Source organism: Cibotium barometz, chromosome 40, assembly GCF_041138505.1.
Source record: "Cibotium barometz isolate CiBa-2024 chromosome 40, ASM4113850v1, whole genome shotgun sequence".
Classification (NCBI taxonomy): Eukaryota; Viridiplantae; Streptophyta; class Polypodiopsida; order Cyatheales; family Cibotiaceae; genus Cibotium; species Cibotium barometz.
In genome coordinates this window covers 36,682,050-36,826,228 of record NC_141085.1, presented here as the reverse complement: position 1 = coordinate 36,826,228, position 144,179 = coordinate 36,682,050, and the positions used below count along the sequence as shown (strand labels likewise).

The following is a 144,179-nucleotide window of genomic DNA, read 5'->3' as shown; positions in this document are numbered from 1 at the left end:
TGGCACGTCTATGGTGTGAAACCATGCATATGAAGCCATCAAATGCAAATCCAGATGCATGGGATTAAGTGCCATGACTTGAGTCATTATATGATGTCTAAGTACATATGTTCATATTGTAAATGAGGTTCAATAAGACGAGTTGAGGCTGAGCCACGTCTCAAAACCTCTGTACATGAGTGTGGTGTGAATCATGGAGTTTTTATGCTTATGGTAGACCTAGTAGTAGGGAACACTAGAGCAGACTGGTCGGAAAGCAAGACTCATTGGCCAAGGCGCTCTTGAATATTTTCAAAATGCTGCCACAGTAGCCGAGTTCAAAGGCCCAGAAATATTTGGTGTAGTGCGTATAGTGCAAGTAAGCATGGAGCTAGCACGTGTTGAGGCTAATTTTAGCAGATTGTCTGAAGGGCCTCATGGATGGTCCATCAATGAATATGGTGATTTAACACGAGGTGCTGCTAGTACTGGCAACATATACAGTAGTTCACTTGACACAACTCTGAGTGAACCTGTAGGTGACCTTGGAGTTCTTGTCGTGAACGTTGCTGGTAAAGCAGAGTATCTCGGATTCGAGCCCATGCTGAAAGTAGCAGACTTACCTGGGAGAGCACTGGTGGTTTATGGAACAGAGGACAAGAGTAAACCTGGAATTGCAGTTGAAAGTAGCAGACTTACCTGGGAGAGCACTGGTGGTTTATGGAACAGAGGACAAGAGTAAACCTGGAATTGCAGCTGTTGTTATTGCACGGAGTGCAAGCATGGGCGAAAATTACAAGAAGTTGTGTACCTGTGATGGCACGGTGATTTGGGAGTCTACGAACAACGATTTTGTGAAGGTCTAGAATACAATGCTATATACAATGAGGCCCTCTACTTGGAGCACTTACAGTGAGATTTGATTACAGTACTGTAGCTGGAAACGTGTTCGAAGGTGGTGGCTTACGTGGTAGAAGTACGAAGGCGTTCTTTTTAAAAAAAATGGAATATCCGAATATTAAGCTGGAAAAAAGGAGCCGCAAGCGTATTTCAATTTTGGGAAATTCAAAATTTTAGCTGAAAAAGCGAAAGGAGCCGATTCTCTTGCGGGAAAGAAATGGGGGAAAAAACCAGAAACGCAGGGAGAGGAGGGGATAGGCAGAAACGAGGAGAAGAAAAAAAAAACAGAGTGGGAATCTTGCAGAATATCTCGTTTTGTGAGGATTACTTCTGTTCAAGCCTTGTAGGGGTTTGAATTAGAGAGGAATTGAAACTCCATCCAGTGATACGCTTTCTGAAAAATTCAAAAGAAGAAGTGATGCGCTGCTGAATTCATGCAAAGGATGACTGGCTGGCGACTTCGGTGCTACAACCTCTTGTGAACTGAGTGAAGGACTTCATAGACGCAAAGGTTGGTGCATACTTTGTGGCTATCGGTGGCTACTATTCAATTGATGGTTCTCATTCAAGCTCGGTCTCTAATGCAACACATATTATGGTGAGATAAGCTGCTGTATTGATGATCAAAACATGAAAGCAATCGCCCTATGAAGGAGAGGAAGATCAAGGAGACTCAAAATAAAGTGAGACTGATTTCCACATAAAAAAGGCATCTTGGTTTTTGCTAGTATATACCCTTTAATGATATGTTCATGTAAAGTATAATCCAACTCCTTCTCACTAAAGGCACGGCAACACAAGGAGGAGTCTTGGTATATGAAAATAGAAAGGTATAAAGAGTTTCTGGGACTTAGATTTTATTTTGTAAAAAAGCTACTTGGATGGATTTTGGATTTCTAGACATGGAGTCTCCTAAAATCACATGAATATGTTGTACATATGCCACATGCCATCTTTTGCTTTGTGAGTTCTTGGATTCTGAAAGCAGGTTTTTATGAGATCAAGAGTCATCTTGAAATGGAGATGTTGACATTATGTGAAACATGTGATGTGAATGGTTACATGTATATGGGAATCTTTTGAAGATTGTGCTATGCCTACATGTGGTATGTTTGAGGCTTTTGGATAAAGAGTCAGGAGATCTATGCTTGGAACTGGTCATGCTCTTGACACGTAACTTAGGTGGAATCATCAAGTTGAATTTGGGAATGTTTTGAAGTGAATTGGCACATGTACATGTCATCCAAAATGGAGATGTCTTATGCCTCTTGAAGAGATATATATTCTGTTTCCTTGGTGGGATTTGAAAACGACTCTCACAGCCAGAAGTCTCGCACTTTCCCAGCGATACCGCCCACGTCACGACAACGCACGCGCATTCGTGTACGACAAAAGACCCAAGAATCGACATACATCGACTTTTGAAAAAGCAATGGCCGACATCGATTACGGTAAGTATAAATTAAATTTTACAATCAATTAACATTTAAATCTGTAGATTTAGGAGGTAGACACTTCAAGAAACTCTTGATAGATGTAACACATGTGCATCATGGCCAAAAACACACATACATAAAGAAAATGTTAATGAAAGAGCGCCATCATTCTGAATAAGCGACTATATGTACCAAAAAATTATGTCTACAAAATTAGCACTAAATGGCTCTATCATTAATCGGAGTCATCGGAGGAAGAGTCCTCCTCTTGTACATTCTTGGGTGGTTGCGATGATAACCCTGCTGCTACCTGTCGACGAGCAACCTCGTCCATGTCGTTCTCACCATGTTGCTCCTGCAATTAAAAATGTCTATTAGCTCTTTGAGTATAAAAAAAACCACATAACATATAACACATGCAGATATTGATTGGCATAAAATAATATTTGATAGAATTACTTACAAAAGCATCGGGTGTCGGCATCTCCTTCTGTAGCGCTCTATAGCCGTAAATTGTGGCTCTCCGTATCTCGTCTGCAAATGGTGCTCGACCATAATCCTTTCTCTGTCATTTAAACATTGCATATATATAAGTAAGAAGTGAATTGAATGCATATGAGATCATAGATACATGGATACATATATATACAAATAGCTAGATAGATAGACGAACAAAAAATTTGTGCACTTACAAAGAGTGCTCGAAAGCCACTAGAGCCCATCCGGCCAAGCCGAGAGCTGTGCCCTGACTGGACATGAGCTTGTGCTGCCTCCTTGCAAATTAAATGCGCTTTTATATGAATATATAATTAATGCTATTCGAGAAGTACCTATCATATGAATTGAGTGAATTAACTTTGTGTACCTTCTGTTGAGGCCATGTCACTCTCAAGCGAATCTCTTTCCTGAAGTGCTGCCAAGAATCTCTGCACATCGCAGGTGGGCGTGTATGCTCAGGGACGGCCACAAATTTCCTAAGCATTTAACAACAGTGTGTTATTACAAGGTTTCACAATTTACGATCAATAAACATATGGATGGATATATAAACACATATACATAGGTAGGTGGATAGATAAATAGATAAATGTAGCGGTCTGTATGCGCTATGGATGCTCAATTGGGTGCATTTGGAGAGCGTACTGGCTCTTCGAATGGACCAATTGCACATCCATAGTGCATACGGACCGGCCGACGGTCCGTATATACTATGCTAATGCATTTGGGTGCATGTCAATTACACCTTGAAGAACTATTTTGTGCAAGGTTACTGTAAGCCTCTAATATGGACATAAGTACAGTAAGAAGGTATGATTACAAATTAACTAGTTTCTGCTGAGGGAAGAACATTATTCCTAACCTGGGGATAAGCAAATATGCATTGTGCACTACCATAGCATTTACAAACACTTCTAGGATGATTTTGTATGTGTATTATTTTTGTTCAAGTTTTCTTTGATTTTTAATGATATTAATATGACATTAATATTTTATGAATGCAAATTCCAGGTCATCCTCTGGGACACCGCCTCCTCCCACTCTTCCTGTGCGTCCTCTCTATAGTTGCGAGAGGAGATGGTTCCTCTTCTTCCACATCATCTACGACACTAGGTGACTCACAAACATATTACGTTGAAAGAATCCCATGTTGGTGTGCAGCATGCCATGGCACTCATCGACGAATGCGACGCATATGTTTTGCCCATATGGAGCAGTATGGTCCATGTCCTGATATGCCACCGCAAGAGGAACGGGAGCATCCCATGGTAAGTGATGTCATTTTAGAACTATGTATAAATTCATATCCAAGTTTACTCCGCACTATTAATCGTGTTCCATGTGTGTCTCACCCTTCATATAATCAACAATGATGCATTATTCAGCACGTACCAGTTCTACATCCTCGATTTCATGAGGATTGTGAAGACCATGGAATTGATCCTTCATTCCTTCCACGCACACGATATGGTCAAGCCGTTTTTCAGTTGCAAATGGAGGCATCATCAACTTCTTTGCCCCTCGTCGGTGCCCAATCAGAGACATTGGGTGATCATCCACCATTGCTTGATCGTCTTCTATCTCTCATTCAAACATACGATCGTAGACGCTATGGAGGATGGTTGGGAGCAGCCCTTCCAGCCAGACGGAGAGGTTTTCAGCTTTTGGGGTGCTCGATATGTGATTGCACCATCTACCATTCCCAATGGTGGACGAGGTCTCTTTATTGCACAGGATTTACGCGTGCCCGCAAACTCAGAGGTGACTCTTATGTCATTTTGTGGGCCCATTTATGGTTGGGGCACATGGCATGCACCTGTTCGCTTTATTAGAAGTATGACAACATATGGGCTTTGTGCTAATGCGGCCTCACTCACCGAATTAAGAAATGTTAAGATATAATTGTGGATCGCGGCTTTATATTGATGGAAGACCCTATGCTCAAGTAGTGAAGAAGAAACTTGTCCGCATGAAAAATTTCTACGAGAAGAAGCTTCAAGGCCCATCTACGATGGTGCATCCATATCAAGATTGAGTGTGACCTTACTCATCTTGAATCTCCACCAATGGAGTAATGCATCGGTTTTTGCATTACTATCGTAAGTTATATTTGTATTTTGTTTGCATAAAAATAATGGCTCTCAATCACTTTTGTGCTCATTAAATATTTACAATTGAGTTGTGTGCTTCTTTCGAACAAGATTCTACCATCAAACAATGTGATCCCAAAGTCGAGGGACGAGGCAAAGAAAATGATCGCATCCCTTGGACTCGAATACAACACAATTTATGCATGTGCGAATGATTGCATTTTGTATCGTGGAGAGTATGAAAATGCAACCACTTGTCCCAAATGCGGTGTTGCTCGTTTCAAGGCAGGAACCTTGAATGTCCCTATGAAAGTTCTACGACACTTTCCCTTGGCACCACGAATTGAACACATCTTTCGAAGCCCCAAAATAGCCAAGCTTATGGATTGGAGTTCGAGAAATGCAAGTATAGACGAAGTCATGAGGATTCCAAGCGATAGCAAAGCATTTAAGTATATCGATGCTACATGGCCAGAGTTTCATTGGGAGCCTCACCATATAAAATTTGGAGTTGGCTAGGATGGAATCAATCCCTTTTCCATGCGATCGAGCAAGTGGTCAACTTGGCCCGTAGTTCTTATCAACTACAACATCCCACCATTCATGTCAATTAAGAAAGAGCATTTAATATTGTCTTTGTTGATTCCTAGTATGTGACAAATATTCTCATTTCTAAATAGCACACTCATTTCTAAATAGCACACTCATTTCTATTTGAAAAATGTCAAAACATTTTAGTATGGACAATACATGACTATCCTGCCTATGGCTTTGCATCAGGTACAGCAGGGCTACAATCAAAAATTTGGATGTTGAAAACATAAAAACAATTTTTGTTTCTCTCAGGCCTATCAACAAAGGGTTACAAAGCATGTCCACCATGCGGTGATTGGCTACGCTCCAAATATAGTCGAAGTTTGAGTAAAAATATATACCTTCGACATCAACGATTTCTGCCTCCAGATCATGTGCTACGTTCCAAAGCAAATGCGAGACATTTTAATGGCAAAGTGGAGAATGGACGTTGTCCAACGTGAATGACTCCAAGAGATTGGTACGTCAAGTGGACAAATGGACCTCTAATAGATCTGGAGGTAGAACTTACAAGCGATAACGATGACGAATATGATTTGCGACAGTCGTCTCGAGAGGCAAGAAATCAATGGCACAGAATTCCTCCATATGGTATATGTTGGAGTATTGGAAAGATCTAAAAATAACTCATTTTCTTGATCCCATGCACATATTTAAAAATGTTGCACACTCGCTTTGGAATCATCTTGTGGGCTTCAAGGATACAGAGGGTGCAAGGGCAGACCTAAAGATTTGCAATTGCAAATGATCACTATGGCCTATAATCAATGAGGAGATAGGAAATATTACTTATTCATAGGCACCATGGGTACTCACAAAGCAAGAGATAAGCGTCATCAATGAGCGGATACGATGCATACGTACTCCTACGGGCTCTGGTGCTTCATTGTAAAACATTTTTACCATGGATGATAACTCTCTTTCGGGTCTAAAGACACATGACTGGCATAACTTCATTAAGGTATGGTGCCTCTCTAACATGTATCGTCAATTTCTAAAATGAAGGTGCCATTACATTATCATTTGTTAACACTAGAGCTAATCTGTGTGCAGCATGTCTTGCCACTTGTTATCGACGGTTGTTTGACTGAGGGTATTAGGGATGTTATATATCGATTGGGATCATTGACAAGGTATTGACAGTGGAACATCATATTGTTCTTACTTCTTTGTCAAAAAAATCTTATGCTAATCACATTGTTTCTCTTTATAGATGGATTACATCCAAAGAGATCGACTCACGTGATATCCCGCAACGAAAGCTAGAGTGTATTGAGCTCCTTTGTCTGATGGAGAAGGAGTTACCTACCTCCTTTTTTGACATTCAAGTCCATGTTATGATCCATCTCGTTGAAGAGATAGAGATTGCTGGGACCGTGAGTACACGATGGATGTTCTGGGTTGAAAGGTACATGGGGGTATTGAAAGGATTTGTGCGCCAGCGAGCAAGACCCGAGGAATCCATGGCAGAGGGATGGTTGCTTCACGAGTGCATGTATTATCTATCCGAGTACTTGCAACATGTGGATAACGAAGCTCCTCCTGGTTGGAGAGAAGAACAATCAGACAACGAAACCACAGAGATGTTATGTGGGCAAGGGGTCCCACTAAAGATAAGTGCTGAGGAGAGGGAAGCGCTTAGTACTTTGGTGGTGTATAACTCAGATTGCATGCAAAAATGGATTGACAAGCATGACAAAGAATGCAAAAGAGAAACCGGAGAAGTAGGGCATCCAAAAAGGGTCGGAGTGAACCTCCAACTATGAGCCTAGAATGGTTGAATACACTTATCAGAGAGACGCGAGGGCAGGGGTTTGAAATCTCACGAGAAGAGTTTGAGCGTAGCCTAGGATGCGACACCATGGTAAGTTACTCCAATGTTATATTTTAATTTGAATAATACTACATGTTTTTCTGGATTCTAACCATACATCTTCATGTGGTTCCCATGTGGTTTTAGGTCCGAGCTCACAGCAACATGTGCGTGTGCGATCAGCATCTCCGCGTCAAGAGGATTGATGATCTTTGTGTTACTCAGGACTCTTGCATCATTGCGTCCTTTCATCAACTCTCTCGTGCAAGTGCTTGTGACACAAATTTGATTGAGGATGAACTCGGCTACGTAGGGGATCTGGAGGGCATATATGAAATTAACTATCGTGTTATGAAACAGGTACGCATGATTCGTTTCAAAATATTATGCAAACCAAATGATTGAAATATTCAGTATCTTTGAGTAACAAGTTTATATACATTATAATATTGCAAGTAATTTTGAAGGTGCGTTGGTTTCGAGCGGAGTACAAAGGAAAAAGGGCCACCTTGAGGTGCGAACAAAGCGGCTTCTGGTCCGTTGACTCATCGAAGCTCCTACGAGCAACCAAAGAGCCCTATCTCTTCCCGATGCATGTCAAACAAGCTTTCTTTTACAAAAATCCAACTGGCAATCCATGGTGGCAAATTGTTCATGTGAACCCTAGAAGCTGAAGATTGTTTGATACCACCTTTTCTACTGAGCGTGAAAATACACCACACACAACAATGACCTCTACAGAGCCTGACAATACACCAGACACAACAATGACCTCTATATCACATGGGCAAGGAGATACAATTCTTCGCATTAGAGAAGCAAATTTGATTTCACAAACAAATGTCACACCACCCTCAACGGATGATGAAGGGGATGATCTGGGTAAAGATTTATCGGATGATCTAGGAGAAGATCTACTAGAGGCTGACATTGAGCAAATCTCAGAATCCACCTCGAACAATGCTCCACTTCCCTGATGGACTCGGCATATGCCTAACAGAGATGGAACTTCAAGAGGCTATGGCTGCCAATGACGAGGTGTTCTTAGAGATTGATATCTTTGGCGAGGCATAGTTTCCAATTGTTGATAAACAGCTTGGCTCATCAATTCAAAAGAAAATGGTAATGTGTTTCTATCTCGATATCCTTTTTTTTCATCGCTTGTTTTGATTGTACATGATACTAACTATAGGGTGGGGTGGTAGGGGGAGCCTCTTGGTCTTAGAGTGGCCTTATGCTGCTACTTAGGGGTACGATTCCCCTTAGGCTCGTGTTCTATAGTCATGAGTCCATGTACTATACGTGTCTGTGTTTTGTCTTACAGGCAAAAGTTTGTGAAAAGAGCTGATCGTGAAGCTAATGCGCAATGAGCAGCTGACGTGGCTGATGATGTAACTGACGATGCTAATGTGGCATCGTGAGCTGAGGTGGCAAATTAGCAACGACTTCTTTTAAAGCTGAGCATGCACGCTTTTTCTAGGCCAGCACTTTCTGTGTTTAGTCGTTATTTTGGGCTAGTGCTTTTTGCGCTAAGCTGGCCAGCTTTTATAATAAAGAAGTTAATAATAGCTTTAAAGTATGGCTCTGGGGCTATATAAAAGGGTACACAAGCTACACACAACGAGGACCAGAGGTTGGTTAAGCTGCGCACATATAGAGGTTTAGTCTGGTTGTCACACCAACCTATATTAATTAACTTTAATACATACATTAATGACAATTACCAGAAGCATTAAAGCTGGACACCACATCCTAAACTTACCTAGAGAGAGGTTGTCCTGAAGTTACTGTAAGCTCTGTATGAGCACAAGTGCAGTACAGTGGTATGATTAGGAGTAGTCAGCTTAAGCAAGGACAGCTCCTGGGCTACGGCTCATTCTCCATCCTACTCAAGCGTGGATAAGAGAATACTAATCCTTAGCCAGCAAAGCTGGGTGTGCAAGCATCTAGTTAGCAAGGCTGGACTTGAGAGGTTTTCGAGACAAGTAGGGGAGAGAGGTTATAAAACTACTCATACCCTTTATACCTGCTTCATGCCAGAAAGAACTCGCTTCTGCCAGAAGAAGCTCCCCTTTTTTACCAATAAAGCTGCCCTTTTCCTCAGATGGCGAGGAAGAGCTATGCACAAAAAGAAGAATTGGTGGACTGATTTGTGTGTGTGTAAGTGTGAGAGTATGTGAACTTTCTAGAGAACATTTCAGGTGTTTGACGTTCCAAACTTTCTTTATTTAATTTAACAATAATTCAACCATATTACTCAAAGAAAGAAGTAGACTTGAATAACATAGCAAAGAAAATAATTGTACCGTGCATTGTTCCGTCGATGCTTTAGAAGCATTTGCATCTCATGCAATACAACGGTCTCGTCCCAACCAACGCCAAACTCCTGCGTGAGGATTGCCAGCACATATTTCTTGTCATTATCATCTTGATCCCTACAATTTGAAAAAAAAGTCACTTTAGTTAGATTTATCATTTGATATCAATGTATACAGAGATTGCCAGCTCTCTCAAGCGGCGACGAAAAAGTGCCCCACCGTCTACATACTGCACTCGCCCACTCTGATCCACCTAAATGCTAATGGGCATCGTGCCCGATAGCATGCGAAGCTCCGAGGTGGCAGGTGGTGCAGAAGGAGGCACACATGGTGAAGGGACTATGGTGAAGGGACTGGTGATGGTGATGGCTGACTACTACTACTGCACAAAAAACACATATAATTTTTAAGATTCATTTTGGATGGTTTCATGAAAATTACACCTAGACATGGAGTAGATTAATGCATACCTCGAACGGCGCCTCTGTGCCAAGGGAGTGCCCTCGGCCTGTGTCAAAACACTCCAGCGTCTACTGCACCTGCGTCTGCACCAAAAGCGTATGCACGGGTTGGGGTGTGCCACCACCTCCGGGAATAGGATCCCTCGAAGAGCCCTCCCCAAAGGCTACTGGCCGTACTAGTGTCGAGAGGTGAGTGATGATTGACTCAATCATATCCTCTTGGATGGACTCTCTGTCTACCGCCATTTGTCTCAAGATCCTCTTGATGACCATCAAGAGGGGAGCCTTTTCTTGCTCAGCCATAGCTATTTCAAGGAAAAAAAATTGTAGTCAACTCATGAGAAAGAGAGAGCCAATAGAGATCATGCGTAAAGGACAACACAGTTATGTGCTTGGGCAAGAACTAAGGAAGAGCTGAAAAAGCCAGCAAGTACACGTCAACTTTTTTCTCGGAGGAAAAGTCGTGAAACCAAGGTGCACAGAGGCCAGCCAAAAGCTACTTTGCCCCCAGGTTATGCTCAAGTGATGCGTGGACTGCCCCTTTTATGTTCCCCTGCTACTCTCGCTTTTATTTACAATATGCTCTAAAAATAACAAAAGCATGTATTCTAAAAAAAATGCAGCTCTTTAGATCCCCACGCCTCAGCTGTGTGCTGGCCCTTCATCCTGTATAAAAGATGTCACCAACTTGTATTAATCAAATTTAATACATACATTAAGGACAATTACCAGAAGAACCATGGATGGACACCAAAAGCTCCTAAGCTATTTAGTGAGAGGTAGTCCTAAAGATATTGTAAGGCTCTGATATGAGCACAAGTACAGCGAGATGGTATGGCTACAAGTAGCTAGTGAAGGATAGATAAGTTCAATACCAGCCAGCTGTGGATTGCTGTGGATTAACTCCTCGCAGCTTGCTGTGGATTAACTCTTCTACAATTTCCTAAGTATGGAAACCTAAAGGCCACTAGGGCAGCCCATGTCCCTAAGGCATATGATAGAGAGAGAGAGACAGAGACAGAGACAGAGAGAGAGAGAGAGAGAGAGTATAAGGGCTCTGGGGGGTCCGTGTTAGAGGTGAGTGATGATTGACTCAAGCTGGGGTACAGTCATGGCAGCGTACTCAATCATATCCTCCTGGATGGACTCTCTGTCTACCACCATTTGTCTCAAGATCCTCTTGATGACCATCAAGAGGGGAGCCTTTTCTTGCTCAGCCATAGCTATTTCAAGGAAAAAAAATTGTAGTCAACTCATGAGAAAGAGAAAGCCAATAGAGATCATGCGTAAAGGACAACACAGTTATGTGCTTGGGCAAGAACTAAGGAAGTGCTGAAAAAGCTAGCAAGTACACGTCAACTTTTTTCTCGGAGGAAAAGTTGTGAAACCAAGGTGCACAGAGGCCAGCCAAAAGCTACTCTGCCCCCAGGTTATGCTCAAGTGATGCGTGGACTGCCCCTTTTATGTTCCCCTGTTACTCTCGCTTTTATTTACAATATGCTCTAAAAATAACAGTATTCTAAAAAAATGCAGCTCTTTAGATCCCCACGCCTCAGCTGCCATTCTTGAGCGTGATGCTCATCATGTACATGATGTACATAGACTTCATGTTTACCATGTCCAAGAAGTACATGGTCTTCTTCCTCGCGCTCCAGCACTATAGCTGCTCTAGGTTCCAATTGTGCAAGATGCACCATGTGTACATGCTCTCTCTCAGTTCCATGTGTGCTGGCCCTTCATCCTGTATAAAAGATGTCACCAACCTGTATTAATCAAATTTAATACATACATTAAGGACAATTACCAGAAAAACCATGGATGGACACCAGAAGCTCCTAAGCTATTTAGTGAGAGGTAGTCCTAAAGATATTGTAAGGCTCTGATATGAGCACAAGTACAGCGAGATGGTATGGCTACAAGTAGCTAGTGAAGGATAGATAAGTTCAATACCATCCAGCTGTGGATTGCTGTGGATTAACTCCTCGCAGCTTGCTATGGATTAACTCTTCTACAATTTCCTAAGTATGGAAACCTAAAGGCCACTAGCGCAGCCCATGTCCCTAAGGCATATGATAGAGAGAGAGAGAGAGAGAGAGCATAAGGGCTGGGGTTGCGTGTTAGAGCTAGATCTAGCCTACAAAGGAAATCGTACACCGAAACTAGCTAAGGTCATTTATATCAGCAGAAAGGCATATGCCAAAAGTGAATCGCAGCTCTAAAAGTGAGGAGAAAGGCTCCTTTTGCTCAGCGCAAAAGGAAGGAGGCCAGCCAAGCTGAGAATCGCCTTTAGACAAAGGCACTTTACTGGATAAAGAGAGCAGCTCTTTGGTATGCGTAGCTTTACTGTGGCAAAAAGGTGAAGCTCTTCTTCTAGCTTGCGCAACTTAGCTGAGCATAAAGTCAACATGGCTGGTCGTCCGGGTTTAACAGATAAAAGAAATCGCAGATCTGAAAAGGCTAATTTTTCCAACAGTGGCTTCACTCTTGCCCGAATCTTCCATTTTTGGAGTTTTCGATGATCATTTAATTTGAGTAGAGAGTGAGCATGAGAGAGGGAATCCATCTCTTGAAAAGAGAGCTGCCTGCAATGACTGAATTGAGTGAGAGTGATTGAGTCATTGTTTTTGCCCAAGAAACTTGGGTTCTCCATTCAGCCATGTACCAAACACCATAGTCCTGTATGGTTGCCTAAATTCTGCACACAAAGCTTTCCCATGCATAATTAATATCCTCCTGTGCATGAGAGAAGAGAGGGTGTATGGCAGCCCGGATCATGTGCTGGAACTGTTGATGTAGAAGATAAGCATTATTGACATGTAGCAGCCTGCTACTTCGAGAATTCAGATCATCACAAGGCAAGACAACCAAAGAGGAGCATGGTCGGACATCCTAAGAGAATGATCAACAAATAGATGACACGTGAATCCATGAAACTGGCATGCATTCAGTAAGTACCATCGATCTAACCTAGCCCAATATTCACAGAGAGTATTATGATGGCTACCTGAATTCTGCACACAAAGCTTTCCTATGCATAATTAATATCCTCCTGTGCATGAGAGAAGAGAGGGTGTAGAAGATAAGCATTATTGACATGTAGCAGCCTGCTACGTCGAGAATTCAGGTCATCATAAGGTATACCAAATGTCAAAGAACCAAAGAGGAGCATGGTCAGACATCCTGAGAGAATGATCAACAAATAGCTGACACGTGAATCCATCACACTGGCATGCATTCAGTAAGTACCATCGATCTAACCTGGCCCAATATTCACAGAGAGCATTATGATGAATAGGCTTACCATTATGATGAATAGGCTTACCATTATGAGCTTACTTAGGGTCTTATGGACAGGAAATTGCATATCATCAAAGGATTTTTAGAGAGTGGCGGATTTGCGAAGGTTCAGGATTTTCTGTGAAGATCTTAAGGAGATAGGGGCTATTTCACTCATGGTTGTGGCAATAGGTGTAGACTGGTGTGAAAGTGTCCAATTGGACCCTATGAGCAAAGAACTATCACCTTGTTGTTGCCATACAATGGGCCTCATATAATTCTGAGTTAGGCCTTGAATATATCTTCCCACCACAACCTCATTCACTACCATCCTCTTAGATTGAATTCTCTTTAGGTTTCCAAGCACCTCCTCCATTGTAGGCCGTTGATGGCCCTCAAGTGCCAATGGATTGCTAGCTTTGCAACATCTAGAATGGATGCCAAGGCATTTGGATGAGTGCTTAATCTACAGTCGATAAGGTTTGAGAGGCTCCCAGTTCTGAAACAAGTCTGGAACTAATGGGCAAGTACGCCTGGCTTTGAGCCCAAGTCGGCTGGCATGGCGGTGATGAGCTCAAGCAAGACAACACCAAAACTATACACATCGCTTTTATTGGTGAATTGACAAGTGAGATGGTACTCAGGATCCAGGTAGCCACCATGAGTGCCCACCACCGTGCCGAAGGTGAGGTGGGTGGCACCTGAAGTGAGAAAACATGAAGCACCGAAGTCAGCTACCTTAGGGTTGTATGACTTGTCGATGAGGATGTTGGTGGACTTTATGTCTCGGTGAAGAATGGGCGGGCACATCTTGTCGGGATGATTGAGTGCCATTGCTATGTCCACCGCAATCTGAAGCCGCTGTGTGGATAAAAATAGAGGCTGATAATATGTACATACGTGTACATGGCGTGTGTGAAGTTTTGCTTTTGAAAGCATTGTCAGGTGTACAGAGTAATGTTTTGATGTGAGCATGTACAGGCCTGTCCGGTAGGAAATCCACTGAGGATGATTTTAGCTCCTCGTTTGGCTCTGAGTATGTGTACACGTCCAAATGTATGGGCATTGAAGCTGTGTTTGAAAGCATCTGGAGGTTTGAGCCATAAAATGTTAAGGTGGCCAATGCAGCTTGAGTATTGGTCTGAAAAGGAGAGTGTGGCCATTTTGTAGGCCTGAGAAGGGATTAAAAATAAAATAAAATAAAAGGTGGCCATAAAAGGTATGGCCACGTGGGAATTGGAGCAGCCGCCAGCGGGTAGATACGAGAAGCTGGTGAGGATCATGGATCTAGAAGGGGTTGACGGGCGTAAGGAGAAAAAGGGGAGAGACGGGTGAGTGGGGGAGTCTGCAGAGAAGAGGGAATCGCCAGAAGGTGAAGAAGGTCGCTGAGAGAAGGAAAAAAAGAGTCGCCAAAGGAAAGCCAGGAAGACGGTCGTGAAGAAGTCGCCAGAGAGTCATAAGGAGGGTCGCCGAGGAGAAGTTTGCAAGGTGGTTGAAGAGGCGAGTGGCCAGTGAAGTAGTCAGAGGTTAGTCGGCGCCTGCAGATAAAGTCAGTGGATCGACCGCTTTGGAGAGTGAGGGGGCTCTGAGGCGCAACATTACAGGTACTGGAGCAGCGGCCGTGATGAGGTGTGGAAGACGTGTCGGGCTGCAGGCGTGAGACCAAGTCGGCGCAAGTGTGGTGGGCCTTTGGTGTAGTGTGGTAAAGGCAGCCGAGGGATACAGTAGACAGAGCAAAGACTTGAAGGAAGGGTGCCGCCTGTGGAAAAAACGGGAGCTGGCGAACACTAAAGCAGTTAGAGATGCTGGTGCAGACAAAAGGTGACTTGGATTAATAACCCTCCCTCTAGTGCTGTTGAGGTGATATAGGCTGCAGGTGCAAGAGGAGAAGGCCCTTAGGTCCTGAGGTAGTGCAGTGTGGTGAGAGACCTGTGGGGAGGCTGCTTTAGGTGGCCGCATCATCTGAAGCTAGTAGACGCGTGGGAAAGTAAAGGCAGCCTTTGAGGTGTTGGCAGCATAGAAGGTGCAGCTGGATGCACAGAAGTTACAGTGTTTGGGCTAAGTGAAGCCAAAAGTGGAGCCCTATACAGAGGTAATGTGTCTGCAAAAGTGAAGCCGGAAGTTCAAGCAGAACGAGCCGAGTGAAGAGGAGAGAAGAACAGTGTGGCTGGTGCTAAGCTGGAGGGACTGGTAGCACTGCAGACAAGTGGCAGAGGAAGTGGTTTTGGACTGGCTGACAGAGTATCAGCACAGAGAGCCAGAGAGAGAGAGGGTGTGTGTGTATTTCTTTTGTGGATTTCTACCTCCTCTGGGGACTCAAGCCAGAATTGTAAATTCTCTTGATTAGTTGTGGCTGGTGTTTGGTGATGCCAAAGAATTCTTTGTTTCTTTGTTCATTTGAGTACAAGTTGTGACAGCCAGATCTGAAATATAAGTCTTGTTCATGCTTTTGGGTCTGGTGTTCTGGTGTGTTTGCATACGTGTGTGGAAGTGTGGCATGCTATAAGGGCGTAGACAGCTCTACCGCTTCCGTGCCATCACCTTTTGGTGCCTCCACAGAGGAGCAGATTTCCTCTGGATTGTGAAAGAGAACAGGGCTGTGTGAAGAAAGATTTGGAAATGGCTCAAGATTTTCCAGAGTATTGGGGATTGCCACAGGAAAGTGCAGTCAGGTTTCTGGAAAAGATGGAATTTACAGCCTTGATGAAAGATAGGGCAACCCCGGAGATCCTTTCTCAGATTCTGGCTTATTGCTTGCAAGGTGATGCAAAAACATGGTTACAGATGTTTGTGACTACACACAGGAACATTCATCAGCAGGATCCTGAGTACCGTGTAGTCAGAGCTGCATTCTTGGCACAGTTTGCCCGAGTGAGGAGTCCAAATGAGGTGTGGAAGGAATTGTGCAACATTCAGCAGAAGGATGGTCAGGATGTGGATCAGTACCTGATAGAGTTTGGTAGACTGTGGAGTCTATGGTGTGAGGCTCTGATTCCTGAAGTACCCCCGCAGATGATAAAGAGAGACCGGTTTGTGGCTGGTCTGGAGCCAACCCTCCGTTTGAAGGTGGAGCTGAAGAACCTGGATAGCTTTGAGGAGGCTGTCAGAGTAGCTCGTGAGAAGGAGTGGAAGGTAAAACGTCTGAGGCAGATGGGAATACAGGAAGAGCCGAAGAAGTTTGTGAAGATGCCAGAGATTGAGAGTATACATCCTGAAAGGGAAGCTGCTGTTGTTCCAGAACAGGAAGACACTTTGAAGAGGGACATACATGATGCAGTGGAGCTCATGAAGTCTCTAAGTTTGAATTGGATGGAAGCAGGTGGAAAGGGAAGAAGCCGAGGTGCACCAAATAATAGAAGGGACAGTATCTCAACAGGTGAAGGGAACATGGGAGGAACAGGAAGAGGAAGGGGCTACTATTTGAGTAATGTCCAATGCTGGAACTATGGGGAGCGGGGACATATCAGCCCTCAATGTGACAAGCCGCCCAGAGCAGGTGGTGGAATATATCCTGTGATGCAGAGGACTAATGATAGATCGGGGGATCATAGTGTTGAAGTAAAAGATCCAAATCAACCCTCTACCAGTGGAGTCAAATGGGAGGATAAGGGAAAGGGACCGGCTCTCAGCTTGATAGAAGTGGAGACCATTCCAGAGATTATGCCTGTGGCAAAGAGGACGAGGAGTACAATGGCAGAACCTGAACCATCTTCTAAAAAAGGTAAACATGTCCAATTTGATATAAGTCCTCAACCAGAGAAGAAGAAAAGGAAGCCAAGGAAACATTATAAAACTTCAGATTTGCATATTGGTCAAGGCCAAGAGGAGTATACATTGATGGGAGACTTAAAGGGAAGGGTAGCCAATATAACATTTGCCCAATTACTTGGATTGTGTCCGAAGCTTAAGAGAGAGTGGAAGAAGTTGGCAAATCCGAGGAAAGTAAATGAGCAGGAACCCACACAAGGCGAAATGGAGCTGATGTCTGTGGAAGACCTTCCTGATATTTGTCCATCAGTTGATGCCTGGTGTGGAAGTGTAAGTGTTGGAGAGGCATATGTTGATGGCGGTGCACAAATCAGTGTGATGACTCAGTCCTGTATGGAGAGATTGGGGTTGAAGCTGAATGCTAGTTCAGACTTTAGACTCCGTCTGGCAAATCATGCAAAAGTAAAGTGTCTGGGTATATGCACAGAAGTGCCAGTGACTGCTTTTGGTGTGGTTTGCAATATAAATTGCCATATTATGCCGGCTGGTTTGGGAGCTTATCCGCTGATTTTGGGCAGACCTTGGCTCAGACAGGTGGGTGCCATTCAAAACTGGAAAAGGGGAACCATAACAGTACATAATAGGAGAGGGAGAGCCAGGAAATTCAACATGAGTAGTAAGCGGGAAATGAAGAGTGAGCCTGAAGAAACAAGTGCTGATGAGTATTCAGATAGTGAAACTGAAGAAGAGAGTTCTACTTCTGATGATGAGAGCCAGGTATCATTTATAATGAAGGAAGAAAATGAGCATGTGATGCAAGCTGAAGAGGAGTTAAAGAGGGAAGAAGAAAGCAGACTTGAAGATATGGACAGTCTGATGCAGCCTCCATCACCCAGTGCGGAGAAAGAGGAGCTGTTACAGGGCATGCTGAATCCTAAATTGCAGCCAGTGGAGAAAGAAAAGTATATGAAGGTAATACATAAATTCCCTCATTTGTTTATTACTTCATATGAAGAGATCCGAGGATTCAAATGTGAGCCAATGCCTATAGTATTGAAGGAGGGTGTGAGGCCAGTGTTTCAGAAACTGAGGAGGATAAATAGAGAACTATTGCCTGTATTAAGAGAGGAGCTGAGTAAGTTGTTAAAAGCAGGGTTAATTTATCCAGTAGATCACTCAGATTGGGCAAATCCAGTGGTCTTCACTCCAAAGCATACAGGTGGTTGGAGAGTCTGTATTGATTACAAGCCTCTGAATGCTGCAACAAAAAGCAATCATTATCCTCTGCCGTTTATTGATGATATTTTGGACAGGGTAGCTGGATATGAGAGGTATAGTGTATGCGATGGTTTCTCTGGGTATTTTCAGATCTCAATTGCTGAGGAGGATCAGGCTAAAACCACAATCATTACACCGTGGGGTTGCTTCTGTTACCGAGTAGTACCATTTGGTTTGAAAAATGCACCCTCGTGGTATCAGAGGAACACTGATAGAGTACTTGCACCTCTTACAGATCATTTTGTGAGAGCTTTTTTGGATGATATATGTGTGTATAGTTCTCAAAAAGAACATGGTAATAAATTGGAGCAAGTATTTTCTAAAATGGATGATGCAGGTGGACAGCTCAATCCAAAGAAGTGTCATTTAGGACATTCAAAGGTGAAGCTGTTGGGGCATATGATATCTCAGAATGGAATTGAACCTGATCCAGAGAAGATAAAAGCTCTTGTCTTATTATCTGCACCATCAACATCCAGGCAACTGCAGACTTTTGTCCAAAAGGTAAAATATATGGCAAGATTTGTTCCTTTAATGTCTCAACTGCTTTATCCTCTTCAGCAGGCTATGAAGAAGGAACCATTGCAATGGAATGAAGAATGCGAGGAAGTGTTTGAGAAAGTAAAGGAGGTATTGGGAGGTATTTCCAGTGTGAAAGCTCCGGATTTCTCTCAGGTCTTTTATGTGAATCCATCTTTTGGTCCGGATGTAGTTGGAGCAATCTTAATGCAGAGAGGAGATGAATCCAGATATATGAAGCCTGTGTATTTTGCAAGTAGAGTGAAGACAGAAGCAGAGAGGAAATATACTGAGGCTGAATTGGTTTTGTCAAGTCTGGTGTATGCTTGCAGGAAATTCAGGTCATATCTCCTGATGAAACCATTTGTGGTGCTGACAAATTATACTTTACTCCCTCAGCTGGTGAATGGTACTTCACTCTCAAAAGGTATGATGCGATGGTTAGTGGAGCTTCAAGAGTATGATTTTTCATTTTTGATTGAAGATACTTGCAAGGCAACTCTGGCAGATCTTCTAACATACAAAGATGGCCCGATACTGGTGAAGGAAGTGGATTCAAAGATAGAAAAAGAGGAACAGATTATCATTCCTGGAGCTCATGTTTTATTCTTTGATGGTTCGTATAAAAGGAGTATACATCAGGCCACCGGGGGATATATAATCCAGGATTCAGAAGGCGTGCTGATTCTAAAGAATGGAATATATCTGGAAGCTGAAAGTAACAATGAGGCTGAGTACACAGCATTGTTTCAAGGGTTACAGGCTGCTTTAAAGCACAAGATTCAAAAGCTAATCATAAAGGGAGATTCTCTATTAGTGGTAAAGCAGGTCTTGGGTAGCTGGCGAGCAAAGAATCCGAGATTAAAAGAATGCCTGGCTAAGGTTAGAAGGCTGCTACATCAATTTACAGCATGGAGTATTCAACATGTGCGGCGGGAGGAAAATCATATGGCACATGAGTTGGCTCAGGAGGCAATTAATCAGGATCCAGTAATTGCAAAAATTGAAGAGCCATTATACAGAGGGAGGGAATACCTGTCCAGAGTGGTGGATTATCTACTCTCAGGTCGCTTGCCTGAGGAGCTTAAAAAAGGCCAAAAGTATCATTTCATCAGAAAAAGTAAGCATTATGTCATGATTGGGGATGAATTATACATGCAGGGAGCTGATCAGGTATTGAGGAGAATTCCCTGGAGAGAAGAGATTTATTATATTCTATCTTCAAATCATGAGGGAGCATGTGGGGGTCATTATGCATTTAAGATCACCTTACAGAAGATATTACTGGAGGGTTATGTATGGCCTTCCATCCAGAAGGATATTCAACACTGGTGCAGGTCTTGCCATGAGTGCCAGAGAATGGGGAAGAGGATCTTAAAAATGGAGCCGAGAAATATCATGCTGGTATATGATATTTTTGAAAGATGGGGAGTGGATGCAGTTGGACCACTTCCCAGGACAGCCAGAGGAAAGTGTTATGTGCTTACTGCGGTAGATTACTTATCAAAATGGGCGGAAGTGAAGGCAGTAAAGAGAGTGGATAGTAAAGAGGTGGCTGATTTTGTGTATGAACATATATGCTGCAGGTTTGGAATTCCTCTGGAGATACTATCAGATAATGGACCTGAATTTAGAGGAGAGGTAGTTGACCATTTATGCAGAAGATTGAATATCAACCACAAATACTCCACTCCTTATCACCCTCAATGCAATGGCTTGAATGAAAGGTTCAATGGTGAATTTAAGCTGATGATAACCAAAATGACAGAAGGCCATATCAAGAATTGGGATATAGAGATGAATCGTGTATTATGGGCATACAGGGTTGCTGTAAAATCTGGTACACAATTCTCACCCTTTCATTTAGTTTATGGGAAAGAAGCACTCATGCCTATTGATGTGGAAATTCCAGCTTTGAAGTTTTTGATTGAAGAAGGGCATGAACCTATTAACTGTTACAGAGAAAGATTACTGGCTTTGCAAATAGTTCAGCTGGACAGAGAGCTTGCATTTGATCACTATGCAGCTATGCAATTGAAAAGACAAGAGAGAGAGAATGAGAAGGTGGAGCAGAAAGAAATTGAAGAGGGTGATCTGGTTCTCACGTATAATAGCAAGCTGGATAGCACTTTTCATACTGCATTCCAGACAAAGTGGGAGGGTCCGTATAAAGTTGAGAGAAAATTTGATAATGGGAGTTATCAGCTTGCTGATTTGGATGGAAAGAAGCATAAAAGGAGAGTGAATGGTTTACGACTGAAGAAATATTTTGCTCGATTGATGTTAGCCATGAAAGAAGAAGATCAGGAAGCTTGTGATACATGTCAGGAGGAGGTGGAGGGTACAGAGGAAGATCTGAATATTTCATGCCTCTTTGTACAGCTGCTGGACATAAATGTCTCAGCAGAAGTAGGGGGTTGCTAAATATGTGTGGATAAAAATAGAGGCTGATAATATGTACATACGTGTACATGGCGTGTGTGAAGTTTTGCTTTTGAAAGCATTGTCAGGTGTACAGAGTAATGTTTTGATGTGAGCATGTACAGGCCTGTCCGGTAGGAAATCCACTGAGGATGATTTCAGCTCCTCGTTTGGCTCTGAGTATGTGTACACGTCCAAATGTATGGGCATTGAAGCTGTGTTTAAAAGCATCAGGAGGTTTGAGCCATAAAATGTTAAGGTGGCCAATGCAGCTTGAGTATTGGTCTGAAAAGGAGAGTGTGGCCATTTTGTAGGCCTGAGAAGGGATTAAAAATAAAATAAAATAAAAGGTGGCCATAAAAGGTATGGCCACGTGGGAATTGGAGCAGCCGCCAGGCGGGTAGATACGAGAAGCTGGTGAGGATCATGGATCTAGAAGGGGTTGACGGGCGTAAGGAGAAAAAGGGGAGAGACGGGTGAGTGGGGGAGTCTGCAGAGAAGAGGGAATCGCCAGAAGGTGAAGAAGGTCGCTGAGAGAAGGAAAAAAAGAGTCGCCAAAGGAAAGCCAGGAAGATGGTCGTGAAGAAGTCGCCAGAGAGTCATAAGGAGGGTCGCCGAGGAGAAGTTTGCAAGGTGGTTGAAGAGGCGAGTGGCCAGTGAAGTAGTCAAAGGTTAGTCGGCGCCTGCAGATAAAGTCAGTGGATCGACCGCTTTGGAGAGTGAGGGGGCTCTGAGGCGCAACATTACAGGTACTGGAGCAGCGGCCGTGATGAGGTGTGGAAGACGTGTCGGGCTGTAGGCGTGAGACCAAGTCGGCGCAAGTGTGGTGGGCCTTTGGTGTAGTGTGGTAAAGGCAGCCGAGGGATACAGTAGACAGAGCAAAGACTTGAAGGAAGGGTGCCGCCTGTGGAAAAAACGGGAGCTGGCGAACACTAAAGCAGTTAGAGATGCTGGTGCAGACAAAAGGTGACTTGGATTAATAACCCTCCCTCTAGTGCTGTTGAGGTGATATAGGCTGCAGGTGCAAGAGGAGAAGGCCCTTAGGTCCTGAGGTAGTGCAGTGTGGTGAGAGACCTGTGGGGAGGCTGCTTTAGGTGGCCGCATCATCTGAAGCTAGTAGACGCGTGGGAAAGTAAAGGCAGCCTTTGAGGTGTTGGCAGCATAGAAGGTGCAGCTGGATGCACAGAAGTTACAGTGTTTGGGCTAAGTGAAGCCAAAAGTGGAGCCCTATACAGAGGTAATGTGTCTGCAAAAGTGAAGCCGGAAGTTCAAGCAGAACGAGCCGAGTGAAGAGGAGAGAAGAACAGTGTGGCTGGTGCTAAGCTGGAGGGACTGGTAGCACTGCAGACAAGTGGCAGAGGAAGTGGTTTTGGACTGGCTGACAGAGTATCAGCACAGAGAGCCAGAGAGAGAGAGGGTGTGTGTGTATTTCTTTTGTGGATTTCTACCTCCTCTGGGGACTCAAGCCAGAATTGTAAATTCTCTTGATTAGTTGTGGCTGGTGTTTGGTGATGCCAAAGAATTCTTTGTTTCTTTGTTCATTTGAGTACAAGTTGTGACAGCCAGATCTGAAATATAAGTCTTGTTCATGCTTTTGGGTCTGGTGTTCTGGTGTGTTTGCATACGTGTGTGGAAGTGTGGCATGCTATAAGGGCGTAGACAGCTCTACCGCTTCCGTGCCATCACCGCTTTGCCCAACTTGAGACTAGTGGGCTTTTTGGAATGTCTCTGCCTGGGTGCAAGTGATCCCAAAGTGTCCCATTCGCCACAAATTCATAAACAAGCAGGGGCACTCGGGTCTCTACACAGCAGCCCAATAGCCGGACAACATTCTGATGTGTGGACTTCCCTAACAAGAGTATCTCGGACACGAAGGACTTTATTTGGTCTTCTTCCCTATCCGCATCGTCCATGTTCTTGGCCTTCTTGATGGCCACCTTGCCATGGTTGGGCATGTTGCCCCAATACCTATGCTGGCCGCCGTGAGCTTGGGATTGTTTGAAGCTGCTACAGTGCACGCGAAATGCGAAAGGAAATTGAACACACGTTGAAGTTTTTTTAAAGATTTGGTCTCATAAACGACCCAAAAAAAACGTGGGTTATGCATCGCAATTTCGATGCTTATGCCACTCATTTCCAGTTTGCTATGGTCGCTACTACGGTGGCATATACAACTGCATTTTAAAGGTCGCATAAGCATCCACGAAAGTGACCCCCACTATTTTCTTCATATTTATATGAGGGTCGCTATGTATAGACCTTGTAGTGGGAAAAACAGACAACCGCGCCTATAGACGCGCTGTTAGATGTGTTTATAGACGTGCTCTGATAGTCTTATCTGTTATTCCCTTTCCCCTTCCTTTTCCTTCTCTTTCCCTTCCCCTTCCCCTTCCCCTTCCACTTCCAAGAACCACTTCCAAGAAAAGGATTGCATATTGAATGACGGAAATAAATGATTGTTGCCATATACATAGGCAGTGATGTGTGTGAACACACTTAGGACCGTCGAGGTATTTTTTCCCTCTTTAGGAGGTTTTTTCCCCCGACTTGTATATACGCCCATCATTCTAGGGCTAACAAATCTTTTGTACATTGACACAATCTAATACACTTTGTGTTGTGTGCATTCTTGCTTCTTCTTCTCCAAGCTTTGTGTGCTTTCCTGCAACCCTAATTCCAACAATTGGTATCAGAGCAAGCATCGGCTCTCAGGGCTACGCCGCCAGCACCCTCCGACTCACGTTCTCCGATTGAGGTGAGCTTTCATGAGCGCTTGCAGGTCCCGCCAGCACCCTCCGACTCACGTTCTCAGAAATCGCATCTAAGGTCGTTTCGGGCTCCGTTTTTGCAGTTCAAGTTCTGCACAGGTGTTTTCGTCATTTTCTGCAGAAATTTTGACAGTGCAGTTTTCTGCAAAACAGGCATATGTACTCTATTGTGGACCGTGCTACATAGCTCGAGTTGTTTTCTGTTCAGTCTTTGCTTCATTACAGGTAGCTTTTACATCAATTTCAGTCAGTGGCCATGGCTGATAACAGCAATGATGTATTTCGCATGTTATTTGCTGATGACAAATTGGATGGAGACACCAACTACCCACTTTGGGCATACATGATGCAGCATGTTTTGGTTGCAAAAGGAGTGTGGAACATTGTGCAGGGTATGGATGTACGTCCAGGTTCTGTGGATGTAGGATCTGTTGACGATGTTGCAGGTTCTAGCAGCTCTACTGTTGCTACTGTTTTACCCACTGCTGAACAAGCTCATTGGGATGGTAAAGATGCACATGCTCATGCCTTGATTGCACTTTCTGTCAAACGTAACATCACCCCACATATTCGTTCAGCTAAAACAGCAAAACAGGCTTGGGATATTCCAGCTGGTTTGTATGCAGGTTGTAACGAGGCAAAAATCGCTTACCTGCGTAAAGAGCTAGAATTGAAGATTATGCAAGAAGATGATGACATGAATGTTTTTCTTGCTGAGATTAAAGATCTCAAAGAACAGTTGATTTCTGCAGGTGAGATTATTCCTGATCATTCTCTTGTGCAGACTGTTCTTGATGCTTTACCTAAGACATATCAGACTTTTGCACCAACGTGGAGACTTCTTACTGAGGACAGACCTGATGCTGTCAAGTATGATACTTTAGTCAACAAGATCTTGCAAGAAGCGTAGTCCAGGCAAAACAGGGCCAGGCAGCGTGCAGTTGATCAAGCATTTATTGCTGCCCAGCAGAGCAGAGAAGAAGTGGTAAGGCAGTCCCTTCCACTGTTTCTTCTCCTATTAGTAGGTCTACAACTTCTTCTCCTTCCACAGGTAGCAACAATAAGTCTGAGAAGGCTCTTGATAAAGGCAAGAAAAAGACCAGGTGTAACTATTGTAAGGCAAATAATCATGTCATTAAGAATTGCCCTAAGCTAAAGGCTAAAGAGGCAAAGAAGAAAGAGTCAAATGCAGCCACAATAGCGGATGCTTCTACAAATGCAGATTCTGCAAATGTTGTGCAGGATACAGAATGGGCATTTAGCGTGTATTGCCAGTATGACCCATCTGTACATGATGCATGTTTGGCAGTTTCTGTTGACTCTCATGTTTGGTATTTTGATAGTGGTGCTACAAAGCACATTACCTCGCATCGTGATATATTCACTTCTCTTGAGGTTGTCCCTAATGGGAATACTATCACATGTGCCAATAATGCTTCTTACCCAGTGAAGGGCGTTGGTAAAATTATGCTTACGGCTGCAAATGGCAGCGCTTTCACACTTTCAGATGCTTTGTATGTGCCAGGGATAAAGAAGAATCTATTGTCTGTCTTTGTGCTTGCTAGACTTGGACTTGTAGTCAAATTTGTGGATAACAGATGTACTGTTCATGATTTGACTTTTGGTGATACGATTATTGTATCTGGCACCTTGTTTCGTGGGCTGTATAGGCTCAATTCTTATGACAAGTGTGTAGAAGATTCAGCAAATGCAGTTTCTGATGAAAAGGCAGTTTCAGATGCAAAACTATGGCATGCTCGTTTTGGTCATCTGAACTTTGCTAGTTTGCTGCGTTTGCAGAAATTTGATATGGTTGCTTCATTGCCCCCTCTTGAGGCACCATTAAAACATGTTTGTGAAGGCTGTATTTTGGGCAAAATGCAGCGTTCTGCGTTTCCAAAGGATGATTCTGTGTGGGCCACTCGCAAATTGTAACTTGAAAATATTGATGTATGTGGGCCTATGCAAACTCTGTCATTTGGTAAACACTTGTACTTTGTGACTTTCATTGATGATTACTCAAGGCATGCATGGGTATATCCACTAAAGGCAAAGTCCGAAGTGTTTTTGTGCTTCAAACAGTTTTTGCTTATGGTTGAAAATGTATCCAATTGTAATGTGGGCACCCTCCGTTCTGATCGAGGGGGGGAGTACATGTCTAAAGAGTTTGATGCATTTCTGGCTAGTCATGGGATAAAACACCAATGTACAGTGCCATATACCCCTTAGCAAAATGGTGTTGCTGAAAACAAGTCACTTATGGAGATGGCACGATGTATGGTCAAGAGCCAAGCTTTGCCACATGCGTTTTGGCTTGAGGCTGTCATGTGTGCTGCATATGTACTCAACAGGTGTCCCACTAAGGCCTTGCAGTCTATTACTCCATACGAAGCTTGGCATGGTAGGAAGCCTTCTATTGGTCACTTGTGTGTCTTTGGTTGCTTGGCCTATGCTTTAGTGCCTGTGCAACAACGCAGAAAATTGGATGATAAGGCTGTCAAATGCATTTTTGTTGGTTACAGTGCTGAGAGTAAGAGTTACAGATTGTATCATCCGCAGTCAAAGCATATCTTGATTAGTCGAGATGTTGTTTTTGTGGAAGATGTTGTGCAGCCTTTGTTATCATGTACCAAAGAGACAGGTGTGAGCTCACGGGATGTATTTGATACATTGTTGCCTCTATTTACAGGTGGGAATTAAATTGTAAGTCCTAATGCGGCAAATATTCAGCCTATGCAGATTTCAAACGACATCATAGATCAGCCTATTTCTGATGCAGATTTACAGGATATAATTCATGAGGATAGGGCTGAAAATGAGCAGGCTAGAGGTATGCCTAAATGGCTGGTGCAGACCTTGCGTGATAGTAAAATTGATGCACCTATATCTAGTCGTACTCGTTCAGGTTTTCAACATGCCTCTTATGCATCAGATTGTTATGCTTTGGCTGTGTCTAGTATGTGTGAAGAGGAAGAACCTCTTTCATTTGATGAGGCACAAAAATCAAAAAATTGGTTGGCTGAAATAATGCAAAGTGAATATGATGCTATAATGAAGAATGGTACATGGTCTTTGTGTGATTTGCCTATTGGTAAAAAGGCCATTGGATGTAAGTGGGTTTTTAAGTTGAAACGAAAGCCAGATGGCAGTGTTGATCGCTATAAGGCTAGGCTTGTTGCAAAGGATTATGCTCAAGAAAAGGGCATTGATTTTGATGAGACCTTTGCTCCCACTTGTCGTATGACTACCATTCGTAGCATTTGTGCATTGGCAGCTCATAATGGTTGGAATGTACATCAGTTGGATATAAAGACTGCGTTCTTAAATGGAGATTTGCATAAGGAGGTGTATGTATCGCAGCCTCGTGGTTTTGTTCAAAGAGGGCAGGAAAACAAAGTGTGCAGGTTGAAAAAGGCTTTATATGGTTTAAAGCAAGCTCCACGAGCTTGGTATGAAAAGATACATGCATATTTGACTGCACATGGTTTTCAGAATAGTCCAACAGAAAGCACTTTGTATGTTAAACGTGTGGATGATGTACATCTAATCATGAGCACAACATTCGACAGCGGACAGGGAACTCAATATGGTGGTGAGCTCCAGCACACTGACGCATGCTCTTAGTGTGCTAGAGCTGATCATCAAGTTGAGTTCCTTTCCCAAACCTGAAGGTTGTGTGCAATTATGAGAGGCTCATCTCCAAGTTGAGTTCTCTCCAAGTGCCTGACGGAACAACGACGACCGGTTTCCCTTAGCTCCCCATCCTGCAACATGGTTGGTTATCAAAAGGAATTGCTTTCTTCCTTGCAACTTCTTTCAACGAACTGGCGGGATTATCAAGGAATTGCTTATTTCAACAGGGAAATCAACTCGACGGTGAGCTCAATTGAGCACAACATTCGACACTGGACATGGAACTCAATCTGGTTGTGAGCTCTAGCACACTGACGCACGCTCTCAGTGTGTTATAGCTTATCACTAAGTTGACTTCTCCTTCCCCAGTGCCGAGGGTTGTGCTCAATTATGAGGGTCTCATCACCAAGAAGAGTTCTATGCCAGTGCCTAATGGAACAACGACGACCTGTTTCCATTAGCTCCCCATCTTGCAACTCCCTTGGTCATGGCTATGGCTGGTGGAGTGTTGCAGGATGGAGAGCCAAGGGAAACAATGGATCCCATGACTTGGGTAGCATTATGAAGCGGCCTCGAGGTTGCAGCAGAAGATTCATCATAGGGGTAGAAGGGGGCTTAGAGAGGGTGTGGAAGTGGATAGGAGAGAAATTTTCCTAAGTGTGGTGAATTGTTTCTCTGCCCGTAAGGCCTTTATATAGCTAGAATTGCCGACCTCCCACTCTTTTCCCCTTTGTTTCTTGTGTCAATTGTGCGACTCTGGGTGCGTATCGCTGCTAAGAGCACACAATCCACTCGCTGGATTTTGCCGGTAGCCCAACCTAGCATAGGTAGTCATCTACATCATCGTCTAGCCATGATGTGCGATTAGATGGCTGCCATGCTAGAATTTCTTGGTCATATGATATTTCAATAGGAAGAGAGGGGAGGAGCAGTGGTGCTTACTGGTAGCCTAGCCTAGCCTAGGTGGTTATTTACATCATTGTCTAGCCATGACGAGCGATTAGATGGTTTCCATGGGAGAAGTTCTCAGTCTCATCGGAGCCAAGATCTTAATAATTCAATGGGATGAGGGCGGAGGAGCGGTGGCACATACACCCAGCTTTGCTGACTGGTAGCCCAGCCTAGCATAGGCGGTCATATACATCATCGTCTAACCATGACGTGCGATTAGATGGTAATTCTAATAGTGTGATACGTTCTTACAGTCTATCTCAGCTTAATGCTAGTTCTCATTCTAAACTATTGTTATTACAGCAGCCTGATAAACCGACTGAATGCTAATCTAAGCTTTGAACTAGATGCAAAGTCATTGTTATTACAGTCTGATACTAGATCAATGTAAATTTGAGCCTGTGAATTAGATGGTCCCTCATGCAGAGTCATTGTTATTACAATCTGATTCCGGCTCAATGCTAATCTGAGCCTATCAATTAGATGGTCCCTCATGCATAGTCATTGTTATTACAATCTGAATGCTAATCTGAACCTATGAATTAGATGGACCCTCATGCACAGTGATTGTCACTAAAACAAGCTCGGTGGTTGTTTGCGATTAGTTTACTGTTTGGGATTTACATTTTCCCTTGTTTGGAGAGAAGATTGATTCAAATAAGCTCGGTGGTTGTTTGCAATTAGTTTACTCTTTGGGATTTACATTTTCCCTTGTTTGGAGAGAACATTTACTAAAATTAGCATGGTGGTTGTTTGGGATTTGCTAAAGGTTATATTTTGCGGGGGTTATAGGTAATCCTAAACCAACACAAATGCATTTAGTTGCCAGTGCCTACCTCCTCAAGCCTTGACTGGTGTTTGAGCTAACCCAATCACAATTCTAATGGTCAATAGCACAGATCTCGACACATGGCACTATATGCATTTACTCATGAGCACAGAGATTATTGCTCTACCTCTGGCCTGACTACATCACACAGTCCTTACCTTGCCATGTTTGTTTTGCTGACCACCATGCTGGTTCAAGCAATGATGTTCGCATGGAGAGACCACCACGTTGGCATGAAGACCACCGTGGCATGTCAATCTCTAAAGGGAACCCCTCAAGGTCCACATCCACAACCACCGCGTTGGATGTTGGAGCTATTTTAGTTCTAAACGAAGGAAAATAGTGTTATTTTGGAGATATTTTAGTCGTATTACTCCTTGTGCAACAATTTCTCAACCAGCGCACACGTTCTTGGATCTATTTTAGTTCCAAGATAAGGAAAATGTAGACATTTGCAATTTAGTATAGTTTCCTTGCAACCAACGGTTGGTTATTGGAACCATTTTCAGTACAGTAACAACAGTTTTTTTAACAATTTCTTGTGCAACGATCCCTATGGTTACAGTAAAATGTAAACAAGGGCAGAATTATGCCATTTGTTCTTCTTTAGAGCCACTCTCACTACCGAAGTAACAATAACAATAGTTTTGGCGATAATGGTACTACATTGAAATTGAAACAAAAGAAATTACATCCGATAGTTTTTGCGATAATAGTATTACATCGAAATTGAAACACAATAAATTACATCTCAAGAAAACATTTAACAAAATAGATTACATACAAAGATGCTAGCACTTTGCCTTTGTGACACTTCTTTAAACACTTTTAGTACTTGTCAACACCACCACTATGAACAGGATTGGGTGTCACTTTTTGCCCTTATTAGCACTTTCTTACAATTTTGACTTGGTGCCTTGTATGTAGGGGACAATACGGGCACCTGGTAGTGCTATCCTTGTAGTGCTATCGTAGGTAGGACTTTCTTACAATTTTAACCCGAAACTCCTCGTATTTATGCATGGGACAATATGAGCAGCTCGTAATTGAAATAACCTTTTTCATAGCAACTTCTTTCAAGGCACTGGAAGAGGAAGCTGATCTTGGAAGTGAGCTCACTCGAGCACAACATTCAACAGCGGACAGGGAACTCAATATGGTGGTGAGCTCCAACAAACTGACGCATGCTCTTAGTGTGTTAGAGCTGATCATCAAGTTGAGTTCCTTCCCCAAAGCTAAAGGTTGTGCGCAATTACGAGAGGCTCATCTCCAAGTTGAGTTCTCTCCCAGTGCCTGATGGAACAACAACAACAGGTTTTCCTTAGCTCCCCATCATGCAAGATGGTTGGTTATCAAGGAATTTCTTTCTTCCTTGCAACTTCTTTCAACGAACTAGCGGGATTATCAAGGAATTGCTTATTTCAAGAGGGAAATCAACTTGGCGGTGAGCTCAATCGAGCACAACATTCGACAGTGGGACAGAAAACTCAATCTGGTTGTGAGCTCTAGCACACTGACGCATGCTCGCAGTGTGTTACAACTTATCACTAAGTTGACTTCTCCTTCCCCAATGCTGAGGGTTGTGCTCAATTATGAGGGTCTCATCACCAAGGTGAGTTCTATGCGAGTGCCTGAGGGAACAACGAGGACCCGTTTCCCTTAGTTCCCCATCTTGCAACTCCCTTGGTCATGGCTATGGCTGGTGGAGTGTTGCAGGATGGAGAGCCAAGGAAAACAATGGATCCCATGACTTGGGTAGCATTATGAAGCGGCATCGAGGATGCAGCAGAAGATTCATCATAGGGGTAGAAGGGGGCTTAGAGAGAGCGTGGAAGTGGGTAGGAGAGAAATTTTCCTAGGTGCGGTGAATTGTTTCTCTGCCCGTAAGGCCTTTATATAGCTAGAATTGCCAACCTCCCACTCTTTTCCCCTTTGTTTCTTGTGTTAGTTGTGCGACTCTGGGTGCTCATTGCTGCCAAGAGCACACAATCCACTCATTGGATTTTGCTGGTAGCCCAACCTAGCATAGGTAGTCATCTACATCATCGTCTGGCCATAACCTAGCCATGACGTGTGATTAGATGGTTGCCATGCTAGAATTTCTTGGTCATCGAAGCCATAGACCCATCGGAGCCATGCCCAGAGACATGTGCTTTCTTTACTGCTGAGATGGTAAGGAAAGCTATTGACAGGATGAGGACTGGGAGAGCATATGATCATGATGGTTTGGTAGCAAAGCACTTTATTCATGCCAGAGATATGCTTGCAGAGCTTATTAACCGAGCCATGTATGAGGGTTTTCCTGAGACTTGGAATATGTCCACGATTGTGCCTATCTTCAAGTCAGGGGATCCCATGCTTCCTGGGAATTATCGTACCATCATGATTGGTCACACATTGGCTAGATTAGCACACATTGGCTAGATTGGCTAGATTAGCACACACAAATGCGTTTCCATAATTTAAAAAAAACTTACGGGCGCATCTATTTCAATGTCTATTGGTGCGTCGACAATGCCGTGTCTAAAGGCGCGTCTATATAACAAACAGACGTGCATATAGAAGCGCAAATAGATGCCCTGCTAGAAATTATAAAAAAATAGACAAATGCGTACATAGACATGCAAATAGACGCCTTGCTAGAAATTTTTAAAAAACAGAGAGACGCGTACATAAACACGTTTATATACGCACTTATAGATGCTCTATAGAATATTTTTTGTTAATAAAAGTAGAATATTGTGTGGTTGAATAGAATGCTATGTATGTTGTGTATGCTATGTAGTTACAAGAATCCCATTTCCACATTGTGCAATTCAATTCTTACAGCCAACCGCATTTTAATTAGCACGATTGCTAGCACTTCTATAGCGGACAATTACAATTCTGAATAAAACATTACAACTCCAAAACGTTTAGTTCAGAAGGCATTAATTGATAGAACGTTGCACAAGGAAATTGAAAGCCAAAAAAACAAAAGAAGTGTATATTAATTCATAGCTCAAAAAGTGCTTGTATGCACATATAGCACGAAGCCAAGCCACGTCTTGTGGCTTTAAGTACAAAAAATAAGAGGAGTGTATTTATAAGAGAGGCACGAAGCCAAGCCGGTGGCTTCAAGTACAAAAAAAGAGAGGCACGAAGCCAAGCCGGTGGCTTCAAGTACAAAAAAGAGTATTTAGCACTACTTCTACAACTAATCTAAGTTCTCCGCGTCCTCGCTCCCTTCTTTGCCCCCCTTTTTCGCCCCCTTCTTCGCTCCCTTCTTCCTCATCTTCTCCCTCCTGATCAGCCGCGCAAGGTTCTGTAAACGAGGAACAACATGTATCAATGTATAAAAAATCAAATCTTTACTTACAATATTGACATTATTTAATTACTTTCAAATACCTGGGGGGGGCGCTCCAGTAGCCCGGATATACTAATTCCTCAGTAATCAACCCATCATCATAGAAGTGCCTCCATGTATCTCCTCTGCGATGGTGGCGGTGGTAGGTTGTCTCGATAGGAGTAGGGTACCTGCCCATGATATCAAGCTGCAAGATGACACAATTTGCGAAGGGGTTAGTACAAAGAAACAACTTCCTAATAAACTACATAAACAATATAATTTGAGATCGATACTTACAAATTGGGCCTCCCATGATTCAACACCCCCTGCTCCAAAATGCATGCTTCCATATTGCTCCATTTGGATCCTTCGTGCCTCCACATGTTACAGACTGGGGTCTGCCTTCGCTGCCTTCATTGCTTTCTTCCACTCACGCTTGTGAGCGGTGTGGGGCTGGCCCCTTGGAGCCTGGCAATCTCGGCTAGTGCCTGCCTCTTAAGCGAAGATCTTTTATTGCCAAGTATCATAACAATCTTTGACTTGGCTTATTTATTTGTGAACTGAACATTGGGGGGATTGGGATACCTAGAGCGAACAGTAGGGAAAGTCTCATCAGCCAACTTTTTTGGATGGTCTTTGTAGTGAATAAAGCAATCTTTGTAGTTGTTAGCAATTACAGAGCGCATGAAGCCCATGATGTCCTTCCCTTATGCATCCATCAAGATGCCTCCTGTCTGAGTGATGTCATAGTAAATCGTACCATCACCCTTTGGCATGTCTACATCATCTGAATCATCCCCGCTCCCACCACTACCCCTCCCAAAGCAGGCTGCCATGGATCCCCCAACCGCTCTCCCTACTACTCCGCCTGCTACTATCCTGTCGTGTCGAGCTAGTACGCTAGCCGCTCGTAGTTGGAGAAGCGACTCTCGACTACACAAGAGTATGCTGGGCACTCGTAGAGCTGGAGAAGGGACTCTCGATGGCACGAGAGTACGTCGGGAGGCAGAAGGACCTCCTGACCCCACAGGGGGGAGAAGGGGCTTGGCTCTGTATAGCCAGCTGGGCTATCTCGACTCTGTTGGGGTAATCTCAGCTCGTGTGGGATTGGGGTGGTTTGGAGTCTGTACTGCCGACTCCTGAGGGGTGTTTGTAGTACCCGTCATGTATGTGTATAACTCCGCAGTAGGAGTGGGAGGGTGCCCCAAAAGGTTATATAACTCCCAAAAGATGGCATCTCGAAGATCAAGTGAGGCTGAAGATCTTGGCCTAATGATGAACTGAAGAAAAGAAAAAGATTACCATCAAGCATGCCCTTGTCACACGAGATGCAAAAGAAAAAATAGAGTGACAGCCTGACATTGAGCAAGTATTTACAGGCTCCTGCATTCTTTGAATTAGAGTGACAGAAGTCTGTATATGCTTGTTCAATGTCAGGCTATTGAAGCTTCACATGGGAAAAGAGAGGAAAAGAGAGGAAGGAAAGAGAGGAAAGAAGAGGAAAAAAAAGAAAGGAGATAAGAGAGAAAAGAGAGGAGGGAAAGAGAGAAGAAGAGAGAAGGAAAGAGATGAGAAAAGAGACGAAAAGAGAAGGAAAGAGAGGAGATAAGAGAGAAAAAGAGAGACGAAAAGAGAAGGAAGAGAGAATAAAAGAGAGAAGAAAAAAGAGAGACAAGGTGAAGGAAAGGGGATAAAAGAGAGGAAAATAGAGAGAAGGAAAGAGAGGAGAAAAGAGAGGAAAATAGAGAGAAGAAAAACCGAGGAGAAAAAAATAGAGAAAAAGAGAGGAAAATAAGAGAGGAGATAAGAGAGGAAAATTACCACGAAAAGAGAGGATAAAAGAGAGAAGGAAAAAGAGAGAAAAGGTGAGGATAAAAGAGAGAAAAAGAGAGAAGGAAAGAGAGGAGAAAAGAGGAGAGGGAAAGAGAGAAAAAGAGAGAAGGAAGAGATGAGAAAAGAGACGGAAAGAGAAGGAAAGAGAGGAGAAAAGAGAGGAAAAGAGAGAAAAAGAGAGGAGAAAAAAGAAAGGAGATAAGAGAGAAAAGAGAGGAGGCCGAAAAGAGAGAAAAAGAGAAGGAAAGAGATGAAAAGAGAAGGAAAGAGAAGAGATAAGAGAGAGAGATGAAAAGAGAAGGAAAGAGAGGATAAAAGAGAGAAGAAAAAAGAGAGACAAGGTGAAGGAAAGAGGGTATAAAAGAGAGGAAAATAGAGAGAAGGAAAGAGAGGAAAATAGAGAAAAATGAGGAGAAAAAAAGAGAGAAAAAGAGAGGAGATAAGAGAGGAAAATTACCACGAAAAGAGAAGGAAAGAGAGGATAAAAGAGATAAGGAAAAAGAGAGAAAAGGTGAGGATAAAAGAGAGAAGGAAAGAGAGGAGAAAAGACAAGAAAGAAAGAGAGAAAAAGAGAGAAGGAAAGAGATGAGAAAAGAGACGAAAAGAGAAGGAAAGAGAGGAGATAAGAGCGAAAAAGAGAGGAAAAGAGAGGAGAAAAGAGAAGGAAAGAGAGGAGAAAGGAGAGAAAAAGAGAATGCAATCCCTTATTTTCTCATTCATGCAATCCCTTTCTTCAATCATGCTTTCCCTTTCCATCATTCATGCAATCCCTTTCTTCATTCATGCAATCACTGTTGGAATTAGGGTTGTAGGAAAGCACACAAGCTTGGAGAAGAAGAAGCAAGAATGCACACAACACAAAGTGTATTAGATTGTGTCAATGTACAAAAGATTTATTAGCCCTAGAATGATGGGCGTATATACAAGCTGGGGGAAAAAACCTCCTAAAGAGGAAAAAAGTGCCCCGGCGGTCCTAAGTGTGTTCACACTATGTATATGGCAACAAATCCCCCCTGGGAGTGATGGTGTGAACGAGAGCTGGCATTCATGTATAGGGGAGTGCCATGCCCGAAGTAGATCAAACCACAAAGGGGAGCAAGCCCAAAGCTTTGCGGAAAGCTTCAAACTTCTCACGAGGAAGCGCCTTTGTGAAAAGATCGGCGAGGTTGTCCTGTGTTGGCACATAGGCCAAGCTGATCTCTCCTGCTGAGAGTCTCTCCCTGACATAGTGATAATGCACCTCAATGTGCTTTGTGCGAGCATGAAAAACTAGGTTTCTCGCAACTGCCAATGCGCTCTGACTGTCAGTGTAGATAGAGGTGGCACACTCCTGTCCAACACCCAAATCAGCCATAAGCCGTTTGAGCCACACACACTCAACCGTAGCTGTGAAAGCTGCCCTGTACTCAGCTTCACAACTAGAAGTGGCCACAGTAGGTTGCTTCTTGCTCAACCAAGATATGCATGAGCTACCGAGCATGAAACAAAAACCACTTGTGGACACTCTTGTGTCATAGCAACCAGCCCAATCTGAGTCCGAAAAGGCATGTAAATCTGGCGGCAATGATCCCCCCTTGGGATAAAATAACCCAAGATATATGGTGCCACTCAAGTAGCGAAAGATGCGTTTAACTGCCTTCCAATGTTGAGACCCTGGGCTATGCAGCATAAACTTGCTCACCTGTGAGAGTGCAAACTGAATGTCCGACCTCGTAATGCATATATAAATGAGGCAACCAACAGCTGTCTGATAGAGTGTGACATCAAAGTGATCTCCACAGCATCATGAAGACTCAACTTCAAACCTGTCTCCATTGGAGTAGCAATAGGGTTGCAATCTTCAAGGCCAAATCTCCGCAACAATGTCTCAATATACTTTGTTTGACACAAAGCAATACCTCCATCACACTGCTTAAACTGTATCCCCAAATAATGATGCAAATGCCCCAAATCTGACATCTCAAAAGAGGCATTCAAATCAGCCTTAAAATCAGCAATATGACTCTTATTTGGTCCTGTGAGCAGCGAGTGAGCTCACTTCCAAGATCAGCTTCCTCTTCAAGTGCCTTGAAAGAAGTTGCTACGAAAAAGGTTATTTCAATTACGAGGTGCTCATATTGTCCCATGCATACGAGGAGTTCCGTGTTAAAATTGTAAGAAAGTCCTACCTACGACAGCACTACAAGGTGCTCGTATTGTCCCCTGTATACAAGGCACCAAGTCAAAATTGTAAGAAAGTGCTAAAATAAGGGCAAAAAGTGACACCCAATCCTGCCACAATGGTGGTGTTGACAAGTACTAAAAGTGTTTAAAGAAGTGTCACAAAGACAAAGTGCTAGCATCTTTGTATGGAATCTATTTTGTTAAATGTTTTCTTCATATGTAATTTATTGTGTTTCAATTTCGATCTAATACTATTATCGCAAAAACTATCGAATGTAATTTTTTTTGTTTCAATTTCAATGTAGTACCATTATCGCCAAAACTATTGTTGCTGTTACTTCGGTACTGAGAGTGGCTCTAAAGAAGAACAAATGGCATATTTCTACCCTCGTTTACATTTTAATGTAACCATAGGGATCGTTGCACAAGAAATTGTTGAAAAAACTTTTTTTAATGTAGTGAAAATGGTTCCCATAACCAACGCGGTGGTTGCAAAGGAAACTATACTAAATTGCAAATGTCTACATTTTCCTTAGCTTGGAACTAAAATAGCTCAAAGAACGTGTGCGGTGGTTGAGAAATTGTTGCACAAGGGAGTAATATGACTAAAATATCTCCCAAATAACACTATTTTCCTTGGTTTAGAACTAAAATAGCTCCAACATCCAACGCGGTGGTTGTGGATATGGACCTTGAGGAGTCCCCTTTAGAGATTGACATGCCACGGTGGTCTTCATGCCAACGTGGTGGTCTCTCCATGCGAACATCGTTGCTTGAACCAGCACGGTGGTTAGCAAACATGGCAAGGCAAAGGCTGTGTGATGTAGTCAGGCCAGAGGTAGAGCAATAATCTCTGTGCTCATGATGAGTAAATACATATAGTGCCATGTGTCGAGATCTACACTATTGACCATTGGAATTGTGATTGGGTCAACTTAAACACCAGTTAAGGTTTGAGGAGGTAGGCACTGGCAACTAATTGCATTTGTGTTGGTTTAGGATTACCTATAACCCCCACAAAATATAACCTTTAGTAAATCCCAAACAACCACCGTGCTTATTTTAGTAAATGTTCTCTCCAAACAAGGGAAAATGTAAATCCCAAAGAGTAAAATAATTGCAAACAACCATCGAGCTTATTTCAATAAATCTTCTCTCCAAACAAGGGAAAATGTAAATCCCAAACAGTAAACTAATCGCAAACAACCACGGAGCTTGTTTTAGTGACAATCACTATGCATGAGGGACCATCTAATTCATAGGTTCAGATTAGCATTTAGCCGGAATCAGACTATAATAACAATGACTATGCATGAGGTACCATCTAATTCATAGGCTCAGATTAGCATTGAGCTGGAATCAGAGTGTAATAACAATGACTATGCATGAGGGACCATCTAATTCATAGTCTCAAATTTACATTGATCTGGTATCAGACTGTAATAACAATGACTTTGCATCTAGTTCACAAGCTTAGATTAGCATTCAGTCAGTTTATCAGGCTATAATAACAATAGTTTAGAATGAGAACTAGCATTAAGCTAAGATAGACTATGAGAACATATCACACTATTAGAATTACCATCTAATCGCACGTCATTGGCTAGACAATGATGTATATGACTGCCTATGCTAGGCTGGGCTAGCAGCAAGGCTGGTGTATGTGCCACCGCTCCTCCCCCCTCATCCCATTAAGTTATTATGATCTTGGCTCCAATGACTGAGAAATTCTCCCATGGTGACCATCTAATCGCTCGTCATGGGGTTAGACAATGATGTAAATAACGGCCTAGGCTAGGCTAGGCTACCAGTAAGCTTCATGCATGTGCCACTGCTCCTCCCCTCTCTTCCTATTGAAATATCATGATCTTGGCTCCGATGACCAAGAAATTCTATCATGGCAACCATCTAATCACACGTCATGGCTAGACGATGATGTAGATGACTAGGTTAGGCTACCGACAAAATCCAACGAGTGGATTGTGTGCTCTTAGCAGTGATAGGCACCCAGAGTCGCACAACTGACACAAGAAACGAAGGGAGAAAGAGTGGGAGGGAGGCAAGTCTAGCTATATAAAGGCCTTAAGGGCAGAGAAATAATTCACCGCACCTAGGAAAATTCTCTGCTACCCCTTCCACGCTCTCTCCAAGCCCCCTTCTACCCCTATGATGAATCTTCTGCTGCAACCTCGATGCCCCTTCATAATGTTGCCCAAGTCATGGGATCCATTGTTTGCCTTGGCTCTCCATCCTGCAACACTCCACCAACCATAGCCATGACCTAGGGAGTTACAAGATGGGGAGCCAAGGGAAACAGGTCGTCGTTGTTTTGTCAAAAGTACTGGCAGAGAACTCAACTTGGTGATGAGACTCTCATAATTGAGCACAACCTTTGGCAATGGGGAAGGAGAACTCAATTTTGTGATGATAAGCTGTAACACACTGAGAGCATGCGTCAATGTGTTGGAGCTCACCACACCAGATTGAGTTTCCAATCCATTGTCGAATGTTGTGCTCGATTGAGCTCACCGCCAAGTTCAATTCCCTCTTCCAGTGCCTTGAAAGAAGTAATTCCTTCATAACCCTGCCAGTGCCTTGAAAGAAGTTGCTATGACGAAGGCGATTCCTTGAAAGACTTGAAAGAAAAACCTCATGACCAACCATGTTGCAAGATGGGGAGCCAAGGGAAATAGGTTGTCATTGTTCCGTGAGGCACTAGGAGAGAACTCAACTTGGTGTTGAGCCTCTCATAATTGTGCACAACCTTTGGCTTTGGACTCAACTTGGTGATCAGCTCTAACACACTAAGAGCGTGCGTCAGTGTGCTGGAGCTCATCACCATATTGAGTTCCCTGTCCGCTGTCGAATGTTGTGCTCGATTGAGCTCACCTCCAAGTTGAGTTCCCTCTTCTAGTGCCTTGATAGAAGTTGTTATGAAAAAGGTTATTTCAATTATGAGGTGCTCGTATTGTCCCCTGCATACGAGGAGTTCCGGGTCAAATTTGTAAGAAAGTCCTACCCACGATAGCACTACAAGGTGCTCGTATTGTCCCCTGCATACAAGGCACCAGGTCAAAAGTAAGAAAGTGCTAACAAGGGCAAAAGTGACACCAAGTCCTACCACAGTGCTGGTGTTAACAAGTGCTTAAAGAAGTGTCACAAAAACAAAGTGCTAGCATCTATGTATGTAATCTGTTTTGTTAAATGTTTGCTTCGGATGTATTTATTTTGTTTCAATTTTGATGTAATACTATTATCGTAAAAACTATTGGATGTAATTTTTTTATGTAATTTCTTTTGTTTCAATTTCAATGCAGTACCATTATCGCCAAAACTATTGTTGCTGTTACTTCGGTAGTGAAATTGGCTCTAAAGAAGAACAAATGGCATATTTCTACCCTCATTTACATTTTATTGCAACCATAGGCATCGTTGCATAAGAAATTGTTGAAAAAACTATGATTGCTATAGTGAAAATGGTTCCAATAACCAGCACGGTTGGTTAGAACTATGATAACTCCAATATCCAATCCGATGGTTACAAGGAAACTATACTAAATTGCAAATGTCTACATTTTCCTTAGCTTGGAACTAAAATAGCTCCAAGAACGTGTGCGGTGGTTGAGACATTATTGCACAAGGAGTAATACGACTAAAATCTCTCCAAAATAACACTATTTTCCTTGGTTTAGAACTAAAATAGCTCCAACATCCAGCGCGGTGGTTGCGGATATGGACCTTGAGGGGTCCCGTTAGAGATTGACATGCCACGGTGGTCTTCATGCCAACGTGGTGGTCTCTCCATGCCAACATCATTGCTTGAACCAACACGGTGGTCAGCACAGCAAAAGATTGTGTTGGCAAAGCTGTGCAATGACAAGTGGCAAGGCAAAAGTTTTGTGCTGTAGTCAGAGGCCAACGTGGTGTTCGAACCAGCACCGTGGTTAGCACGGCAAAAGATTGTGTTGCACATGACAGATGGCGAAGCTATGCAAACAAACATGGCAAGGCAAAGCGTGTGTGATGTAGTCAGGCCGGAGGCAAAGCAAAAGTCTCTGTGCCCATGAGTAAATGCATATAGTGCCATGTGTCAAGCTTTACGCTATTGACCATGATAAGATTGCATCTCATTATTATGCCAGTGCGCCTTCATGACATCAAGAAAATTTTCGGCGAGAGCATCGGTCCGTGCAAAATTCAAATATTCACCTGGAAGCATATCGCGTTGCAGCCCCAAAATGGCCCCGAAAATAGTTCCGCGATTGCTTGGGGGATGCACCACTAAGAAATCCTAGGTATCACGTGCATTCAAGGGGTATTTAAAAAACCCCTCAACTAAAATTTCCCCCCCAATAAATCCACCCCTCTTTACTTATGAACTAACATATTTTTTCCTAAATTTGAAGTAAAAAACCCCTCCTATTATTGTAATCCTATTAGTTTTTTCCCAAACGTGGGATTGAAATACCTGTCCTTTTGAATGCACGTGGTATACTAAAATTTTAGAGGTGAACCCCCCGAGCGCAATTCGCTACACTGAAGCAAACATTGACCCCTCTCTTCTCTTTTCTCTTCCTCTTCTCTTCTTCCTTCTCTTATTTCTCTCCTTCTCTCTTATTCTTCTTCTTTCTCTTCTCCTTCTCTTATTTCCTCTTCTCTACTTCTTTTTTTCTTTCTCTTATTTCCTCTTCTCCTTCTCTTATTTCCTCTTCTCCTATCCCTCCAATCAAACTCTTAATGAAGGTGGTAGGACTTGGAAAATTCTCAAAATGGACATTTTTTAAGAACATTTTTCATCTGCAATGTAGACTGTGGGCGACCCCGCAAGTTATGTGAATGCAATGCAGACTGTAGGCGACCCCTTAAGTTGTTCCTTGGGGGATCCACATCCCAAAACTTTAGTGTACTACATGCATTCAAAAGAAGGGGTATTTTAATTCCACTTTTGGAAAAAATTTAACAAGTTTACAATACCAGGAGGGGTTTTTAATTCGACTTTAGGAAAAAATCAATTAGTTTATAAGTAAAGAGGTTTGTTTTATTAGGAAAAAAATTAGTTAGGGGTTTCTTTAATACCTCTTGAATGCACGTGATACCTAGGATTTCTTAGTGGTGCACCCCCCAAGAGTTGTTCGCATAAATTTGCATGGTTGGTTGTCGCCAATCCCTTTGATTTAGGTACTCTTCATGCCATGCAGCAAACCTATGTCTTCTTTTTTAGCATGTATCAAACATTGGATAAGTCAAGAATTAGACAAATAGTTGCCTGAGTGCACACTATTGTCCAGACTCCAGTCTTCAAGCTTGTTATCAGACTTCGTTACTCGTCTGGAGTTACTTCGGGATAATGCTTGTAATAAGTCACGACACCTAGCAATTGCTTCAGCTCATCGCTAGTCAACATGAATCCTCTCTCTCATTAACTTTCCTCTCAAATCTAGTCTTTCTAAAACTCAATCCACTCAAATCCTTCCATGAACACGTCAATTCCCAAATTCAATTGACCGTTCCCCAACAGGATTGCCAAATGTTGATGGTCTAGTTTTCTCGCTTCCAATTGGTTCACACAAGAGGCTCGATGCTCAAAATGTGCCCTTAGAATTACGTTTGGAATTCTCAAAACATAAGATAATCACTCTTGTACTTGATGAGTTTTGTGTGCAGACATGCACAGGTGCATGCGATTCAGCATTAACGAAGAAACATACAGGTTGGGGAGGCTATTATAGTAGAGAGAATCATATGATGATGGGGGATTGAATATGGAAAAACCAAAGACAAATAGTACAGAGAACACTGTATATATATATATATATATATATATATATATATATGTTCGGATGAAAACCCACACTTCTGTGGAAAGAGTCTGATTACAAGAAGCCACCTTGGCGTTGTCTTTGTTTGATCCTCCGATGCAATAGAAATTTGATTATACCCATTGTATCGATCCATGAATGAGTACATCTCGTGTCTTGCAACTTGCTGAAGAATTCCATCTGTGAAAGGAATTGGAAACGGGTTTGGCATTGTTTAGGCATTCAACTTTTTGTAGTTCACACACACATGGAGCTTGCCATTTTTATTAGGAACTACCACAATTGGAAACAACCAGTCACTCCGATCAATGGCATAGGTGACCCCAGATTGGATAATTTTGTCCAATTCTGCCTTCACGTGCTTGGCATAATTCGAGTTCATACTAGACGTCTATTATCGAACTATCTTTATTCTTGGCATCCGGCATTGTGCTCTATGTGCTCATTACATCATGCACACATTTTGATGCTTGTATTGCACACTTTTTAGCCTCGGCATCAAAACCACTTCTTTCACATATTGAAGCCTCTTCATCAACAAGTTGAGCCCAACAGATAAAAGGAACAAAACAAAAAGAAACTATTTATTGTTTTTCCTCGCTTGACGGTTGGTCTAGATCTAGATCAGAGTAGATTAGATCATCCTTACACGAGATAATCCACAAAAGCCAATCGAAGCCATGCCCAAAAATTCACAATTAGTTCCTACTCAGAGTTAGTCCCTACGCTCACATGCAGTTTCACATCATCACATGTATTGAAACCCGACCGTCTACACATCAGTGTGAGTAGATTCTAGAGTATTCATAGGTTTTGGTAGATTGTATTTCAATGAGTAGATTGCACATTTGCACTTTATATTGGCACCATTGTAAAGCCTTAATCCGGCTATTTTTTGGCATTTGTGCACACTATTTTGAGCCTTGTAAAGCCTTTCAGGCTATTCTCGGCATCATTTGCCACGTCAGCCTTGTAACACGTTATATATTGCAGCTTCCATCTTCAACTAGAGTTTGCAAATTCGAATCAGTTCAGATTGCAGTTGATTTCAACCGTATTTTCATAGTGAGTTTGAGTACAAAGTTTGCATCATGTCTACCACTAGCAACCTCAATCTATAGGCATCTGCTATGCTAGACAACTCCAATTACGGTACATGGAAGTAACGAATGGAGACCATACTTGTCTTGCAGGACAAATGGGAGTATGTAGATGGGTCTACACCTAGACCATCAGATCTTGTATGGGTCTACACCTAGACCATCAGATCTTGCCATTGTTGTTGCAGCAGCAACACAAGGGTCTACACCTGCACCAATTGGTTCCACACCTACAGTAGATCCTGCCATTGCCCAAGCACAAGTAGAATGGGATAAAAAGGACAAGTATGCATATCACTTGATTAAGTAGAATGTGCATGCTAGGACAGATTAACACAGTAAGACATTAAAAGAAGCATGGGATATGTTCGTAGCTCTTTACGAGTCCAAGAACAATTCCAAGACTCTCACACTGAGAAACTAGGTCAACTAGAGTTTCCACAATAGTAATGAGACTGGTCATCCCCTGGTCATCCTTACATACTCAAGGTCAAAGACTACAACAATCAACTTGAACCAGCACGAGAGACTATGAATCCCCCAGAAATGGTTCAAGTCATCCTCAATGGACTAGGAGAGGAATGTGAGAATCTAGTACAGAGTATTGCCATTCAACGGCAAATTCCAACACTGAAAGACCTACATTCAGTGAAGAACTCGAGACTCAGGCAATTCAAGCACACAAAGGTCAATCTAATGATCAAGCATTCACAACCTCAGATAAAGGCAGAGGTAGAGGTAGAGCATCTCAGAGAAGTGGATATCAGCAACAACATTAAAGTCATCATCAACAACAACATCAACATCCACAGTAGCATCAACATCCAAGAGGAAATCATTCCAATAGAGGGAGATTTCAGGCATGAGGGAATGCATCCACCAACATGTCAAACATTCAGTGCAATTACTGGCATAAGTTTGGACACTACGAAAGAGATTGTCGCAAGAAGTAGTATGACCAAGGAGGCCAATCTAGCAGCAGCAATCGAGGGAGTTTTCGTGGAAGAGAAAATCACTGCAGTGGACATTCAAGTCACACTCATTTTGCCAATGAACCTCAGAATATGTTTCTTGCAAGTGAGGATATGCAAAAGACTGATACAGTGTATCGGGACATTGATATTTATTCCAAGGTAGAATGTAGTTATCAAGTTGACAATGTAGGTCAAGATCCATGGTACATTGATAGTGGTGCATCATCTCACATGACAAATAAATAAGAATGGTTTACATAAATGACACCATCAGAAGGACCAAAGAATGTTATCTACACTGCAGATAACACACCAAATCCAGTTCAAGGGAAAGACATTGTCCTTTGAACAATTTCACTGGTATGAAAGGATTGGTGAAAGATGTACGCTATGTTCCAAAGCTCAGCAAGAGCCTTTTGTCAGTTTGACAAATGATGGAGCATGACTACAGAGTCATCTTCGATGGAGATGAATGCATGATCAGAGACAAATCCAGAGGATATCAGCTAGTCTAAAAAGGAGTCAAAGAAGGACGCTTATTCAGAATGCTAGCTACAATACCAGATTTGCATGCCTTGTCAGCTCAGCAGAGCAGCCAACCGATGCCACTTTTCACAATATGGCACAAGAGATATGGTCATGTCAATTTCAAAAGTTTAATGCAATTGAGAAATTAGAATATGGCAATTGGCATTCCTAAACTTCAGTTTCTTGGTAAAGTTTGTGAAGCATGTTGCTTTGGTAAACAACTCGTAAACTATCACAAGCCAGCTTTGGTAGAAGCACCTCTAGATCAAGAGGTACACTTGATACTACAATAGCTATTGTTGGGTCTACTTTCTTAAAGAGAAATCTGAAGTCTTTTCTAGATTCTAAGAATTCAAAGCCATGGTAGAGAACCAAACAGGCAGAAAGATCAAAGTCCTCATATCAGATAGAGGAGGTGAATACATGTCTTCAGCATTCATGAACTTTTGCAAAAGTAATGGCATTCGAAGGCAATTCAGATATGCAGATACTCCTCAGCAAAATCCAGCTGAAAGGAAGAACAAGACTTTAGCAGAGAGTGCAATGCTCAGTGAAAAGCATCTTCCGAATCAATATTGGACAGAAGCAATTCATACTGCAAACTATTTACTTAATCGGCCTCCAATCAAAGCGATTGACACGTAATGAGGCATTCATTGGATATAAGCCACGCATTGGACATCTTCGCATATTTGGTTGCATAGCATATGCCCATATACATGACGATCAGAAAGTTGGATGTCAAGTCACAAAAATGCATAATGGTTGGCTACAGTGACAAAAGCAAAGCATACAAGTTGTATGATCCCATCAACCAAAAAGTCATAACCTCCACAGATAAGTGTTTGATGAAGAATCATAATGGAAGACATCAACTACACAAGAGATAGTCACATCGACTATTGAGTCACCTGTAGACAAGGTTGATGAAGAAGAGCAAGAATTGCCATAGGGTCCTCCAGTAGAGCAGCCACAACTCATATGGTCTACTAGAGAAAGAAAACCACCAGCCAAGTTGACATGTGCTCAGAAACGTAAAGCAATTCAAGTTGAAAGAAAACCACCAGCCAGGTTGACGTGTGCTCAGAAATGTAAAGCAATTCAAGTTGAAAGCATGAATTATGCTCTTATGACTACCATCATGGCTACAGAAGAGCTAGTGTACTTTGAAGATGCAGTTGACAAGCTAGAATATCAAACTGCTATGAATGAAGAGATGGATGCTTTGTACAAAAACAACACTTGGGATTTATGCGACCTTTCACCAAGAAAGAAGGCCATTGCAAACAAGTGGGTTTACAAAGTGAAGTACAATCCAAATGGAAGTATTAAAAGATACAAAGCCAGACTAGTTGCAAAAGGTTTTGCACAGCAATATGGTCAAGATTATGATGAGACTTATGCTCCAGTAGCAAAGATAGATTCCCGATGGATTCCATAAGCAAATGAAATGTGTACCAGCTAGATGTCAAGAATGCTTTTCTCAAGGGATACTTAGACGAGGAAGTATACATGTAACAACTAGCAGGATATGTTGAAAAGGGAAAAGAGCACCAAGTTTGGCATCTCAAGAAAAGTCTCTATGGCTTAAAGCAAGCACCCAGAAGTTGTTACAGTAGAATTGATAAGTATTTTGATGATCTGGGATACATCAAGTCCAATACAGATCATACTCTTTACTACAAAGCTCAAGGGGAAGACATTACTATGGTAATTTTTTATATAGATGGTCTGATTATGACAGGAAGCAATGAAAGCTTCATCATTGAGCTGAAATAAGACTTATCTGCAGAATTCAACATGAAAGATCTTGGACTTATGCACTATTGTCTTGGTATTGAGTTCTAGAGAGACTCAGAAAGCACCTTTATGAGCCAGCAGAAATATGTGGATAGTCTCCTAGAGTTGATCTCTCAGTTTCTTTTATATTATATTGTGTTGTGATGTACTCTTAGAAAAGTTTGCATATATAGCATATTGATGGACAATCAAAGAGGAATGGAACTAAGAATTAGGCACTTGTGTTCTCTTTACAAGGGTTTTCATTGTCTTATTAGCACGCCCTCATGAAAATTTTCACAAGTAACTCTTTTTTGAAAAATAATGTTTATTAGGTTAAAAAACTAAATTAAACCATAAGCTACTGAGGTGGTCTAGATAGTGCACTAAATTAAACTAGATCCGGGCAAGCAACATTGGCAATGGTGTGCTATAAGAAAATTCTACCACACAAATCATGCAATACTACAATTGAATGGAAGAAAAAAGGATAGTACATGTTGTTGCATTTACAACGTTGCAGGAAACTGAATGCAGTATATAAGATTTTGTATTTGGCATATAGCACTTCGTATTTCAGGGATGTTGTTAAATTTGGGTACTCTTATCCCCCATTCCCATTCTATTTTCACATTTTGCTCTACACTTTCACTGCAACAGGCAGCCGTTTAGAACCCATCATCAACGAAGGCTATTTGCAGGTGATGTGCCCTTTGGATGGGGATGGAGTGCTTTAAGCGAATTCAACTTCGATACGAGTTACTACATCAATCTTCTACAAGCAGGCAATGCATTGCTGGGATCCGATCAAGGTATAAATGGAGGATAGCTGCTCAACACAATCCTACATGAGCATCTATGAGCGTTTATTCCAAAGAATCGTGCTTCCGAAGCTTATTCTAATTTTATCGTTGTCATCATTCTGGATACATCGCGGGTTATCGCTTTCACACCATAATGCTAATCGGTTCACGTGTACCAGAAATTATTAATTAATGAAGCACGTCCAGTCGATTCTTTGATGAGCACATATCTCATCCGGCCGGTGCATCTTTAGTTGGTCCCGAGATTACGTGTGCATGTCGCTCGCTCCATGAGGAGCTCTTGTTGGGCAATTGATATTGAGAGAACAGCTTTCTCATATAAGTGCAAAGAATTTCGTGATCAGAAGACGAGGACATTCATAATGCTCTTTGCTTCTTACATGAGCAGTCCAGAATTTACGCATGGTAGTCTTCATGCTCAAGACAAGCACGAAGAAGTCAGATTCTTTAATTATATATATATATATATATGCTCCTTTGCCGTACACATATGTAATTTTATGATGAAGTACTATGTATTATATGTTTACTCCCCGTATATTCTACTAATGTTAAAAAATTCATTATCTTCACATTCAAGCATTGGATTTCAACAGGATTTGTTCCATGAGGTTTGTAATTTTGTGGGTCGCATTCAAAAATTGCATTCCATGTACAAAACTTAATCGGTTTGCAAGATTGGCTCAAAAAAATAATGCTTAATCTAAATATAACTTTAGCCCCTAAGTTTACTCCTTAATTTATTTAAATTAATCTAATTAAATTAATACATTTCCCTCCCCCTCCTCCTCGCCGTCCTCTACTCAGCTCAACTGCTCCTCCACCCCCCCCCCGGCCCCCCTCTCTCTCTCTCTCTCTATTTTTGGGCCGCCCGCTGTCTCACTAAAGTGGGGTGGTTCTTTGTTTGATCGACCTGAACTTCGTCAGAATTGCAAGATCAGAGGTCTGGATTCTATTTTCAATGGACCGCAATCCTTTGTTCAATCGAGGTGACACTCACGTTTTGTTGTGGCCATATTTCATATATAGGCCCAGGAACCGAGCACTAATGCCATCTATGTCAAAGTAGCGATCTACGTACAATCGGAAGGACAGATCGATCTGCCTGCAATCGTGGTGAAGCAGCACATATGCATGGCAAAGGAGGAGCAGTAGTTGGAGGGAAGAGATGAAACTCGGAAGTGTTTAATGAGCGTAAGCGGATCACTTGCCTGTGATTGCGAATGAAGCAGAGCATGAAGTGAACCTGGCACAATTTATATTGATTGTGCAGGCGGTGCAGAGAATTCCAGAAGCATGGACACTTGGCAAATTATGCCTCCCACAATTATTTATCCTTCCCCTCCGCCCCTTTTCCCCCTCTCCCATCGTCCACTAGCTAATACCATTTTTCACTAACTAGGGTTTTTATTGGCTACTATATCTATCCACGCTTGGCGCTTAAGTCCAAATTAGTGTTTTCGGGATTAGTGCTGTCTCGATTAGTGTTTTGGACAACACTGTTAGGATTCATCCTCATGGGAGAGTAGAAGGTGATTAAGGTTTAGAGTGGGTGATAAACATGGACACATGGCACTATTGCATGGCTTCATCTATGTAGTTCTCTTAGGATGGATTTCAGTAGCAACTTCTTCTCTTCCCTTCCTATTCTCACGGGTGAGTTGAGAGTTAGTGTCTGTTAGCTGCAGCCAAGAGGTAACGTGAGACGGGCGCTGATGGTCGGCTATGGCTTCACCGGTTTTGCTGGCAGCGACTACTGAATGGAGGAGTTGATGATCTCGGTGAAGTGGTTCTCTACCACGATTGGTCACTACAAGACACAGGCCCTTTTCTGATGGAAATACCGACCTTTTTTACACTAAAAAGTTTTTTTTAAACGGGCGCAAAGGTCGGTCTTTACGTTGCTATTAGCATCGAAAAAAAACGATCGCTATATAAGTGTCGCTATATAGCGATGATTAACAAAAGCTTTAAAAAAACATTAGTGGGGCTAAATAGGGCCACAGCAAGCCCTGTTTTGCCCCACTAATGTTTTTCTTTAAGTAATTACAAAAGAATGTTTTTTGTTACAAAATTTTCCTTGTGAAAAGGGTGATACAAAATCGCTCAAACGAGCTGAGTGACAGAAGCATATACATGTCGAAGATATACAACATTGTTTGTTACAAAATTACCCTTTTGAAAAGGGTGATACAAAATCGCTCAAACGAGCTGACATACAGAAGCATATACATGGTGAAGTATATGCAAACTACTACTAATACTACTACTACTGCTGCTCATCCGAATCGTCATCCTCGTTGCACTGGCATGATCCCTGGCCCTCGTGAGCTGCGCCTGATCCCTGGCCCTCGTTGAAGCCATGTAAGCCTAATCCCTCATCATCACCGCTCACCTCCGTTGATGGGACGTTCAAGCTTTGATTCTAATAGTGAAACCATATTAATTGGAAATTAGATTGGAACTTAAAGAATAAAACAATTTAAAAAGTGAGATTACAACCAAGTAGGAGTAGACTTATACCGTGCAAGTAGCCACCTTAACCCAATCGACCGTCGCTCCCATGGCCTCCATCTCAATAAACCACGACTTTGTTCCTATGCGGAACGCGCATCTCGCCTCTGTGTCTGTGGGAAGGCGACCCATCATAGCTTGCTGTGGACCCAATTTACGAGAGTTAGATAAAGTGCATGCAATATGTATAGAACAATACATTAAATGACAAGAAGTAGACTTACCACGGTTGCCTCGAACGCCAACCATCCGCCTACACCAAAGTGCGAAGTATCTACAGTGTCCAGTCGTCTCCTCGCTTCGCAGCCCTCCACTGACCCTCGAAGAGTTCGGGATGGTCCCTGTACTGCTTCTTGAAAAACTTCCAGTCAGCTTTGTCTGCCCAACTGGATTTAACCTTCCACTTTGCGATTGAAGTACGCAAGGTTGACCTATGATGCTTCAAGAGGACCCCCATGCGCTCTTTCATGTAATCCGAATTGAACTCCCAATTTGGGGGGTTAGGATATTGTCTTTTCAATTCATCCATGACTGCCTGCTTCTTTTGGTCATCTTGGTACTGCTAGTTAGTAGCTATGCGGCTCCTGAAGTGGTTGCTCATCAACCACCTCATGGTGGCCATCACTGCTGAGCCCTTTTTATTTTCTATTATCTCTCCAGCAACAACCGTGACTTCATAGGAGAGGTCCTCAACCGGATAAGGAGGACTCATGGTAGTGGGTGGTAGAGTTAGAGCGAGTGGTGTTACTGCAAGCACTTACGGAGCGAGGAGTAGCAGTGGGAGTAGGAGAGGGCAAGGGACCTGACTAGTACTGGTCTCGGGACCAAGTGGAGACCTGTAGGGATGTGAGTGTGCTGACTCGTCTACATCTCCTGAGTCAGCACAGCATAAGCAACCCTCCCTACTCCTCCTTCCCTTACGATGGGCACGCCCAGGTGATGACCACTCAGTCGAAGGGGCTAGAGGGGACGGCTGGACAGTAGGTCTAGCCGTCGGTGTAGGAGAGGGATTTGCTGAGGTCCTCTAGGATAGCACAGAGAAGAATCTCACTGCCTCCGCATCGATCATCTGTGCGACAAACTCGTCGGGACTCCCAACAAAGCCATGGGCTGCTAGCAAAGGAGTTCCCCGAGGGGTAGTCACAGTGCTACGTCCGAGAGAAGTCGAGTTAGAGATAATTGCAGGGATAGACCCCCAAGGTGTCGCCTAAGTGGATTCAAAGTCATCTGGAGGGTAGAGATCATGATGTCTCCTCCTATGAGGGTTTCTGTACTCGTCGGCCATGTCTAATTTGGGGGGATTGGACAAACATAGACACAAACACGAAGACAAAAAACAAAAAACAAAAAACAAGAGCAGGTAAGAAGTGGATATACAATTGATTACTTAAGACAATTATGAAATTCAAACTCAAGAAATTATGAAAAGGCAATTAATCACTTGTGAAAATTATGAAATGACATCAATGCATAAAGGATAAATATGAAAGGACAATTATTTACTTAAGACAATTATGAAAAGCCAGTTTTGAAATGACAAATATTTATGAAAGCCAAGTGGAATCCAATAAGATTTTCATATATATATATATATATATATATATATATATAAAATAGAGACCAAAAGTATGTCTCCAAAATTATGTACATAAAAAATATATGTCTCCAAAAGTATGCTTAAGCAAAATTCGTCTCCAATATAGGTCTATTGCTCTGCGTTACTGTTTGAGGCACATACCATTTTTTCAGATAACTAGTTAGAGGAAGGAGGAGTTTGGAGAAGCAACTTTTCAAAGGGATTGGATTGAGGAGACAAGCATAAGCCTACAAACAAGGAGAAAGAGGAGGAAGAGAAATACCAAAAAGAGGAGAGGTGAGTCTTCTTTCTTTCACCAAATCTCGTTTTTTGTCCTTAACCTCTGAAAATCAAGCATAAAAACTAGCACATAGGCTTAGCAATACATGGAGAAACATGCTTCAACACTCAGAAAACAAAATCTCACAAAAAATGAACCTATATTGCTTAAAGAGACACATCTTCCTGAAAAACTTCCTTTCACACAAGTAGAGAGGGAGAAGGGTGAAGAGGGAGCACAAGTGTTGGGAGAGGGGCTGTTGAAATATACAAGTGAATAGGGTGTGTGTGGGAACAAGCTCTTGGATAGAGGTTGTAAAAGAGGAGATGTAATCGTGAAAGAACCTGTGAAAAGGTTAGAAGAATCTACTGGGAGAGAATAATGGGTAGCATGAGGGAATTTAGGAGTGTGGAGATATTCTGGGAGATATTCAGGGAAAAGAGAAGAGGTGGAGAGAATCAGGCAAAAGGTGGAGATATTCAGGGAGTGAATCATGGAGAAATCAAGGGGATTTGATGCTTGATGTAAACACTATAAATTGAGGCATAGCCCTAATGAGAATTTGCTGGTTTTTGAGTATCCATGCCTACATTAATCTATCTGCTAATTATTCACTAATTACGTCTTAATCATTTCTTAATCACTTTGTTAATCATGTTGATTCTAGTGTATGATCCACCCTAGCTCATCATTATGCTCAAATTTCAACATGGTATCAGAGCCATGCCTAGAATCAACCAGATTTATGAGCCCATTAGTGAATTAATCAGGATTAGTAGGTAATTAGCAAAAAAATCAGTTTTTAGTGAGTTTTCACTCTTCCCCTTCACCCCCAGCCAGTGGAGGGTCTCTAGCATCTAGCACACTCAAAACTAGGGCATAAGATTCTTACACAAGCTAGCTAAGGTCTTTGGCTTCAAGCCTATCAAGAAAACGCAGCAAACCGCCGGCGGGTTCAGGAGATCTACGCGTTTTTTCCAGCGCTTATTTTCTGAGATGTTTGTGACATTGCAACTTCCACAGGTCAAAGATCTCTAATTCCTCTTAGCCCAAGGGGTAATCAAGCATGCTCTACAAGCTGGTGAAGTCAGAATTGAGTTTCATCAAGTCTACAGTGAGATCCAAGCTCTTCATCAAATCTGCAGGTGACTTTGGTAAAACAGAGATTAAGCTTTCATTATTTGGTCAAATCTTGTGTTTCTTGGCTTAATCCTCTACTAGACTCATTGCTATTGATGCCTTTGAAAGCATTTGAGCTCATTTGAAGTGGAAGGCATCAGATCTGGGCTCCCCGCATACTCTGTTTTCTGCACACAAACCAGAGCATTAATTTGCTAATCAGTGATTAATCAATGCTAATCACTATACTTTGGTGCAATTGAGGGTTCAAATTAACCATTAGGTATCTGATACAGATCCCTATAATTTCAGATTTCAAATCGGAGTTGGTTTGATACTCCAACCATCCCGTACAAATTGGTTACTCTCAATTTAGTGTAATTTCTGGTAAAATTGTGCTGATAAATTTGTGAAAATCATCATTTTGCATTTAACCCTTGGTTAATGCCTGTAAATCTCACTCAAATACAAGATTATTCACAGCCAGAATTGCATTTGGAATGTGCATGAGAATGAATGCTATACGCATTATGTATTGGGCACATTTTATCAGTGTAAAAATGGGAACAGACAGTGCCCTTGTCCAGATTAAGGCAAGAGGTAAGACCTCCCGCATAAATTTGGGTTTGCATTGCATAATGACAAAAGATAAACATAAAAAACCCAAAGGAACTGTCAGCAAAACATTGAAACATGTTGCTCACATGGAGCAAAATGACCTGACGGACGAGCTCATGGCCCCCGCCATGAAAGAAGAAGAATATCTCTTCCCAAGAAGAGGATCCACACCGAGAAGAAGACCTGAAGGAAGACATGGACACGAGAAGAGAAGCTGCCACAAGAAGAGAAGCTGCCCCGAGAAGACTGAAAGAAGAGACGGACGTGTGGAGAGATGCTGCCACGAGAAGAAGACTGAAGACAAGAGAAGATGTGAGGCTCCAAAGAGTGAGGAGCCACGTGAAAATCTCTGAGAGAGAGAGAGAGAGAGCCCACAACCCAATGTAACCTGCCCCAATAAAGTAAAACCACCTCTGAGCCACCGATGATGTAGGCCACGTGGTAGATGTATGTGTGAGCACTTTAGTCAAGGTCGCGGGCACTTATAGTAGCCTTGGACACATAGAGAGAGAGAGTGTCAAGGACTATGGAGTTTAGGGACTTGAGGCACTGGTCGCGGACTGTCAAGTAAGAAAGAAACGTGATACAGGGTCCAGGTGTGCTGAGATAACTTGAGGGGAGGAGTAGACACTGGTCGCGGACTACCAAGTAAAGGGTGGCAAACTTGGTATAGGGTCTAGGTATTCTAGGAGTATTCACTTGAGGGGAGGTGTTGAAATATACAAGTGAATAGGGTGTGTGTGGGAACAAGCTCTTGGATAGAGGCTGTAAAAGAGGAGATGTAATTGTGAAAGAACCTGTGAAAAGGTTAGAAGATTCTACTGGGAGAGAATAATGGGTAGCATGAGGGAATTTAGGAGTGTGGAGATATTCTGGGAGATATTCAGGGAAAAGAGAAGAGGTGGAGAGAATCAGGCAAAAGGTGGAGATATTCAGGGAGTGAATCATGGAGAAATCAAGGGGATTTGATGCTTGATGTAAACACTATAAATTGAGGCATAGCCCTAATGAGAATTTGCTGGTTTTTGAGTATCCATGCCTACATTAATCTATCTGCTAATTATTCACTGATTACGTCTTAATCATTTCTTAATCACTTTGTTAATCATGTTGATTCTAGTGTATGATCCACCCTAGCTCATCATTATGCTCAAATTTCAACAGGGGCTAGGTAGGGGTGAGGAGTGTGGGGAATAGAGAGGAGGAAAGCGAGGTCGTCGAATATCGGGTAGGAGGAGAGATTTTTGCTTTTCTCACAATAGAGATGTGAAAGATGGCGTCGCGAGGGGTTTCATGTTTTAGCCCCCCAGCGTTGCTATATAGCGATGCTGGTCAATCACTATATAACGATGTTTATATCCTAAAAGCATCGCTATATAGCGACAGAACAGGACAAAGCGTCGCTATATAGCGACGGTTCAGGGCACTTATTGTTAGAAGAGAGAAAAGGAGCTCATGGGTGGCTATTTTTTAGATCTTAATAGATTTCCTTGCAGCTCATGTTGTGATTTCGAAGGTGTGCAGATGGAAGGGATGAGTGGAAGCTCGTCAGATGATGCACCAACACCCGGGAGCACAGAGTGGCTTACCGAGAGGTTGTATTGTCATTGCACTCATTGCAAGCGAGAAGTATGACATCAATGTCGTATTGTCATGCGCCACTTGCGGATGTATGGGGAGGAGCCTGAATCAATACCCACCGTTGGTGTTGCACATGGTGATGGATCATTGGTAAGTCAATGCTATTTGAGTTCGTGATTAATATTTCATACCATTATGACACGAAACCTTGAGACAAGATCTTACATTTACATGAAAGCTTGAGACAGGATGAGGAGGGTGGCGAAGGTGCGCATATACCTTCACACTTTGAGCAAGACTATAGTCTCTCGGATGTGCCAGATGATGACAAGGGTATGGTGGACATGATGGATTCTATTTTTAGGGGCACTACATCACATGTGCACATGATGTCCAAGTCTAAGGTCAATATGAGAGTTGCAATCAACACAATTGTACGAGGGTGCTAGGATGTCTAAACTACGGGCTTGTCTCTCAATCTTGAATCTGCAAGCAAAGTATGGGTGGTCAGATACAAGTGTCTCGGCCTTAATGAGGTTGCTCCAGAAGATGTTGCCTGTACCAAATACCATGCCTGTGTCAAGAGATGAAGCGAAGAAGATGCTAACAACGGTGGGTATGGATTATGATACCATCCATGCTTGCCGTAATGACTGTGTTCTCTTTCATCATGAGCATGGAGATTTGGCTAGTTGTCCAAAGTGTGGGGAACAATGATATAGAGATTACTTGTAGGGTGAGCAGATACCTGTAAAGGTCTTAAGACACTTTCCCATCATTGCAAGAATACAGCACATGTTCCGATGCAAATCCATAGCGGAGTTGATGACTTGGCATGCATCTCATCGGTCCACTGCTGACACATTGAGGATTCCCGCAGATTGTGCAGCTTGGAAGCACATAGACAATCAATGGGGACCGGACTTTGCGAGGGAGCCACACAACTTACATCTTGGGTTCGCCATGGACGGCGTGAATCCTTTCGGGTTACGCTCGACATCTTGGTCGACATGGACCATAGTCTTGGTGAATTACAATATCCCACCATGGCTAACAATAAAGAAGGGACACCTCATGCTTGCACTACTTGTGCCAGGGAAGTACAAGGCCAAAAATATGGACGTGTACATGGCACCTTTGATAGAGGAGTTATAGATATTATGGAGAGGAGTGCGGGTCTTTGATATTTCCAGAGCTCCTAGACATACCAATGATATTTTGGTCGGGGGTATCTTGATGTGGACCATGCATGACTACCCAGGATATGGAGAGTGCGTAGGTACGTGGTTGTGTCTCTACATGTATAATATAGGATTATGCTTTTATGACTCTCTTTCACACGCATGTCTTATACTAGCACATTCATGCACGCGTGCAGGACTTGTTACAAGTGGGTACTATGCTTGTCCTATTTGTGGACCGGGTTTGAAACCGCTTGCACGATACTCCAAACATATGAGGAAAAATGTTTATGAAGGTCATGCTCGATACCTTTTGCTAGACCATCTAGCGCGTGGAGGCCAGCTTGATCCACCACCACCATATTTGAAGGCAAGTGACTAGATTCATGCTTGGAGGGCAAATGGAGAGGAACCTCCTCGTGGTATGAAGAGGCTATCCATCTTTCATGAGCTTCCTTATTGGGGGGTCAGTTACAAATCAATCATCTCTTGGATCCCATGCATATCTTCAAGAATGTGGGGACTACTATTTGGGCACACTTGGTTGGTTCCAGAGACTCGAGAGGAGTGCGAGAAGACTTGCGTGCTATGAATAGGATGTCTCGTTTGTGGCCCCAAGTGCGTGCTTCGGGAAAAGTTGTCCTCCCGAAAGCAACAATATGGATCCTCTCCAAGAGAGAGGAGGCAGCGGCCAAGGCGGACATTGCCTCTTTTCGAACACCCACAAGGTACATGTGTTGCTTGAAAGGAGCATTTTCAAAGGACAATAAGCTTAGTGGGCTCAAGTCCCATGATTGGCACAAGGTCTTACACGTATTCTAAGTTGTAGGATTAGTGTATCGATAATCGTGATGTGTTAGTGTAATTATGATTATGTTATATTATATGTGCTGCACCAACCCAATAAATTTAATCCTAGAGAAATTTTCCTTTCATAAAAATTGAAAAAATATTTACTAAAATCAAGCTTGGAACAGGTTTGTCAGAACAAGAACAATTTCGCGCTCATGAGCATCAACCATTCATCAATGGACAGGTACTCGTAGGGCTGGTTTGTGGTGGGACACGTATACTTAAAGCCTCCCTGAGCATGCACCCTCACCATGCATACGTGGCAACCCAAATACCATAGCAACCATGCCATGCAATTTCAACTCCCTTTCACCGATTCAATTTGAATCTCCCGCATCTTTGTCCCCTTTGAGCTCCACCAGCCTACAAATCGAGACATCTTCTTCCCTCCTCCACGACGCCACACCTTTTCCTCCCTCCTCCACACCCAGCCGTGCTCCCTGCTCCTCCTCTGCCATCCTCCACTTCTTCCCTAGCCCTCCATGCCTCAGCTGTGCTCCATGCAACCGATCTCTTGCTACTGTGATGGATGACCTTCACAATCCTCATGCAGCCCACAACTACTTTCCATGCCTTCTCTCTGCTAACATCCATGCCACCATCCCTTTATGGCATGCCCACCACATACAACTCTGTCGATCACCATTCTTGGGTTGTCGGTTGCCTTTGCATGCCTTCCTTCGCCGCCGTTAAGGTGGCTTTGCCACATTTCAGCGGCGTAGTCACCGTCCAACACTGCCTGCACCTTCTCCTTCCCATGCTCGACTTCTGGTGGGCATCATCCACAACCTCATGAGGGTGCAACTCATGGATCTCACAACCCAACGTGGACCTTTGCAAACCATCTATGTGAAGCCAAGGAGCCTCGAGTGGTGGAACCACTACATTTCTTTCACCCGCAGAGATGATGCCAGGTTTCATGAGATTTTTCGCTTTCCCATCTCGTTATTTATGGATCTTTGTCCTCTTCTGCATGATGACTTGCAACAAGGTCCCCTCGCTTTCTTCCATAAGTGCTCAATTAATCTCCGTGGAGAAGCAAGTTGTCATGAGACTTGCTAGTGGTACGAGGGACCTTGTAGAGTTGAGCGATCACTTTGGCCTTGAACGCCCACAATCACCAAGATTACGCACAAGTTTGTTGCTGCTCTTCTTGCACATCGTTCCACCTTCCTTGCATGGCCCACAAATACATACACTTGTGCTTCTTGGGTAAAGCAAGGATTCCAACGACAACAGGGTTTTCCAAATTGTTGTGGGGTAGTGGATGTCACACATATAGAGATTGAGTGTCCGGATGGGGAGGCAAGTCCAGATTGGTATGACCGCAACAAGAGATTCTCCATGTGTTTGTAGGGCATTGTAGACATGGTCATGAGGTTTCCAGATGTATTTGTGGGGTGGCCAGGCTCTAGCAATGACACTAGGCCTTTAAAAAACTCATCCTTCTGCTTGGTTGCTAAGGAAGGCACATTGCTTGATAGTCTTGATTTTGTTGACGATGCATTTTGTGTTCGAGAGTACATTCTGGGTGATGGGGGATATGCACTCACGCCATGGTTTATCATTCCATATGAGACCCCTCGCACGGACTTGCAACATAGATTCAACTTCAAGCTATCATCCATCCGCATAGTTGTGGAGTGTGCATTTGGACGCTTGAAGAACACATGGGGATACTTGACAAGAAAATCCTTAACCCGAAGCCCAAGTTGGTTGCGAGGAGTCTTTTGGGATGTTGCATTTTGCACAACATGCTTATAGCGGAGGGGTATGCACCACAAGATGATGACGCAAGAATCCCTTCCTCGATAGAATTTGAGGACCGATCCATTGTACCTAGAGCACGTAGTCATCGCGTGCGGAACTAGCTCGAGCGAGAGGTAATCGAGATGCTCTAGCTCAGTACGTTTGTAATACTTTGCCTAATAGCACCGAGTCATAAAAAACGATAACAAAATCATGCAAACAACAACTCAACTCCATTTTTGGAAAAAATCCCAAAAAATGTGCATTTTGTCAAAATTAGAGGGACGAAATATACACTTCATGTCAAACATTTTTAAAAACTCGTACTTTTATGAAAAAAGATTGCATAAAATATTACTTACATTTTACTCCAGAACCCAAAAATGTCTAGTATTATCAATTGAAAAAAGTGTTCTCTTCTTTAATTTGAAAAACACGGGTCCTTCTCTCTCAAGTGTTACTCTCAATCTTTGCTTCTGTGAAATGAGAAGATTTCGAGATAGCCTTTTTCTCCTCCTCTCTCACATTACTTCTCCTTGTGCACCTTGCCCATGCTCAAGGTAGCTAGCAGCTCCTTGTCCAAAATGTTGGCATAGCCTCCTGCACGTTGTTGTCACCCATTGTGACACCATAGTGATGCTCAACAAAACACACATTTGGCCTCTCTCAAATCAACAATTATCAAACTCACCAACTAAGTCTATTGTCAAAATGACCTCATCTTCTATATTTGCTTAGTTGTGAGGTGCCACATGACACTCAAAGGGAAATGCGATGTGGCATCCCCTCCTTGTGAACTCTCCCAGCGTGCCCAACCCTCTCAATTGGTTCCCCCAATCCCCTTTAGAGATGCCCACTTAACTACAAACTTGACTTCTTATTAGACCATCCATTTAGCAAATTATTATTGCTTTGAATCAAGCCATCTTATCGAGCCCAAATTCTGGCAAGTCTCTATATCAAATCTCATCCCACTATTTATGACAACTATAATAGTTGTTACATGGTTACATGTTACATTCTATATGTATCCAAGATTGGAAAGCGTTGAGTGGCCAAATGCACTCCACATCAGTGCAAACTTCAATCTAACATGAAGATTGTGAGTGAGGATGACAAAGTTTTCACGAAGCAAATGAATGATTTTGATGGAAAGTGGATGCATTAGGCATGTTGAAGCCTCATCCAATATATGTTCGATTGTTGAGTTATTTGAGTCTTGTGTTATTCGATCCAAAAGGAGAGTCTACACGAACATAATTTTCTGTATGATATCTATATCACCGTCGATTCAAATTAAGAATTTATTTATCTATTAGGCAAACCAAAAGAAATATAGAAGCTAGCTAGTGATCTTTCATGATATATTCATATCCCATCCACAAACATTAGCTTGCGCATCACACACAGATTGATCATAGTCTTAAAAATCTCAAAGTATGAGATACATATGGGAAGTCATATGTATATGAGACAGTCTTTGGACATATCCTTATGCTAGGACCCTTGCAAAAAATGCATTCATAACCTCACTTTTTTTTGGTTGTAAAGAACTACTACATTAGAAATTGATAAGAGAAAATAAGAACCTATTGTTTTAACATCACATATTGTCAAGGCTAGTATTGCACCTTGTTATGGTGTCACAAGGCAGAATTGTTCCAAAGATGTTGAGTCGTTTGTGTGCTTGAGAATATGATTTACAAGAATCCTAGTGGTTAGATTGAGAAGATCTGCATTGGAAAGGTTGTTGAATTGGGAATCAGTGAAGGAGTTGAAGTTAATGACACGTTCAACGGTTTGGATGCCTTTGGCAACAATTGTCTCTAAGTTGACGGGTTCCAAGAAGTAGTTGAACATCACGGAAGGATTGTCACTCACATTCGTGGGTGAGCAAATGAAGTTCCCCATCAAACAATGGGACAGGAATTTTTACAATATTTGCACGCCCTTCATTGTGAGTTGGACCACCGGCATATATTGCTCCGCTTTGCCAAATTACAGGAGGCATCCAAAACATGGGCGATGAACTCCCATATGCAAATAGCAAAGTGCAAGAGTTGGTCGACTATGGTAGAGAGGCTATACCTTTGGGGCTTACGATACTCTTCCTAGGACCTTGCACAACTCTTCACCGTCTTGAGATCTCAGCCTATTAGCTGATCGCACTTGAAGCAAGCCTTGTATCTTTTTCTACACAGTCTCTAGAGCTTTCCAATCGCCTTATGCTTGTCCTTTTAACATCTTTGTCATCTCCCTATTCCTCCTTGTCGGTGTGTTGTACTCATCCTCTCACAATTTTATTGAGAGCCTTCATGCGTGTTCTTCAAGTGTGAAATCTCTTGCATCGAATCCCCCATTTTTGCTTCAAACTCCAAATAGAAACTTCAGATTCCTTGACCTGCTCCACTACCAATGTATTCTTCTAATAAGGAAGAGCAATCATCTACCGATGCGATTTGGTCTTGAAACATTGCAGTCCCAAGATAGTTGACCTCAGGAAATTGATGCATCAGATTCTACTCATCCTCTCACATGTTGAATATGGTTGAAGAACTTCCCTTTAAATCCATTGTGTCTTGTCTGGACTAAATTTCATCAGGTTTGCCAAGACTATGGTTTGATCAGATTCTGCTCTCTCTCTCAGAAGATGGATATCATTGATGAAGAACTTCCTCTAAATCCATTATGTTTGCAACATTTCATTTGGATAAAATTTCATCTGGTTCTCAAAGCTTTCCATTTGTTTGTGCTTGCCATCTCTCTCTTTCTCTTTATCTCTCTCACATTAGTGTGCTTAAGAAACGTTTGTTATAGAGTGCTTTGCAAACATGGATGGAGCACGGGCTGACATAGAGAGGGAGAGGTTGGCCAATGACAAGGACCTTGTTGAAATTACTAGAGAAGAGTTCCTTGAGAATGTTCGGCTTCATCGGGAGCAGGTTGCCATTATGTATGTATCTTTATTGAGCCGCTTGGCTAGATGATGAAGGAGTTTTTTAGCGCACCATGTTGCCTTTGTATTTTTTGGGAAAGATTTGGAACGTCTTGTATAATTTTGGAAGCTTCATGTGTTTACTTTGACAAAGTACAAATTTAATTCTGCAAATTTCCATGGTTTATGAGTAGTGCAAGACATAAAGTATGTGCTCTCATCTTAAACCTCACATCCACTTGCACATACGGACTATGAATGTAAAATGTAAATGAAATCAAATGCATAGTCCTCAAATAAAACTTGTGCTTAATGCACGTGGAGATAATGTCGTTGGTTTCTTCCAACTTATATAATCTTCAACTTTGCAACTTACACATTTATGCAAGAAACAAACGAACACAATGTTGATGCAAGAGCCCAACAAACATTTCTGGTTTTGCAATTCCCACTAAGCACTTTGTAAAAATAGCCTTAAAGTTTCTCAAAGCACAAAGCACTTTATAAAAACAGTCTCTATCTTTCTCAAAGCAGTTTCACAAAAGATAATGCATATCTCCGTATTCTAACATGAGATAATATCAACATCTATAGCCTGTATCTGGATATAAGTACAAAGGATAAACAACTTGGAGAATGTCATAAAGACATGTCATATGTGGCTATAGTTTGTAGTTGAATATTGGCATTGGGTCCTTATTTTCTAGTATGTCTTCTAAACTAAAGATTAGTGAGCATGTTTGCATTACTTAATGGTATGAGGAGTGACTACATTGCCAGGGCTCATGATATGAAATGCATCTCCATTTTTGGGATGCTATGTGTGACTAATCATTTGCATGAATGTTTTTATATAGTATATTTTAATCAGTTGGCACTTTTCTTTGTTGATGTTATATAGTAGTCATATCTTTCTCTTTGCTTGTACCTACCATCGAGACTCAAGCAATCTTCATGCTTGCCCAAGATAACATTTGTATTAATAATTTACAAGATAAATGAGCTTCATATTTTACTGTTTAATGTACCTCTAAGGTGCTTTGATGAAAAAAAGGATTAATTTGACACTTTGGTTTAATTGCTAGGAAAGGGGGATCATAGTTCCTGTGCAAGCTAAAGCATGCAAACATATTGCTTCTTACCTTGTGCTCAACCTACTTGCAAGTTCCCCATATGTATCTATTTGAAAGGACCTTGATGGCAAAACTGCATGTGGTGGGATCATTTGATACCGGGATTAGGGTTATTTGCAAATCCATGGTTCAGGGTTAAGCATGAACATCATCCCCATAAAGTGGCATCATTATATAACTTCATGGTGGACTAATTTGATAACTTCATGAAGTGGGATCATTTGATAACTGCATGTACTTATTTGCAAAGCCAGGGTTCATGGTTAAGCATGAACATCATCCCCATGAAGTGGGATCATTTCATAATTTCATGAAGTGGGATCATTTGATAACTTCATGAAGGGGGATCATTTGATAACTTCATGGTGGACTTGTTTGTAAAGAATGGGATTAGTTCCAAGTATTACCTCCATGAAGTGGGATCATTTGATAACTTCATGGTGGACTTGTTTGCAAAGAATGGGATCATTTCGAGCATTACCTCCATGAAGTGGGACCATTTGATAACTTCATGGAGTGATCCCACTTGATAACTTCATGAAGTTGGATCATTTGATAACTTCATGGTGGACTTGTTTGCAAAGAATGGGATCATTTCCAAGCATTACCTCCATGAAGTGGGATCATTTGATAACTTCATGAAGTGGGATCATTTGATAACTTCATGGAGTGGGATCATTTGATAACTCCATGAAGTGGGATCACTTGATAACTTCATGAAGTGGGATCATTTGCAAGCATTAGCTCCATGCAGTGGGACAATTTCATAACTTCATTTGAAAACCTCATGGTGAAGGTGCATGCACTTATTTGCAAAGCCAGGGTTCAGGGTTAAGCATGAACATCATCCCCATAACGTGGGATCATTTGATAACTTCATGAACATGTAGTTCCAAAGCCAGGGTGTACTGAGAAGCATGAACATCATCTCCATAAACTGGGATCATTCCACAACTTCATGGTGGTAGAATGGGATCATTTCCAAGCATTAGGTCCATGCACTGGGATCATTGCAAAACTCCATGAAGTGGGATCATTTGATAACCCCATGATGAAATTGCATGTACTTATTTTTGCAAGGCTAGGGTTCAATTAGAAGCATGAACATCATGTCCATAAAGTGGCATCATTCCATAACTTCATGGTGGACTTGTTTGCAAAGAAAGTTACCAGTTTGTAGGATTAGCTCCATACAGTTGCTTCATTGCATAACTCCATGATGTGGGATCATTTGATAACTTCATCATGAAGTTGCATGTAGTTATTTGCATAACTTATCTATAGACCCAAGATTCCATAACTCCATACAGAGGCATCATTTGATAAGTCCTTTTGATAACTTAATCTCAACATATTACAATGCATATGAGAAAATGATAAAGTATTTTGAGCATTTGCACTGGCGTTACGATGCATTTCTTACCATGACATGTCATCACATTAAAAGCATACTTGAAAGTATTTGAAAGAGTACTTGGGAGCACGACATATGTATTGCGACTTTTTTCAGAGTACTTGAAAGCACAACATGTGTACTACAAAGTATTTGGAGGTAATGGAATTCTTTTGCAGTAGACAGAAAAGCATTACTACATACATTACAAAGCATTGTTCCAAGTAATCACTATGCATTAAACAGCGAGTCATGAAAAATGACAACGAGTCATGAGTTGTCGTTTGCAACAGGCTCTTATGATTTTTCACTAGTCTTAAATATTGATCAATTTTACAATCTTTTGGAGACATTAATGAGAACTATTTTCATAACTTTTACAAAATAAGCATAGTTTCAAACTTCTTTTGAAAAATATACATATTGCTAATTGAAAGATGAAAAATTTTCTACTTTTCACATCAAATGACAAATTGAAAAAAAAAAGATCAATGATACGATCTAATATTCTTTGAAACTACTAATAATTCATGCATGTCTACGTAAAGTATAATACATTACTTACTTAGAATTACAAAAGTGTGCTTTTTCTTCTACAAAAACTTCATCCCAATCATTGAAGTTCATCCTTATCATTAAATTAGAGAAAACATGTGATGTTAAGATAAGTAGGTATATGTCATCCATAGACAGAGAAGAGGCTTGTTGAAAGAAAATACTTCGATAGATGAAGAAAGAAAATCAAATATCTGAATAGTCTAATTTTAGACGATTGTGAGTAGTACAATTTAGTGGTTTACTTTATTTTTATCTAAATATGAATCATGAAGATGAAAAGTGTTGTCCTTTTTAAAAATGATGTAAATCTAGATTCTGGAATCCACTTTGTTGTGATAAAGTTGAATGGATAAAAAATTCCGTCAATGAAACAAAATTTTCATCCTAAAATTTAGGAAATTTTTAACATGAGTGAATGCAAATGTCATTCTAGTATAAGGAAAAACATTTCATCACGTAAAACTTTCATCGACGCAAAACTTCCGTCAGAGGAAATTTTTTCCTGTCGGACGGAATTTTCTTTTGTTGATGAATTTTGGGATATCCCACTGGATTCTGGAATCCCAAAATTCATCAACAAAAGAAAATTCCATCTCGACAAGAAAAAATTTCCGTCGACGAAAATTTTCTATCAATGAAAGTTTTACATGACGAAGTTTCTTGAACGTTATTTTTGTTCATTCATAAACCGAAATTTATATTTTTTCATATGAAAATTTTGTTCTATTAAAAAAACTTTACTTTTTTTCAGACAAAAAAATCATTATGTTCACGCTTGTCAACATAGTGGATTCCAAAATCCAAAACTTTATGAATTTTTCAAAAAGACAACTGCTAGCATACTCATGCTTCCAAATCTAGCCTTTTTAAACTAAAAGCTATATTTTTGCAAAGGCTAGAGCTCTGAATCAAACCAATAGACCAAAACATAGTAAATGATAAATTGTACTAATCAGGACCGTTTACAATTTGACCATTTGAGTCATTGGGCTTTTATCTAAATCTAGAGACATGCTTGCTTTGAATAAACCTCTTCTATGGTCCCATCTTAATGTCAAAATATATTAAAATTCCACCATTTGATCAACTGTGTATAAAAAAGAAAAGTTGTTTTGTTAGACAATGCACTAAAAGTGTTTCATCAAATTGTATTAGATCTTAAAGTCACATCATTTTACAAATTATCAATTTGTGGATAGCATGCTATGTACAACAAGTATTCTAGAAATGTGTATTTATCCATGAGGGCAATGTTGTTACTTATGTGGAGGTCAATTCATAAAAATTTCTTTCAACCAATGGATTTCAGGGAATATATCATCTAGAGGTGCTTAAACAATGCGATAAAAGAAAAAAAAAAGAGGAATTCATCGATGTGTGGACATGCTTGATTTATACGATGTAGAAATCCTTGTATATGGATTTGAGTTAAAAATATATGGGCGCTTGCACAAAAAACAATTGGTATTTTAAAGCAAAAGCTCTAACGACTCTCTTAGTTGAATGAAAGAGTTCCTTCTTCTTTGTAATTTGTAAGGAAGGCTGCCCCCAGTGCGATCATCAAATTTCAAAATGCACTGCTCCGAGGCTTCGACTCACAGCCTGTCATCAGCGCCACGCGAGCTTTCATTCACATCAGTATCAGCGCAAGGTTGTCTCCCTCTCCCTTCCCCTTGAATGCTGCTTCGAGTTTTGTCGCTAACGAAACAACCTCCTCTGTTGCAGACCTACCTGAAGCTCTGTGATTCTTACAGTGGACTTCTGTTTTCTCATACCCAATTTTACGAGTTTGTCATACAAGAGCAAGTAAGTGTTTGCCATGGGCCATGGCTATGATTTCTTGGCAAGAGCAAGAAGAGTGATGGTTAAAGGTTTCGTTCGATGTTCTTGAAATGATTTTTTCTTTTGCTATTATCTCTCAGAATGAGCAACCCTCCTGAGCGTCAAACTGAGAACATGGAGTTATATCTGGTGGTGCCATGCAATATTGGCATGATGCCGCAAGCTTTGATGAGTAACATATATGCTACTCACGGAGCCACAATCATCTTACAAGATCCAAGCGAAGGATTCAAATTTCGATTGCTAACTATAGTGGCACCATACAGCCAGGTAAGAGATTCGTGTTTGGAATTACGCTCGATGTCTGTATCTCTGTATCTCTGTAAAGTGGTCATGTTGGGATGCTTCTAGAATTACGTCTCTCTGTTAAATTACAACTGAATGGAGTCAACATTAAATGGCTTCTCGCACAAACTCGTATAATTTTGGGCATGAAGATCGCCGACAGATGTCAAAATTGTTATCGACCAATACATAGAATTAATGTAGCCCTCTAAATCTAGGAACCCAAGGCTGGAAGGCATGTTAAAAGCCGCAGACACCATCTCTGTAAAAAGTTGAGCATGAAGATTGCCGTAGGCAACAGATGTCAAAATTGTTATTGACCATCACATAGAATAATGTAGCAGATCCACGTGGATCTCCTCTCTAAATCCTGGAAGTGTAGAACCTATCCAGGTTTCATCATCGTTATCTTTTGTAGCTCTTCAGGGTTGGAGCTGACACAGTGACACAGAAGCCAACAATCGGTCCAAGGGAAAATGTAATTAAGGCCAATCAAGACTGGACTGCTAGAGGTGAGAACCAAATGAGATTATAGAAAAAGTGCAAACACTTGAAGTAAATAGACTTGGAGTTAACAATGAGGTGGTTCTTTGGATCGTAGTTGGACAGTGGAATCTGCACATTTTCTTTCTATTTCTGAGGTCACTTTGTTGATGTTCATTGTCCAAGCTGTTTTTGCCATTTGGTTCTAATTTGCAATGTCGGTAGCTGAAAATGCATGGTGCTTCAAATTAAAAGTTCACTTCAGCACTCTTAAGTATCTAATTGAACACTTGATACCTTCAAATGTGAGTTTGCACCTTCACAAGCGAGAAGTATTTGAAGCGTGGCTTATTTCTGTGTTTTGTATTGATGCACACGTCTTGACTTTTGTCTGCGTGTTCATGACTCTGTTTGATGCATTTGGTTTTTCAGGCTTCAGGAGAGGAGCTTTTTCATATCCAGGTAGCATTGCTACAAATCTGGGGTTCTTGGATTCTTAGAAAGAAGTTACGAATCCTACTGGGGATTCTTGAAGCGAACTTGCCTGATGTTGTTGGCGCTAGTAGTGTGTCTAATGCACACTTCAAGGTTGTACATTTGGATGATGTATTATTACTGAAATCCATTTCTGTAATTGAGGTATGTGTTTTTAGCCCTGCTCTAGTGAGAGTTTAGTGGAGCACAAGGCTCTTTTTTTTTGTAAGGGAGCTTTTAGTGAAACAAGTTGCATTGATGCAAAGTATGTCCTGTCCATCTAGCACGTTTGTACAAATAGGATGAAATATTGCTTTATTTCTTAGTCAAAGTGAGAAAAGGTTATTTAAAAGGTAAACTAATTATCACTTGATGAGAAGCCTTATCAATGTTTGTGTGTGTGTGTATGTGTGTGAGAGAGGGAGGGAGAGAGAGAGAGCCAGTTTAAAGTCGCTGTTGGCCACAATATTGCAGTTAGCTGCAGATAAGAGGTATTGAGTTAGATTGGGAGTGTTGACGTGTAAGGCGCCTACCTTCCTCAAACGACCCAGCCACAAAATAAGAGAATCCAAAGGTGGAAGATGCAAAAGCTCCAAGGGGGTGGAACTAGAGCGGTACAATAGTGCTTGAAACCTTAATACAAATGTCCTCTAGCGACTCTGCCTGGATATCCTTTCAGGATGTGCTCGTACAGCCTTATGAATGCCTGAATGGGAAAGTCTCCTCTCTGACTGGAGGAAATCTCTCTGGAGAAACCTCTGACTGGATTCCCATTCCTCAATGCCTGCATGCTGGACACCTGTGTGCTGAAGTGTTGCTGTGGTTCTACTGGAACTCGAACCTGCACAAAGGCTGGCCACTGTCTGGGACAGCCCTCCAGGCTGCAAGTCCTCACTGCTGCCCTATGTTCCTGCAGTCCATGGCTCCTGCCTGCACAGCCTTCCTGCAGACTGCTCTCTCTGGCCACAGCTGTCTGCTGTAGACTGCAGTGCTCTGAGAGTGTCCTGCTGTGGGGGGCATGTAGGTGTTTTATACCCCTTTTTTCCCAGCCAGCTGGCTGCAATATGGCTGGAGGAGGTAGGCCGGCTGGAAACAGCTGAGTCGGCCAGTAAATTCTGGCCGACTGATTTTTGGCCCTTTTGGCCTCTATGTGTGCCCTTCTGCCCAACATTTTGGGATGGGGTTGTTGCCTACCCCCTTTGGACCCAAGCCTTGGTCCATAGCCCTCAAGGAGAAGTTGCTTGCCACTGCCACCACCGCCGCCACCAGTGTTGCTGCCCGTCCATGGCCATGCTTCATGCTGCTTACTTGTAATTTGGCTTCTCTCAAGCCTGGTGATCAACAGGCATCCTGCTGATGGGTTACACTCCCCCACTAGAACTGCGGAATTCCTATGGGTAGACTCCAAGTAAAGGACTGCATCCTTGCCAAATTGTGATTCATCCAACCACACTTTGTCATACATAGGATACCCCTTAAACCTTCCGTCTGGTACCCTTCTTGTACTGATGCAACAAGACTTATTAAGTCTACCAACAACTCTTGGACTGTCATTGCCCACGAGATCTAGCTCCTTTTGATCAGGGGGTGCTCGTAGGAATCAGACCATGATCTTTGGTTACTCACATGAACTACCGAATGCATCTTCCAACCCGCTGGCAACTCCAACTGGTAGGTGAGATCATTGAACTTCTTCACAATGCAAACCTTGGTGCCAACTTCAATGACACTTTCCCAAATTGCTTCAGTCTTTGTTGTTAGATCTTGAGATAACACCATTGGCTCTCTCGAAAGACAAGCTCACGTTGGTGTTTTTCAGCCTTCTTCTTTTGATGTTGCTGAGCCTTGAAAATATTTTATCTACTCGATCCATATTCGTGATCTGCTGACCCGCAACATGTTTCACGTGGATTGCCAACATGTCTACCATAGACAATCTCAAAGGATGTCCTCTTGGTCGATGCGTGCACTGTATCATTGATAGCATGTTCCACCAACGGTTGGTACTCCTCGCGTAAAAAAGTGCCTTCCAAAAAGCACTTGTGAACTTTGAGTCACTATCAGAAACGATCTGCTTCGGCAATCCATGTGCCTTGAAGATCTCTCAGATACATAGCCATGCAACCTTTGCAGCATCCATATCTGACTTACAAGGTATCAAGCACATGTGTTTGCTCAATCGGTTCACAATGGTCATGATGACATCGTGGTCTGGAATGCTTCAAAGGCGGTCTTCGTGACCAAATCATCCAAGAGTCCTTGATCATCTCCACCCTGAAGGTCCAGGCCTTGTTCCATGTCTTGAACTTCAGCTTGGGAGGAGTGATTGACGTCAGCCATGAGGGAGGTAGGAACTGGAAAGAAGGGTAGTTCAATTGAGCAAGCAATTCCAGCCAACAAAGGGCTGAATTATGGAGTATGGGCAGGCTCAAGGAGAGAGAGGAGCTGCGAAATTCCTGCAGGGGGTAGGAGTGTGGGTGTGGGAGAGGCTTGTGGAAGAGGTAGGCTTGTAGCAATGCTGTGGGCTCAACAAAGGGGGGCTAGGCTATAGGCTGTTGGGACTAGCTTTTGGTCACCAAAAGCGGCTGTTTTTTGAAAAAAAAACACTTGCTTTCCTGTTCCAAAAAGCTCCTGCTTTTTGGTGTTCCCAAAAGCTATGCTTTCCCTCTAGATACAAATCAGGGCCATATATGGCCTAGCTAAAAAAGCTAAGGTTCTAGAACAGCCTGAAAGCAGCCATCCCAAAAGCAATATGCTTTTCACGTCTAAACCTGCAGCGCCACCCTACCTATCTGCATCGCACCCTACAAGCATGGTTGCGTATCAGCCGGAACCAGCATATGCAGACTGGATTGCTGCCATCCAGCCTGCCAGCACCGATTCCCTGGCCTCCAAGATCCCTGCGCAAGGCTCCTTCGCACAGCTTCCAACACCCATGCGGGTGAGTTGCCCTGGCCTTGGGACTTGATTAACAGCTAATTGGGTTGCCTAGACCCTCACACCAGGTCCCTGCTGCCCCAAACGATTGGCTCTGCCAGCTCTAGGCGTCTAACTCGCACTTACTAAGTGAGGCGATAACATGTCTTGGTCATCGCTCCAAAGCCCAAGGACATGGCGGTGCAAACGTCACTTGCCTGTCCCATCGCTTGACTTCCTGGCAGGCCTGAGCCGAAGCCCTCCATCGCTTCATCAATCCTCCAATCCGCTTGACGATTACCCTGTGTTTTATTACGTTCCCTACCTACTAGTTGGAAGCCCTTGCACTACGTTCAATCAGCCGCTCTGATTCTTGCCATCCCTAATTGTCAGTCGCACCAACATAGGAATCCATGGCAAACAGCAAGTTGCTGATTCGTACCTTGAAGAAGCTTCATGCAAACCTCAATCTACAGGATTTCGTTACTGGAGCTGGCTCTGATAACCAACTGACACGTCCCCAGCACTCCTGAAAGCTCGGACCTGCAAAACAAGCACAAGAACATATCCCTAGAACTACAATGGAAATCACAAGCATTCTCACCACCCAACCGCGACATCCTAGACTCGGATGTCCCCTCCGAGCCTCGAGCAGAGCTATTGGTACGAACTCCAACCAGGTCCCAAGCGAGCATGGTGTCCCATACCACCAGGAGGCGCCTGGGCCTTGGACCTGCTATGGACCTTGGGCTACCCTGTTGAGATATCGAGCTCGTCTAGTCAGGCGGTGGCCACTGATGACCCGCCTGGGGGATAGGCCCCACACTTACACCACTGGCATGGTTGGTGAGATCTTGGGTGATATGCGGCCGTTGGGATGACAGGCTGTGTGACAGCCATTCTAGAGACTGGCATAGTTATAGCGCCAGCTCATTTAGTCGGGTTCACACTATAGAGAACCCGTGTATGTATTTGGTTGAGTACCTTTCATATTATTGTGTACTCTTATCTTGTATATGGTGTGTTGAGTGTTGAGTAGAGAAGAAGAAGATTTTCAGCCTCTCACCTTGTGTGTTCTCCATTAGGGTTTTGTGAGTGTGTGTGTGTGCTTGCAAGAGCTCAAGCTCTCTTCCCCCCTGCATCTTTTCATGGTATCAGAGCCTGGTTCGTGCTAAGGGCTGAGCTGCAAGCAAGAGAACCACAGGAAGCGGTACGAGGGTAAGAGCTGCAACTACTCTTCCCTATTTGTGTTGGTGACTACACCCTTGTCGGGAGCTCTACGGGAGGCACCGGCAACGGTCTCTGATTGAGGAGCTTTCTTCGCGGGAGTAAAGCTATAGGGCAACTATACTGTCCTATCGGACGATATTTTCTGGGCCGGAAACGCGTTTCGGGCGCGTCTGGACCTCCGTTTTTCAGAAAGCAGGCGATTTCGAGCACTGCGGGTAAGTCATCGATTCTCTGCAGAACTCTGTTTTAAGAACTGCAGGAAGACAGATTGACTGTGCAGACACTGTGGGTGCTGCAAAGAGGTCTACAGTTGCCATTGGGTGTATGTATGCACATTGAAGTCACTGGTTGTGACATTTGAGAGTACTACAGTACCACTGTGCAGAAATACTGCAGGTTGTGCAGAAAAACCAGAGTGCAGTTTCTGGTGAAATTGTGTATTTGGCAAGATGTCTAATGATGGCATAACACAGATTGTGGCTGAGAAGCTGGATAAGAATAACTTCCATGCTTGGAGGTTCAGGTTGACGAATTTCCTGATGGGAAAAGGCTATTGGGACTATATAGAAGGTGAGCATGAAGAGGCACCGGAGATACCGGATATAAATCTGACTGCTGCAGATGTGAAAGAGTTTAAAGACTGGAACCAAGGAGCCAGGAAGGTTATGTATTGGCTCTCCATTAGTATATAGGACACCATGATTGGGCACATTCAGGATGCCAAGTCCCCCAAGGAGGCGTGGGACACCTTGGTAAAGCTTTATGAAACAAATACCAAGGCACGTAAGATACAGTTGAAGAATGAACTTCATACTGTGGAGAAAAAGAGCATGTCTGTGAATGATTATGCGTTGAAGATAAAGGGTATTGTGGAATCCCTTGCATCTATTGGTGTGTCAGTAGATGATGATGACAAGGTGGAAGTCTGTCTACGTGGTCTCGGGCCACAATACAAGGCGTTCAAGACGTCTATTCAGACTCGGGAAAATATTCCCAACTTTACAGATTTGGTGTCTATGCTGATTATCGAAGAGAAGAACTTGGGTGAAGACCAACAGTCTTCACAAAGCAAAAACAGTTCAGAGCAACAGACCTTCTACACGAGTTCAGGAAGAGGACGAGGTAGAGGAGGCCGTGGACGCGGTCAAGGAGGTGGCCGAACAGGTAATCAGAATTATGGCCAACAGCAGCAGCAACAACAACAGTTCCAGAATTAACAACAACAACAACACGCAGGTGGAAGAGGCAAATTCAGAGGCAGGGGGAGTCAAAGAGGCCGTGGAAATTGGCAAAGGCAATATAATGATGCACGTGAATGGTATTATTGTGGTAAGCCTGGACATGTGCAGTCAGAATGTTATAAGAAGCAGGCTGACATGCAAAATGGGAAAGTGCAGCAAAACAACTATGCATCCTCAAGCAGAAATAATGAGGATAATGAAAGGTTGTTTGTTATGCAGCATGTTGTGAATGCCATGTCTGAAAATGTTGATGCAGCACAAAAAGATAATGTATGGTATGTGGATTCAGGCGCTTCGAACCACATGACGAGTCATGGAGAGTGGTTCAAGGAGATGAAAAACCCGGAAAGACCAGGTTTTGTGGAAACAGGGGATGACACTGCTCATCCAATTGCCCACGTTGGAGATGTGCCATTGTCTATGCAGGATGGCAAAGTGAAGTACCTTGCAGATGTACTTCATGTACCGAACATAACAAAGAATCTGGTTTCAGTTGGCCAGATGATTGAGCAGGGTTTGCAGGTTCGGTTTAACCCTGATGGGTGTTATGTTGAAGACTTCAAAGACAAGTGCAGGTTGGTTGCAAAAGGCAACAGAGTGGGCAGAATGTTCACATTGAATGTAGACATGCCTGAAATGAGTGCTGCGATGTTTGCAAATGGTTCAGGAGTTGTTGCAGACACAGACATATGGCATAAAAGAATTGGACATGTAAATGTGCAAAGATTGAAGTCTATGCAGACAAAAGGAATTGTGACAGGGCTGCCAAAATTTAAAGTGGAAGGTATGCAGAAAATATGTGAAGCATGCCAATTTGGGAAGCAAACAAAGCATGTGTTTCCACGTAACAGATATGTGAGCAGAAATGCACTAGATGTTGTGCATTCAGATGTATGGGGTCCTACGAAGACCGTATCTATGGGAGGCTGCAGGTACTATGTCACTTTCATTGATGACCACACAAGGAAAGTGTGGGTATATTTCATGAAGGAGAAGAGTGAGGTGTTCACTCACTTTCAGAATTTCAGAGTTTTGGTTGAAAAGCAAACAGGGAAATATGTAAAGTGCCTAAGGTCAGATGGAGGAGGAGAATACTTCTCCAATGAGTTCTCTGAATTTTTGAAGAAGAATGGTATTCGGAGACAGTTCACATGCAGATACACTCCGCAGCAAAATGGAGTTGCTGAGCGGAAAAACAGGCACATTGCTGAGATTGCGCGAGCATTGATGGAAGAGAAGAATATGCCGCATTGCTATTGGGCTGAGGCTGTTTCTACAGCAGTATACATCATGAACAGGACTCCAACTGCAGCCATACATGATGTAACTCCAGAGGAGAGGTTTACTGGCAGAAAACCAGATTTGTCTCATCTGAAAGTTTTTGGATGCATTGCATATGTGCATGTACCAGATGAGCTGAGAACTAAGCTGGATCCGAAAGCTGAAAAATGTGTGTTTATTGGATATTCCCTTGAGCAAAAGGGATACAGGTGTTATAACCCTGCTACACGTGAGTTGAGGGTAAGCAGGGATGTTGTGTTTGATGAGATGAGCAGCTGGTATGCTGCTGAAAAAGAAGCTGTCGGGGCTGATGTGAGTGGAAGTGTGGTTGCACAGAATGCAGGTCAGCAATCACCGTCTTTGAGTGGACCAGGAGAGTCCTCATCTAGTGGGTCTGTTGATAGACCATGGAGTGGCAGGCTGCGTCATAATACCAGCCCTGCAAATGTGATTACTACATCACGAAAAGGAAAAGAGAAAGTGGTTGAGCCCCTTGGTATGCCTGACATTTCTGCAGGGCATTCTCATGTTGATGGAGAGTCTAGTGGCTCAGATATGAGCCTTGATGAGGAGCTTGGGATCCCAGCTATGAGAACACCTAGTGTAAAGAAGGCTATGGAGGCCATGAATGAAAAGCTGCGAAGATCAGGGAGAGTGAAGAACCCTGTGCAGAGATTTACATATGATGGTTATGTGGCACATCACTATGCATATATGGCAAAGGTTGTGCAGGTTGTTGAGCCCACATGCATTGATGAGGCTATTGGAAATGTGTGTTGGGAGAAAGCTATGAATGAGGAGATGGATGCACTATATGGAAATGAAACTTGGGATTTAGTGCAATTGCCTGAAGGCAAGAAAGCCATTGGATGCAAGTGGGTGTACAAAGTTAAACATAACAGTGATGGAAGCATAAACAGGTACAAGGCTAGATTGGTAGCCAAAGGATATGCGCAGACATATGGGATTGATTATGAGGAAACTTTCAGCCCAGTTGCCAAGATGGCAACGGTGAGAGTTGTGATAGCAGTGGCTGCGTCAAAGCAATGGTCTTTACATCAGATGGATGTAAAAAATGCTTTCTTGCATGGGGATTTGCAAGAAGAGGTGTATATGTTGCAGCCACCTGGTTATGAGGATGTGGGTCACCCCGAGCATGTTTGCAGGTTGAAGAAAGCCTTGTATGGCTTAAAGCAAGCACCAAGAGCATGGTCTGACAAGATTTCTGAATATCTTGTCACTATTGGCTTTCATGTAGCCAATGCAGATTTCTCATTGTATGTGAGACATGGTGATAGAGAGGTTGTGCTTGTTGTCATCTATGTAGATGACTTGATCATTACGGGGGACCATGATGCAGAGATCCTTGATGTAAAGATCTTGCTTGGACAGAAGTTTGAGATGAAGGATCTGGGGGAGCTCAGATATTTCTTGGGCATTGAGGTGATTAGGTCACCACATGGTATTGGATTACTGTAGAGACAGTATGGCTTGGACATGTTGTCCAAGTATGGTATAATAGGCTGTAAGCCTATTTCTGTGCCATTGGATCAGAATGGCAAGTTGAGTGCAGATTCAGGAGAGATCTTGGAGGATCCTACTATGTACAGGAGCATAGTAGGAAGTTTGATCTACATGACGATCACCAGACCAGATTTGAGCTATGCTGTTGGGTTGGTGAGTCAGTTTATGCAGGTTCCACGAAAATCGCATTTGGATGCAGTGAGACGCATATTGAGGCATGTGAAGTCTACTTTGCATTGTGGACTATTCTATGAGACTGGGACAGAGATATGTGTACATGGGTACACAGATGCTGATTGGGCTGGTAGTATCTCAGATAGAAGATCTACCAGTGGATTCATGTTTTCTTTGGGGAGTGCTGCTGTGACTTGGAGCAGCAAGAAGCAGCCTACGGTTGCTCTACCGAGTACAGAGGCCGAGTACAGAGGAGCTGCTATGGCAGCATGTGAGGTAGCTTGGTTGAGAAAGCTACTTGCAGATTTGGGTCTATCAGTGGATAGACAGGTTGTCATTTTCTGTGACAACATTAGCAGTATACAGTTGGCCAGGAACCCAGTCTTTCATGCTCGTACGAAGCACATAGAGGTCCACAACCACTTCGTCAGAGAGAGGGTCTTGGCAGGAGACCTTGACCTTGTTTATGTCAGCACAGAGGATCAGGTAGCTGACATCTTTACCAAAGCATTGGGTACAGAGAAGCTCCGCAGATTCAAGGCTTCGCTTGGTGTACATGAGATGGAGTTGAGCTCGAGGGGGAGTGTTGAGATATCGAGCTCGTCTAGTCAGGCGGTGGCCACTGATGACCCGCCTGGGGGATAGGCCCCACACTTACACCACTGGCATGGTTGGTGAGATCTTGGGTGATATGCGGCCAGTGGGATGACAGGCTGTGTGACAGCCATTCTAGAGACTGGCATAGTTATAGCGCCAGCTCATTTAGTCGGGTTCACACTATAGAGAACCCGTGTATGTACTTGGTTGAGTACCTTTCATATTATTGTGTACTCTTATCTTGTATATGGTGTGTTGAGTGTTGAGTAGAGAAGAAGAAGATTTTCAGCCTCTCACCTTGTGTGTTCTCCATTAGGGTTTTGTGAGTGTGTGTGTGTGCTTGCAAGAGCTCAAGCTCTCTTCCCCCCTGCATCTTTTCATACCCTAGCCTTGCACTAGGGAACTAACTGGCTCCCACTTGCGCAATGGAAAACCGAGCCTCTGAGCCCTTATATAGACTTGGGCCTAGTGCGCCAAAAATAGCGAAGTCTTATATCTAGCTTGTACCCTTGCCACTTGTTAGGCAAAAATCTGAAAGGTGTTTTGGGCTTGTGTACATATGGAATGCATGACATGTGAAAAGGCTTTGCCCTGGAATGCCTTGGCAGATGTACAGGGTGGATGGCTTGGTAGTAGGCTTATACAGGTTTGTCCGGAGTGTGGTCTATTGGAGGTGGTATCAGCTGTTCGGCCGCTTTGTTTGTGTACGCGTCCCCAAAGAAACTGGGCACCGGGTTGTATTTGAAGTGTGCATGGTAGCAATGGAGATGGCGCAAAAGCATTGGATGGAGGGACTATGCTGAATTGGATGGTGGCCATCTTTTAGGCCTTTTTAAAAAAATAAACATCACGTGGCCAGCAAAGAAAAAGACCACATGGCCGCTTGTTCAATTGCCAGCTACCTTGCCAGCACATCATCTGGAAGGTTGGCGAAGAGGTGGACCAGCGTAGAAGAGTGGAGTCGGGACTTGAAGGTGGTGGCCGCCTAGAAGAAGGATGCCTCTCTGACGAGCAGGCAGAGCTGGTGATTTTGCAGAGGCCAGCGTGGCTGCGGGCGACGACTGGAGTGTGGCCGGCTAGAGGAGGGGAGCCGTGTCAACTGTATCAGAGAGGGAGGCGGTTTGTGACAGCCTCAGGGTGCGCAATCGAGAGGGTGTGGCTCTCTGGTTTTGAAGAGCTGGGTGCAGGCGAGAGGAGAAGGCCGCCTGGGTTTTGTTAGTGCAGCCGCAGACACAAGGCGACAGAGAGGCTGGACCAGCGTGCAAGAGGGAAAGGAGAGAGGGAGCAGCCTCTGGAGCGGGCTGCTGGACGTGATGACAGGTGGTGGCTGGTAACGGCAGCCAGGGGACGTCAGCAAGGGAAGCCGCTTTGAAGTTGGTGCACTGGTAGACGGCACAGGAACCGGATGCAGGTTTGGGTAAAGGCGCAAATCTGACGACTGTGAGGCTGGCGACAGACTGTGGACTGCTGGCGATGGGCAGAGAGACGGCGACTGCTGGGGAGTCGCCTAGGAGCTGTTGCGACAAGTGGAGGATCGCCGTGAAGAAGGAGAGGTAAGGTTGGCTGTGGGTATGTTTTTTGGTTGGCGGTGACCAACGTGTGAGAGGGGGCCGCCTGGAAGAGAAGGACGGAGGTGTTGCTGCTTGGCTGGTGGGGCCGGTAGCACTGCAGAGAAGCTGCCTGTGTGGCAGAGGATCAGCACAGAGAGAGAGAGAGAGAGGTGTGTTGGTGTAGCTGCTGCTAGCGACACACATAGAAGTGATGGGCTGTAGAGAGAGTTGAGGGTTGCTGGTGGGGCGCCCTCTGAAGAGAGAGAGTGGCCGGGTTCGTTCTGGTGTGGTTGGCACAGTACGCAGGCGAGAGGTTCGCGGCGATTGAAAAAGCCGACTGTGGGCAGAGGCAGTGGATCATCTGCCGATTCAGGATGTGGTGTATCCTTGGCAGTGAGACAGGTCAAAGTGTTGATGTGTTCGTGGCTGGAAGGCTTGGTCGTCAGACGCAAGGTTGTAATTCCTGAGGTTGTGAGGCCGTGGTGGAATTCCCTTGGCAGTAAATTCAAGCCTGAGTGTTTGCAAGATTGTGTGAGTAAGGCTTCTGTGTCGGGAGAAGCTTGTATGATGTGTTGATTGGGAAATTTAATTGCTGGGTGTTTATCTTGGTCTATGGTGCCCTTGTTTTGTGCTGTCTTTCTGGTGTGGGTGGTGTGGTGAACTGAGAGAAGTGTTCCAGCCGGTGGGGCTGGTGGTCCCCCCGTTCGTGTTGGTGTTTCCAAGGCTGTTGGAGTGGACAGCTATAGAGGCGGGCGATTCCGTGTCCGGAATTTCCGACACCACTCAACCCGAGAATCAAGCTTGCCTAGCCCTAAGCCTCCCCAAGCTACTTGAGCTAGTCATGTGTACCCCGGTACATGTTAGATACCTATCCGTGCACATGACACGGGCCATCTTCTTTGTGACTCGTAGTTGGCGCATCATGCGTCTCCTAAAGAAGTGTAGCCTTAAACAAACTTGCTTGCTGCCACAATGCACAAAGGATCACTATAATACATCCACCCATCCTTGAGCACAAAGTTTGAACAAAGACTTTGCTGACACTTATGCCACTCCGGACCAAGATTCAGATTTGCTTTGTGGAGTTCCTTTGTCGATTGTATCCACCTAAGTGATCAACATCATTGGATGGGGTCTCCTACACACACATTGTCCTTCCTCGAAACGTAATTGATATAGAAACTGAACTGAGAAAGAAATTGCCACTAGCACAAGTGTCTAGGCGACATCTTGCTATGGCCGAGTCTACAAGTAGTGAAAGGCTTGCTGATCTATGTGCAAGTGAAAATCCTATCCAATGAGATAATGTTGTTAGCATTATGAGCATCTCTTGTCTACAGCATACCAGTGTGCACCGTAGTCCTAAGTGAGGGCCTTTGTTGTGGGTGTGCCCGCCTAGTGTGAGAGTAGTCAGTTATGGTATTTTTCTGCCATGTTGTGGCCTCGTACAACATCGTTCAGGATTCAGCAAGAGCAACCACTTATCCCATGCTATCTGGGTGTCATGATAAAAATGCCTAGTATTCCTCCACCCATTTGTTCACCCTTAGGGTGGTATGTAGTGTTAGGAGTGAGTAAAGTACCCACTGTTGTAAATAATTCTTGCCAAAAGTGACCCATAAATTTCGCATCTCTGTCATTGGCAATTTCTTGGGGAAAGCCATGATGCTAAAACACATGATCAATGAACTAACTGCCAAGCAACATGTGATGTTGAATATCGAGTCTTAGTGGGTATGAAGCCAGCCACTTTTGTCAATCTATCCACCACAACATAAATGCTGTCCCATCCTCTCTTGGTAGAAGGCAAGCCTGTGATGAAATCCATTGCTATATGTGTCCATTTGCCTTCCGGAATGGGTGATGGTTGCGATAGACCAGGTGGTAGTTTGCTGTCCACTTTATTTTGTTGGCAAGGCAAGCATTTAGCAACATATTTAACCACATCTCACCACATGCCTTCCAAGAAGAAGCTTTGTATGATCCTCTCATAAGTCTTTGTGACACCTGTATGTCCAGCTATAGGAGAGGAATGCATTTCTTGCAAGGCCAGCTGCTTATATTGTGAGTTTGGCACTAGTAAATTCTGTTCTTGCACCACAATAACCCATTATGCAGTTTAAAATCAGGGTGACTTTGGCATGAGGGCTCCTGCAAATCTGTGACATATTCCTTTCTCTATATCTTAGACTTATGGATGGTTTGATGAATGGACACTTGTGGAAGGGTATGCCCTTTCGACGGGACACTTCCTATGAGGCACAACCCTTCACAAGAGACATTCTATGGAAGAGACACTCCTATTGTAATGTACCCTCTCATCAAGGGTCACACCCTTCACAAGGGGTACACACCTCTTCATGCACATACACTTTGGAGTACACACCTTTTCGTGTGCGACTCTTCACTCTCTATATAAGAGAGGCCTAATTGTATGGATGACACACTACAGACACTACAGACACTCGAGCAATACAAATATTCCTTGTTCTCTGCTATTTCAGTCTCCTTTCTGTTCCTTAGCACATTTCTAAATATAGTAAATCTAGGATTTCTTATAGTGGTATAAGAGCAAATTTCGCTCCTGCCTGTAGGAAATGACCCCCACCTTCTAGCGCCTATCTGATACATCTCTTTCCGCTAGAAGGATATCCGCGCACATTGTGCATCGAAGAGATGGAGAGAATGAGCGTAAAAATATTTAGCGCCAACCCCACCTAAAGTCATAAATGGCCTCTCCATCTCCCCCACATCACGAGTTGATGTGAATGGACACAACAAAAATCGTGTCTTTTGATGTGCTTGGGCTGTCCCAAAACCAAGGGACGCACCTTTTCCACCATCGGACACACCTTTTGATGAAGAGTTTTGACTCCTCACCCAAGGGACACCCCCATCGTGGAAAAAAGGACACACCTTTTCGTGTGGGGACACCCCTTTTTAAAACAGGGTCACACCCCTTCATGAAAAGGTACACCTATTCCAAGGGTCACACCCCTTAGAATAGGCACACCTTTTGGCACCAAGCACCTTATAAAAGGGTACCTAGAGGGCCTAAAAAGGGGAACCAGCCCTATACCCAGCCCTATACCCAAGGCCTAACCCTAGACTACCCAAGGGTTAATTAAACCCACGTTTTAATTTTTGGGTAACCACCACCCAGCACTAGGCGCACAAATCAAAACGCCAATTCCTGCACTAAGTTTCGCCTTTTCTGCCGTACGTGATTGCGCCATATCCCTGCAGCAAGCAGCGCCCCTCGTCAGGCCTCCACCTTGCATCGTTCTCGATGGTCTGTTAGAATTATTGTTATAATTTAGTAGTGACCAATGTAATGTAATAAGTAGGTTAGGGGCACTTTTCCCTCATTTTAGAGGTTTTTCTCCCTAACCACAGCTAGGTCACTAACTACGGTTAGTGAAGGATAAGGTTTTGTCACTTAGACAAAACCTATCCCACTCTTCAGTTGTATCACACTCTTCTATTGCAACTATTGCTTTCAGCTCTCACCCTCCTACTCTCTTGCTCTCTTGCTCACACACTCTGCTCTCTCTCCCTTAGTACTCACATTTGGTATCAGAGCAGCAAGACCCTGCTCCCTGCTCCCTGCTCCTTGCCCGCAAGACCTTCCTGCTCCAAGCTCCCTACTTGCAACTTCCGTCCGTACAATCTGCACGGACTGATTCCGTACAGCAGCCCATGTTTCAGCTCTCGAGGTGCCGCACAACGCCGCCAGGTCCGTACAGCCGTACAAGCTCACAGAGCTCCCGATGCCCGTACATCTGCGCCAGCACGTACAATCGTACGCTGTATCATCGTACAGTTCCGTCGCACAACTGCAGTTAATATTTCCGTACTTCCGTCAGTATCCGTACATTTAGTGTTGTCTGCACCGTACTGTTTCGTACAGCCGTACATTTCGCCGTATAGTCGTACCTTCGTCGCACGTGTGGCAACTGCAAGTCGTCCGCACTTTTGACAGCGACGTACAGATTTCGTATCTTCCGTACAACCGTCGTTTGTACCCCGTACAGTTGGTTGTCTGTACAGCAGCAGAGCAGAAACTGTACAGCCGTACAAGCAATAGCCGTACATCCGTACATTTCGTCCGCACACAGTCCATACATTGTACGGATTTCGTACTGACAGTTCGGTATTGTCAGTTCCGTACAATTTGAGGAGTCCGTACTTTGTGCAGATTTTTTCTTTGCGGGTGGACTCTGGAAGGTGTTTCCTGATAGGCACTTGTGCAGAAAGCCATTGTTTGGCTAAGATCTTGCAAGAATTTGGGGCATTCCGTATTTGTGGACAGACTTTGCATTTGTTGCAGAGAATTGCAAAAATTTGGGGCTTTTGCAATCACACTGCAATTTTGCAGTGAAATTTGGGGCTTTTGCAGGCAGAGTGCAATTTGTGCAACATTTTTGGGGCTTTTAGACCATTTTCCCCTTTCTGGTTGCAATTTCAAGCCACAAATTGGGGCTTTTGTGTTGGGAGAGCAATTTTGCAGGTTTCAGTTCACACTGCCTTTCTGTAAGTGTTTTGAAGCACTTTTGGCAGGTTTTGGGAGAGATTGGATGCTCTGGCAGATTTCTGACAGAGACATTACATAGATTTGAGTTGCATTTTCAGCCAGTGTTTGGCTGTATTTTTTTTTGGGAATTGTGCACTCCATTCCCAGCAAGGGAATTCAGATTTGCATTTGCTGTATTTTCTTTCTCAGACATGGCCCAGCAAAATCAGAATGATTTCCAGTTCAGTGGTCTCTCACAAGAGGATAAGCTGGATGGTACCAACTACTCCCTCTGGAGTTTTATGGTACGCAACATTCAGATTTCCTGTAATTTGTGGGACTATGTAAATGGGGATGAGATCCGGCCAGCAAATGTGGCACCTAATACCCCTCCCCAGCAAGGAGGAGGCAGAGGTCGTGCACAGGGTACAGCTGCAGGACAAGTTATTGGTGCAGCTATAGCTACTACTCTAGAGCAAAAGAGATGGGATTCACGTGATGCTTTAGCTTTGTCGTGTATTTCTCTTTCAGTGAAAAGATGTATGCAGCTCGGAATGATGCCAGGGTGTCTTTTTTGAAAAGAGAATTGTCTCATACACATATGGAAGAGGGTGACTCCATGTCAGTGCACCTCACAAAGCTACAGGATTTACGAGAGCAATTGCTGAATATTGATGAGATCATTCCTGATTCAGAGATGATTACCACTACTCTGAATTCTCTTCCTGAGTCTTATCTCAGCTTTCATACCTCGCTAAATTTGTCATTGAGGGGGGGTGCAAATCCTCTCAATTTTCACGAGTTGATAGGACTTCTGTTGCAGGAAGAGCAGACCAGGAAAAACATGGCTTCACGAGCAGGTGAACATGCCATGCTTTCAAAATTCAAGCCTATAGGAAAGGGACAAGCAAAGACATCAGCAAATCAGCCTTCCAGTGGTTCAGGACAGCCTTCTCAAAAGGCTAAGGGTGATGCAGGTAAGCCCAAGAAGAAGGGTATTTGTCATTACTGCAAAAAACCAGGTCATTACATTGGAGAATGCAAGAAGAGGCTTGCAAAAGAAAAGAAAAACAGCTCCGGTATGGCTATTTCAGATTCAGCTCCTCATGCATCTGACAATGAGGAAGCTACAGCCAACTTTGTGGAACACGACTATGCCTTCTTGTCTTGCATTTCGGACTCTCCGTTGGCTGCTCCGGATACTACAGCCACTTGTAATGATGACTCTTATGCTTTTCTGACATGCAGTTATGATTCTTCCAAGGATGCATCAGCTTTCAGTGTCAATGAGACACTAAATACATGGTATTTTGATAGCGATGCCTCAAAGCATATCACTTCCAGGAAGTGTCTTTTCACATCTCTGCATTCACCTCCCGTTGGTAAAAAGGTCACATGTGCCAACAACTCCTCCTATTCAGTTCGTGGTACAGGAGAAGTTGAACTTACAGCCATTGATGGCTCAACATTCAAAATTTTTGATGTCTTGTATGTGCCTGGTATCACAAAAAATCTACTTTCAGTGTCCACTCTTAACAGAGCTGGATTTCAGGTCATTTTTGAAGATGACAAGTGTGCAAGTCCATGACAGAGAGAATGACTATGCCTTGAGATTGTCTGGCACTATGAGAGAAGACCAGCACATGCTCTTGCAGTTTCCACTCCTACTGCTGTTATGCAAAATGTGGAGTTATGGCATGCCAGATATGGACACATGCATTATGGCAGCTTGATGACACTTCAAAAACATGCTATGGTTGATGCATTGCCTCCTCTTGAAACACCTCCTCCACATGCCTGTGAAGGGTGCATTCTTGGTAAAACGCACAGATTTCATTTCAAGAAGGATGGATCAGTAAAAGCTGTTCGAAAATTACAGCTTATTCATAGTGATGTCTGTGGTCCCATGAGGACTCCATCACTGGGTGGTCATCTTTACTTTGTCACTTTTATAGATGACTACTCCAACTACACTTGGGTTTATGGGCTGAAATGCAAATCAGAAGTGTTTATGGTTTTCAAACACTTTGCAGCCATGGTTGAGAATGAATCAGGACTCAAGATATAGACATTACGCACAGATAGAGGAGGGGAGTATTTGTCTACAGATTTTGATGCATTTTTGAAAGACAAGGGCATTGCACATCAGCTTACAGTGAGGCTAACCCCTCAACAAAATGGCAAAGCTGAGAGGAAAAATCGTACTCTTATGGAGATGGATAGATGCATGCTAAAAAGCAAAAAATTGCCTCATAAATTTTGGCTTGAAGGTCTCATTCCATTCAAAATTTGCAGCCATGGCTATAACTAACCGGATGGTTGTCATTCTAGATGTAGGAGCAAAAGTCTCCTCATAGTCTATGCCCTTTTTCTGAGCATATCCTTTTGCAACCAGCCTTGCCTTGTACTGATCAATGGACCCATCTGGCTTTCTTTTGACTTTGAAAACCCACCGTGTACCTATGGCATGTTTACCTGGTGGCAAATCCACAACTTCCCATGTCTGATTTTTCTGAATGGGGACTGCAATTCATCGTGCATGGCATACATCCAATGCATTTCAGGAAATGCACTTCAGGTATGCAAGCTGAATAAAGCTTTGTATGGGCTGAAACAAGCCCCACGTGCATGGTATGCCAAAATTCATGCCTTTCTCACCAGCAAGGGGCTGCACAATAGTCCAACTGAGAGCACCCTCTACATCAAGAAGGATGGGGGGGATATTTTAGTCATCATTCTTTATGTAGATGACTTACTGCTCACAGGGTCAAATGAGGATAATATTGCAGATTTTAAAGCTGAATTGCAGACCACTTTTGACATGTCAGATTTGGGGCTGCTACACTTTTATTTGGGGATCCAATTCACTCAAGAGAAAAGTGGCATCGTTATGTCTCAATCCAAGTATGTGCAGAAACTCTTGGACAGATTCAACATGCAGGATTGTAAGCCCATAGCTACTCCCATGGAGCCGGGGCTGAAGCTTACAATGCAATGTCACACTCTATAGTCAGGCTGTTGGATGCCTCATTTATCTCTGCAATACACGACCTGATATTCAGTTTGCAGTTTCTCAGGTGAGCAGGTATATGCACAGCCCAAAGACTGCATTGGTAGGCTGTAAAATGCATCTTCCGTTACTTGCAAGGTACAAAGTCTTTTGGCTTGATGTTTCCCAGGGGGGGTGACTTGCAGATGCATGCCTATAGTGACTCAGATTGGGCTGGAGACTATGACACTAGGCAGTCCACAAGTGGCAATTGTTTCTTTTTGGGCAAAGCTTGTATTTCTTGGTTGAGCAAGAAACAGTCTACAGTGGCTACCTCCTCATGTGAAGCTGAGCACAGGGCAGCTTTCACAGCGACAGTTGAATGTGTTTGGTTGCGTCGTTTATTTGCTGATCTTCATCTTTCATTGGAGGGTCCTTCTCCAATTCTCACTGATAGTTAGAGTGCTATTGCAGTGGCAAAGAATCCTGTGTTTCATGCTCGCACGAAGCACATTGAGGTTCACTATCACTACGTCAGAGAGAAGTTGCATGCAAGAGAGATCAGTATGATCTATGTGTCAACACATGACAATGTTGCAGACATTTTCACCAAAGCACTTCCACGTGAAAAGTTTGAGGCATTTCGTAGTGCCCTGAACTTATTTCCTTTTGGTGATTGATCATTTCCTTGTACATGACATTGGCACTGCAGGGGGGTGTTAGAATTATTGTTATAATTTAGCAGTGACCAATGTAATGTAATAAGTAGGTTAGGGGCACTTTTCCCTCATTTTAGAGGTTTTTCTCCCTAACCACAGTTAGTTCACTAACTACGGTTAGTGAAGGATAAGGTTTTGTCACTGAGTCTTAGACAAAACCTATCCCACTCTTCAGTTGTATCACACTCTTCTATTGCAACTATTGCTTTCAGCTCTCACCCTCCTACTCTCTTGCTCTCTTGCTCACACACTCTGCTCTCTCTCCCTTAGTACTCACATGGCCTGCACCAACCGGCCCTATTGCATACCTGCCTGCACGACTTGGTGATCGAACAGACCCCCTTTGCAGCCTCTATCGTCAACTTGCTGCCTCGTTTTCTGCAAACAGAGCCAAGGTGCCAGAAATTCGCCATGATTACCTGCGATCAACAGCCTTTGCTGCCCGCAAATCAGCCAGGAAGCACGAACAGCCCCAGATGCAACGATCTGTTTCAAGCCTCTGCCAACGAATTTCTTCTAAGCCTCTCGTGCAGAAGACAGCGCCAAGTTCCACGCAATCTGCCCTCTTCTGTTATTCGCCTCTGCCACGCCTCAATCCGCCTTGAAAGTCTCGCCAGGCGCCCCTTAATCGATGGACCTCCGGACAAGAAATTATCAAGCCTTGCTATGCAACTGATTGGCAGATCTAATCTATGCCAGGTGGATTCTTTCCATTCTATTTCTAAGGATTCTCTTTCATATTGTTATTTGACGCTCATTATCAAATTACAGCAAATGAAAGCCTCCTCCTTAAAGCATGGAAACCCTTGGTAATTCCCCAGTCCTTTCAAGGACACCTCAGGCATCATCTATCACACAATATCGTGCTCAGATGCACAACCAACCCATTTCGGAGCTTTTGCATCGTGGGTCTTCTGTGTCACGTGCCCTTCCAGTGACTTGGACCACATTCTATACCTTCTGCATGAGGCACCTCAGTTACATTACTTCCTCAGCACAGTCCAGGTTGTGTTCCACGAGACACGTAGATACCCAGAACCCGATATTCCTCACAAGTTTGCTGTCCATCTTTGGAGAGACTTTTACCCCTCAGCTTCAGCATCTCCAGGGTACTCTCCACCTCTTTCAGCTCCCAGATATCCTCCTATACAGGTTGTACCTTCCCCAAGACAGTGTTTACACTCTGAAGGCACTCCCTCTCTTGGATATCCTCCACTTCTGACAGCAGCTCCTTTTCCCTTCTCAGATCCGTGGACTCTGCAACCTACCCCTGTACTCTCACGAGCGGTAACACCCATTTCGGCATCTCCAGTGTTACCTCAAACAGGACCTCCTTTACCAGATTTCCACGGCTGGTTCCATCCTGCTTATCCTGCCCCCTCCAACATGAGCAACCTCAGGGAGCAGCCCGAATCTTCTTCCAGGAATGGTACAAACTAGAGCGTAGGTTTGTGCTTTTCTCACAGGGACCTCAGATATGTCGCAACGCTCGCGTGCAGCCTCTCTGGAGATAAGCGACTCAAGTCCAAAAAAGACCCCTGAAGTCAACTTACAAGGCGAAGCACTACTTCAACTTCAAATTTCCCAGCTTCAGGACAACATCTCCGACTTGGTCCAAAAAGTCCAACAACTCCAAGATTCTCGCAGTACCACACATACAGAGGATGACGTGACGCAACCAGACGACTATGTGGACTCATTCCCATCGGAGGTAGAAAACATTGAACTCCGTGCCCTCTACCGTTTACTCCAAGCTTCCAAAACTAAAGGACTTGACATTAAATTTCCGGAAGCCTACACTAGTCAACGAAATCGCCGAATAGTTGACCAATGGCTCGCAAAACTGCGCATGTACTTTGATAATGTTGACCTCACTGAAGGCAAAAAGATTGAAGATTGCCTTGGCAGCCTCCCTTCTCAAGGATACAGCCTTCCTATGGTGGCAACGACGCTTAAAGGACGGCAAAAGTGTCTTAACTTGGGAACGTTTTGAACACGTGCTCCGTAAGCAGTTCATACCTACCAATGCGGACTTCCAAGCACGATCAAAACTCAGATAGTTGGAGCAAACGGGTTCCCTGTCTTGCTACATCTCTCAGTTCACCACATTGGTGCTGGAGATTGATGGGTTAACTGATGATGATCGCCTTCATGCTTTCATCTCAGGCCTAAATCCCTTGTTACGCATTGATGTCCTCAAAGCAAACATCACCACCACAGCTGGCGCTATTGCTTACACAGAGCGCATTACCGATTTCCAAAACACAGGGAAGCAGAGTGCTAATAGAACACGGAACTCTACTATGGCCAAAGGTGCTCGCCCTCAAGATAACCCCAAGTTTAGAAAAAACTCGGGTAATCAAGGTCAGCGACAGTCTCAAGATTCCCACAAGTCTCAAAAATCGTATGCTGGATTCCAACAGAAGCACTCCTCCAAGGATCGCGCCTCTTCTTCTTCACAAAGTCATCACCGTCATCCCCAACATAAAGGTGCGGCCACCACTGACAAGAAGATCAACTCCAGCACAAAAGGACTTTGTACCATCTGTACAAGTGACCATAGATGGTTCGATTGTCCCAAGCGACCAAAGCAAAATTCCAATATGGAACCTAGCACTTCCCAAACAGAAGATGCTACCCCAGCACAAGTCAAGAAAGGCAAAGTTGTTCGAATGGCAAATACCATCCACATGAGCCTTGCCAGCAACCCCGAACCTTCCCTGGCCACTCAAGTACTTTGTGTTCAAGGATCGATTCGTGGAACAACGGTCACTATCCTCATCGACAGTGGCTGCTCTCATAACTTCCTAGCTAGTTCTATGGTCGACAAACTTCGGTTGACCACCAGTCCTAGTCTCATGGACTATCAGATTGAACTCGCAAATGGAACTACCTTCTTGTGCAACACCAGGAAAAAAAACTTGTCTTTTCGCATCCAACATTATACGGACAAGTTGAACTTCGACATCATGTCTCTTTCTCGGTACGATGTCATACTCGGACAACAGTGGCTCTACGACGATGATCCATCAATCAGTTTTTGCAGCAATACTATCCAGTTTGTCCACTAGGGAAAACTTATTGAGCTAACTGGTTCTAGGGACTCTCCTTCAATCCCAGTTGCCTCTGCCCTACAAAGTAAAGAAGTAGGTTGGTAAACGTCAAGTAAAGACTTCACTTCTGTTGGTTACGGCAGTAGAGGAGACACCATCAAAGGATCCTCCTGAATACCTCAACCAACCTTTTTTCTAGCCCTACCTGGATATTTTTCCACAGGAATTGCCAAAGCAGTTACCACCTCAACGGCCAGTGGATCACCCAATCGAACTTATTCCCGGCAGTAATCCACCGTCGAAACCTCCTTATCGGGTTTCTTATACTCAAAATGAAGAAATCCAAAGACAAGTGACCGAACTACTCGACAAAGGTCACATTCGGCCCAGTCGCAGCCCTTTCGGATCTCCTGTACTACTTGTGGAAAAAAAGAATAAGTCATTGCGCCTCTGCATTGACTACCGAGCCCTCAAGCATTGACTACCGAGCCCTCAACAAGCTCACTATCAAAAACAAGTATCCATCGATGACCTCTTCGATCAACTTCTACACGCAACACAATTCTCAAAGTATAACCGGTGTATGGACACATAAAGCGGTAATTCATTCACAATTAACCTGGACTTATTCAGACACACAATCACAGAAACCTCGCTCCCTCGCTCAAAAACACATTGGCCCCGAAGTCCGGCGCCCCTTGCGGTATTTCTTTATTGTTAAAAAGTTTGTAAAATACAAAGCAGGAGTGCAACAAAGCACTCTACTTGCACCAGCTGAGTTTTACAAATTCTGGGAGAAATTTGCCAGCATAACTGCACTAAAACTGTTCCATAACATCTCAGAATGAGTCCCAACTGACAGGCTCACTTCCATAGGCATTAGACTACCCAATGGAGTCCAAAACATCACAATTCAGCTTGCTGTAATTTTCTGCACAGACCTGTTTTCAGCCCAAAATAACCCTTGTACTGTCCTGGAGGACTAAAGCAAAGTCCTACTGCATTTTGGCATCAACCGGGCAACATAACAGCCCAAAAACAGCACCTAAACAGTGCTGAAACAGCATTGTATTGAAGAGGTTATTACCCTCTTCCGTCCCTGCTTTGGTGTAGGAACTAACTACACCGGTTCCTGTTCAAGGAGGCAACTAGCCTTTGCATATAAGCATGAAATTCACACAACTATACCTGATTTTATCTGATGAGAGCATTTCCATAGTCTGCAAGAGAGAGAAAGAGAGAGAGAGGCTGTGGTAGGGAGCAAGCTCAACCCTCAATTCACGAGTTGTAGGGCAAGGGAGTGCACCACAAATGCTGGTTTTCCTGCAACAATCCACCATAATGGCTGCAAATGAGCCTCATTCAGCCCAAATTCCCACGCTCTTGGTCCCCTTGACATTCCGCACAAACTGACGCGAACGCTTTTCAATTCCGACACTGCCCAAAATAGCAGTTCCCTAGATTTTAAGGATGATGTCATCTGCATTCCTTCTGGTCTCCTGACCATCTTTGACCACTACGGTCACTTCAGAATTTGCTTAGAATTGAAGATACATTCACATTTCGGTGGCGGCCACCTACTAGTGTAAACCGGCCTATGCCCTCATTCAGTGGCCATGTCCTGGACATTGTCATTCATCTTTCAATGCAGTTCTCAGGCTTAGCCAACCACTGGTCCAAAGTCCCACTGGTTGACCCATGCTGACATTGCAATGGCCCAAGCCCTTCCAAGAGATCCCGGGGCAAAGCAATAGCAACCAAAGAGAAAGAAAAGAAAAATATATATATATAAAGAAATGTAAATAGGGAAAACAATTGCAAAAAGTTTCACCTCCTGGTGACATACCCCCCTCTTGAAAGAAGCAAGCGACCTCGATTGCAAGTCCACATGCAAACGGATGACACAGGACGATCACAAGATTCCCCAGGTGATTAGTGTCATCGCATGTATCTCCTGCCAACGGATGACACGGGGCGATGATAGGAATTCCCCACTACCATTTGTGCCATCGCAGGTTCAAGCCTTTCAAATACATGTTTCCAGATGCAACACAGGGCGATAGCATATATCTTGTACTATTAGTGTCACAACATGTAAATCATTCATTTGAAGCGTAAGAGATACAACTTCAAAGCACTGAAAGTTCATTCATTGATTAAGTCATTGACAACAAATGTCAAAACTGTACATTGCCAAACATATAATACAAATGTACAGGTCATTCAGAATTCAGCTTCAAAAAGCATATTAAACCACTGCAGGTTCTAACAAGAAGGCTTCCTTGTAAAGTTGCATCAACTGAGGTGAATCAACCAGTTCAACCTCATTCATCCATTTAGCATCCATTGGTGAATAATTTCTGAATTTCACCAAGTATCTTCTTGCAACTTGTCCTTTCACTTTTCTGTCTTTATGGGCCAGAATCTGCTCAGGAACCAGAATTTCATCCAATTCCTCCACTTCAGGCTGTTCCTCTGGCACCATATCTTCTGGCACATTGCCAATAAAAGGCCTCAAAAGGCTCACATGAAATGCATTATGTATCTTCCAGGTTTCTGGCAATTTCAGCCTGTATGCCACATCACTTATCTTCTTTGAGACTTGGAAAGGACCATAATATCGCATACTGAGCTTAGGAAACAGACGTTCCTTGCCCTTTCTTTTTCTCAGTCGTGCCTTTTCAAAGCGCAATAAGACCCAGTCATTCTCTTTAAACAAGAACTCTCAACGATGCATGTCAGCAGCTCTTTTCTGCTTAGCTTGTGACTTTTCCAAGGCATATTTGACCTTTTTATACGTGTCTTGCCATCCCTCAATATACCGATCTGCTTCAAATATCTTATCCTTTGTCTACAGAATGGGAGGTACTTTCTTACCACCTTCAATAATTTCAGAAGGTGCCTTGCCAGTAGAGGAATGCACTGTATTGTTGTAAGCATACTCTACTAATGGCAAATAATGCTCCCAAGCTGCCTTATGTTCTGACACATAACATTTTAGCAGATCCAAGACAGTAGAGTTAGCCTCTTCAGACTGCCCATCAGTTTGAGGATGAAAAGAAGATGAGAATTTCAAGGTTGTGCCCATATTCTCAAACAATGCTTTCCAAAACAAGCTAGTCATCCTTGGGTCTCTGTCATTGACAATAGACTGTGGCATACCATGGTATTTAAAGATATTTTGCATGAAAATCTTAACCATGTGCTCTGGTTTAATCTTCTTTCTAACAGGAATGAAGTGTGCCTGCTTGCTGAATCTGCATATAACAGTCCAGATTCCATCATTCCCTGTCGTTGTCCTTGGAAGATCGAAAATGAAGTCCATGGAAATACTTTCCCATGGTCTCTCTGGAATAGGCAGTGGTTGCGATAACCCGGGTGCCTTCTGCCTGTCAAACTTGACCTTCTGGCATACTAGGCAAGATCTGACATAAGCATCAAGATCACGTCTCAAAGTTGGCCAATAAAAGAAAGTCTCAACGGCTTTCACTGTAGCATCAATGCCTCGATGTCCAGCATACGGTGGAGCATGACTTTCTAGCATTACTTTCGGCCTTAACTGCTTAGTCACACATAGCTTTCCATGCATCATGAGAAAGCCATCTTTCAGAACATAGTGATCATGATGTTGATTATTCATTAGCTGCTCATAGATTCTGGAAAAGTCTTCATCATTGGCATACTGTTCTTTCATATCATCCAACTCCTGGTGATAATAAATAGAAATAGCTGACACTTGTGGTTTGCGAGACAATGCATCTGCAACCACATTCTTCTTGCCTTCCACATGCACTATCTGAAAATGGAACATTGACAGAAAATTTGCCCAGCGCATGTGTTTCTCTGACAACTTTGCCTGTGTGAGAAAGTATCTGAGCTTCTGATGATCTTTTTGCACAACAAAATCAGCACCAAGCAAATAGTGCTTCCAACTGGTAAGTGCATGGAACACAGCTAGGAGCTCTTTCTCATAAATCTGATAGTTCTTCTCAGTGTCAGAGAGTATTCTACTCTCATATGCCACGACTCGGCCATTCTGCATCAAGACAGCACCAATGCTGTTCCCACATGCATCACACTGCACAACAAATGACTTAGACAGATCTGGCAATATCAACACAGGATCTGTAGTCATTTTCTGTATTAGGCATCTAAATGCTGATTTCTCTTTATCTGTCCATTGCCATTTAATAGCCTTCTTTTCAAGCGCATGTAACGGTGAGGCAATCTCTGCAAAATGCCTTACAAATCTGCGGTAGTAAGAGCATAGGCCAAGAAAACTGCGAACATCATGCACAGTCTGTAAATCTGGCCATGAAACGATTGCTTCAATCTTAGTAGGATCCATTGTGACACCATCCTTTGATACAATGTGCCCAAGGAAGTGAATTTCTTCCAGAAAGAATTCACTCTTCTTGCCATTAATGAGCAATCTGTTGTGTTTCAGCTCATTAAAGATTGCTGTCAGATGGTCTCTGTGCTCCTCTTCACTCTTTGAATAGACTATCATGTCATCAAAGAATGTGTCCACAAAGCTTCTCTAAGGACGGAAAATTTTGTCCATCATTCTGTTAAATGTGGCAGGAGCATTTGTCAATCCAAAAGGCATGACTAAGAACTCATAGAGACCAAATGTAGTGCGAAATGCGGTCTTGTGCACATCCTCGGGTCTGATTCTAATCTGATGATACCCACTCTTGAAATCTATCCTGCTAAACATTTGTGCTCCTTGCAAATGGTTAAGAATATCATCTATGCGCGGAATCGGAAATCTATTCTTGATCGTGTTCTTGTTCAAGGCTCTGTAGTCAATACACATTCGCCATGAACCGTCTTTCTTTTGTACTAGTAACATAGGTGAACAAAACGGGGAACTACTAGGCTGAATTAGTCCCTTCTCTAACAGCTCATTAACCTGTGTCATTATCTCTTTCTGCTGGGCTGCACTAACCCTGTATGGTGGCCTATTGGGCGGACTAGACCCTGGAATAAGATCTATGGCATGATCCTCTGGCCTCTCAGGGGGTAACTCTCCTGGTAAAGACTCTGAAAAACAGTCTCTGAACGTATCCAAGAAAGCTTTGCTACCTTCGTCTAGTGTAGACAAATCAGTTTCAACTTCATTCACTTGCTTTGCAAAAACCAAGCACGCAGAATGACGATTTTTCATTACTGAAGTTATGGCAGAAGCAGAAATAACTGGGACAGACTCTCCTTTCAGCTTCACATCCAGAACATGAGTCTTGTCCCTGTGTACAATTGTGATTTCCCTGTTGAAAGCATCCAACATTGCATGTTTCCTATGACACCATGGAATTCCCAACAGGACATCACATCCTTCCAAGGGCATGATAAGAAACTCCTCTGTGTCCACATAACTTTGTATATGCATGCGAAGTTTGCCAAGTATAGGAGTGACAGGAACTGAATGCCCAGGGCATGCCAAATCAGCCTGTCCAACTGGTCCCATCTCTTCAGCACGAATTCCTAACTTGGCTGCCAATGCGGGTGAAATAAAGTTGGCTCGAGCACCAGGGTCAAAGAAAATCAGCACTGTAGCATCTCTGATTTTACCCCATGCTCTGCACAGTTCTGTAGCATTATCACATGGCTGGTCACCAACCATGTCAGGTACCAATCCTGCACTCGGCATTGTCTTCTTCTTGAGTGGCCCTTCTTTATGCTCGGCATCTTTTGCTGGCTGTTGTGGACATTTTGCAGCCATATGCCCTTTTTGTTCACAGATGAAACATTTCCCAGCTTGCATCAATGCCTTTCTCTCTTCAAATAACTTGCCATATAGTGGCCTCTTCTGTCCTTTGCCTTGACCAACACTTTTCTGAGGTTGTGACTGCCAAGTCTTCTTCTCAAATGGCTTCTTTCTATAGAATGGTCTAGGTGGGAAATGCCTCTTCACAACTGGTTCTTGTTTGCCCTGAGGTTCCTTGTTCACTGTGTTCTTAAAGCCACGTGAACCTCCCTGTAGCAATGCATTAGCCATGTTTGCATTCTCAATGAGCTGAGTCATATTAGAAACATTGGTCTTAATGCAATAATCCCTGATTTCTTTGGGCAAACCACAGCAATACTTCTCTATTTGCTTTGACAATGGCACTGTCCTGTAGGAAGTTATTGGCAAGAGTGCATCCCAAAACTTCTTATTATACTCTTCCAAATTTACACAGTTGGCTGCATCAAGTTTGTGCCATGCTGTCATAACATCCACTTCAAAAGTATTTGTAAGCCAGGCAAAAGAGAACTGCTGTTTAAACTGAACCCATGTAGCAGGTGCTTGTCCTTGCATCAACAGTGAAGTCCACCACTGCAATGCATTGCCTTTCAAGAAAGTAGCAGCCTTCCGCACCTTAGAAGACTCTGTAAAGTTACCCCCAGTGTATGCTGCATCAAAGTGCTGAATGAAAGTCAGCGCTTTCAATTTGTCCTCCATCCCACTAAAAGTCTCAAACTTTACTGCTTGACCTCCTTCTTTGTAATCCTTTTGCACCTTTTCTGCATCAGTCCTTACTGCTCTTTGTCCACTAGGTTGAGAAAATTTAGCCACACTGATGACAGGTGCTGCGGGCCCCAAAGCTGAATTAATATATGTTTGAAAACCGAGCTGCACACCTATATTGGCATAAAGAGGGTTCACAGCTTCCATAGGCATCATTCCTGGTGACCCTCTTGACATCAATCCTGGCAAAACTGTGGGCGGCCTAGCCATGGCCTGGAAAACAGACCCACCACCAAAATAGCCAGGTTGGAAAGCAACGAGTGGAGGAATGGTCGGCATGACCCTTTGCACATTACTTTCCTGGCCATTAAATGCATGTACCTGTGCCTGTGTAACATGCTGCACTGGATCAGCTGCCACTGCTGGTGTCTGCTCTACACGCTGTGGCATCCTTGGCATTTGTTCCTGTACCCTCTCAACTGCATGCTGAGATGATTCAGCCTGGGAATCCCCTGTCCTTGACTGCAAATACCTCTTCATCATGGGATTCTTCACCAACTGTTCAAAGGTACCAACCATGCTCAGGAGCTGCGCATGAAATAAATCCTCTTGTTCCTGTTCTTCCTCTAACAAGGCTGGCTGTACTATTGGCTCCGTCCGAGCAGAGGCTGACACTTGGGCACCTGTCACCTCTATACGCTGTCTGCGAGTAGAAGAGAAACTCTCTTCGGCAGGGAGCTTACCTTTCCCTTTGTCTGACATACTCTCAACTGAAAGTTTAAGGGAACCTGTATCCAAAGAAAGAGACCGTACTCTTTCTCACCTGTAACCAATTGTGCCTCACTATGTGTGTCTCCTGTTCACCCAATCCAATCCGTGTCCGGGCTCTTGCAGAAAAGAGGACCCTATCCCGGCAATGGAACCATATAACCGGTGTATGGACACATAAAGCGGTAATTCATTCACAATTAACCTGGACTTATTCAGACACACAATCACAGAATCCTCGCTCCCTCGCTCAAAAACACATTGGCCCCGAAGTCCGGCGCCCCTTGCGGTATTTCTTTATTATTAAAAAGTTTGTAAAATACAAAGCAGGAGTGCAACAAAGCACTCTACTTGCACCAGCTGAGTTTTACAAATTCTGGGAGAAATTTGCCAGCATAACTGCACTAAAACTGTTCCATAACATCTCAGAATGAGTCCCAACTGACAGGCTCACTTCCATAGGCATTAGACTACCCAATGGAGTCCAAAACATCACAATTCAGCTTGCTGTAATTTTCTGCACAGACCTGTTTTCAGCCCAAAATAACCCTTGTACTGTCCTGGAGGACTAAAGCAAAGTCCTACTGCATTTTGGCATCAACCGGGCAACATAACAGCCCAAAAACAGCACTTGAACAGTGCTGAAACAGCATTGTATTGAAGAGGTTATTACCCTCTTCCGTCCCTGCTTTGGTGTAGGAACCAACTACACCGGTTCCTGTTCAAGGAGGCGACTAGCCTTTGCATATAAGCATGAAATTCACACAACTGTATCTGATTTTATCTGATGAGAGCATTTCCATAGTCTGCAAGAGAGAGAAAGAGAAAGAGAGGCTGTGGGGAGCAAGCTCAACCCTCAATTCTTGAGTTGTAGGGCAAGGGAGTGCACCACAAATGCTGGTTTTCTTGCAACAATCCACCATAATGGCTGCAAATGAGCCTCATTCAGCCCAAATCCCCACGCTTTCCTCTTCTCAATGTGGAAAATGCACATAAATTTGACACTTGGCACATTTTCAAGCCTTTTCCACATGCAATCTTCCAAGCTAAAAATCTCCTGACTGGTTCACATTCTCACAACAGTCCTTTGTCAGCTTTTGGTCCCCTTGACATTCCGCACAAACTGACGCGAACACTTTTCAATTCCGACACTGCCCAAAATAGCAGTTTCCTACATTTTAGGGATGATGTCATCTGCATTCTTTCTGGTCTCCTGACCATCTTTGACCACTATGGTCACTTCAGAATTTGCTTAGAATTCAAGATACATTCACATTTCGGTGGCGGCCACTTATTAGTGTAAACTGGCCTATGCCCTCATTTAGTGGCCATGTCCTGGACACTGTCATTCATCTTTCAGTGTAGTTCTCAGGCTTAGCCAACCACTGGTTCAAAGTCCCACTAGTTGACCCATTCTGACATTGCAATGGCCCAAGCCCTTCCAAGAGATCTCGGGGGAAAGCAACAGCAACCAAAGAGAAAGAAAAGAAAATATATATTTATAAAGAAATGTAAATAAGGAAAACAACTGCAAAAAGTTTCACCTCCTGGTGACACAAAGATTGATCTTCGTTCAGGTTATCATCAAATTCACATACGAGAAGGCGATGAGTACAAGATAACTTTTCGAACAAAGTATGGACACTATGAATGTTTGGTCATGCCTTTTGGGTTAAACAATGCCCCGGCCACATTCATGACACTAATGAACGACATCTTCAGGCCTTTCCTCGATAAGTTCGTCATTGTTTACCTCGATGACATCCTCGTTTTCAGCAGATCCTTACATGAGCACAAACAACATCTTCACCAAGTTTTTGAAGTTCTCCGCGCAAATTCTCTCTACATCAACATTGAGAAGAGTGAGTTCTTCAAGACCCAACTCGAATATTTGGGACATGTTATTTCAGCTCAAGGCATCTCTGTGGATCCCAAGAAGGTCGAGGTAATCCGAAACTGGCCTACTCCTAAGAATGTTCATGATGTCCGCTCTTTTCTCGGATTGGCAAACTTCTACCATACAAAGGTCTATCAGTTTTCTGAAATCGCAGCTCCTATGTCCGAATTATTGAAAAGCACAGCAGTTTTTCAGTGGCTTCCCGAAACAGAGTATAGTTTCCAACAACTCAAGCAAGCACTCACTACCACACCAGTTATGGCTATTGCTGACCCAAACCTTCCATTTGAGGTCATGACTGATGCTTCCGACATCGCTACAGGAGTAGTCTTGATGCAAGAAGGCAAAGTTATTGCTTTTAAGAGCCATAAACATTCCGATATCCAACCCCGATACCCGGTTTATGATAAGGAGTTTCTTGCCGTTGTACATGCTTATCGCTCTTGGAAACATTATCTCATGGGAGCCGACTCGGTGGTAAAGACAGACCATCACTCTCTAAAGTATATCTTTACTCAGCTAGTCATGAACGCTCGACAAGCACGCTGGGTTGAGTTTCTGGCCAACTTTCACATGACCATTGAGTACATTCCAGGACTACGCAATGTAGTTGCAGATGCTCTCAGCAGGTTAACTCTAGCATCAACTATGGTAATCTCTACATTATCGGTGGATGTTCCGAATTCATTCAAAGGGAAGTATTTCAATGATAAAGACTTCGGCACAGCAGTACAAGTTCTTTCAAAAGATCAACCTTTGACTTCCGAACAGAAGATTTTCTCATCCTATTCTTATACGGACGTCCTTCTGTATTATCAAGATCGCGTTTGTGTACCACATGACAAGGATGTTCGACATCTTTTGTTAAAAGAGCATCATGTAGTTCCTTATGCTGCCCATCCAGGCATCAACAAGACTTATAGGTTACTCAGTGCAACATACTACTGGCCTCAGATGAAAAGCGACGTCATCAAAATGGTTACATCTTGCTTATCTTGTCAACAAATGAAAGCAAGCCGACGACTTCCAGCAGGACTTCTTCAGCCTCTTCCAGTTCCAACTGAAAAGGTGGGAAAGTATTTCCATGGATTTCATTACAACACTACCACGATCCTCTAGAGGTAACACTCAGATTATGGTAATTGTTGATCGACTGTCCAAAATGGCACACTTTGTTGCTTGCAAAAGCAGTGCACAGGCTCCGGACATCGCCAAACTCTTCATACAACACATCTTCCGACACCATGGATTGCCCAAGAATATCATATCCGACAAAGATCCTAAGTTTACCAATCACTTTTGGATTTCACTGTTCGAATCTTTGGGTACAACTCTACTGTTCAGTTCAGCCTACCACCCGGAATCAGATGGCCAGACTGAAAGAGTCAACCAAGTTCTGGAAGAAATGCTTCGACATTATATTCAGTCACGCCTAGCAGCTTGGGAAGAGTATCTACCACTCCTTGAGTTTGCTTATAATAACTCTTTCCATAGTGCCATCAGCATGACTCCATTCCAAGCAGCTTATAGACACACTCCGATTGTACCAATGAATTTTGTACTTCAACATCGAGTGGCCCTAGCTGATCAAATGGTTCAAGAAATGCAAGACATTCTACTCCAAGTCAGGGATCATATGCGAAAAGCGCAAGAGCGGTATCAACGGTCTGCCAACAAACATAGACGTCACCTGGAATTTGACACTGGTGACATGGTGCTATTATTTGTAGCCCCACATCGCTATAAGACGGTTAAGTCTGTGTTTCTTAAGTTGCGACCAAGATACTATGGACCTTTCTGGATCGTCTTTAAGTTACAAATTGGAATTACCACCATCATGGGGTAAAATCCATCCGACATTTCATATTTCTTGGCTAAAGACGTACATTCCAGGCGATGAAGTAGCTCCTCCTGCAGGTGATTATGTCCCAGAAATGGAAGACGATTATGTTCTCCTTATTCCTGAGCGTATTCTGGACCATCGACAGCGAGAGACTCGACATCGAATTATCACGAAATTCCTTGTTCTTTGGCAAGATCTGGACGACTCCGATGCTACTTGGCAATCTGATGAAGACTTACAGCACTACCCTGACATTTTACAGCAGTATTTTCAGAATTTACCGTGATATTTTCTACATCAGTTCATTATGTCCACCAGGGTCTTATTTTGAGTGGGAGGGGATGTCACGATCTGTGACGTATTCCTTTCTCTATATCTTAGACTTATGGATGGTTTGATGAATGGACACTTGTGGAAGGGTATGCCCTTTCGACGGGACACTTCCTATGAGGCACAACCCTTCACAAGAGACATTCTATGGAAGAGACACTCCTATTGTAATGTGCCCTCTCATCAAGGGTCACACCCTTCACAAGGGGTACACACCTCTTCATGCACATACACTTTGGAGTACACACCTTTTTGTGTGCGACTCTTCACTCTCTATGTAAGAGAGGCCCAATTGTATGGATGACACACTACAGACACTCAAGCAATACAAATATTCCTTGTTCTCTGCTATTTCAGTCTCCTTTCTGTTCCTTAGCACATTTCTAAATATAGTAAATCTAGGATTTCTTACAACTGAGATACCAGTGTGGTAGACGGACTAGTCGGCTAGAGGAAGTGCACACTTCCTAGAAGTTCCTAGGGGCAAAGTCTAGGTGCACCACTAGGTCCTAGGGGCAAGGCAAAGGCTTTAAAAGAGGGGTCTAAAAGTTGGGCCCAAGGACAACCAACGTTGTCCTTGGTATGGGGGTTAGGACTTTAATGAAGGGGCAAATGGCAAGGAGGAGGTGCCATTTGTCAAGCATGTGTATCCCCCACCTTCCATCTCTCTCCCCTCACTCTCCCAGAGGTGTAGGACGTTTTCAGTTGTTCTTGTGCAGTTTTTGAGCTGTTTGAGCTGTTTCAAGCTTGTTTTCAGCCGTTTTAACACTGTTTTGACTGTTCCAAGGCTAGTACGCACTTCTAGCAAGTGCCAGAACTCATTTTTGAACTTTCGGAAAATTTTCGTATGGACTACACGGACGTCCGTACGGCTGCACGGAATCCGTACTGACGTGTTCAGCTGCCTCCAGCAGGTGCTCGGGGTTGTCTTTTGCTGTGCTGGACCTTTGTGCACATGTTTTTGGCTGCGTGGTGGCTTCTGGAGCTGTTTTGGACCAGTGCAGGTTGCAGGAGGAACTTTCCCTGTTGCTTTTGGCACGTTCTCTTAGGAGGACTCAAGCACAAATCCCGTGACAATCATTTCGGGGCAGATCTGTGAACCATCTTTCCTCTACATCTCTTTCTTGTTCACCCTCCGCTCTCTACCTTCATCTCTCTCTTCTCCTGATTGCTGGAAGACACCTGCACCCTGCGGGGAGCTTGGACAGAGGATAGGTGCGAGGAAGGAGCCTGCCCCTCTGCTCCACAGACAGCGGGAGTTGGTTCCAGGTTCGGTTTTTCCTTGTTCTTTCTTGCTTTGCAACTTTTTGCAGTGCATGCGTGTTGTGTGCAGTCCTCTCAGGACTCCAACAGGTTCTAGTAAGCACCCAAAGGCTAGGGTGATCCTGTGGAAGGCCTAAGGACAGTGTGGATGCATGTGATAGCCTTGAGGCTGCCTTGAGCTCAGTTTGCCAGTTGTTTGGATCAGAGTCACACGGGGACGCGGGGACGGCCCTTAGGGACGCGGGACGCGGGACGCGGGGACGGGGACGGCCGGGGACGGCGGGGGGGACGCGCAGGGGACGCCGTGCAGAATGGGGACGCATACAGTCGTCCCGGGGACGCGTTCCCGAAACGCGGGACGGGCAGGGGACGCAGACAGGGGACGCAGACAGGGGTCATAAACGGTCAGAAAACGGCCAGAAACGGCCAGAAACGGGCAAATTTCCAGCTATAAAAGAAGGCACACTTTAGGACTTTTCTCCACACTCAAGTTTGAAGCTTCAAGCCTCATTGCTCAAGCCTCAAGCTTCCAAAGTTCCAAGTTCCATTGTCCAAGCCTCAAGGCCCAAGTGGCAAGTTAGCCCTCTCTCTCTCTCTATACTATCTACATTGTGCCAACTTCCAAGCCATCTCTCTCTCTCTCTCTCTCTCTCTTTCCAGAGTCATGGGGTACAAGGACCAGAGGTGTTTGGGATTGTTCTTGCTTGAGCTGCGGATACATAGAGATAGGCTGCTTAGGCGCACAGAGAGCCAGACTCAGAGGCACATTACAGACTTCTTTAGTCCAGCCATCACTGCGCCAGATGGACCACAGCAGCAGCAGGACATGGATACCGCCCACACCAGGGGTACACTAATTGATCGTGCGATTGAGCTTGGGTGGTCCAGACGCCCACGACTACGGAGGAGGGCATCCCAGCAGTGACTATGGGTTGCAGCGGCAGATTCGGATTATTCTTGCGAGGCATGCGGGACACCCAGTCAGGGTGCTGACCACAGAGGATATTGAGGAGATCCGCCAGTGTCCGATGCGGCACATATTATGAGATGGAGGTACCTCCATAGTGTACCTTCCAGTTCCAGTTTCATTTTCTAGGTGCCAGTAGTATCATCTTTATTTTTCATTTTCTGGGTTTTTTTATCCAGACATTGTATCAGATCCACCATGATGTAACTTTTGGTCTCATAGGTCATTATGGCCTTTTGAAGACGTTAATATAACATTTCATTTCATTTCATTTCTCTCTCTCCAAGTTCCATGATCCATCCCTCTTGAGACTTGCAAGCCTCAAGAGTCAAGCGGCAACTTGCAACTCTCTATTGCACCCTTCTTCCCTCTCTCTCACACTATCATCATTCATGGCATCTCAAGGTGAAGGCGCCCCCGCCACATCTTCCGTTGCGGGCTCTTCACGAAGGAGGCCGGCGGTGCACACATGGTCATGGTGGGATGAGGTCCACTACACTAGTCGTAGAGTGGGCGGTGGTTCAAGCCTCAAGGGCATGGAATTGCATGATCTATTGTGATCTATCATCTATGATCGATCTAGTATCTCTATTTTGTACCCACTCTTTTTTGTAACCCTCACTGCCCATGAGGCATGTACTTATCTCTTTGTATCTATCAGACTATCAATCACATAATCAGTGTGCCATCGATGTTTTATTAGCGCATTTTGCTCAAAATGACTCTTGTTTTTTTGTCTATTCGGTGTAAAATTTTGTTCAAAGTGTCTCTCTATATGTATGTCATGCATACAACTCCTAAATTGCTTTTAAAAAAGAGGTTTTTTTTTGCCGTTCCCGACCCCGTCCTCGGGACGGCACTTCCCCGTCCCCGTCCCCGTCCCCCGTCCCCATGTGACTCTGGTTTGGATCCCTGAATGCCTCTAAGTTGTGTCAGATGATAGATCAGAAGTGAATGCCTGAGTATGCCTTGCCAGTGGGAATTCTAGTGGTGCACTGGGATTAGATGCCTTGAAGACAAGTAGAGGATTTGCAGAGAGGAACAGAACCCTTGTTGTAAAGCATTTCCATTCCGAAGCATTAAATAAATACCGTAAGGGGCACCAAGGCATTTGGGGCCAGTGGGTGCACTGCGTACTATTTTCATTGAGCAGGGGCATTCTAGCCTCACCTTTGTTGTTGTTGAAGCTTGTTTCTAAGTTGTGCTAAGTGATTTAAGTGACTGAAGCTTGCATTGTGGCTATTTATGAAGTTTATGACTGAGTAGAAGAAGATCACTGCCCTTTTGTTTATCGAAGGCCGGTTTCAGCGGGTACGGACGAAGCTCCAGATACTTGGATTCCCTTTTGGTCCTGGTGGTGCTATTGAGCATGCTATGCATGGCATACATTCATGTGACACTCAGCCCACTTATGGCATGCGAGGCCGTGGGCCTACATTCTTTCATGTGGAGCATCAGGTTGCTTTGCCTTTCCATGCGCGAGAGGATGCCAATGATAATGCTCCTCTGGACGAGGAGATTTATTGGGATGCCCAGCCAACACTTTATACTATCTCTCGTTATGCCTTCATGGGTGCAAAAAGTGCTGATCCTATCAGATTGAAAGAGATGATTAATGGCAAGACGGTTCACATGTTGGTGGACAGCGGTAGCACCCACAATTTCATTAATTGCAAGACGTTGCAGAGAGTGCGGCTGATTGCTACTGAGATAGACCTTGGGCTGAGAGTAGAAGTGGCCAATGAACAGCATATGATCAATAGATCTTGTTGCCAAGATGCAAGGATTAAGTTCTTTGACTACTATGAATTTGAAGGTGATCTCCTGGCATTGGATATGGGTCCAATAGATGCTGTCCTGGGCTGTGATTGGTTGCAATCATTGGGCAAAACCAGCATGGATTTAAATGAGTGCAATTTTTATGCAAGCTTTACTTTTGAGCTTTTTAGGAGCTAGGAGGAAACCACGAGCATTTTAGGAGCTAGGAAAAGCTTTTTGAGGGGGCTGGTCTGCTTTAACGCAGACCAGATCTGCGCAGGTTTGCATTAGCGCAGACACATATTTGCTGCGTAGGACATTTTTGGTCATAACTCTCAGTAGGAATGTCCAAATATGGTCATGTTTGGTGTCAAAACGATCGGAATAGGCTCAATGAGCTCGTTTCTGTGTTATTTTTATGAAATCCATCTCTGGTGTGATTTAGTGCAGACTAGCCAGCGCCTAAGAAAAGCTCACAGTTTCTATTAGCTTCAAAAAAGCTCTAAAATTTCTATGAGGTTGAGAAAAGCTAAAAAATAAAAGCTTGCAGAAAAACCATCCTTGATTTAAATGCCGTATCACTCAGTTTTGTCCTCAGGGATAGAACAGTAACATTGCATGGCATTGCAACCCCTAAATTGCAGGTCATTTCAGCAAGGCAGCTAGCTAGAGAGCTCAAGAAGGAGACTGCCATATTTGCACTGAATGTGTCAGTACCTCAGGAGGGTGGCATTCCTTGTGTTGAGGATTGTGATATGTAGTAGTTGCTCTCGGAGTTTGCCGATGTGTTTGTTGATATGCCATTACAGTTGCCCCCAAGAAGGGATGTTTGATCATGCCATAGTCCTAGCACCTGGAAGTAAGCCAATTAATAAGGCCCCGTAACGTCCCTCTAAGGTAGAACGGGAAGAAGTGGCATTACAGTTGCCCCCAAGAAGGGATGTTTGATCATGCCATGGTCCTAGCACTTGGAAGTAAGCCAATTAATAAGGCCCGGTAACGTCCCTCTAAGGTAGAACGGGAAGAAGTTGCAACCCAGGTGCGGGATTTGCTTGAGAAGACTTTTCTCTCTCATAGCACTTCTCCTTTTGCATCCCCAGTGCTCTTGGTAAAGAAGAAAGACGGTTCATACCATATGTGCATTAACTACAAAGGCTAGAATAAGGCGACTAAGACCGGTCTATGGACACATAAAGCGGTAATTCATTCACAAATAACCTGGACTTACTCAGACACACAATCACAGAATCCTCGCTCCCTCGCTCAACAACACATTGGCCCCGAAGTCCGGCGCCCCTTGCGGTATTTCTTTATTGTTAAAAGGTTGGAAAATACAAAGCACAAGTGCAACAAAGCACTCTACTTGCATTAGCTGAGTTTTACAAATTGTGGGAGAAATTTGCCAGCATAACTGCACTAAAACTGTTTCATAACACCTCAGAATGAGTCCCAACTGACAGGCTCACTTCCATAGGCATCAGGCTACCCAATGGAGTCCCAAACATCACAATTCAGCTTGCTGTAATTTTCTGCACAGACCTGTTTTCAGCCCAAATTAACCCTTGTACTGTCCTGGAAGACTTTAACAAAGTTCTACTGCATTTTGGCATCAACCGGGCAACATAACAGCCCAAAAACAGCACCTAAACAGTGCTGAAACAGCGTTGTATTGAAGAGGTTATTACCCTCTTCCGTCCCTCCTTTGGTGTAGGAACCAACTACACCGGTTTCTGTTCAAGGAGGCGACTAGCCTTTGCATGTAAGCATGAAATTCACACAACTGTACCTGATTTTATCCGATGAGAGCATTTCCATAGTCTGCAAGAGGAGAGAAAGAGAGAGAGAGGCTGTGGGGAGCAAGCTCAACCCTCAATACATGAGTTGTAGGGCAAGGGAGTGCACCATAATAGCTCTTTTCCTGCAACAACCCACCATAATGGCTGCAAATGAGTCTCATTTAGCCCAAATTCCCACGCTTCCCTCTTCTCAATGTGGAAAATGCACATAAATTTGACACTTGGCACATTTTTAAGCCTTTTCCACATGCAATCTTCCAAGCTAAAAATCTCCTGACTGGTTCACATTCTCACAACAGTCCTTTGTCAGCTTTTGGTTCCCTTGACATTCCGCACAAACTGACGCGAACACTTTTCAATTCCGACACTGCCCAAAATAGCAGTTTCCTAGATTTTAGGGATGATGTCATCTGCATTCCTTCTGGTCTCCTGACCATCTTTGACCACTACGGTCACTTCAGAATTTGCTTAGAATTGAAGATACATTCACATTTCGGTGGCGGCCACTTACTAGTGTAAACCGGCCTATGCCCTCATTCAGTGGCCATGTCCTGGACACTGTCATTCATCTTTCAATGCAGTTCTCAGGCTTAGCCAACCACTGGTCCAAAGTCCCACTGGTTGACCCATGCTGACATTGCAATGGCCCAAGCCCTTCCAAGAGATCGCGGGGCAAAGCAATAGCAACCAAAGAGAAAGAAAAGAAAAATATATATTTATAAAGAAATGTAAATAGGGAAAACAACTGCAAAAAGTTTCACCTCCTGGTGACATACCCCCCTCTTGAAAGAAGCAAGCGACCTCGATTGCAAGTCCACATGCAAACGGATGACACAGGACGATCACAAGATTCCCCAGGTGATTAGTGTCATCGCATGTACCTCCTGCCAACGGATGACACGGGGCGATGATAGGAATTCCCCACTACCATTTGTGCCATCGCAGGTTCAAGCCTTTCAAATACATGTTTCCAGATGCAACACAGGGCGATAGCATATATCTTGTACTATTAGTGTCACAACATGTAAATCATTCATTTGAAGCGTAAGAGATACAACTTCAAAGCACTGAAAGTTCATTCATTGATTAAGTCATTGACAACAAATGTCAAAACTGTACATTGCCAAACATATAATACAAATGTACAGGTCATTCAGAATTCAGCTTCAAAAAGCATATTAAACCACTGCAGGTTCTAACAAGAAGGCTTCCTTGTAAAGTTGCATCAACTGAGGTGAATCAACCAGTTCAACCTCATTCATCCATTTAGCATCCATTGGTGAATAATTTCTGAATTTCACCAAGTATCTTCTTGCAACTTGTCCTTTTACTTTTCTGTCTTTATGGGCCAGAATCTGCTTAGGAACCAGAATTTCATCCAATTCCTCCACTTCAGGCTGTTCCTCTGGCACCATATCTTCTGGCACATTGCCAATAAAAGGCCTCAAAAGGCTCACATGAAATGCATTATGTATCTTCCAGGTTTCTGGCAATTTCAGCCTGTATGCCACATCACTTATCTTCTCTGAGACTTGGAAAGGACCATAATATCGCATACTGAGCTTAGGAAACAGACGTTCCTTGCCCTTTCTTTTTCTCAATCGTGCCTTTTCAAAGCACAATAAGACCCAGTCATTCTCTTTAAACAAGAGCTCTCGACGATGCATGTCAGCAGCTCTTTTCTGCTTAGCTTGTGACTTTTGCAAGGCATATTTGACCTTTTTATACGTTTCTTGCCATCCCTCAATATACCGATCTGCTTCAAATATCTTATCCTTTGTCTGCAGAATGGGAGGTACTTTCTTACCACCTTCAACAATTTCAGAAGGTGCCTTGCCAGTAGAGGAATGCACTGTATTGTTGTAAGCATACTCTACTAATGGCAAAAAATGCTCCCAAGCTGCCTTATGTTCTGACACATAACATTTTAGCAGATCCAAGACAGTAGAGTTAGCCTCTTCAGACTGCCCATCAATTTGAGGATGAAAAGAAGATGAAAATTTCAAGGTCGTGCCCATATTCTCAAACAATGCTTTCCAAAACAAGCTAGTCATCCTTGAGTCTCTGTCTCACTGACAAAAGACTGTGGCATACCATGGTATTTAAAGATATTCTGCATGAAAATCTTAACCATGTGCTGTGGTTTAATCTTCTTTCTAACAGGAATGAAGTGTGCCTGCTTGCTGAATCTGCATATAACAGTCCCGATTCCATCATTACCTGTCGTTGTCTTTGGAAGATCAAAAATGAAGTCCATGGCAATACTTTCCCATGGTCTCTCTGGAATAGGCAGTGGTTGCAATAACCCGGGTGCCTTCTGTCTGTCAAACTTGACCTTCTGGCATACTAGGCAAGATCTGACATAAGCATCAAGATCACGTCTCAAAGCTGGCCAATAAAAGAAAGTCTCAACCGGTTTCACTGTACCATCAATGCCTCGATGTCCAGCATACGGTGGAGCATGACTTTCTAGCATTACTTTCGGCCTTAACTGCTTAGTCACACATAGCTTTCCATGCATCATGAGAAAGCCGTCTTTCAGAACATAGTGATCATGATGTTGATTATTCATTAGCTGCTCATAGATTCTGGAAAAATCTTCATCACTGGCATACTGCTCTTTCATATGATCGAATTCCTGGTGATAAGAAATAGAAACAGCTGATACTTGTGGTTTGCGAGACAATGCATCTGCAACCACATTCTTCTTGCCTTCCACATGCACTATCTGAAAATGGAACATTGACAGAAAATTTGCCCAGCGCATGTGTTTCTCTGACAACTTTGCCTGTGTGAGAAAGTATCTGAGCGTCTGATGATCCGTTTGCACAACAAAATCAGCACCAAGTAAATAGTGTTTCCAATTGGTAAGTGCATGGATCACAGCTAGTAGCTCTTTCTCATAAATCTGATAGTTCTTCTCAGTGTCAGAGAGTATTCTACTCTCATATGCCACGACTCGGCCATTCTGCATCAAGACAGCACCAATGCTGTTTCCACATGCATCACACTGGACAACAAATGACTTAGACAGATCTGGCAATATCAACACAGGATCTGTAGTCATTTTCTGTTTCAGGCATCTAAATGCTGATTTCTCTTTATCTGTCCATGGCCATTTAATAGCCTTCTTTTCAAGCGCATGTAACGGTGAAGCAATCTCTGCAAAATGCCAAATGCCTTACAAATCTGCGGTAGTAAAAGCATAGGCCAAGAAAACTGCGAACATCATGCACAGTCTGTAAATCTGGCCATGAAACGATTGCTTCAATCTTAGTAGGATCCATTGTGACACCATCCTTTGATACAATGTGCCCAAGGAAGTGAATTTCTTCCAAAAAGAATTCACTCTTCTTGCCATTAATGAGCAATCTGTTGTGTTTCAGCTCATTAAAGATTACTGTCAGATGGTCTCTGTGCTCCTCTTCACTCTTTGAATAGACTATCATGTCATCAAAGAATGTGCCCACAAAGCTTCAGTAAGGACGGAAAATTCTGTCCATCATTCTGTTAAATGTGGCAGGAGCATTTGTCAATCCAAAGGGCATGACTAAGAACTCATAGAGACCAAATGTAGTGCGAAATGCGGTCTTGTGCACATCCTCAGGTCTGATTCTAATCTGATGGTACCCACTCTTCAAATCTATCCTGCTAAACATTTCTGCTCCTTGCAAACGGTCAAGAATATCATCTATGCGCGGAATCGGAAATCTATTCTTAATCGTGTTCTTGTTCAAGGCTCTGTAGTCAATACACATTCGCCATGAACCGTCTTTCTTCTGTACTAGTAACACAGGTGAACAAAACGGGGAACTACTGGGTTGAATTAGTCTCTTCTCTAACAGCTCATTAACGTGTGTCATAATCTCTTTCTGCTGGGCTGCACTAACCCTGTACGGTGGCCTATTGGGCGGACTAGACCCTGGAATAAGATCTATGGCATGATCCTCTGGCCTCTCAGGGGATAACTCTCCTGGTAAAGACTGAAAAACAGTCTTTGAACGTATCCAAGAAAGCTTTTCTACCTTCGTCTAGTGTAGACAAATCAGTTTCAACTTTATTCACTTGCTTTGCAAAAACCAAGTACGCAGAAAGATGATTTTTCATTACTGAAGTTATGGCAGAAGCAGAAATAACTGGGACAGACTCTCCTTTTAGCTTCACATCCAGAACATGAGTCTTGCCCCTATGTACAATTGTGATTTTCCTGTTGAAAGCATCCAACACTGCATGTTTCCTATGACACCATGGAATTCCCAACAGGACATCACATCCTTCCAAGGGCATGATATGAAACTCCTCTGTATCCACATAACTCTGTATATGGATGCGAAGTTTGCCAAGTATAGGAGTGACAGGAACTGAATGCCCAGGGCATGCCAAATCAGCTTGTCCAATTGGTCCCATCTCTGCAGCACGAATTCCCAACTTGGCTGCCAATGCCGGTGAAATAAAGTTGGCTCGAGCACCAGGGTCAAAGAAAATCAGCACTGTAGCATCTCTGATTTTACCCCATGCTCTGCACAGTTCTGTAGCATTATCACATGGCTGGTCACCAACCATGTTAGGTACCAATCCTGCACTCGGCATTGTCTTCTTCTTTGGTGGCCCTTCTTTATCCTCGGCATCTTTTGCTGGCTGTTGTGGACATTTTGCAGCCATATGCCCTTTTTGTTCACAGATGAAACATTTCCCAGCTTGCATCAATGCCTTTCTCTCTTCAAATGACTTGCCATACAGTGGCCTCTTCTGTCCTTTGCCTTGACCAGCACTTTTCTGAGGCTGTGATGACTGCCAAGTCTTCTTCTCAAATGGCTTCTTTCCATAGAATGGTCTAGGTGGGAAATCTCTCTTCACAACTGGTTCTTGTTTGCCCTGAGGTTTCTTGTTCATTGTGTTCTTAAAGCCACGTGAACCTCCCTGTAGCAATGCATTAGCCATGTTTGCATTCTCAATGAGCTGAGTCATATTAGAAACATTGGTCTTAATGCAATAATCCCTGATTTCTTTGGGCAAACCACAGCAATACTTCTCTATTTGCTCTGACAATGGCACTGTCCTGTAGGAAGTTACTGGCAAGAGTGCATCCCAAAACTTCTTATTATACTCTTCCAAATTTACACAGTTGGCTGCATCAAGTTTGTGCCATGCTGTCATAACATCCACTTCAAAAGTATTTGTAAGCCAGGCAAAAGAGAACTGCTGCTTAAACTGAACCCATGTAGCAGGTGCTTGTCCTTGCATCAACAATGAGGTCCACCACTGCAATGCATTACCTTTCAAGAAAGTAGCAGCCTTCCGCACCTTAGAAGACTCTGTAAAGTTACCCCCAGTGTATGCTGCATCAAGCTGCTGAATGAAAGTCAGCGCTTTCAATTTGTCCTACATCCCACTGAAAGTCTCAAACTTTACTGCTTGACCTCCTTCTTTGTAATCCTTTTGCACCTTTTCTGCATCAGTCCTTATTGCTCTTTGTCCACTAGGTTGAGAAAATTCAGCCACACTGACAGGTGTTGGGGGCCTTAAAGCTGGACCAAAATAAGTTTGAAATCCGGGCTGCACACCTATATTGGCATAAACAGGGTTCACAGCTTCCATAGGCATCATTCCTGGTGACCCTCTTGGCATCAGTCCTGGGAAAACTGTGGGCGGCCTAGCCATGGCTTGGAAAACAGACCCACCACCAAAATAGCCAGGCTGGGAAGCAAGGAATGGAGGAATGGTCGGCATGACCCTTTGCACATTTCTGCCCTGGCCATTAAATGCCTGTACCTGTGCCTGGGTAACATGTTGCACTGGATCAGCTAGTGTCACAGGTGCCTGCTCAACATGCTCTACCCTCATTTGCAACTGTTCTTGTGCCCTCTCTACTGCATGCTGAGATGCTTCAACCTGGGAATCCCCTGTACGTGACTGCAAAAATTTCTTCATTCTGGGATTCTTAACTAGCTGCTGAAAAGTTCCAAGCATGCTAAGAAGCTGTGCCTGAAACAAATCCTCCTGTTCCTATTCTTCCTCTAACAAGGCTGGTTGTACTGCTGGCTCCGTTCGAGGAAAGGCTGACACCTGGGCACCTGTCACCTCTATACGCTGTCTGCGAGTAGAAGAGGAACTCTCTTCGGCAGGGAGCTTGCCTTTCCCTTTGTCTATCATACTGTCAACTGAAAGTTTAAGGGAACCTGTATCCAAAGGAAGAGACCGTACTCTTTCTCACCTGTAATCAGTTGTACCTCACTATGTGTGTCTCCTGTTCACCCAATCCAATCCGTGTCCGGGCTCTTGCAGAAAAGAGGACCCTATCTCGGCAATGGAACCATAAAACCGGTCTATGGACACATAAAGCGGTAATTCATTCACAAATAACCTGGACTTACTCAGACACACAATCACAGAATCCTCGCTCCCTCGCTCAACAACACATTGGCCCCGAAGTCCGGCGCCCCTTGCGGTATTTCTTTATTGTTAAAAGGTTGGAAAATACAAAGCAGAAGTGCAACAAAGCACTCTACTTGCATTAGCTGAGTTTTACAAATTTTGGGAGAAATTTGCCAGCATAACTGCACTAAAACTGTTCCATAACAGCTCAGAATGAGTCCCAACTGACAGGCTCACTTCCATAGGCATCAGGCTACCCAATGGAGTCCAAAACATCACAATTCAGCTTGCTGTAATTTTTTGCACAGACCTGTTTTCAGCCCAAATTAACCCTTGTACTGTCCTGGAAGACTTTAACAAAGTCCTACTGCATTTTGGCATCAACCGGGCAACATAACAGCCCAAAAACAGCACCTAAACAGTGCTGAAACAACGTTGTATTGAAGAGGTTATTACCCTCTTCCGTCCCTGCTTTGGTGTAGGAACCAACTACACCGGTTCCTGTTCAAGGAGGCGACTAGCCTTTGCATATAAGCATGAAATTCACACAACTGTACCTGATTTTATCTGATGAGAGCATTTCCATAGTCTGCAAGAGAGAGAAAGAGAGAGAGAGGCTGTGGGGAGCAAGCTCAACCCTCAATACATGAGTTGTAGGGCAAGGGAGTGCACCATAATAGCTCTTTTTGTGCAACAACCCACCATAATGGCTGCAAATGAGCCTCATTTAGCCCAAAGTCCCACGCTTCCCTCTTCTCAATGTGGAAAATGCACATAAGTTTGACACTTGGCACATTTTTAAGCCTTTTCCACATGCAATCTTCCAAGCTAAAAATCTCCTGACTGGTTCACATTCTCACAACAGTTCTTTGTCAGCTTTTGGTCCCCTTGACATTCCGCACAAACTGACGCGAACACTTTTCAATTCCGACACTGCCCAAAATAGCAGTTCCCTAGATTTTAGGGATGATGTCATCTGCATTCCTTCTGGTCTCCTGACCATCTTTGACCACTACGGTCACTTCAGAATTTGCTTAGAATTCAAGATACATTCACATTTCGGTGGCGGCCACTTACTAGTGTAAACCGGTCTATGCCCTCATTCAGTGGCCATGTCCTGGACACTGTCATTCATCTTTCAGTGCAGTTCTCAGGCTTAGCCAACCACTGGTCCAAAGTCCCACTGGTTGACCCATTCTGACATTGCAATGGCCCAAGCCCTTCCAAGAGATCCCGGGGGAAAGCAACAGCAACCAAAGAGAAAGAAAAGAAAAATATATATTTATAAAGAAATGTAAATAAGGAAAACAACTGCAAAAAGTTTCACCTCCTGGTGACAGCCACTATCAAGAACAGGTTTCCGATCCCCAAGAAAGATGACCTGTTGGATGAACTCAAGGGTGCTCAATTTTTCACTAAGATTGATTTGAGGTCAGGCTGAGCACCCACTTTTGTCGGCGGACTTCAGGCTCTCTATTGGAATGAGCCTGTTTGAGGCAATGTATGGGTGTAAAGTGCCAAATGTCTTCCTCAGTTTGCAGACATGGTGTGAAAAATCAACAAGCATGAGATGACTTGGAAAGGATGGGGGCTCTTTTACAATTGGCTAAAAAGAATATGTAGGATACCCAAGCCAAGCAGAAGAACTATGCCAATGAACGCAGGAGATATTTGGTCTTCAAGGAAGGAGATTTTGTGCATTTGTATCTCCACAAGAATCGTAATGCTTCGTTAAGGGTAATACCAACACAAAGCTTGCTCATCGGAATTACAGGCCTTACAGGATCAGCCGCAAGATTAGGGAGGTAGCATATCAATTGGAGCTACCCAACACCTCCAAGATCCACAATGTGTTTCATGTGTCTTTGTTGAAACTACATGTGGGACAACATGTGCACAGTGACACGAGCGCTATCTAAGATCAGTCAATTACGTCTGCCAGAAGGGAGTTTCCGGCAACAGATCATGAAGGAAGAGTGGCACCAATTTACTTCCTTCTAGAAGGGGTTAGAGAAGTAAGAATTGCATGAGGGAACAGCCCAGGAAGAGGCGCCCAAGGACAGCCCCTGCAACCATCTAGTCGGCCTACCCAATGGGCCCCAGCTGGCCAACCAATTGGCCGATCGGTTGGTCAACCAACTGGGGCAGTTGGTCGGCCAACTGAAGGGGTTGGCCGACCAGATGTGGGCCGACCCCCTACCCAGTAAACTGGGGCCTATAAAGTGGCTCCTGCCCCTCATTCCAGGGAGATCTGCCAGCAGTACCTTGGCTCCCTGTTGCCGCCCAGTTGTGCACCCCAGTTGCAGTCACCAGTACAGTTCTGGACAGCATGATTTCGCCTATCTCCAGCCCCCCAATACGCAGCAGATCTAGAGGATACAACAGACAGAAGCGCTCTCCTACAGTCGCCTAGTTCCAGTGTACGGATTGGGCACCAGCCAGGGGCGATTTCACCCTTTCAGACAGCAGTATACAGCAGCTTGATGCCTAGTTTGGTATCCATTTTGTATTCAGTTATTAGGCAGTATTCCCACCATATTTAGCACCATTTACGGTGCACCCAACTGCAGTTCTCTTGTGTGTCCTTTTCGCACAGTAGCTCCCTGCATGCTACACATTCTAGGATCTTTTTGACGTGGCATCTAATCCTATCCTACTCTCTTGTTCTTCCTGCTCGTATGTGCCTACTCTCTCTCAACCAAGTCATACGTGATGACCTCCTACAGCTACACACATTGTTCTAACAAAGAGCGTGGCGCCCAACCCTAGCACAGTACGAGGAGAAGGGTAACGCAGCAATGCACTAATAGAAGTACATACTCCACCATTGCGGCCATGATCCTCAATCGAAGGCTCCCAGTATGTATGGGAGCGTTCTGGAAGGTTGGGAAGCCTGTTGAGCGGATAACTTGTGCTCCTGCAATAGAAGCACATCAATATGACCAACTAAGGCCAACTGCAACTCCTGGTAAAGAATCATTTTCCTAGGACTACGGCCTCCAAAGCCATGTAACCTATTCACATTCCAAGAAATGAGGTGTAAAGAGACGGGATTTGAATAGGTTCTTGTTCGATGTTGAGGACGAGGCAAATGAGTGGCTATGTGCATACTCCCGGAACCACTTGGACACCGGTTTGGAGGGCAAGGTGGAGTCATCTTCTGAACCGCGGGATCGGAGAATAGGTGTAAAACCGCTAGGAAAGGATCACAAAGCTCCCGCCAACTTCCTGACATATCAGCAAGAGACTGTTGGAAGCAGCCTGCAGCCTCTGAGGCAGCCCATGCCTTAACATCTAATGGGAGCTGGAGCCCGCAACAAAATCTGAAAATGGAACAACTGAGTGGATCTCTGCCAGCTGAATCCTATCCTATACTCTGCCCACTGTGAACGAAGGAGGGACTGCCTTGAAGGCCCAATCCACTCCATGTGTGCAACAGTCTGCTTATTTGGCACAAGGTTACTCTCTATTGGTGGACACAGTCGTGATGCGTGTTTATCAGAATACGTTTGAAAGACATTTTCATTGGCTGGAGGTTAACCCTTACATACGACACAGCGCACATCTCTTTTCTAGCCATCTCTGTGCCTCGCTCAAGCCAACGGGTCCCTTCAGTGCCTACGTTCCGGTATTGATATCTGATTATACATATGTGTTCTGGTTGTTGGTTTTTGGGATCGTCACAATATCGCCACAAGGCCATTTTGAGTGGATGCTTCTCCCTGCCAATCAAGAGTGAGCTCACTTTTCGCTGATTCTGCAAGCATCAACAACGGCTCAACGACACAATGGCAATAGACTAGATTCAATAGAGGATAGTTGAACGTTGATTGGACGCATCTTGTCACTGACAACATCCACAACTAACTATGAATCTTCTCGATGCACGTAATTGCTGAGAAGTTGGCTTGAAGATTATGCTATCAGCTCTCGAACTTGACTCTTGAATAGATCAACGCCTCTTTTCCTGCAATATCTTCTCATAAACTTTTTGGGGATTTTCTGATTTCCCCTTTCCTTGATCAGAATTGATGCAAACATTTGGGCATTTTGTGAAATTTGAGTAGATTCATCAGTGATTTATACATCTATTTGGGGGTTTTGCTAAATTCAGCAAAATTTCTTAAACCTAAGGACTTCAAACTGTTATTAGTAACTCTCAGCTCGACATTTTAAGAGTCATGCTGTGATTGCTCCACTCAGCTGCTCCTATGACCTTCACCGACATATTCTTCGAGGGCATTCATGCCGGGATCTTCATCGACACTCAGATTCAAGATGTGCATACACTTGTATGCAGCAGCTGTGCGGAGGACATCTCTCATTTCGAGAGATCTACATTTTTATTTATTTATTTATGTTGTGTGATTGGGTACTTTGCCCTGGGGGTGTTCCCCAAAAATGAATGCAATAAATCACGTGTGTTGAGTCAATAAAGGTTCTCAGCCTTGGATTGTCCTCCTAAAATGATGTCATCTTTTCTATTTTTTTGTGTGTGGCTTCCTACCATGTCCTATTATGAAGCCAGGGGGGGATGTACTATAGGAGCCTTGTATTGGCTTTGATAGGATCTCATTATACCACAGTTTGTCTAGACCTTTGAGTTGTTCATGCATCCATGCATGATGGGCCTCTAAGCCATGCTCACTTGCCTCTGAGATTGTGCGGGAACCATGTCTAGTTCTAACTTGGAGATTAGTAGTCCGTCATTGTCATGTTTTGTTCTTGGTTCTCCCTCTGGGACAACCGGAGGTCCTGGCGGATCACATACTTCTGTTGGTTGTTGGCCCATGGTGGGCTACCCATGGGCAGTTGGCTTGCACAAATGGGGCACGATGGTGTATGTCAGAGGTGCTAGCTTTAGCTAGTTGAGATCCCAAAGTATTGTCTTTGAGATTGCCCCTAGCGCAAGCAATTTGGAGCGGGGCCTTCAGGATTATGGTCCAGGTGATCCTAGATCTAGGATATGTACCTTGTGGGGCTTTCCGCCAGCTTACGACTCAAACATGTAGGCTTCTTGCTTTTGTGGCATCTACACAGGATGTCATCTATCAGGTGACCTTAGGGACTTGGACCATCTGTATTTGGGATCAACAGGTTCTCTTCTTCTAGATGTCCAATAATGGACCTTGCTGGCACTTCACGCTTCATGTGTGGCTTTTTGCCCCTACTCTTTCCACTCTGCCGTGAGAGGCCTGTATCATTTTATTTCAGTTTGATGTTGGGGTAGTACTTTGGACCTTGGCCTCTTGGCTGGTCCCCGTTCATTGTATTTGTCGAATTTTTCAGTAATATAATCAGCCGTACCTTTTTTGCAAAAGGGTCCTAGAAGCATGCCTGGAAGCAGTCTCTCTAGTCGAGCCAAAGCTCCCTGCCCACGTGTGAGTCATGCCCTGGTTGCATGAGTCATTGTGATAACTAGCCCCGTGAAGACTGCCCCTAGATAGGAGTATGATTGCACAATCTCAACCGGCTCCCCTCGGCAAGTGAAGTTGTGTCGATGAAGTATTGCCCATGAGGTGTTGAAGGTCATAACCTTGGTCGTGCCAAGGTTGACTGTTAGGTCTCTCTCTACTCTAGGGTCTCTAGGTGTCTCTGTAGGCTTGCGCTTAAGAGGAAATGAGGACTATGTCATATGTGTACAACAGTATCTGTATCATTAGATTAGCAAGCAAGGATCCCTCCCCTCCTAGGCGATCAATGAAAGTCGTGATCTCATCCATGTAGAGCCCAGAGAGTGTCATATGCATATAGGAATATATGTACTAGCAAGTCAGCCAGCAATGATCCTATCGTGCCCTCGACCCATTTTGACATGCCTCCAGGAGTGCGGACTCTCCGTTTGACTGACTTGTACATACTCATCACCCCCCAAATCATATCCTTTGGAATCTGCATCTCCTTAAGCCGTGTAATCATGCGAGATGGTGCAACTGTGTCAAAGGCCTTCTGAAAGTCTACAAAGCAAGCATAGACTTTCTGGGATCCATATTTCGCCTCCTCGATGATAGCCTGTAGAGTGAAGATGTGATCTAGAGTGGAATGTTGTCTCCAGAAACTAGCATGTCCCACGGCTCGCTGTCCATGCATCTCTGTATAGGAGCGGAGCTCTCTCTCTAACCCATAAATCTTGGCCAATGTATTACCAATCATAACAGTGCGGTAATTCCCCGTATCCATGGGGTCCATTGCTTTTTGTATCGGCACAATGGTAGTGGTAATCCACGATGGGGGGAAGCCGTGACATACGGCATGATTGAACATCCGTGCTAGGATTGAGGCTAAGATCTCCTGTGTATGTGCAAAGTGTTTAGTCCGTAGTCTCTCATGGTCTTGGGCTCTTCGGTTATGGAGCCGTTGTAGTGCAGCTCGCACATTCTGTGCGGTAAACAAAATGCAAGTGGTGGGTCTGGGAATAGCTGATGGTGCCTGAACTGGGACGTCATAAAAGGATGTCGCATAGGTGTGTCATATATGTGGATCTGTGATGGGAATGAGCGGCTGAGTCCCCATGCAAAAGTAGGTTCACTCTTCGAAAGGATCGAATCACCTTATCCATCCTGTGTGAGAGGAAGGCATGTTTCTCATATTGTGTCAGATGTCGTGAAATCTGTGGTGCCTCAGATCTCGTCAAATGTCCCATAACTTGCTCCCGTATGAGGTGAGATCTCATCTCTTTGCACTCATCATTAAACCATGGGTTCTATGGCATCTTCCCAATTGCAGGGCATACATCTGAGTTGGGTCATGGGAAAAAAATTGGTGGTAGCATCATGGATCACTGAGACAAGTGTGTTTGAGGCATGTGCGAGGTCTGCATCATCTCTAAAGGGTGCCATAAGCCCGTGGGACAGGTGGCTCGTATATATTGCATCAAGAGATTGATCGAAGGGTACTCAAACAAGGGTGGAGGCAGGGGGGATCACGCCTTGCCTCTGGTAATGCAGTCAAAATGTTGAATGAGAAGTATGAGTGGTTGGCACCAAGTAGGGGGGGGGGGACTATGAAGTCATGTACTCGTGGTATAAAATCCAAGGAACCCAATAAGTAATCCACAGTACTAGTGCCTCCTCCATGTGGGAAGCAAGTAAGCCCACTAGACAACGGCCATCGGTGAAGACCGTTGTATATTATCAGATCATGTACTGCTCCCATCTCTAGTAAATGTCTCCCATACCACGTCACATGGACTGCATTATCCGAGTGTCTCACTATCCCAAGGTCCACTAGATCTAACTCTGGTGCTCTGAGGTGGTCTAACTCAAAATCAAGTAGCTCCACTTGTCTGAGTGAGAAAGAAAGAAAGAAAGATTTATTAACGCCCACTGGAGGTCTCATGGGCCTATGGGACATGGTGCAACAAAAAAGTTGATTCATACAAGTCTCGAGGAACTAAAACAAAGGCAGAGGGCTTGCTAAGGCCCTTGCCGGGTACTGTAAAATAAAAGTAGGAACTGTGCTAAATTGCTATCAAAAAGCTAAAACCTGAAATTGAAAGCTGAAAGGAGTCTATAAGATACATATCAGGATCATAGCTCAAGGTCTGATATGTCCTGGTGGGTTGTAAGAAGCTCCCGGATCTGCAGCTGTCGAGTAGTGTCATGTCGTGGAGGGGGGCGAGGTCTGCATGATCTCCATATCCGCTTGGCCATGTCGAGCGCGACTCCTCAGCTAGTGCGACTCCTTCCAGGGAGAGCAGAGGACCTCAATCATACGTGCTCTAATCGTTCTCCAACTCGGGTCTCTGATCTTCCGTAGACTTTAACAAATTTTCTTTCTTTCTTTCTCTTTGCCCACGAGTGTTTGATGTAGATTGCAATGCTCTAAGAGTGGGGCGGGGTTGGTTGGAAACAACTCAGTCGGCCAATAAATTTTGGCAAGGATGACGTGGAGGCCTTTCTCTCCAACATTTTGGGCTGGGGGTTCTCGCTATGGGATGACCTCCCAAGCCTTGGCCCATAGCCCTCAACTAGGGTAGCCACCCACAGAATTGTACATTGTTGCATAGAATTGTCATCTTGGCCATTAGAACTGCCTTGTTGCCCGACATTGTCGCCGTTGCCAATGGTACCATCCATCCATGGTCATGCTTTGGGCTCCACACTTTAGTATACCTATAGTTCAACTCCTCCTAAGCTTGGGTAATCAGCATGTACCCTTCAGCATGTACCCTATTGACATGGGTAGGTTGGTTACATGAAGGTTGGAGCTTGTGAGATTTGTGCCTATGAGGGATATCTTATGGCCCGATGGTCCTTTTAGCTTGATACTTAGCATCAACTTTGAATGTAGTGGTAGAGCTGACCTTGAGCACCCATGCCTTATGATCAATACTTGATAGAATAGTATTGGTAAGTAGTGTGAGTGACAATGAAGGAGGATAGCAAGGAAAGTCTGCTAGCTTAGTAGCTTATTGCGTTGACCGAGTTCAGGGTAGGTCTGATTAAGTCAAGGACTTGTAGATTAAGCACTTGCCATATTCGAGTTCTTGAGAAGGGTTGTGTAAACCTTGTTTGCATGATGCATGTGTGTGGGAGCTGTAAATGGGATTTGAACTCTTTGTTTGTGATTCTTTGTTATTGTATACAGCTTAGATAGTTTTTTTAATGATGGTTGAGTATGCCCATCACCTGATATCATAAAGCATGTCCTTTTTGGACCAACTTCATAGAAACCTGCACCTACTCTTGGGCACTAAGGATGTTGTAAGGTCCTTGACAGCCTTCGTCATGGGGAGCCTTTGATAGTTTGCCAGGTCCCTTGGTTATCCCAATCGGCAAAATCTCTTGCCTCCACTAGAAGCAAGGATACGAATGATCAAGGACCCAACTCTTTCTTACAAAGAAAGCTTGGGTTTTGTGCTGTACCAATTGGGCTAGATGGCCTAGCGTGAAGGTGGAGTAGGCTTTGCACTTGGTTCATAGAAGCCAACGTTTGCTTACCCATTGGATGCAGGGCATAGTTGTTGGCTTGTCCCCTAAAAGAAGGCATTGCTCGAGTGTAATGCCTATTGGCTGTTCTTATGCTACGAAGCAAGAAGTTACCCGTTTATTTGGGTCCACCCATCCATGGGATGGTGCCGTTGGGGTCTGCATCCACCTACTTTCCACCCAACTCAAACCCCTATAAGCTTTTTTTTTTTGGTTTTCTAAGCAGTTGGTAGTATGTACTATCATGCGTGTGAAACCGTTAAAAGAAAAAATATTCCTAAACATACAGCAATGCAAACAATATCATTTCCTTGTCCCATACCAGGGTCTCAATCCATCTAGGAGCGCAATTTGCGATGTTGACAACGCACGAATGGCTGCACCTTGACACCATTTGGGGGCCATCATAGGAGAGGAAGTATGCTTGATTGTAGCGAATAAGGGAGATTGAAGAATGGAAAGGAGTATGGCTATGTTTAGCTCACGAAGAGGATTCCAATGCACTTTCTTGCTCGCGAAACGGACACCTAGGGAACTCTATGCATCCTTTTGAAGGAGGGATCTTCTTAAGTATTCTTGTGGGGGGAAGAGGCCTTGAGATTGTTTCTAGATTAGAAAAGAAGAAAGAGCCTTTAAGTCTCTTTGCACGGATGGGAGAAGACTAGATAAGAAAGGGGAATGAGGATTGATTGACCTTCAAGGAATAGAGACTGGGTGTCTCATGAGAGAGGGGGGAAGGACTCCTTTTTATTGCTTTGGTGGGCGGTTACGAGAGACTTTCTTGATGATATATTGGAATATTTTATTTTATTTGATTCTATCAAAGTGGGGCAACATGTGGCAGGTGGGTGCCTTTCTCTAGAGTAGGCTATTTATGATTGGTGCCTTTTTTGAAGGTACCTATGTGGCAGACGTATGGCAGTGTAGGGGGTCCCTGTGTATTCAAAAATTGATGTATTCAAAAATGCAAACAAACAATGATAAGCTTCTATTGGGTTGGCTTCTTTGTTGGCTGTGTAGCGTGCTTATGATACATTGGTTCTTTCTTTTCCAGGTTTTGGGGTCACCTCGTATTGTGAGAGGCATTTTGATTGATATAACTAATAGAATCCTTCGTCCATCCTTGAGGCAAGGGATACTTCAGGAGGTAAGAGGCTTGTTGTCTTCTTCATATTTGTCATTGCCTTTTTTTTAAATAAAATAGTTTTGGTCACCGCCGTTACATTGTTGTTGTATCATTCAAAGCTACCAAGCTCTGAGGATGCGGCGTCTACAGCTCCGAGGTGAGGAATTTTTGTGGTTTCTCATGTATTCTTGTTATGTGATAATAGAGAAAGATATAAATCTCTATGTATGTTCTTATTGCTAGTCATGGGGCTTGCAGATTGTTAGGCAAGCAAGTAGACACAAAGAAACGTGCTAGGAGGAGCCAACAGGTAAGGCCTGCCATAAAGTTCTATCATGGATGTAAATATTTGTGTCAATTGTTGGATGTTGTAGGCATCTTGAGAAGTTGTGGTATTGATTGTTGCTACTTGTTGACAGGTTTTTTATACAGTTAATGCGGCACATAGATGGTCGGGCCCCACCTACAACGAACACCTAGCACAACGGGCAGCAAGGGAGACCACAAATTATAGACATGCTCAGCAGGTAACATGTCTTTCGATAACTTGTTAACGCAAAGCATGTTTATGTTGCATGCTCTTCTTTACGCTAACTCTTATTTATGTCCAGGGTGCCTCACAAAGTCTTCCCCCGCAACTTACAGAAGCGCAAGCAGAGCAATTGCTCTTTTGGTGCATTGCAGAGGAGCACACATGCATTGATACAGCACCAGCGGTGACAAACTTTGAACTTAAGATGCGGGACGAGTGTTGTAGGTTCCGTCAGTGGAGCCCAGAGGTGACTTTAGATGTCCCACTTTACAGCTCTGATGAGCTAGAAGCTAAAGCTGAATCCCCGTTGGATCAGCCTGAAGCTGATGCCAGAGATACATTGCTTGGGGATTTGCGAGGATCGAGGTGTTGCAGGACTGTCCCATCTTTTGATAGTGGGGATAAATCCACAGTGATTCTAAAACACCAGGTAAAGATTTGTGATGGGTGATATTACAATGCTTTGAAAGTGATGTTTAAATTATTTTGCTTGTTGATAGCATTTACACTAGAGATGTTCTAATTATTTTGTAGGTCGATAGCATCTACACGGGAGACAACAAAGGCCTGCATGAGGTCTTTTACTGCGCTGGTCGCTACAGTTTCCGACTCTTGTGGATCTTTAGGAAGGGCGGAAAAATGAGTATTTTGATGTGATAGCACGATACAGGTATCTCTATGCTTAGGGCTATCACATTGTTCTCTAATGGGGATTTATTTTATTCTTCAAAGTTCCTCACTTGTGGTACAGATATTATTATGCGCAGTATGTAGCAGATTGGAGAGGGGATAAAGAGTTGTACCTTCCTGGAATGACTAAGGTTCTCTTTCTCCTTCTCTCTCTGTTTATTAGAAGTCTCTCTCTCTCTCTCTCTCTCTCTCTCTCTCTCTCTCTCTCTCTTGTCTTTGTGAGCAGACGCAATGCATTTTCTGGTTTGGCTGGTGCATATATATAGCCATAGAAATGTAGTAGGAGATGCTGAAATGTGCTGTGTTTCAGGAGCAATTGATGGAGATTTTGGAAAATGAAAGAGGAGTACTCCATCGATAGTGTGGGGCATCAAAACCTGGATGTACATATCTTTGTAGATTGCTTCAAAACAATCTCTGGTGAAACTTGGATGTAAACATTTCTGTGTACAAATTGATTCACGTGAGCTTCCTCATGATGTTCAATATATATTAGGTGTTGTAAAAAGCTTTTTGCAGCTTGTTCTTTTTCTCCTTTATGCTCATAAAAAGTGCTTTATGGTTCAGGATCAATTGATGGAAATTCTGGAGCAGGAAAGAGGAGTACTCCATTTGTACTGTAGGTCATCAAAACTTGGATGTACACATCTTTGTATAGATTTCAAAACAATCTTCTAGTGAAACTTCGATGTACATACGTTCTTGTACAAACTGATTCACATGATATATTTCATTAGTCTCCTATAGGGTGTTAAAGTTCTCATAACATTTTGTGAGCCTCTTGTTGGGTGTTAAAGCTATCATATTCCTAAAAATTTCATGATGTTTTGAGGTTCACTAAGACCCCCAGTGTTTGATATACAGCAAGAGTTGTCAAATAGGAAGAGAATAGAAAGAGCCACAAATAAAGGGTATGGCATCCAGAAGTGACGCTGCCATTTGCTATGTGGTTGTCTATCATGAAATAGCATGCATTTTGCTAAGTGTAATTTTGTATATAGCAGTGGCATGTGTTTTGCAAGGTGGAGGGTATTTCTACAAGTGTTATTCTTTTCTAGCTGAAAAGTAGCATGTATTTTGTAGAACTTGGCTTTTTAAAGTTTTTGTCATATAGTATGTATATTTTTAATCGAACATTCGTTGATGTAATTACCCTAGAACAGTTTCAACTCTCACAAGAAATTCAAAGAGCTTAATTTTGCTTTTACATAATTTAGTTAGCATTTGCAAAGATAAACCAAACTTCATCCCACAAAGTATACAAAGAGCTATTTGATTATAGGAATCATGTTTACAATTCAAAAATTTAGTCATTCATAAGTATCAACATATTGAAAATTTTAAAAGGCCTACAAATGTGTTTGCTAAGGGCTACGATATAGTTCGGATTAGAGATGTTTATTTGAGTGCTCTTAGTGGAACATGATCCAATGTATCATACTTGTCACATCATTTACGTAGAGTACTATTATTATAATGTTGTGATGGTCAATAAGGAAGCACAACTCTAAATATTTGAAGCCAACACTATCATCCCATCTTAAAAGCATCTAAAAAATTACACCAAAGGAGCATGTGGCAATGTTTAAAGAAATCATGTTGCTAACTCAAAATTGTTGAGGTTTTATTACTTAAAATGCGAGCTTCCAAGTGGTGTTGACACGACCCCAGCACTCTTGAAACCTCTGATCTGCAAGCAAACACAAGAACATACCAAACGTGAGGAATTTGAGCAAGTTGCTCACCACCCAACCATGACATCTACGGGATGCGATCCTGAATCAGGAGATGTCCCCTTCGAGCCCCGAGCTGAGCTACTGGCACGAACTCCCAATCAGATTTTGACCAGCTTGGTGTCCCGTACCACCAGGTAGCGCCTAGAGGCCTTGGATCTGTTGCTGGGCCTTCTACGCTAAGATGCAAGCGTGCGTTCGCGACTCAATTTCGGATCAAACCTAGCACCTGGGAATGAGACTTGCTCCCATCGGCTTTCTGAGAACTGAACCTCTGGGTCCCTTATATAGACTCGGGTCCAATGCGTCAAAAATAGCGAAGACCTCTAACAGGTTCATACCCTTGCCACTCAACTTGAGAATCAAGCTTGCCTAGCCCAGGCTACCGGAGCTAGTCTTGTGTACCCTAGTACACATTAGATACCAATCTGTTCACATGACATACTTCCCCTCCTCTAAGAACTTACTCCTGAGTTCCCTAAAAGACTCGGGAATGTCCTCTGGAGGTTCTCCCATGTTGCATCCTCCTCAACACGATCCTTCCACTTGATCTTGTATTCCGTGATAGTTCTATTACAAATCAGTCTTTCGCGAAATTCAAGAATACTCTCAGGTTCGTGTGGAATAAAAGTCAAATCTGTAACTTCTACTGTTCCTTGAGGAGAAACAAGTTGGATCATCCGCACCCAGTAACTCTTTCAGTCTACTGACATGAAACACTCGATGTACTTTAATAACATGAGGCAATTCTAGTTTATATGCAATTGGTCCAATTCTTTTAATAATCTTGAACGGACCACAGTATCTGGGGGATAATTACGGAACCAAACCAGTACTTAGGCTCTTGGATTCCTTAGGAATACGTAAATATACCATCGTTCCTTCATAGTACTCTCTAGGTGAACGATGTCTATTAGCATAAAATCTGTCCCGATCTTGGGTACTTCTAATAGACTCCTTGGCAAACTGCAACATTTCTTGCATGGTGTGAATTGCTATTCTCATCCTCATCATAATCCAAGTCCTCTTGGGTGGGTTGCTTCATTGCAAGAGAAGGATTCATGTTTTTATCTCTTGGGGTCTTAGCTTTGGGTAAAGGCTTAGGCTCTTGTGGGGACTCTTTTGCTATAAAATTTGAAGGATCCTAACGAAGGCTTTAATCTATTTAGGCTCACTCCGCAATTGGAGGAAAGCTCATGGTTAGGAGTGATAGCACCGATGTACGTAAGCAAATGAAGGCCAGACTTTATTTTCATTTCTTCTCTTTCCCTCGGGGCCTTGAAACATTGATCATTCCCTTGAACCCAACCATAACTGGTGACTTAGGTTGAAACCTTACATAAGCATAAAAGGACTGTAACCAGTACTTGAATGCTTTGAACTGCTATAAGCAAATTCTATCATGGGGAGATAATCTTCCCATGAAGACTGTGTCTCTTAGAAACATATGCCCGAAGCATATCTTCAACCAATTGGTTGACCTTCTCTGTACTGCCATCAGATTGTGCATGATCTGAGGAACTCATACTTAGAGCAGTTTCCAACTTCTCAAAAACAATTGTCCAGAAGTTACTTGTGAACTTTGAGTCCCGATCACTAACTATGTCGAAAGGCAAACCATATAGCTTAAACAAGTGGCCCACAAACTCGTGAGCCAACTAAACAGCTGATATGGTCGATCTAGTAGGTAAGAATCTAGCCATTTTTGTCAGACGGTCCACAATGCCAGATGGAATCATGACCCTTGCGTGTTCTAGGCAAACCCGTAATAAAGTCCATGGGAAATACTTTCCCATTTATTACCTGGAATTTGCAATGACTGTAAGAAGCCCGTGCTTCTAAGACGTTCAGCCTTAGTAACTTGACAAACACGGCAACCTACAACATAGTTTTCAACAAATGCACGCTTCTTAGGCCAATAAAAGGTATGTTTCACAAGAGACAGAGTCTGATGTACCCCTGGATGTCCAGCACTAGGAGCATCATGACACTCGCAGAGAATCTTGGATTGAAGATTCGAAACATCAGGTACACAAATCTTTTCGTTCTAGAACAGTACATCGTTCTGAATTATCTATTGACCTCTTGCCAACTGTATTATAGGTGGCAAAATCCCTGAGCTCTGGTCAACCATGGAGCTCCCATCCTAGACCTTCTGCCAATATGAGCTGAAATGACTATTAGTTGCGCAAAGCCCTCTCAAGGATTGAAACAGGTCTGAGGATATCTCTGTAAATGAAATAGCATTTACAAACTCTATCCGACTTAAAACATCCGCCACACCATTCAGGGAACCCTTTCGATAACGTATCTCAAAATCAAAATCTTGCATTAAGTCTGCCCATGCCTTTCTTCCTCTTAACTCTGACCCGTCACACACATACTTGATTGATTGATGATCAGTCAAGACAACAAACTTAGAACCATACAAGTAATGTCTCCAAACCTTGAGGTTCGGTAATGTCTCCCATGTTGTATCCTCCTCAACACGATCCTTCCACTTGATCTTGTATTCCGTGATAGCTCTATTACGAATCTATCTTTTGCCAAATTCAAAAATACTCTCAAAGTCTCAGGTTAGTGTGGAATAAAATCAAATCCGTAACTTCTACTATTTCTTGAGGAGAAACATGTTGGATCATCCGCACCCAGTAACTCTTTCAGTCTACTAACATGAAACACTCGATGTAGTTTAACATCAGGAGGCAATTCTAGTTTATATGCAATTGGTTCAATTCTTTTAATAATCTTGAACGGACCACAGTATCTAGGGGATAATTTCGGAACCAAACCAGTACTTAGGCTCTTGGATTCCTTGGGAATATGTAAATATACCATCGTCCCTTTAGAGTACTCTTTAGGTGAACGATGTCTTGGACACTTCTAATAGACTCCTTCGCAAACTGGAACATTTCTTGCATGTCTTGCAAGAATTTCCTTGCAGCATTTTGAATTCCCTTGAACCCAACCATAACTGGTGACTTAGGTTGAAACCCGTACATAAGCATAAAAGAATTGCAACCAGGACTTGAATGCTTTGCACTGTTATGAGGAAATTCTATCATGGGGAGATAATCTTCCCATGAAGACTGTCTCTTAGGAACATATGCCCAAAGCATAACTTCAACCAATTGGTTGACCTTCTCTGTACTACCATCAGATTGTGCATGATTTGAGGAACTCATACTTAGAGCAGTTTCCAACTTCTCAAAAACAAGTGTCCATAAGTTACTTTGTAAACTTTGTCCTCCCTATCACTAACTATGTCGAAAGGCAAACCATATAGCTTAAACAAATGGTCTACAAACTCGTGAGCCAACTGAACAGCTGATATGGTTGATCTAGTAGATAAGAATCTAGCCATTTTTGTCAGACGGTCCACTATGACCCAGATAGAATTATGACCCTTGCACGTTCTAGGCAAACTCGTAATAAAGTCCATGGAAATACTTTCCCATTTATTAATTGTCCAAAAAAGAGAGTGTATGATCTTTCAATCCAATCAGAATATCGTGGGTTTTAAACCACTCTATTCTAATTAACAAGCCACATGTTCCAAGTGCATGACATAGCATGTAAGAGCAGTTGTGTAGTCTTGAATCCAGATTGAAAGTGCGTTGACCTTGCGATCCCAAAATTGCTTCCCAACTGGAAGCCGCACCTCGTAGGTGTGATCGTTAGGTGTCGTGGACAGCCCCATCCTCTGCACAAGTTTGTAGTTCACAAAATTGTGAGAGCTGCTCGGGTCAAAGAGAATGTGAACTGTTTGGTCCCTTACTTCTCCATAAACTCGGAAAAGGTCATGGGGGCCAAAGAACGAATTATTAAAAGTGCAATTACAAGAAAGTGCGCATGTAATGACAATTACTGAAATATCTGTCATCAAAGCTTGGTTAGCTCCCTTAGCTTTGGTACCTTGTACCGCATTGAGCTTTGGTCCCGGCGCTTGCAACTGGTTCTTGCGCTTAAGACGATCATTCCGAGTGTGGCCCCGCTCCTCGCATATAGAGCAACGTCCTTCTTTCATTAACTTCGAGGTGCATAGGAAACGGGCTCGACCATTCTTCGTATGAGTCAAGTTCTTCTTGGAGGTGTTGTCAATTAACTTCGACTCCCCGGTACCAGTTGTTGATTGGAAGAAATTCCTCTTGTTCTTCCCACTTGTGTCGGTAGTAGTGGTTCCCTTTGCGCTGGCCATGGTATCATCATAGATGCGTGCATAGTTCATGGCCTCTTGCAAAGTAGTACATGTGTTATTCTTGATCTGTAGCTTGTACGAGTCAGGCAAACCATCCACAAAGAAACCTAACAAGGTGATAGGATCCATCTTTGTAGCTGTGGTCTGCAAATCACGAAACCTCTGAAGATAGACCTCAAAAGTCAAATTCATCTTGGACATATCGAGGGCCTTAAGCTTGCTTGCGATATCATAATCTTCCTCCTTCTTCAGAAACTCTTTCCTGAAGACCTCTTCAAATTCGATCCATGTTGCAGGCTTCGGTCGGAGTTCCTTCCGCCACAATAAAGCTGACAAATACCCTACTGCAAGCTGCATCTTCTTTTCATCGGGGTAAGGGTGAAACTGGAAGTGTACTTGCCACTTGTGCAACCAAGTGTCAACCACCTCCTTGGTTCTGGATTTCTGATCTCCGGGATAAGGATCTGGAGTGATATTTGGACCCAACACTGTAGCCAAAGCATCCACACGCGTGAGCGCTTGAACAGTGCTAGTCAAAAGCGAGATTGAAGTCTGAATCCCTTGGAGTTGCTGTGTCAACCCCGTTTGATTCGCATTAACCGCTCAAACTTTTCATCGAGAGCAGTGGTGAATTCACTGAAGGCAATCTTCATAATCAAATCATTGTAGAGGCCCTGGTCATCCTCTGCGTGGTAATTCATATCTTGATCACCCATAGCGAGCCCAGGGTCCGAGCCCAGGGTCTACTGAATCAGCCACCATAACTGAAATCGGATTTTATGAAGAGGGTAGTCTAAGCAATAAGCAGATTCGAAGCTAAGACTATGAAGCAAAGCAGAGGCTCGCCACACGAGGATGGGAGAAGGCTCACAAACAGCCAGGCTGGTTGAAGAGAAAAAAGGCGGCTGATCCCGAACTGACGAATAGTTACACCCCCCCCCCGGATCCTGGATGGCATAGTTTGGTAGGGAAGGCGATTGGTCTGTACGGTCTTTTGCAGCAGTCCGCCCTGGCTGACGGGATCCACGAAGAAACGTGTGGAGAGGTGTAGCTTGTGCGCAGTCGACGGGCTGGTGAAGGGAAGCAATCCGCTACGTTATAGACTCGCTGGCCCTGGCTTTTAGAAAGCCCAGCTTTCTAGAAAAGCCCACCCTCCAAACTTAGGAGGGCTGGTGTTTTTTTCGGCTTCGCAGGCCCAATCATGACCATGCCCAACACTACTGCGCACCTCTACACGCTCTCCTTCCTTAGAGTTCCCGCAACCAGAGTTGAGTGCTCGGGGTTCCTTGGATTTCGCCACAGCCTTGCGCTCCAGAGGCATTCTCGCGCTTATCCTTGCGCCATAACTTCCTCACCACTTCACCCTAACTACACCATATCTCTCTCTCTCTCTCTCTCTCTCTCTCTCTCTCTCTCTCTCTCTCTCTAGACCCTCAGCAACTAACATCGAATTCACCCCTTCTCTCTCTCACTCCTTCCTTCTATCCCAATCTAGGCAACAAACAACCCTTAAATGATGAACTAACAAGCACTTACATGGCATGAACATGAATTTCGAATTTGAGGCATACCTGGAGAAAATCACGTCCAAATTTACTCGTAACAGAGATTCCTACCTCTCTGATACTAATTGACACGACCCCAGCACTCCTAAAACCTCTAATCTGCAAGCAAACACAAGAACATACCAAACGTGAGGAATATGAGCAGGCTGCTCACCACCCAACCATAACATCTACGGGATGCGATCCCGAATCAGGAGGTGTCCCCTCTGAGCCACGAGCTCAGCTACTAGCACGAACTCCCAACCAGATCCTGACCAGCCTGGTGTCCCATACCACCAGGTGGCGCCTAGAGGCCTTGGATTTGCTGTTGGGCCTTGGGCTACGCTAAGATGCAGGCGCGCGTCCGCGACTCAATGCAAGATCAGACCTAGCATCTGGGAACGAGACTTGCTCCCATTGGCTCTCTGAGAACCGAACCTCTGGGCCGCTTATATAGACTCGTGCCCAATGCGCCAAAAATAGCGAAGACCTCTAACTGGTTCGTTCCCTTGCCACTCAACCCAAGAATCAAGCCTGCCTAGCCCTAAGCCTCCCCAGGCTATCTGAGCTAGTCTTGTGTACCCCAGTACACGTTAGATACCAATCCGTGCACATGACAGGTGTGTTGCCTCAATGAGGGGGAATCTTGTGGACTTGTACGATTCCATACATGGATGATGGGAGCCCTCTTACAATGGATAAAGAAGTGGGCATGGCTCTAAATTTCGACATCTAACAGACAGTGATCTGACTTTGAAACCCATGGACCAAGTGTAAAATCTCCCACATGATGCATACTACTTGGAGGTAGTTCGTGACATTATTGCCATCGTGCTTTGTGTAGGCAAAGTTCTCAGTATGAGTCATTCCATTTGCAACAAGGAGACTTGTGCTCTTACACATTTGCTTACGTTTTCCTCTACATGTTGAGCTCTTTTACATCCATAACATGTCTATCATATGTGTTCATAGTCTCACCACAAGGGATACATGGCATGATCGTCATGTGAAGAGTCTAGTACTTTTTGGCTATATGACATCGCATTTGCTTTGAAAGTATTGTTCTCTTTTAGTTCCACAAAAGCATGTTTTTTTGTCAAGGTGCATATAGGAACTAGAGTCCTCCGACCATGTAGCAACATGCAACAAAGAGAGATGTCCCATCCATCCATATGAAGACCATCAGCTTCGCCCATTTCTTGCATCCATATGCATGCAATTGAGTTTATCCCCACAAAACTTCATTTACTTTAGTGGTATTGTTTTCAAGATGTTACAGGCATAGTGCCCTTGTTAGTTGTCTTATGCTACAAAAAGCCTTTAGAACCCTTCACAACACACTTGTTAAGAATAATCTGAGCTTTCCCTTCAAAGAGGATGTTTCATCAAGGCGTACCACATACATGTCCCATCAAATTGCTAAAGACTGCATCTATATAATTTCATCATAGGTTTAATTGCTTTTACGCATGCAAGAAGCTAAAAAGGTAACTGAATGTGTCACCTTGCATATATTCAAACAATTCAGCACTGGGTCCTGCGATAAATGCAGACCATGAGACTACATTCAAGCCCTTTCTATACTACCACACGTGCTGCGGTTCATGCAGACGACGGCACTCTTGAACTTTAGTCTGTGTACTGAACTGACACACGTGCTTACAGCATATAAAACTCTCTTGAAACAAGAACAAAACACTAGTAGCTCCCCCTTGGCACACGCCTTGGAGGATGCTTGCAAACGGATGGACAAGCTTAACATGTCTTCAAAACATAATCGTGTGTGCATTCCTAAACAAAATCCTGGTCTTCATATAATCTACTATGTCTTTGAGAGTACAATCCAAGAAACTGCACATGCACAAATAAACAGTTTCTGGTTATTTTCTGTTACCAATGCTCTCTTCAACTGTCAAATCATGTAAAAGATCCTGTTTTGGGCACAATCTGCTGGACTTGGATTGGCCCTACCATGTTCATGACAAAGTATGCGCACTACAGCCTATTAGAAGGGGATTCCAAGTTGATTAACATCCAACGCAGGGGCAAATTTAAAGACCCCATTCACAGCAGACACTGATTTGAACACCCAATCTTTACTCTTGTTGTTCGTGCGACTAGTAAATAATTAGAAGTGAGAAAAGTAAAAATTGGACTCAATGTGATTTTAAACCACTGACGCTAGTAAAAATCATCACTCGCACCTTGACAGTGTACATTTTGAGATAAAAACAAAGAAAAGCCACACATGAAGCAATCTTTGTATGAAGGCCCTGCTACAACCCACCCCCCTTCTGCATGAGGTGCCCAGTGGGAACCTCACAAACACCACCAGCAAAAAGGGGAAAATGTAATTTTGGTTGCACGAGAGCATGATGTGCATCTGTGCAGTTAGTATGCTGTACAAGGCATTTGGACCAGGGAAAGCTTTGAAGCATAATTGTTGATATGCTTGCGTTCCAAACAGCAATAGTAATCCAAAAATATCACATCTTACCACGAGGTGTGGTGAAAATACAAATTTTTTATACCAAAAAGACTAAAGATTGGAGAAAATAAAACAGGTACCTTGCACAAGCCATGCAAATCATAAACAGGGCCAAGAATTTCTGTGATAAGGGCCTTGCACGAGCTGTGCTATGTACAGTATGTAAGAGGAGGGGGTAATTTTATCACTATGCCTCTTCCCCCTCAAGACGGGGCAGGAGCATACTTAGTCTTGGCCTATGCACCAAGATGCAACCAAAATCGTTCGAGCCAGGCAATACATACCACGAGTTTTGAGTGATGTCATACACAAGAGGTGGTCTGAAACGCCCCTGCAGATTTGAATCTTCGAATGTCATGCAGAAAAGGCCTCCCTCTGCCCTGATCGTGGGAATCCAATCTTTACAACAAAGCTCCTGCCAGAGATGCTGTGGGGTTCTTGCCACCTCCACCCAGATGGCATCTATGGAAGAAACAAGCTGTAGCTCCCACACAACAAACCCAAGGCAAGTATTATCTGATGTCAGTGAGAGGCCTTGCAGCAATCTTCCCTTGTGCTTTGAAAAGGTTGGAGAACCTCCCGATTCTCTTCTGGGCACCAACACCTTCCTCCACAAATCATGTGCAGCATGGTATACCAGCAGAGTCCCTTCAGACGTTAGAAAAAAGAAGTCACCGAGAGACACCTTAGAATCGGCCACTGCCGATTCAATGTTGCACCCGACCCTCCAAGAGCCTCTCCTGGAGTCAAAAATCTCAAAGTATGGACTGTCTCTGTCCCTTACAACTGCTTCCTGTTGTGTGAGCATGACAAAATACCGGCTTGGGTCCTGACCATCAACTGACATGTACATGTGGCAACCAACAGCTTTGGAGCGAGGTACTGTGGAGAGGTATTGCGAATTCAGGAGAGGAGGCAGCACCCTCACAGAGCCTGAGAGACAATTAAAGACGATAACAAAGTAATCATCTAATGCATCTGGCTTATGCACAAAGGCACACATAAGCCCCCCTGCACTGACTAGGCGAGGCAGACAGGAGCCCACATAAGATCGATGCTCGAACCGCGGTAGAAGGCTACAATGCGTCCCCCCGAGCAAGGTTGATAATTTACCATGACTGAGGCTGGGAAGAGGGAAGCGGAAGAAGGTCCTGTTGTCTACGCTGCTGAAGCCCCTGAAGCTCCAAATTCGTTGATCATGTGGAAGCGGTCGGGACATGACAAACCAGTATTCTTCCTGCTCCTCCTCCCTGTTCGTGTGTGGCCCTTCTTGCAGCATCAAATTCCAAAGCTTGCAGACACATCGAAGTTGAAAAAGCTGATGTACTGGGAGCCTGGGAAATATGAGATGGAAAGGCACAAACACAGCATTGCTTTCTTCACCATCTGTTTCTGGCTCCTCCTTCCGCCCTGACTTGCACTTAGGCTCTTCATGTGCCGGGATCCACATGCCTGAATCTTCCTTGGCTCTTTTTATCCACTCAGTTGTCGTCAGCGGCGTCTTTCGCAAAGCTATGATGGCCAAGAGACTGCGGTACCAAAAGTCTGTATTTTGCACTATTCTTCGCTGTGTTGAGGCGGCTGCAGCAGCTGCTGCATCCATGACCACCTGCATCCCGTCCTTGCACCTCTGCTGTGGGCGATCCTGGCGATCCGAATCTGATGAGGCCTCCCATGCCCTGCCATGCTTGAACGGCCTCCTACCTCCGCCCCTACCCCTCGCGCGCCCTAATTGCCTGCCCCCGTCCATTCTTCACTGAACCAACCGTTTTCTTCCCCGCACCCTGCCCCTCCCCCTCTGCCCCGCCGGTTGGTAGGGTTTAAGCCAAGAAAGCCGAAATATAATTCAGGGATCCCACCCAAAATCGCTCTGATCAGCGGGTTGGGTGCCCTTTTCTCCTTCTTCCTCTTCGAAGACGGGTTCCCGGGGATTCGCGATATATAATTTCCGCTTGACCGGGGAATATCTCTGGAACAAATGGCCAAGGTTTACCCCTCCGGGAAATACTCCAGAGAGCTATGGTGTTCCCCCCCGGAAGCACTGCAACTCTTTATAGATCGTCAAGAAAGCAGAAAGCAATCGTCAAGAAAGCAGAAAGCAAAATTGACAATGTTAAATAATCACAAGAAAATATTGGGTTCTTCTATCATCACTTGCTTAGAATTTATTCATTTCATATTGATTACCCCCTACATTTTCCAATTCATTCATTCATTGATTGATTTCGACTTCATTCATGATTGCTCCCTACGATTTAATCAAATTTCAAAGAATGAGTAAAATTATGGACATGAGACAAGACATAGGGTCCAAATGGTGCAAAATGATATTAGCCCATGGGGAAGGGGTGAAGGGGCGGGACAGGAGAGAGGGATAAATTCGTGGGAGATATCAATGCCACCTGTCCTTGCATCGCCTTCTGGATCGCTCCCCGGCACCTTGCGTGCCTGTAAAGATGCCCCTACCCTACTTGATGCAAGCTGCTGCGTCCTCCGCCACCATAGCCACCTCATGTCGCCATCCACCGTCCCCTGCACTTCAACGTCTCTTGCTTCCAATCCTCCCCTCGATCCTCCTGCCTCTGCTTGCCCTTCCGTTGTTATCTCCCCTTCCGCTGCTATCTTCCCTTCTCCTTATAATCCCTCTGCTTGTCCTTCCCCTGTGATCTCCCCTTCTCCCTGCCTAAAAGAGATGTTCGAAAATGCTGAGCGAGCCCATTGGGCATAATACATGAAATGCTATTTTTCAAAAGCCTTTGGGACACGATTACGAATGAAAACTCACATCTTTCGTATGAATCAAATTTTGAAACGTTTCAAGGACTCCATCCTCCTTGCAAATGTCATGGAAGTGCTTTATTATTGATTTGGTGATGTTGCCTTTTCTCTAATACCTTAAGGTTGAGAATTGATGTGGCATCTATATGGAGTGCCACGTGGTGTGTTGTGAGGCCTCCCTCAGGTGGCAAGCATAGCGGTACCCTCTCAAACCTCGTCCAACAAGCCTTGCTGAACACGCCTCCACTTATCGCCCATTCATTTTGAATTTTCCAATGGCTTCCATGTCACCCTGCGTTAATAGCTCCTCGCTGCACAGCCCTACGTATCCTGCTCTCTGCTCTTGCAAAGTATCCTCTCAAGTTGGGCCACACCAAACCCTCTTCACGGCTGGACGCTTTCCTTCCCCCTTTAGACACGACACTACATCTCGACCCCTTCACGCTGTACAGAGCATCCTTCTCGCCTTACTTCATGTCTATTTTACTTGGCTCAAGATGGATCACCCATAGATTAGAATAGATTGATCTTCTTCTAGACAAAGATTGATTCTACATTTATCATCGTGAAGCATTGTGACTTGGTTTTTGTTTTGAGCGCAGTTGGTGAAGGAACAGGCTCCAAATCATGCCCTTTTGAAAGGCGTGCTTGATGGTAATCGCCAGTTGGCTGGTGGAGCATATGTGGTCGGGGTGACCATCCAAGCTAAAGCTCGGCACCTGTCTATGGTCCTTAATGAAGCTTCTCCCACCCTCTCCTTCCCTCAAGCCACAACGCTCCAGTCTCCACCAGCCCTAGCCTTTACGACATGACAGACGCAAGCAGAATCGCATCCACTTGCTGCTTTCCTTCTCCTTGAATTCCATCTCCTGAGAATCATGTTGTGCTACAAATCACGGACACACAGGAGAGAGAGTCTAGACGTCCTTGCTTTTGCCTCCCGCAGCTGTGCTGAGAGTGGCAAGGCTCGGAGTCAGACGTCCTTACCTTCCTTGCTACATGTGCAAGACATGGATTTCGTGTTACTTTTCCTTAGTTCCGACTTCTATGTGTTCTGAGTTACATGCCTGAAGTTAATCCAATAGGGGCCATTTTTTGTGAGGTCGAGGCAGACGACAGAATAAGAATTTGCTAACACTATCTTTGTTACATAAAGAGATGCTCTCTAATTTCACAAAAAATTATGATTCTAATCGCACTTGATTGCTATTATCCAACTATTTTTTGCCCATGGTTTGTTTCAACAATCGAGCAGCTAGTTCGATACCCAGGGGCCCGTTTATGATGACCATGAGACGTTGTAACCTACATGGACGAAGGATGCAACCAAAGGGCCTTCTCTGGATATGACAACTTAAGTATAACTATACTAGAGGTAGGATAAAGATATATGGCAAGAATCGTATTGGATGGAAGAGAGAATTGAGATTAATATGGGACGTGATTACTTGGAGATATAGAATACTTGATAAATGTGGTGTGATAGATAAATTGGAGACAGGAGGAGAACCTGACTACCTCTACATAAGTTTCAACATCCTTAAGCTCCACCTTTTCCTTAATAACTCCATGTAACAATCCTATAAGTTTATCTTTTTTCATGAAGTCTGGTGGCACTTGATTTTCTCCCAAAACCCATAAAATCTTCTCCATACCCCTTCAAATCTACTTACAAAGGCTAATATCTCTTCCTCTTCCCCTTAATACAACATACTAAGCTCTCTCAAAAGGTCTTCTAGGTTATCAACTTTCCCATACTTCCTTCTCAAATCATTTGTTAGTTGCTCTGATCACCCTTGTCCTCTTTCTGCTCTCTAGCACATCCTCATACCATTCCCTAGGTGCTCCTTTCAAGAGTAACCCTACCATTCATAAATTGTAGGCATCATCATCCCTATTGTTTGCTAAGAGATCCTAACTCTATCCTTCTTAGAAATCTATCCACATCCTCACCCTTCTCTCCTTTGAACAACTCATACCCTGCACCAGCAGCCACCATAGGTCTTAAGGTGACCTGTAAAGTGGTTTCTAACCTGATGATCAAACCTCTAACACAAAGCTTCTCTATCCTCAATGGGGCACCAAAACATGTGAGACTTGCCCTTTAAACTTAAATGTCTCTATAGCTAGCCAAGATTCATCATAGTCACAAGTGGAACAAGACTAGACAACCATTAAGACCAGCACAATTCTTTCTCTCCTCAATCTAAAAGCAACTACCTTTGACATTCAATGATATCTGTACAAGTGAAACCTTGTGTTGGTGGGAGAACGTCAGAGGGTTTTTAATTGCATCTGGTACAACACTAAAAGCAAACTATCTAATTTGAAGTTGACATTATATATATTTTGAAGTTACAATGTCTACCAAGCCACACTTTGTGATTACAATTGGATCAAATGAGATCTTCTTCTTCACAAAACTTAGCATGCAAGATCTCCTCAGGTAGATGTGAGGATAGGTGAAGGTTTCCCATCCATTCGGGGAGCTTTAGCATTACAAACCATTCACATGTAGTCCTCCAGGAACCAATCACCTCCACGATGAATTCAATGCAAACAATATTTCAGACACGCGGTTCAAGAACCAAAGACAAAATAATGGTAGTCATCTTGATCTCCAAACAAACCAGCATTAGGAACAAAATGAATTATGTAATGTTTGTGTTGTCTTCTAACCGATCTCAAACCCACCCAAACCATACAATCAAAGTAGAACTATTTTTAAACTCACTCAAAATTGGGGTAACATAGGCCCAACTCTCCAACAAAACCAACTCACACTTTCCTTGACTCACTCACTTACAAGGGTACAATGATCTTACAAAGTGATAAAAACATTATACAATGATTGTGGCATGGGGATGTTAAATCTCACAAACTCTCTAAAAAAAACTGATTATGACAAAACAACACCGCATAATGTCCACAACAACACAAGAAAAAGTGACACAAAGCTTCGGATCAGATTTGTTGACTTGCCATTATTTTGACAAGGTTTAGCATATTACTCCTCTTTCACAAGTATGATGGGTTCTCCAAAGTGGTAGAATATAGACAAGAAAAGAAGTATTTCCTATCTTAAAACAACACACAACTTTAGATACCTTGAGATAGCTTCACCTTCTTTTAACTTCTGAGCTTTCATTTATTACCATCTTGGAAAATCCTCAAAAAAACCTTAGATAGCAGCTCCACCTCTTCTTTAAATCCTCCTTCTATAAGCTTTATAAAGATCACTTAAAAGCCCAAAGAATATTGGGTAGGCCACTTGCAACAAAGGAGATTGCCTTGTGCGAAGAAAACTGATTGAGAGCAAGGCCTGCAAATGTCTAGCCAAAATTTTCTTCTGATTTCTCTTCTTGATGCACGTTGGTGTTCATGGTTGTGTTCTCACCCTCTCTCACACACTCCTCTCTCAACGCAGTCTCAATAGAATGATGGAATCAAGGTTTGCAAAAGAGTGAGGTTTAAAGACTATGATGGGAAGGATGATAACTGCCACAGACTCAAGCTAGCTAGGTGAAAACTCTTAAACTCATGCTCTTTATCTCCTTTCAATCCTTACAGTAGCATCATCTCCTTGTAGATGGCCAAGCCCACTTCCACAAAGACCCCCTATCTTCTTTTATAGGCTTCCAAGCTAGCTTCTACATAGCACTGATTCTGACTTTTTCGTACTTGCCTTTCTATCCTCACTTCTTGATTCTTCTAGTGATGATTATGCACCATGACCCTGCTCTGCGAGCTCAAGCAATCATCTTGCTTCTATTCCCAGTAGCCGGGGTTGCCTGCAACAACTGCCATAACTCTCAAAGGATCGTAAGTTGACACCCATCACCACCATAATTCTCTAGGTGAAAGGCCTTTAACTTTTTTTCCCTCGATTTTCTTTGAATATTGGCTCCCATGCTTAAATTCAAATCAACCTTTTTCCCTTACAGGTTAAATGCCTATATATTGATCCACTAATTGTTCACACAAACATTGGTTTCTACCTAGCATTAATGAGCATTGGACTTTGAAGCTCATAGCAATACTTTTGCAAGAGGAGGAAGAGGCATCACAAGAAATACAAAACCTCGTACTTGAACTTGACCTTAATCTTCCTAGAGTTTAGAGGTTGGGATTAAAGTGTCCATTTCAATCAAAATGATACAAGCTCAACTTTACTCATGGTGTGAAGACAATCTCATGACCTTTGATTTGTTAGGCCAACCTTCAGTATAATATTAAGCAGATTCCTTTTACAAAGACCATGAGCATGCCATGTTTACGGCACTTGAATAAAAAAAATCCATATGCAAACAAACCCCCTCAATTACAAGTTCTTTGTGCTTATGTGTTGGAGACATATTTAATTCTAGGATATAAATGGATCGGTTTGCCATCCTTGAAGTCTAACTACAACATTATTAAGAGAGATCCAACTTTTATTGGAGGGAGCACCAAGATAACTTATCTACAATAAGAAAATCTATTGTAGGTTGATCTATGAAAGAAAAGTTCATGTAAAGAAGAATGGCAATCACCTTTTCAGCCTTGACGATATACATGTATTGGAATGATTCATGTGCAATTTCAACAATGCTCTTTGAAATATGGATAAATTATAAATTTTTAATTATGTTTTTAAAATTTTTATCTTTTTACTTACGTCTTTACATTCTTAACTCTGGTTGCGGTTTTTTTTGTTTAATAAATGTTATAAAAGTGTTTAACCTCACAGGCAATCGCAACCATATCCACGGGATGTTGCCCTTCTCCCCACTCACTTGTCACTTGATTGGCTACAACTAGCTCAACGTAAAGCCAAACGCGATGGAGAGACAATAAACAAGCACGAGCGAGAGTTATCATCTGGATGTATGATGCATGTAAGTTTCTTACCTCTTGATGTATTAAGTAATTATTTGTGGCAATAGTCACTATAAAATAGTTGCATCTTCATTGTTTTAATGATTCTCTTTTGCAATACAAAAAGTACAGTGCATTATGGTCATATGGACGATATTTTCACGTGGAATGCATCGATTCAAAGAGAGTCACATATGATTGTGGAGTCATGGCTAACTTCACACAAGATAGCTGAGCAAGTGCTTCGAATACCAATCTTCTCTCCTCACAGTTGGATTATTGTGGAACCATATGCAAAATCTATGAAATTGATTTTAGACGATTTAGTATTTCATTCTTGATGTAAAATGGATTAGAACTATTTACAATGGTAACCATGTGACAGTGAGAAAAGACAGTAGCGGTCTCTTTGCAATAGACTCCACCAAACTTTGGACCGATGAAAGTGATACTTTTGTTCTTCCTGAGCATTGTGAGCAAGTGCATAGTAATGATTTAATTAATCGAAGCTTTCATTTTTAAAGATCCATTGATACATGTACTTAAGCATAATTTCATATATATAATTGATGGCATTTGGCACCCATCTTCAATATAGGTGGTTTTTCATCCGGATCGTTCTGATCCAAGATGGTGGTACATGATCCAAGTTGCACCACGAAGCAAGCAAAGTTTTGAAGATAGAGATGTGGATATGGAGATGCCACTACCAATGTCGGATCCAATTGATTCAGATGGATCTAGTGAAGAAGATGAAGATCACAATATGAGCCAAGATGAAGATGCTCATAATGACATCGTACGGGAGGAAGATGGAGATCACGATATTGAGGAAGAAGATGACGATCATCAAGAATCACCACACTTTATTGAAGAAGATGATCAAGTCTTAGGTGAATGTACGATGCTAGAGTACAATGATGATGTAGGAGATCAACTCGGTATAGAGTTACAGATAGACTTGTTTGGCGCGTTAAACTTGGCTCAAGATGAAGCCGTTGATGTAAATGCTCTTCATTGATTTTTTTCATCTCAAACTTGGACATGAATATATGTATGAGCTTCAAACTTGATGTACATGCTCTTGTACTTTAATTATCTCAAAGGATCAAACATGTATGAAAAGGAAAAAAAATTGTCATTGGGAAAAACTATCTTTTAAGGTCGGTAGTATGGGCTCTGTAAAACATCACTATAGGAAACTATCTCAGTGTGGCTATATAATGACCATTCACAAGTCTAATAAGTGTCGCTATATAGCGATGCTCTTTAAACGTCGCTATATAGCGACACTTGTCTAAAGTTGCTATATAGTAACACTTAACTAATCTCGCTTTGATTATCGACGATTAGCGCCCCGCACACACTAAACGTCGGTGCTTAAGTGTTGGAATAGGGCTAGTGTGTAGTAGTGATAGTTGGGGATGAAGGTTTTCCATTACTTCCTCGGTTGATGATCCCCATCTAGACATGTTCAACTTGGAGGAGCCCCAGAGCTACAAGATTACAACTATAATTTGTCATCCACTCGCATTGTTGTGGAGAGAACATTTGGATGATTAAAGGGTGCATGGGGTATCCTTGCTCGGCCCATAAAGAATCCGAATTTGCACCATCTTCCACGACTCATCCATGCATGTTGCATCTTACACAACATGGCCCTTGACTA

The 144,179-nt window shown here is 43.5% G+C and overlaps 3 protein-coding genes and 2 pseudogenes across 4 annotated transcripts in view; 3 read left to right on the top strand and 2 right to left on the bottom strand.

The window, feature by feature from the left end:
- The window catches only part of LOC147615465 (copper chaperone for superoxide dismutase, chloroplastic/cytosolic-like), a 2,085-nt gene extending 1,194 nt beyond the window's left edge, over nt 1-891 (top strand). The window contains exons 3-4 of the mRNA XM_086779001.1: nt 240-641; nt 709-891. Of these exons, the coding sequence (XP_086635127.1) occupies nt 240-641; nt 709-845 (539 nt within the window). The 3' untranslated portion in view covers nt 846-891. The remainder of the gene's footprint in view (nt 1-239; nt 642-708) is intronic.
- Nucleotides 892-13,881: 12,990 nt separating this feature from the next.
- On the bottom strand, nt 13,882-23,246 carry LOC147615464 (putative wall-associated receptor kinase-like 16 pseudogene; annotated as a pseudogene).
- A 32,703-nt stretch (nt 23,247-55,949) lies between these two features.
- LOC147615463 (uncharacterized) lies at nt 55,950-57,514 on the top strand (annotated as a pseudogene).
- A 9,324-nt stretch (nt 57,515-66,838) lies between these two features.
- Nucleotides 66,839-125,681, top strand: LOC147615462 (uncharacterized). Of its 2 annotated transcripts, none has more exons than XM_086779570.1 (13): nt 66,839-66,963; nt 67,038-67,118; nt 67,235-67,424; nt 68,355-68,561; nt 123,619-123,711; nt 123,810-123,847; nt 123,949-124,000; nt 124,110-124,217; nt 124,302-124,652; nt 124,757-124,892; nt 124,974-125,043; nt 125,223-125,345; nt 125,480-125,681. In XM_086779570.1, exons 3-10 carry the CDS (start codon nt 67,236-67,238, stop codon nt 124,877-124,879), a joined length of 1,161 nt encoding a protein of 386 aa, XP_086635696.1. In that variant the 5' UTR covers nt 66,839-66,963; nt 67,038-67,118; nt 67,235; the 3' UTR covers nt 124,880-124,892; nt 124,974-125,043; nt 125,223-125,345; nt 125,480-125,681. The 2 variants fall into 2 exon arrangements, with proteins under 2 accessions (XP_086635696.1, XP_086635694.1); XM_086779568.1 differs by having other exon boundaries at nt 125,223-125,375.
- Nucleotides 125,682-134,724: 9,043 nt separating this feature from the next.
- On the bottom strand, nt 134,725-136,966 carry LOC147615461 (F-box only protein 6-like). The gene has a single exon (XM_086779567.1). It carries the CDS (start codon nt 136,623-136,625, stop codon nt 135,063-135,065), a length of 1,563 nt encoding a protein of 520 aa, XP_086635693.1. The 5' UTR covers nt 136,626-136,966; the 3' UTR covers nt 134,725-135,062.
- Nucleotides 136,967-144,179: the final 7,213 nt, after the last annotated feature.

What these genes read in the sequence shown, in the direction of transcription:
- LOC147615461 (XM_086779567.1), bottom strand. Translation starts at nt 136,625, where the DNA reads ATGGACGGGGGCAGGCAATTAGGGCGCGCGAGGGGTAGGGGCGGAGGT.
- LOC147615462 (XM_086779570.1), top strand. Translation starts at nt 67,236, where the DNA reads ATGAGCAACCCTCCTGAGCGTCAAACTGAGAACATGGAGTTATATCTG. An exon ending in TAGTGGCACCATACAGCCAG is followed by an intron (nt 67,425 to 68,354) that starts GTAAGAGATTCG and finishes TTGGTTTTTCAG; the next exon opens with GCTTCAGGAGAGGAGCTTTT. An exon ending in GGCAAGGGATACTTCAGGAG is followed by an intron (nt 123,712 to 123,809) that starts GTAAGAGGCTTG and finishes TATCATTCAAAG; the next exon opens with CTACCAAGCTCTGAGGATGC.